Here is a 144,179-nt window from a genome sequence, read left to right as displayed (position 1 = left end):
ACATAACATACTCTTTAGATATGTATCAAATCTGATAAAACATACAAAATCATCAATCTTTGCATTAAAACTGTAAAGCTGCCCAAGGTAAAGCATTTTCATGTCTAGTTTAATACTAGCAGGAAACTTACCTGATGACTGCAGTGAACATTGCAGGAGGGAAAGGAAAACTATAAACCTGGAGAAACTCATTGCAAACGTAACTTGCTTCACATTCTTCTGCCAAAAGTTGGATTAGAAGATTGACGATACATAAAAATCCTTCTCTCTGCAGATAGTGATGGGTCCTTCTCTGTGTCAACGGGTTGATGGATAAAGCTCTGCACTCTAAATAAGGAAATGTTCTGTCATGTGGTATTTTGAAATAACTGGAGTGCACACTGTAAACACTGCTCTTTTGAAGAGCAAGTCCCTTCCAAAACTGAAGTCTACATCCTTGTAACTAGAGGTGGAGACATTTGTCATATTCTGTGACCTTGCTAACGTTAATTCAGATTATTTGTTGGGGTGATACACAGGACAGACCTGGAAAAGCAACTTGAGAATTTGGAGCAAGAAACCAGGAGTGAAATATCATCACTTGAAGCCCTCTGTTTTAACCCTTACATCTCAGAAACAGGCAGATTCGAAATCCCAGTGGTAAAATACATTGCAATAATGTCACAGCACTATATATTTAGAAAAAAGAGAGCAAACTTTGCAGAAACTGCATCTTTTGGTGCATTATGAGCTTTTCTCACTTTGAGGAAAAAGTTAGCATTATTATGTTGGTTTATTTGATCTCGGTTTAGGGGTGAGGTGTTCATAATTGCTTGTTAAACACCTGAAAAAAGTGATGTTCAGCAGTGTAGTCTAGTGGTAAGCTTCCCTGTAACAGAAAGGAAACTTTTTGCCTGGAATACATGAATATTTTACCAAGTAAAAATATGTGTTTATCTATCTGAGAAATTCCCAGTGAGGCTGTTTCAGAACAAAGCCAAAGACAAGCTAAATTGCAAAAGCTCCTTTTAACCCATGAGCAAAGTGCTCATCTGAAGACTTGTATTGGCATGGCAGCTTTTGTACAAACATTCTGCTAAGTCCTACTTCAAATGTTCACAAGTCCTGCTATTCCTTCTGTTTATTTACATCAGTGAAATTAAAAGTTGTGATAACAAAATTGAAAAGATCAAGAAGTGAAAAAGCCAGTATTGAGATAAATATAGCAGCTGAACAGTAGATGTCATAGGAGGAGCAACTATCATTGCTTTTGTTTTTAAAAGAGCTTTGGGAAAAATTATTGCAAGAACCAGACAAACATGTTGATTTGGCTGTAGAGAGTAGTGAGAGAAAAACATTTTTTGAAAAAAAGTGTCTGGATTACGGCAAAGTTAGGAATTGAATGAATTGTTTAATAATAACTATTTTATTTGCAGGTCACATTAAGAGAGGGCTTAGCCTGAGCAAGGCTTGCACGAGTAGCTCTAAGTTGTACAGCTGAATGGTGCCACAGGCCCCAATGTGGTGGGGCATAAATAAAAGCTGACTTTCCTGACTGAAACCATATTTCAGATACATCTAAAATAACAAAATTTAATTGCTCTAGCAAAGGAAATCCCAAGGCAAAACACCTGCAGGTAGCAATTCCTGCCCAGTTTTCTCATTTTCCTCACAAAGTACCAGCCTGGGTCTAGTTCAAACTGAGCTTTCTTCTCCCTCTGGTGTAAATGGCTGCTTGTGAGGATTTGTCCAGGGCTACAGTGGTGGGGAAAGATTAATGCAGACACTGGGGTAGGCTAAAAGAGGAACTGAGAACTTCAGAGCTCTCCTTTGGCATGACCAATCAGCCTTATGCCAGTTGCAAACTTTTTGGGGTCAGCATCTTGTGTGCTGCATAATGCATTGTGCAATAACCTGTTCTAAGCAGTGTCTTACATTCTTGCTTGTATTTACACAAAAAAAAAAAAAAAAAAAGGAGTTCAGTGCTTTAGGAAAGCAACTATATAAGTTTGGTGGGGTTATTTTGTATCTTTCTTTCTTTTTCCTAACTCTCTATCTTGCTCAATAGACTCTGTGCAGTCTGGGGAAGGCAGGTTGTTTCCTGGGGATATCTGCTAAGCACTCTTTCTCATAAAGCATTTAGTTTGTATTTATAACTCATGTAAAAGCTATCTTGTAGTGCGTTCTACTGTTTTTCTGACATCTAAAATTTAGTCTCTTGTAGATTTCTAGTACAGAACCATCTGCTGCATTCCTTAGTTTTCAGTTCCTTTTTCTTGCATTTAAAAATGGGAAGTTGGTGCTTATTCAAGCTGAATTCAAAGTGGTGAGGAGACAAGCCCTTCTTGTTATTGACAAAAGAGTTATTGTGCTGAATGGAGCACCCCCCTTTCCTTTTCTCCTCACTTGATTCACAGGGAATGCCGAAGACAAAAATTATACTAATAGAAAAATTATTTATTTATTTATTTATTTCAAAGCATTAACAAAAAGAAGCAAGAATGTCAGGGTAAGAATATTTTAATTCATGTAAGCGAGAATAATACAGTCAAAAATCACATCACTGAATTGAAAAATTATTACAATTATACCTGGTCTTAATGTTCTTTGCTGACATGAACTGTGTTTTCCACAGCAGAAAATGAACATGACAAGGTTTCCTATCCCAAAGTTTTCGAGAAAATAATATGAAGCAGTTTTATATGTGTAATAGGATTTAGCCATAAAGAACAGTAAAAGTACTGGTCTAATGCAATGAAGTTTGTGGGATTAAATGAGTTCAAGTTTCAAAAGAGCTAGACAGGTTCTAATTTTTGAGATTTTTTTAGTGTCCACAATATCACAGCAACGAAGTTCGAAATGGCATTCACAATTTATTGGGCATTCATTCTTATTAGTTGATTTTCATAGTCCTTTTTCAGTATGTGTAATTGTTTTTGACAAGTTTTTTTGCACAACCATCCTTGTTAAGGCACTTGAGAACATCTTGACCATTGCAAAATTGTAACATCAAACTCTAATTCTGATTTTGTAAAATATTCATGATAAAAAAAATCAGCTAGTGCTTATTGTATTTGGAGGGACGCTCGTGGCAGGGAGGAATGATGCATCTGACTCTAATCTCAGAAGGCTAATTTATTACTTTATAATACTATATTATATTAAAGAATACTATACTAAATTATACTAAAGAATACAGAAAGGATACTTACTAAATGCTAAAAAGATAACAATGAAAACTCGTGACTCTTTCCAGAGTCTCGACACAGCTTGGCCATAGTTGGCCACTGAGTTAAAACAATTCACACCAGAATCGAATCACCTTTAGGTAAACAGTCTCCAAACACATTCCACATGTGAGCACAACACAGGAGAAGCAAATGAGGTAAGAATTGTTTTCCTTTTCTCTGAGACTTCTTAGCTTCCCAGGAGAAAAATCCTGGGCAAAGGGACTTTTTCAGAGAATGTGAATGCCATAAGTGCTAAAATAGGAAAGTGATTTAATTTAAGGTTACATCAGATCTCACTTCAGATCTCACTACAGACACATCCTCTAATTTCAGTGAGTAACTTGCTGCTCCAAGTAACATACCACAGGACCCATTCTCACCAATTCTTCTGTCACCAAGACATCATATTAATAGTGCTTCATTGCCAGAATCTGTTGAGAGCTGGTTTTGTCTTTTTCTTTTGTAGAAGTAGGCTGCCATGCCAGCTCCAAAGACAGTTAAAACAACCAAGAAAATGAGCGGCCAAACAGAGACATGAACAGGTGGGTGAGTCTTCTCATTTTTTTCCTTCCCTGAAATGAATCCATGTAACTGTGAGAAACCATGGTAGTTTTTATTTCTACATACAACATGAAAAACATGAAGGAGATGCCCTCTCCTGCCTGAACTTGAAAGCTGTAAAGCTGAGCCCTGTATTGTTGCTGATCAGTAGTCAGGTCCCTGTTCCTGAAGCTGATGTTTTTTAGTGGATCTGGGGTACAGTAATGTACAATGGATGCAAGGGATGCTTTAAGAATGTAATGAAAATGCATGCCTTAGATGGATATGGGGTGCTCATTATTGGAAATTAATTCTACAATATTTTGTGATGTGATTTACAGTAATATCTTTGTAAGAAACTTTCACATACATCTACATAGTTTCTAACAGCCTATTAAAGCACTCTGTAGCTGCTCTCAAAGTTCTTCTCAAGCGTGGTCACTGCTGAGCTTGCCAGCTCAGGGTTAGCCCTGCAGCAGTCCCACAAGAACAGGGGAGTGCTCCTGTGCCTGTGAAAGACACCATGGGGTCACCCCGAGTGATTGATAACCCTCAAGGGCTTGTGCTCTTAAAGAGAGTGGTTTGGGCAAGCTCATTTTAAGTTCTTCCTCTATTTAGATTTTTCTTAATTTTCTTATGAAAACCCTTACCTTTTTGCTTTGTAGGACTCCCATTCAGTTCAACTGCAATGAATTTCAGAGAGAAATCACATTACACTTTATTAGAATCCGTATGTTCGACTGTTTGCAAAAAGAGTACAGGAACAAAACCCCCTGAAGTTCTACTATTGCATTAGTAACATATATGTCTGCTATAAAAGGCAACAACTTGAGACAAAAAATACATTGCTAAGCTTTCATCTTCCTACTTAACATTATCCACTTTTGAAACTTTATGTTGTTTTTATATTACCAACATTAAAATACTGATTCTTTTCTATGTTCATTCAAAATATCTTTTCACATTTTTCCTGAAATACTAATTTTAATGTACTAAGAACATGATGTATCCCTCTGGAGATTAGTTTTACATGGCATATTTTGGGAAGATCTGCATGTCTAGCTGCTGCAAAGTTTTTGATTCCTAAATGTCTTCCCAAGAAAACGCCTACTGAATCACATGAGTAATCTTCCTATTAACTCTGTGTAAGACAAAGAAAAATGAAAGACCTTTATAACATTGTTTTGTTGCTGTTGAAGAAGAGCAAAAAAACTCAGTTTGGCATTCAGAAATGAAGAATTTTACACATAGAATTAAAGAGTTCTAAATTATCCTAAAATATTTCTCCTCTTGGCTCTTCTACATTAGTTTGCAAGCACACTTGATACACAGAGGAGAATTTATAAAGACAAAATGTAAAGTGAAAGCAATACAGAATGCAAAATTAATAGATAAAAAACCCAGTAATCCCTATAAAGGCAGGAAATAGTACATATGGGAGCTCTGTATGATTCAATGGATGAACTTTAGAGATTCCTTATTATTTTAGTACTATGTAGGATGGGATGTAATTTGGATGTTTTTATTAAGTATTTAATAAGGATTAATTGACTTACTGCCATGGACATGTGCTGATTTAAGCACAGAAGTTAACAGTGCATGGAAGATGACTATTTCTTGGTTACAGTTCAGCATCTTTTTCTAATTAAAGACTACTTGTAAAATGAGTAAATGCTAACCCCAAATTTTCAGTTATTTTTTCACCACCTACCATGTCTTGAGATGTCTTTAGTATTGAAATAAATTTTTTTCAACTTTTCATCTGAAAAATAGAATCTTAAAACTGACTTTACAGCCAATCTTTTTTTTTTTTTAGGTTCTCAACACAGGACAGAGATGCTACCCACGATTTACTGAGAACAATGCACAATGCAAAAGCTGGAAAATTAAGCCTGATTCCACAGCTACTACAAATGAAAGTGCAAAGGTTTAATGATGGCTACCTACCACTTTTTTACGTTAGATAGATTGATTTTTAACATCCAGGTTAGAAGAATAAAATGATACTGCTTTCTTGCAGGCAATTTCCTTTGTATCTCCACTTGGGATTAATTCATGTAGTGTTTTATTTCTGAAGCATTAGTCTGATATATACAGTATTGAGTGAAAGTTTCCAGAAATGCTGATGAGACAACTTCTCTAATGACTTGAAGTTTTCATTTAGAATGGAAATATTCCTCATATCATTCATTATTGCAATACAAACAGGTGACCTTTTAGAATCCCTGAGGCATTACTGAATCAGGGCCAATATGAAGCCAGTTTGGTATGTTGGGACTAAATATATTTTTTGATAATAACAAACTGGAAGAGGAAGATTGATTATTCACACTGATTCCTCCTTGCAAGGGTATAATAACTGTTACAATAATCAATTCTTGGAACAGTCATACCCTTGCACAGGTGTTTGACAGGTGCCATATCAACACCTGTGTTAGGTGCTCAAATGTTCCTGAAAGTTTCATTCTCAACCTAGGGTGTGCAGGATGTTACTGCATGTCCATGTAGACAGTGATTTGAAGAGCTTGCAGTCTGCAAAAACAGGCAGCTACAAATGATAAGAGAAGTATGATATGCCAAACCAAAGGGCCAGGGATTACTTCCAGAGCTCTGGTGAAGGGCTGTAACAATTACTAGTGAACAGTTCTGTCCTGTCGCTAGGGACTGACACAATGAGGACTTACCTTTGGGTTTTTTGCAGATGAATCCTTTTTCAGCAGAGCAGTCACTTTTGTCCCAGTAGCCAGATGGTGCAGTTATTTCCACACACGGATGCTCCGTATCCAATTCTTTCTCCTCCCAGTTAACAAAGTCCAGGACAGCATTATCTAGCCACAACCACTGGCCTACAGAGCAATTCACAGAGTAAAAAACTAAAACATATCTATTTCATTAATATTTTTACTCCTTAGCTCAGCAATTTCCTTTTAATATCTATAGTAAGCCACTGTTCAGCAGAAACCCATGGGTTTTTTGTAAAGTACTGTAATCTTCAATTTTCTCATATTAGCAATGCACTTTTCCATTAGAAACGGAAATTTACACATACCTTCCACATTCTGGTAAAGTCCTATCCAAAAGCCTCCTACTTTATTCCCAAGTGGTTGAATTTTATGAGTCAGAAAGTGAGATTCATCCATGTTTTCTACTGAAACCAAAGTAGCTCCTGAAAGGCATTAATAAGCAAATAACCATAACCCACATCACCAACCACTGTAATGACCTCCTTTTTAGTCTGTACAAGCAATAGCTCCAGTATTAATGCTGCTCTGTGGGTGTCTCCACTGCTTCTTGCAGAAGACAATGACCTGAAGGTACTTAGAGGCTGTGGTCCCCACTGCTGCTGCTCCCAGGATGGTATCCCGCAAGCCAGGACATAACGGGGAGCTCACACACAGGGAAGCTGTAGACCTGAGAGGACAGAAGGCTGCACAAAGTGACTCATGTCAGCTTATTTTCATTGTGCCAGCCTTAGAACAGCTTAGTAGGTAAAAAAAAAAAAAAATTCTAACTTTTTTAAAAATCAATATCTATATTTTTGTGATAGTTTTGTAAAAACATCGGTACAAATCTTTTTAGTTGATAATGAAGGCCCTCACCTAAGCGAGCACACTCAAGGGAGGCCAGTGCCCAGGTTCTCCCAGCTGATGCTTCAAGGTAGTAGCAGTGATCATGGTAAGGGATCCAAGCTTGGAGTTCATCTGCTTCAGGGCAGTCTCCAGGCAGCTCAGCAGAGTCAGTAGGAGCTATCTCTAAAGAAGCCATATGGTATAAAATTCGTATTGCATTGTGAGTCATCTCTGATTCTATGACATGTGTGTAAATATTGTGGGATTTCTCTCACCCAGGTTGATTTGTCTCAACATCTACTCATGACTATTCCCACATTCCCTCAACCCAGACAACAGGGAGAGCTAAGCAGTCAAAAGTGTTAAACATCTTATTTCTCAAATCACATTTTTCAGGACAAGGAATCAAATTGCATCCTGCAATATCTAACTAACTGCCTTGACAGTACTGTGAGGAGAGCAAACCCTGAGGGATGATACAAATCTCAAATTTGCATTTTCACAACACAGAAAGCTGTTGCAGGCTAATGAATCATTAATGCCACAGTCCCATGATGTCTGGCTCCTTGGTCTCTTAATGTTGTCACTTTATAGAAAAAAAAAAAAAGCCATCAGTGGAGCATGCCTCTGCCAAATCAGGTTCTGTTTCTGATCATGGCTGCAACTCCAATTCACTTTGATGGATCTTGCACTGCATAAGCAGACCAAATGTATGCAGCCTTAAAACATAAAGGAGGGAAAAGAGCACGATTCTACAAAATCTAGATGCAAATGTGCCTCTGCATATATCTGCAGAGTTAAAGTGACATTCACATTGCCAAGGTTTTTACAGGTTTAGCTGTAGCAATTGTGAATGCAAACAAAACTCTTGGCTGTGTTTCAGCTCAGTGACACTCATGTGTGACCTTCCCCAGTTGAGGTGCATACAGTCAGGGCACAAACCCAGCACATACTTATATTACACACAGACTCGTGTGATTTATGGTCATGTCTTGTAAAGAGCAAGATATACCTTGAAGATAGAGCTTCATTTTATGGGAACTGTTTTACCATGATAGCAGTGCTGCCATCCGGATTTGCACAAGAGCCTTTCCTGTGCCTAAATTCATTCATTGTCCAATAGCAAGTGTCCACATTCTGCTGAGATGTACATGCTACCCTGAAGCAAAGTCCTCTGCAGGGGTAGCCCAGGGTAGAGCAAAGTCTCTAGGATTAGGCAGGCTCATGGCATTAGGAATGTATCTTTAAAATTGTTACATGCCTTTGCTTACCATCTGATATCATGCAAACTGAAAAGTAGCTCTCATTGCAAGGTGCTGTTTTCCAAGTACCATCAAGATCAAGGTAAACACAAGCATTGTTATCCTTTGGTTCCCCTGCTGCCCATTTTGTGTATCTGGTTTTCCAGTTATTGGTCCATTTGTAATAGCCACCAGTCTGAAAACAAATGAATACTGGTAATAGATTTTTTTTTTTTTTACATAAAAAGTTCTGTCACATAAATATAGTGTAAATATAATCATATGCCTATTTGATTTTTTTGGGGAAAAAAGGGGCCATTTTTAAACACCCCATTCACTGTTCTAAATAATGTCACTGGGCAATTTGAGTTACACAAGAACTACATATGAACAGTGATCAACACTGCATTGCTTTTGGGAGGGTTTTTCTGAAGTAACAAACTTCTACAATATGGCAATAAAATCAGATGAGGCCATCTTGGGTCATTTAGTAAATCCTACATCAAGAGAAGCAATTACAGAGAATTTGTCCTCTCTGCTCTGCTTTATTTAAATTAAAATTTGGAATTATTTGTGCATAGAGATTACTTGACATTAAACATTAAACAGTCAGCTTAAATCTTAAAATATCTCTCTAATACTCACAGTAACTTCTATTAATAGATCAATAGCTCTAAGTGCCCCCCTGTATAGCAGGGCATTTGACTTTCAGGGTGGCCAACAGTCACTTCATGACAGCTGCACTTTCTGACTCTCAGTCTGCAGCTTACTTCTGTTACTGTTTCTAGAACTTTCTGCTTCCACCTTTTGCTTCTTGCTAACATTTTCTGTGATTCTTCACTCTGTTTGGTGGATGAAAATCCTTGACTAGTTCTAACAGTACCACTAGATTTTTGTGCATTTACACAGTGAAGCCATTCAGAATACAATTGCTCCAATGTTCAAAACTGGCCATCCAGAGGGCTATTAGAGCAGAAAAGTTCCCTGGGCACCTGCCCCTCCCATCTATCCAGCACTTACCATATTGCTGTTAAGACCAATCCATACAGGTTTTCCATATTTCAGCATCTGGATCCACAAGAATGAATGGATGTAGGCATCCAAGATGCTGGCAAGTTCTGCAGATCTGTCCTGGCAATTTCTTCTGGCCTCTTCCCATTGCATTTCAGAGGAAATTATTGAATAGCTACTGTCACCATAATGAGTGAAGCCAGAGGCTGGATTTGTTGTTGGTAATTCAGGCTGTGAGGGAACTATGGAGGAAAAACTGAATGGATGAATTGACAACATATTGCTCTTCTGTAGCATGCAAGCTATAAAAAAATGGTCAAAAAGTACTAGTCAATAAGTCAAAACCTTTTTTAAGCTCATGAACAAAACAAGAACAGAAACCTAAATAAAAACAAAAAAAAACAAATAAAATTCCCCCAAACCCAAAAAAAGCACCAAACATAACTTTCAAGACATGGATCAAATTTGTTAATGCAATAAGATGAGTGAAATCCTCAATGCCCTGAAGTAGAGTATATTTGCTACAGACTTAACTGGTTCAGACTAAGACTCCTAAATTGCATATTTCAGATTCTGTGCTTTAAGTTATTTTACTAAATCTGAATATCTGAGTATACATTTATTTCTGATCGCTGGTGGATAGAACTTAGGACAAGGCATTTAAGGCATTAACTGTTGTAATCTCTAGACTCAGCCTTAGTCTTGAGACCTGATGTTATTTGATCACCACCCAGTGATCACTTCAACTTCTTGGCCTGTCTGTAAGGGCTGCAAGAATGCATGTTTGAGTCAGGCAGTGTATATTTTCACCCTTGTGATTGTAGATGTATTCAGAAGAGCAGGAACTGGGATCAAGAAAATTAAAAATGCCTCCATAAAACTATATATTTGTTGTGCGGGGAGGGGATCTTCTAACAAGCATGTTAGCTGTGCTGAGAGTGAACAGGCTGCAGGAACTGATTGAAGTGAGGGGCCAGAGAACAATTTTTATTTTAATAAAGCTGAGGCAAAATTGTTTTGTTATCAGTGCTTTGCCTCCTCTACTCCCATTATATGCTTGGGCAGCTGTGATTTGTATAATTAAAATTCTACAGGAGTAGAGTCAACATTCATTACTCATTTTGGTGTAAAAAAAATAACAGTATTCTTCTACAATAAAGACACATCCAAGAAGAGCATTTTGATTGACGTTATATGGCATTCAGTAGAAATTGTGAGAGAGGATTAAATGCTCTGCTCAGATTCATCTAAGAGAATGGGAAGATCACTACAAGAACATGATTTATACTGCACTCAGACAGGATAGCTAAAGCTCTTATACTTCACTGAGAAAAAAAGACATTTTTATTTGTTATTCTTTAGTATTATTCATTATTAGGTACAAAATCCCAATTAAGATAGTAGTTCCTCTCCAGCAATTTCTGTGAAACAATTTGTACTTTAAACATAGCACTGGCTTAACACTGATGGAGCTCTGAAAGCCTGAGATTCAGAATGAGACTCAAAGCTGAAAGGAATCACATCAGGTTATATATTCATCTTATTTAACCAAGGTATTCTTTCTTTTTAGGAGACTGCATCAACAGAACTCACGTGAATTCATCTGGCACACGTAGCCTCTTTCATTGTCACAGCTATCATCTCTCCACTTCCCATCTGACTTCCTGATGAAGACACAATCTGTCTGAAGGGGATGGGAAAAGGCACAGCCATTACAAGAGGCAGTGGGGAGGGGGTGAACTAAAGCTCCTGTACTGCTGGTGCAGGCCTATGGTAGAGAGGAGGGGTGCTTATTGAACACCTGTGTAATTAGTTCAAATTTCCTTCATGACTCCTCTGATTTCAAGATTGGCCATGGCAGTCTTTCAGCATGTCATCCAAGCTTTTCCTTTATGCTGATTTAAATAAATTTTAGTCATCAGCTAAAGTTGACTGATGGCAGATGTTAAAAATCTTGGGTGAATGACTGCCAATCATTTCCTCAGAAATTACCACCTTTGGAAAAGAGTCTGAGTTTCTGCAGAGAAAGAGTCATTTCACTGAAGATATCAATTTGTAGCATCAGAAATGAGTAAAGCAGCGTGGGAGCACATTGGCCAGAAGTGGGACATACACACAGCAAAATTATTGTTGCATCAAAAATCTTAATTTTGTCTTGTCTTTGTTTGGTGTTGCAGCTTTAGTATTTGCATTAATGCAGTGTGGGGAGGAACTGATATAAGCTTCTCCAAGCCTCTTTTACAGAGCTGGTTTTTTGCAATAGTTCAGAAGGAAGTCTTAAAATCCCTCTTCTGCAGAACCTTTGCCAAACATTTTGGTGTATTTGGAATTATTATCAGATGATTTACTAAATCCCATTGTGCTTACAAAAGGACTTGTTTCATCATCCTATTTCAGCTGCCATAACTTTTCTTTTAGGAAAATCAACTAGCTGACTAAGTATAGAAATTACTTAAATTTCCTGTACCTCTAGAGCATCGTCTGTCAATGTTTCGTACTCATAGAAGTCAAAGTAGCTTTGCTGCTTTTCTGGTGCACCATTAACCCAGTTGGTGTAGGAAACAGTGCTTCCATCTGTCCAAAGAAATGTGGACTCTCTGGTGATATCATTCATCCCAATCCAAACATTGGTTGTGGCATACTTCAAATGATAGAAAAGGAAAGCTGGAGAAAAGCAAAGTTTTCTCATTAAGGAAAGCTCATCATGACTTGCCCAAAAGAGAGAAAATATACAGAGGCCTAGAGTAGGGGACATAATAAAAGGATAACATTTTCCGCTACACAGCCCATCTGCCCTTAATTAAATATTCAGATAAGCATCCCTTCCCCACTTTGTATGCACACATATGGTTTCAGAAAGTCCTACTGCCAGTAAGAGAGACAGCAAATACAGATTCCTGTTGGTATAGAGATCCGTGCAATCACCCCCAGAACACACTGGAAGTTTCATGAAAACAAAGAAGCTGAAAGAACTAGAAATAAACTTTTATTTCTTATATGTAATAATTTTAGCTATTGCCTTGCAGTTTGAAGTTAAAATAAACTATAGAGTGACCTGGCTAATAAGCAATTTTCATCAGGTAATCCCATATTTTATATTGAAGAGTATAGTAGTTTGTTTAGTGAGAGATTGAGATTTTTTTCTTTCAATAGAGCCCATACATACCTTGCACTTGTTCATTTGGTATAGTAGCCAGGTTTCCTCCCAAACTGAAGCAATCATCTCGAGCAGCACGCCATGTGAGATTTCTTGTTATATTGGAAGCAAATACTTTGAAACACTGGAAACAAATCAAGCACTTTTTTCAAACTAGCAAAGACTGGAACTACTATATGTGAATATTATCAATTAGCTCTAAGATGTACTTCTCTGCAGAAAAAGAAATCAGGCCAAGAATGAGCTCAGGAGTAGAAAGTCTGGATGTCTACCCAGGCATACACTCATCACCTCATTGTACAAAGTGTAATCTGGGAGTCTGGTATCAAATGAACTGAATGTAACGAGGTCAAGTACATGATCACTTCTCACATTTTCATCTCCCTTCTTCCTGCAGTAATAGAGGCATCATTTGAAACCAAAAAAATGTGGCTTTGGGTGACACAACTGCAGGGAATTATCTCTACTGTGCTTTGTCCTCCTTCTGATGACTGTGATTACAGCTATTCATCCTGCCAAAGGGTGTGAAATATCCTTTGGCACATTGACCTAGCATTCTGAGGATGCAGTAACAGTACAGGGTACATAAAATAGACAAAATAGGCTTTGGTAGATGGAGCTTCAACACAGATTGATACAAACTCTTGTCTTACAGCAATGAGGACTTCCTGACTCTGTCTGAATGTAAAGCCGTACTCAAAATAATTGTAGTTTGGCATCATCTTTCTGAATTCAAAGCTTTGTGAACTCCTAAAGGCAGAAGGGATTGCTCAATTACATTCTTTCTAAACCTTTCTACCTTTTTTACAAGATTGACCATTACAAACTTGCATTTCTAAACAAAATAATGTACATGAAGAGAGAAGGAGAGGTTTTCTTAAACAGTAACAGTGTATTTTAAGCCTGCACAAACTATGCTCTCTGAAATACACTCAGTGTACATCTACTTTTGCTGTATTTCTCTGCAAAGTTAGATGTCTAAGTCACCTCAAAAAAAGCCCAGCCATCCAGTCTGCACATTTTGACTAAGTAATTACTCTCAAGATTTACTTTGTTTTCATTAAAAAAATGTGAGGTTTTTGGTATTTTCTCTTCAGTTCTACTGCTTTACACAATTTACTGAAGATGTTTGTTGACATACCTTGTTGTTAAAAAAAATCCAACTTTCTGGACATCCTCCAGGAGGTGATGGAGAAGGTAATGTTGCATTAATAGAACTGTTATGCTTTTCACATACAAATTTATTGGCAGAACCACAGTTAATGTCATTCCACAAGCCTGGAAAAAAAAAAAAGAAAAAAATTCAACATTATAGTATTTAATATTTAGTGATAATTTATCACTTTTTTAAAATAAACACAATTTTCTCTATTTTGTATTTCAGGCTACAGCTTGATCTGAAAGCAAAGTAACCTGGTACATTCAAGTAAACTCTAATAGTAACAGTACTGTAGCCCCTTGTAGTTAATTTGAGCTCCCTGACCCATCTGTTCCTTGTTCAGGAATGTCTGTACCTGTTCATAGGTTTTTGGGTTTTTTTGAGCTCTGGCATCATCACATTGCAGGCAACAGGGGAAATACACCAGTAATTTGAAAAAAAGAAAAGGATCAGAATGGATGAGATAAGAAATACCAGATCAATCTAATGGCACAATAGATGTTCAAACATACTGCATGGATTCTTTGTAAAACATAAGTTAAGAGATCAACACATATATACTAAATTCCCATTAGCCTTATTAAAGTTACAGAAATAGAGCCAAGAGAAAGTAAAGCTCCAAGATTTGAAAGAAATTTGCATTTCAGTGTACTTATAAACATATCTTTGGACATTAAATGTATTTATTTATTTCCTCATTGACTTGTACCTTTAACTCTCATTTCCTGTACCTGCTATTAATGTTTTCTTAAGTTCATGGCAGAGAAGATAGATTGTTCAAATTTTTACTGAAAGAAGTAGTGAAAAGCCCTGTAAAAAGGACAAAACCCCGAAGGAAACCTCTGTTTTAAATTACTCATTGTACTGAAATCTCCCCATTCTAAGGGCATAGACTCTTCCATGGCTGCCGGTCCCATGACTGGGAGTTACTGCATTGTGTTGGCTTGTCACTGGAAAGAAATTGCAGAAAGCAGCTACCAAAGATTGTGTGACAGTTGGCAGCAGATGTTTGACAGCATCAGTTATAATCCAAGCAGAGATAAATAAAATCTAATAGTTTTGTGTTGTTACTTACCATGCTCTGACAGCATAACCACACAATTTTCCTCATTATTTACAAAGTTGGGTTCATTAGGAGCCCAGGCCACATAGGTTACTGGAGTTCCATCCACCCAGCTTAAAGAAAAAACATACAAGTAGTTATTAATTAATACTTTCATTTGTGACGTGGTAGTCATAATGAACACCTCATTAGTGAGAAGGTCTATGAGTATTCATGGAAACTGACTACAATGTGAGGGACTACTAGAGATTTCCCTTTGTTTACTTGATTATTCCAATTTAAAGAAATTTCTGTAAAATATTTCTGGTTGCAAATTAGAAAAAGAATACACCAAGCATATTTTCTGTTAATGGCCACAATTGTTTTGATAAATTTAATAAGAGAAATCAAAACCAGTTATTCATAATACATACTACAGAAAGGATATTAAAATTTTATCTTAATAGTTATTTTTATCTTAATAATTATTGCAATAACTATTTTATTCATGGGTAATACTATGCTTTTCAATCTGAGCATTTGTGGTGTTTTCATAGGTGAAAACAAGAAATATTTCCAGAGAAATATTTTTCTCTGGATTTACTCTGCTCTTTGGAGGAGTAGAGGGGAGTGTCCTATTTTTTCATAAACTAAAGGACATTCTGTCAACTTTAAAACCATACTTTCTAAAGTACCAAAGTTGAAACTTTTTCCTCAATCTTTACTTGATTTTTACTTTATTATATTGCTATTGAAAGAAGAGGAGGTTTTCACCACATTTTAATCAGTATTTCAGTATTTGGATCAATAAGCCTGAAGTGGGAAAAAATTCAGCTGTATCATCTCTGTCTTGCTGCTGCTGATAAAATTGATCTAAATAAAGGAGATTCTCATTGGATCCATGGAATGCTCTGTGTCCCTAATTTGACTCCTAAATCAGGAGGTTAAAGTCATCCACCGACTCGGTCACTGTCAGCTTCTCTCCCCACTCCTCTTCTGCCTTTCTCAAGGTAGGTGATTTACATACATTCAACAGTAGCATTAAAATAGAAAGGTTAAAGTCAAATCTCCTCTAATGTTTTCCAGGTCAACCTCAGAAGCACATTTTTTCATCTCCCAGGCACATCCTAACTAGCAGGAAGGTAAGCAGTGTACCATGCTCTTTGGTACCTCTTAGTTTTGAGTTGATTTGTGTGTTGGTCTTTTCAGAATACTTTTTACTGTTTCTGTACTGTAAATTTTTGCTGACTTTTCTCCTGGAATAGGAGTTTGCAGAGACTACCTTTGTAGTCATTGCCTGTGTCTTCCTAACTCTGGAGAACCCTCTGATACATAGATAAAAAAAGCTTAAGAAAGCCAAACCCTATGATATAGGGCATGTTTTTAGTGTATGTGTGTATGTTCATAGGTATAATATTCAGTATAGGGAAGTATCATTCCAATTTATACGACAAATCTCTGGAAGAAACTTGAGAAAGTGTGTATGGAGGGTAGAGCTGCCAAGATTTTCTTTGGCTAAGTGCTTACTCAAGTTAAAAAAAGTTATTTTACTATTTCTTTTTGGGGGAAACTATTGGACTTTAGAATATTCTAGGAGTATTCCATTTTGCTTTGTATACAGTATGTGGAACAGCCTTCAGACCTTCAAGAGAACATATTGAGTCCCTCCAGCTTCATAAAATATTCTATTTTTTTTTTCTATGTGCTAGAATCTGCACTGGTCATCTTAACTTACCTGAACTTTTTATCAAGGCTCACTCTCAGACCAATGAAGTATCCTACTGGCTCTCTCCCATACCTCTCCTAAATCAGAAAGACACTGCTTCAATTAAGAAAGAAATCTTTGAAACAAAACAAACAGAAATTGATACACCATTGAATAGGTCCACAGAGCAGCCACTGAAGTCCACAGCAGTAAAGCACCTGCTTGCAGTTACCCACTGCAACGTGTTTATATGCCCAGGCATAGAAGTCAGGTTTTCATCTGGGACATCAGAGCCAAGACCTGCAGCACTGAAGGGCCTCAGGATGGAGTAGAAAAGCAGATTTTGAGCCAAAAATTGGTACTCCTTTTTTATTCTCCCTCAAAGACCAGCTACTGCGCCAGACAGTTTGTACCTTTCCACATCACTCTTCCTGTCAACTGCATCAGTGCAGTTGGCATGGAGCAGGAGAAGCCAAATCCCATGGGATCAAAGGGTGCCTTTGGGGGTATTTCATTCGTGAAAATGCTAATGGCTCTGCTTCTGAGACAACTCAAGATTTACAAGCTGATTGTCAAAAGTGTTTCTAATTTAGGCTGTATGTTTATAATGATTCTTACATTTTCTCGTAGTGCTCTCTTTAGGAACCTTCTCTCACTGTTACTATTAACAACAACTAGGTCTGCAGAATTCTTCCTGCAAAACTCTCGGGCTCTTTCCATGGAGACTTGTTCTTTGCTGATATAGTAGAGCTTATCTTCATATATGACCCATCCATCTGCAGTGGTTTTATATTCTGGAAGATAAATAAGGTACCCTTACATTTTACGTGTGTAAATTTTTTTTAGAATAGCAATTTCAGGAAAAAAATTATTCATAACAAGAAGATGGAACTAATGAATAGATACAAAGACCCACCATATGTGTCAATTGGTTCAGGTTTTAATGACACTCCTGCAAAAGAAAAAAATAGAAGGCATCATGCATCTCTTTAGAGTATGTTATGATGTAGCTTGTGACTGACTGCAAGAAGAGTGAGGAACAGAGCAGGATTCTTCACCCCTTTGCCATTGACTAGCAAGCAGGCTTAGCCACCCAGTTCATCTTCACATTGCTCAATATGCAAGGTCATCTACTTTAATTTTGTATCATAAGCAGTGCTTCACTTCAGCAAAGCCATAGCTTTAGCTGAATCACGTTCCTGCACAGAGCAAGGCAAGGGAAAATTGCTCTTCCAAGCCTGTAAGTCACAGCAGACTTATCTGAAACACTTTAAACTGTGGCATACAGCTCCTTTATTGATCCATAAGTAGATATTCTGTAATTCACCTGGGGGTATTTTCAACATGAAGGAGAAAGTTTCCACTAGATTTATTTTAGCTCTACCAAAAAAACTCTCTGAGTAATATTCATAAACAAAAGGAAATATGATTTTATTCTATTACACGCGCACACACACACACACACACACATATATATATATATATAAATAAATATAGGTATAGATATAGATGATATAGGTATAGATATATGAAATAACTGAGTTGTTTCTGGTTGGGATAGAAAAATGAATAGCACTGCTATGAACCATTGCTTTTCCAAAACCAGTTGAATCCTGAATAATTCTACGGGAGAACCTGAAGTACCAACAAATCTGACAAATATATCATACTTGATTTTTAGCTTCACCTGTGTTAGTATAAATACCAGTATTGTAAGGAATACAATACTTGCCCTTGCAACTCCTTAACTCTAACATTACAAAAATAACATCAGAAGTTACTTAATATAAAAAATTTTGTAATTTTGAAAATATATGGATTATTTATACACCTTGTTTTATGTAAAAAACCCTTCAATTCATTCATATAATTCATTACTGAAAAATCTCAGCCCATAATATGTTACTTAATGTTCTTGACCTCCATTTGGAAAACGTAGTTCTCCAAAATTTTGTCTCTTTCTTCAGTAACTTAACTTAGAAAGCAACTACTTATGGAAGCTTTTTAATCTTCCTGCCAATAAAGAAGAAATCTACCTTGTTTTATTTGGCAAACCCAGTTATGCTGTACTTGACAGACCGAAAGAGACCATGGTTCAGAATATCCCCCATGATGCAATGAGCCACAAAACTGGAGTCGTCCTGAGCTCCTTGGACTATGATCCCAGTTGGTGTACCTAACCTATAGAAGAAATCAACTTTGTTACTCTTTTCATCTCTTTTGGTAGCCATACTTTCCACTGGAAAATGGAAACAAATTGCCTCTGTCTCAAATATTCTGGTTTTAGCTAAAAAGAGCTGGAAATGCAAAGAAAGCTATAGGTACAAGGATTTTACAGTGGGCCAATGGTGTCAGTGGCTGTCTTGCCACGGAGGGCTTTTTTCTTTGTGCCCTGAGCCATAGACACAGTCAGAAGGGAAACAGGCAAAGGAACTGTTTCTAATGAACTTTGCCTGGCTGTGAACTTTACCCACATATCACTCATGCTAATCATGTGCAGACAGGGTACTTTTCACTCCACATCTGGGCTGGTTCAAAATTGCATTGTCCAGCATCTCTCTGGTGGCAGTGATCATGTTGTGCACCAATTCAGCATTACTTTTTCCCTTCCCTGTGGTTAATGAGGATGGGTGTGTCACTTTGGGCAGGGAAGTCATATCCTACAAATCTAGAGGAGGTACCTCTGAAGAAACTGACATCCAAATGGTAAGGGAGACACATGTGATACAACCTACCTATTATTGCCAAGAATTCTTGATAAAATCCCTTTGTTAAACTTTCGTGGAAAGTAATGTGAACAGGATAAAATAAAAGATCCTTGCTTGTGTTAAAGAAAACTAAATAGGGAGTAGTAGTAAATGGAAGTTAATAAGGAGTAGAATCCTGCAGGAATGTTTTTCACAGCTGTTGATATTTGCATGGGTTCAAGAGATGACTGGTTAAATTCCCAGAAATAAATAAATTTAAATTACTGATATGAGCTCCAGTTCTAAAAGACCCTGAGCCATCACTTACTGGGGGAAGTCAGGAGTATACTGGGAAACATGCTTGCTGTTTGATCAGCTTTTTAGATGTTTGTGTTTTTACGTTTTGACCTTAGGTGTAAATATTATCATCTTGGAAGAGAAAATAAATTTAAGTGTTATACAGAAACCTACAGAATCTGATGAGATGCAGATAATCTCCATGTATTCAAATGTTTAGCTGTGATATTAGTCATGACAATACAGATTAGCAGCTACATGAATTTTTGTAGGATTGGTGGTTTCTTTAATGAGAATAACAACAAAATGTATGTACAAATATGTACAAATCCCAAAGTATCTGAAGCAAACAAATATGATGAAAAATTAAGATACTCACTGGAGAGCCATCACTCCAGGCAAATCCTTCATCTGGATTCAAGGAAAATATACCAAGCCAAACTATTTCAAATGAACAGCGAGCATCTCTAAAAGAAAGTACAGGATGGAGCAGTGAGTAAACATCAGCACAAAAATATCTAGAAATACATAGCTGAACTTTCTAGAGCACATTGTAAAAGCAGTGAAGTTGCAAATTTCCCTATTACATTTGGTGAAGTGCATACACGTGTTCTTCATAGAAATGTGCAATATTTCTGTGGTTCAGTGTCAGTACCTTAGTTATCAGACTTATTAGTAGTATTGCTCATATATTTCCCAAATGTACTATTCATTCAGGGAAAACCTTCACAGATTCAAGTGTGGTTTCAGCACTGACCACTGAAAGGTTGATACAAACCTACTTCAACAGTAGATACATTGGTCATATTTTCTACCCTTTTAGAAATACTGCTAATTTCATGTGTTTCTAAACTATACCTAGTAATCATGATACCGGTGGAGGTTTTTAAAAGCTTTTCTTTTTAAAAACTCTTCTTTCTCTTTTTTCCATGAAAAGGTTAAAATAGTACTGAACAGATAAATTTCGAAATATCACAGGTCTTTTGGCTTTTGAGGAAACCATACATTTCAGAAATCATCTAGGATCATTCATAATAGTTCATATGAAAATTTTTTGAATCAGGTAAGATAAACACACATCAAATACCAACCGCATTGCTTGGATTAGAAATGGCATTTCCTCCTTAGTGTTAATCGTGACCAGATCCCCTCCTATTTCTCTGCAAAAATCTCGAGCTTCAAACCATGATTTCTTTCTAATTTTTGATCTGCAAAAACACTATGGAGAAATTAATTTAAAACATATTATATACATGTTACTATAATAAAAAAATATCGCCTTGCTTAAACATAAATGAAGTTTCATATGAGCCGAGTGAAAGTCCATAAGAGAAATAGCATTTCCCACTCTGTTCCTCGAATTTTTACACTAGGGTTGCCCACCTACTTAGCATAGTGGAAAAACAAAATAAAAAGGAATTCCTAGAAGGGGAAAGGGAATACAGCTGCCCAACTCCCTTTAATTTGTTTTAACTGAAGAAATGCACAAGCCAACTTCCATATGAAGGGAAAGAACAGTAGCTGTGGTTGAGAGGCAAAATGGTCTGGAATGAGTCTGAAGATTCAGGTAAAAGAACAACCTCCTGGTAATTTACATCTCTCTATATGATGTCTAACTGGTTTAACAAGTACAGATTTTACCAAAATTAAATTATGATCTGAGGATAAAGGAGCCCAAATAAATAGCAATCCAAATGAATTTGAAAGAAATGGGGGGAAAAAAACAAGAAAGAAGGATTCATTAATTCAATAAAGTGATAAAAAATATTAACACCTTACACTTAGCACATATCAACTTTGCATGATCTCAAATTACTGTTTGCACATTACACTCATTTCTTGTTCAAACTCCTTTTTTATGCCTTCTCAGATACAGCTGGCTGTACTTCAAACACAAGTTTTCTGTAGCTTTGCATGAGAAACTCTCAAGTGAATGTCCTTCATAAACACTGGTTTAATTAACCTTTCACACAATTTTTTATCTTTTTTTTTTTGTGGGGTAATGTGCTGATTTTAGCAAGGTCCAGCCTTAGGCATCGTGCTGCTGGAGGTTACACTTCACTGTTTCTGTTTGTTCCCTGAACTGCCACAAGTCTCAGGCAAACACCACATCATTGCACAAGAGACAAAAAGAGCAGCACCGAGAAACCAGCTTTGCTTCTTCTGCTGTTCAACACAGAATATTGACATTTTCCCTTTAATAATTTTAATATGGAGTGGTTTCCTCTCTTTCTTTTCTTTTCTTTTCTTTTCTTTTCTTTTCTTTTCTTTTCTTTTCTTTTCTTTTCTTTTCTCTTCTCTTCTCTTCTCTTCTCTTCTCTTCTCTTCTCTTCTCTTCTCTTCTCTTCTCTTCTCTTCTCTTCTCTTCTCTCTTTCTTTTTTCTTTTCTTTCTGGGGCCTTGATGTTTATGTTCCTCTTCTTCCATTTCCTGTTCCAGTTCCTTCAACCCCGAAGCACAAACTTCCTCATTTTCTTTCCTGTTCCCTTCTCCCCTCCCTTCCCTTCCCTTCCCTTCCCTTCCCTTCCCTTCCCTTCCCTTCCCTTCCCTCCCTTCAACCTTATCTTTCTTCAGAATTTTGGTGTGTTTTTTTTTTTTATCTGTTGCAATCTTTCCAATCTCAGATATTGCAAAATGAAGATGTCAGTTCCTTTTTTTTCCTTGTTTATTTTTTTCCCCACCCAAGCTGCTTCTTTTAACTATTCAGGCACTTACGGCACTTACTTTAAAACAGGAACTTCTGTGGTTGTTTGACACCCAGCCTTCGGGGCATGTGGGGACCAGAGCCGTAGTTGGAACAGGTGGAACTGTTGCACCCTTTGCCCACTGCTTGCAAATATATTTTTGCTTTGTCTCACAGTCAAGAACATCCCATAATCCAGCTGCAGTCTCTGTTTTCATGGCTACACATCCTGGATTATTTCCTTTATGAGAAAAACAAAACCAAAACAAACATGCTGGATATTTCCTAAAGTGTGAATTATTTAATTCTGTCAAAATCTTTGAGTAGCAGCTATTCACTTTTTGCTCTGCAATAACATTTGAAAAGAAAATTTGTATTTTAGTGGTTTTCATACAAACAGAGTAGCATTTTTTGTTTGAGGAAGTTTTGATCCTACTTTTTTTTTTTTTTTGCATTTTGAATATCACACATAATTAATTATTTGGGTAGAAAGTAGAGTGAGAGTTTTTACAGTGAAATCTTGTGTTTTCAAGTGAGAATCTCATTTCTATTTATGTTAAGCCTGTTTTACATTACCTTGGCCATGAGTGGTTTTCACATAGATGGCAGCAGCCCCGTTGGTGCATACAGAGGGCAGGCATGCAAACCTAGAGAGCTTCAGGGTGAAATTTATCCCATGATGTTTGCTGTAATTTTAGATTGTTCTCACAGAGGGAAACAGAGCTGCCTATATCACACAAGGTGCAGTCAAATGCCCAAAATGGGCTTATTTGTGCTCTTTCTTAATTTCTTATGTATTTTTAACATTTTATTTGGAGATTTTTGGTTGTTTGGTTTTTTTTGTTTTTTTTTTTTAATTTCTGTTGAGCACAGACCTGATGTCTTAATGCACTCATCTACTGTGGTGCCATGAGCTGAAATGAAATTCAGGTATAAATCTATCATCTTATGGCAATTCAATACATGTATTTGTTCCTAAGAGCATTCTTTTCCTGCATCAAATGCACCTACTGTTTTACTGATCATACTCAGTCACTTATCCTCCTGATACCATCCTGAGTTTTTTCACAGGCACATCTTTGGATCAGAAATAATTTACTCTCATCAGCAAATCTTGTCACTTCACTATTGCACATTTTCCATATGGTCTGCAAATATATTGAACAGCATGGGCTTTGGCACAGGTCATTATGGGCTTCTGTTCATGAACACATTTCCCTGTGAAAAATAGCCCTCATCAAAAAATCCACCTTCAACTTCCAGTCAGTGCCTTTTTATCAATATTTTTATTAATGTAAGAGCTTTTCTGTGTTATGTTAGATTAGCTGAAAGGCTTTTGGTAATTGAGATAGACCACACTTACTAGATTTCCCTCATTCATATGCTTTGACCTACTGCGTGGAGCTCTGAGAGATCTATAAGTGTGACCTCCCTTTCCAGAAGTGATTTTATGTATCTTTCCCACTACATCTTCTCTGTTACAGATTTAGTTAATTTATTAATGACTTATTCATCTGTATTTCCCCATATCTTTCTGTAACCATTTTAAATGTTGGCACCAAATTTGTCTTTTAGCAAAGCTTAGATGTCAAGACAGCTTTAGCAAGAAAGCTAAGGCTAAAGCTCTCTTCACACATTAAAGAGAAGCTTTTATATCATGTAATCTTAACAATCCCTGGATACTTCTGCAGCCATGCTTAGTCCTGACTTCATGCCATCAATTTCCTCCATAATCTATTTTCTTGATATTTCAACTTGAAATAGACTCTCCAAAGATACCCTCGCGAAGAAACTTTCCAGCACAAAGTCCATTTTCTTCTCAGTGAACATAGATGAAAGGAAACAGATTTTTCTTTACTGTTCCAGCCTGATTGTTGAGGAATGCATTTGCTGTGGGTAGTTTGGTTTGCCAGCTGCAGTGCCAACCCAAGCTCTGGCTGGTGAGATCCAAGGCAAAGGGCTGACTAAACTCAGCTGCTGACCCTTTGCATAGCAAAGGGCACAGGTACCCGTGGTCCAGCCTGGTGACTGCACACCCAAAGGCTCAGCAGGGGCCAAGGACCCCAGACATTACTGCATTTAGACTGTAAAACAGCCCAGGGTCTCCTTTGTTCATGGCTTCTCCTTGGAGGCACCCAACTCAAGATGTTATTTTATTATTGCACCATGATTGAATTATTTTAGGGATCAAAAAATCTGGGGAAATCTGGGTTCAAGCTGTTAAGGAAACCTTGTCTGACTGTGTGAGTGTGGGGTGCAGCTGGGGAGGGACTTTGGTCCCAGCTCAGATGGTGTGAGTGTGACTCCAGAGGGGCACTTGGATGGTCAGAGATGGAAAATTCCTTAACATGACCTCCGAGTGCTCTCTTCATGCTCTGATCATATTCTGAGAGCACAGACTCCTTGGCAAGCTTTCTTCTTATGGCATTTGCTAAGATTTTATTAGTCTTTGTCTTTCATAATTATTTATTATTTTTATTTTATATTTTATAACCTCACTGAAGGTTTTCACGAGTCTTCAGACAAATAATCACTAAGAGGAACATAGTATATCCCACAAAAAGCAGATTTCCTCATGGCATAATGAAATCCTAATTTATGTACTTCTTCACAGTATGAACCCATTAATGCTGTTTTCTTAGTATCACACATAAAAATAATAATGGCACAATGATTTTTGATACTTTGAGTTCAGAATTCTAACTTAAAATTCATATTCCAGTTGCACTGTTTCAACCTCTTCTCCCAGGCTAACTTTTTCACTAGAGGGACAAGTGTGGAATAGTCTTAGGAGCTGTTTGTAACTCCTTTTATCTCCCTGTGAAGATGGCCCAAAAGTTAATGTTTTGGGTAAATATATCAGCTGCCCTAATATAAAAAAGTGCAGTTTAAAATTTTCCCTTTGAAATTAGAATATGGGATATGAAACGTACCAGTACTTATAAAATATACCAAAAGCTTAAAACATAACATTCAGAGGATATTACCCACGCAACCTAACCCCTATTACCCGCATTGTGAGAAAGCACCCACCATCCCTCATCACAGCACCTACCAGGCATTCCTGCATCCCAGTGTGTGAAGGAGACAGCTTCACCATTGGCCCAGCTGAAAGTGCCTGGATCCTGAACATCAGAGAGGCCAAGCCAGAAATATTTCTCAGGCCTCAGCCCAACAAGGCTAGTCAGATAGGCTTGTTCATACCTGGAAAAGACATCATCAAGATGCAAGTGAAAACAAAGGTGTTTACCCAAATCCTGTCAGTGTAATGTGATGATGGATTTTTTTTTCTCTTATTCCTTGCCTCAGGCTGGGGAGAAGACCATACATAGGATTCAGATTCCATATGAATGACAAAAAAAGCAAGACTTTTTGTTATTAATCTAGAGACCTCATCTGTCTCTTAAACATTTTGCTGCTTGGTGTTGTGTTAGCTTTTCTAGGAATATTTAATAAGATACAATCTTTAGATATTTAAAAGCAAAGAAAAGTCATTATCGTACCTACTTTCAACTGTGGCTAAGTAACCTTCTTCTCCTTCACAAGTGGTGTTTGCTTCTGAAAATGTTGCTGGAACATGTCCAATAAAATAGCAGTAGGTCCCATATCTTCTCCAGCCCTGTAACATTATTTTAGGATTTTCATACAAATTTTAAATAATTGTAGTATCATGTATTAAGTGAAATATGACATTTAAAAAATAATGATGTATAATGGCCATGAATATTATCTATTAGAAACTTTTTGCAGTGAAATTACAGATTCTTCCTAAGTGGTTTCTGTAAATAGTTTTTTAAAATTTAGAGTACCTGAGAGAGGGAAAAGCTTCATAATAAATAAAACAAAAAACCCCTTCACATAAATAATACAAATACTTCAAATAATTCTAATGGATTCTCAATGTACCTATTTCATCTCAGAACTTGACGTTCCATTCTCACATACTTACTTTTTTGCAGCCTGCAAGGCTACTTTCTTTTTCTCCAGCTGTTTGTGATGTAGCTTTTCTTTTACAAATGTAGCCAGCCTTCTTCTCACAGACTTGGTCTGCCCAATAGCCATTCTGTGCCAGGAGAAAGTTTGAAATAAAAAAAAAGATAAAGACGAATAATCTAAAGGAGATAAATAATGTCTTTCTTTATAATGAAAATTATCTGTTTTCTTTCTCCTTTATTTTTAAACTGAGTATTTTTCATCATCCAATTTTCCTACATGATCTTAAAACCAAATCTGCTCAGATTCTGTGAAATAGTAGAGTGGGCAATAGCAGCACAGCCTCAGCTGGCTGTGATAAGAAGGGAGGAGGGTGCATCGAGCTGCTCCCTGACCTGTTGTGCTGGGTCCTGCACAAGCAGTTGTGCTATGGGATGGCAAATAAGCAGGCAAAGAGAAGTCAGCAAGAATCAGAGATCCCCATATACCATCATTACCACCAGAGGAAAAGGAGAGAATGCACTGAAAATGCCTTCAGATACCTGTTTTGTAGCCCTTATAATTTCATTTGTGATTTTCAGATGTACTTAAAGTGAAAATTTTACCAGCGATGCAGTAATGCTTTTGGTTTTTTTAATGGTCACATTCAATCTCATTCCCAATCTCATGCAATTCAATCCCTACATCTCTTTTTTTTCTGGTCTTAACCATTTGCTGAAATAACAGAGCATGTTATTCTTTTATTAAGTAGTTATTTTTAGTATGGAAGTACAATATGTATTGGGTAATGTCACCTGGCCCTTGATCAGGACACAGTCTTCTGGCCTGTTGTTTGTAGTGGATGGCTCTCCCAGGTGCCATTTTGTATAGGTCACTGGGGTACCATCACTCCACTCAAAGTACATTTGAACCTTACGGTCATTCAGCCCAATCCACAGCTTGTCTGTTGGCTCTGAAGATGGAAACAGAGATAAGACCTCTTCTGGCATGCCACTCTTTTCACAGCACCAGCCATTGGGCTTTGGACATAACAATTCCTTTCACAAAAGATCGCAGCATGTTCTATGATAATTTTGTAAATTAATATTTTCATATAGATATAAAAATAAACACTGTATGCTTTGGAAAATTAGGCTGTAAGGAAATTCTTGCATTGGGTGAAAAAATTTTGCTCTTCTTCCTCATGACAGTGGGTGTGAATTACCAGCCTAATGCTGATACACCACGGTGGCAGAAATCTGAATAATTACTTTCCAGTTCCATTGCACTGGTCAAACGTTAGAATACTACTTTTATGTAACTTGGAGCATGAATGTTTTAAGTTTCTTTCAACAAAATGAAAAATAAACATAGAAAGACCCTAAGCCCAGCCTCCCAGACCTACATAAATTAGCTTGGCAATAAATAAAATAATAGTTTTGACAACATCTGCAATTCAGCAGGAACTATCAATATCTTGTTTTCCATACAGATAAAGACAAGAGAGCCCCTGATAATACTCACTGTACCCAAGCTGAGACACCATAAAGCTGTGCTCCTCAAGGCTTTGGATGCTGGCCAGGTGACTCCCTTCCTTCTGACAAGAAGTCAAAGCTCCTTCCCATCCTTTGCTGTCCCTGAAGATCTTATAGCAGTGATCTACGTAGGGCACCCATCCATCTGGGCAGGTGACAGGCCCGGGGTCACCTAGGAACACATCCCAAGGCTTTACAGCTCCAATTACCAGGCAAGAGACATAACACTGAAAATATTTCCACTTCATCTGCGCAGAAGTTCTAAACTAAGAATTTCTTTTGAAGTTCTCTTCATAAGGAAATGCAGTAGACATAAATGTGATTCTCTAAACCAGGCAATTTTTAGCTTGGAGAAGGAAAGCTTTTTAATGCAAGTAATATCTAATACAAATTCTTAGTTTAGTCAAATGTCTGCAACAAATATATTAGTTCTGTAATGTATTAATCAAATGTATTCATTTTGTAACTCATTCATTTTATTAGCTTCTGTATCACCTAGTACTTATTTGTCAGATAGTAGAAATCAGACATTATCTGCAGCTAACATAGAGGGTTTATGAATTTTTAAAGGATCAAGTATATTGATAGAGTAATAGCCATCAAGACAAAGTTACAGCCAGATGAACACATAGGGTCACGCCAACAGGGAAATCTTCATACACTTCGAATATCTTTTCTCACTTCACTGTGTTGATCTTCCACCACTTCTGCAGTGAACTTTGAACTTGCTTGTGTGGATGCTGATTGACCACAAGTCATGGAGAATGACTTAGAACAATACTAAGTTATGCATCTCTCTTTCTTGGGATTATATTTACTAATGTCCTGCTTCTGACAAATAATTTTTGAGTTGTTCTCCCTTTTGATGGTCGGCAGTGTGTGTACTTAAAGGGGAGACCTGGCCCCTGAAACAAAGACAGGAGGGACTAGCTGGACGTTCTTTGCTTTTATCTGTTTCAGTCTGTGTGTTGTGGAACTGGAGATCAGACTACAAAGTTTGCAATCATTGTACAAAGTAAACCAGAGAATCAAGAAATAGTTCTATTTCTAATAAAATTCTTCTGTTCATCGTTGTCAATATGTTGAGTGTTCAGGTAACAGCTTCTACTTTAATTACCAATCTGTATCAACATACCTGAAGGAACCAAAGTAAAGTTCCTTTTCTTACAAATATAACCAAGTTTCTGATCACATTCCCAGTTTTGCCATTTAGCTTTTGTTTCAGGATTCAAAACTGCACAGAGCTTTCCAGATTCTGGAGACGGGCTTCCTTTGGGAAAAGTAAAGAGAAAAAAAATGAACTTTTCTGAATGAAAAACAGAGCTCTAAGGTCTAAAATGCACATGAGAGACCACTCCTGGATAAAGTGATGGAGGTCATGTCTTTCCCAGCTTTGATAAGAGCTAAGGTATGTTTCCAGCAGTGGAAATGTCTGTATGAAATGCAGTGTGTAAGTTAGGTAAGAGGATACAGACCTGTAAACTCATACTTTAGTTGCTAGTCAAGAAATGGAAGACTGAATATTTTAGGGACAGGCAGTGTTGCTTTCACAGCTAAAATATTTTTGCAATACGTTGAAGGTTTCTGTCTTATATTGTTATAGAAAAAGAGATTTTGCTAAAGCTAAAGTAAAAAAAGCTAAAATACTTATCTCATGGCATAACTATCTGATAATAAAGTTTACAGCAGTATTTGGGGTATGTATCTTTTCTCTTTGGAAATACAACATCAAACAAAGTCCCATCTACCTGGAGCCCAGTTTAAGTACTGGAAAGGGCTGCCTCCAATCCATTCCCATCCACTACTCAAGTCCAGTCTGTTGAGTCCAATCCACAGTGCAGAATCTGTACCTTCTGTTAATTCTAAGTTTAAAAAATAAGAGGAATAATTTTATAAACCTCTTTTGTATTAACAATGGTCATTAACTGTCTCTAGGAAGACTTGTATTCCAAAATAGCTACTTGCAAATATCTATAGATACAATGGTACCTAATAAACTGAAATATGCCAAAGTTTGAATACTGTAAGAAAGAAGTCAAACAGAAACTCTGTGTTTTATTCTGTCAACTAATGCAAAATGAACACAGATTATATCCAGAGTATATCCAAATATCCAAAACAAAATTGCTTCTGCAGAATAGGCTAAATTCTGTACATTTAAGTAGAATTATTGATAGAGTATAAATACAAAAATTAATAAAAAATTTGTTAGACGTTAAATTAATCCTTAAAACCAACAATAAATATTTCTTCCATATAATTTCTTCATCTATATGTGGATACATAAGGCTGCAATTTGATATGTGTAAATAACTGATATTTTTCAGTTTGCTGAGTGAAGGAAAAAAACAGCTGTCTAAACTGCAATTGAAACAAAGCAAGTCCTTCTTTTATCATAAAGATTAATCTTTTTTTCTTTCTTTTCTTTTTTTTAATTTCCTTTCCAAAACTGAGTCTTTAATTTACTTTTCAAGATTTTTTTTTCCTACATTTAAAAAAAATATTTATATAAAAATAAGATTTGTAAATATGAAGCCAATCTGTTACACTTGCATGATGCTGGAAGACTTTGAATTCTATGCAAATTTGGCAGCAATTTTGATATGAACTTGTAAATTCTAAAATATTTTGTTTTCTTGCCCACACATATTTAGCTCCAAAGGCAATGGCCTAATCATACTAAATAATCCTTAGCTATTATGATGGCCTGAACAGATCCTGAATGTAACCCAGGGTTTGCTTTACTGCCTTACCTTTAAGGTATATTTGTTCATGAATGTCTGTGATACTCAGTAATTCTGCGTTTTGCTGCTGACAGCTCCTCCTAGCTTGGTGCCATGTGAGAGCCGAGTCAGAATTTATTTGGTAGTGAACATTTGTTGACGGATCTGTAGTCCATGTGCTGTCTTTATCTGTGGAAAGAATAATAACAACAGAGATCATAGTAACTGGCCACAGAAAACTGAGTTGCAGGTTCTCATTCTGTGCAGCAGGTTCTCATTCTCTCCTTAAATTTCACCTGGGCTGCTCTCTCAAGCCCACTGAAAACGTTGTGAGCAGATGGGGAAGGACAAAATGAAGGCCAGAAAGCTGACTAGTAAAGCTGACTTGTACTGCCCCCTGTTCTATGAAGAGAACAGAGTCAGGAGTTACCACAAGGAAAGTGATTTCATGGAGTCCGTGGCAGAAGTTGCAGGAGAACATTTTGTAATATTTGTGCAACATCTCCTTCTCTCTCTGGATAGCAGCTCCCACTGAGAGCTGTAAGAACTAGCTATAGACCTGAATTTAGCATCAAAATACTTCATAGATAACATCCTCATTCAAAGTGCCTCTGGATGTGCCTGTCACACAGCAATGGTGCTGAGCAGCACCACGCTCCTCCTCTGATTACCTTTGCATCTTTGATTTGTTGACAATCTCTACACAAAATCAAGTACTTGTTCAATCAAGTACAACACAAAATTTTATCAGGTATTTGATCACTCCCAAAAGTCAGTATGAAGATGACTTTTGAAAAAAGAACTGAAAGCTGGGACTACCTTTCAAAAACTCTGAAAATTACTCAATGACTCTATGTCACACCTTCAGGGCTCAGTGTGTGAGATATCCATGCAGGAACCTGGAAAGCACAGTTGACTAGGGATGTGTGCCACACTGAAAGTCCACTTTAAATCAAGTGGAGTAAAGGGACATTCTAATAACAAAAGACAATGTTGAACAGGAGCCATGGGGAGAAATATAGAGGAAAGATGAGATGTGTCAGGTGGAAACTTCAACATTATGAATGCAAAACTCTCCAGGCCATAAAGGGAGATAGAGGGGTAAGTGACCACAGATATAAAAGAAAGTGATTGAAATTGCAGAGAAATGCCACGGGATGGAAAGGCTGCTTCCTGGACAACATGAACAGGGCTTAAAAGCATGGATAAAAAGACACATTCCACTTTAGCAAAAAAATATGTTCACATGAGAATCATGCAAATTGAAACATTAACTTGAACATCAATCTTCCTACAGTGCTCTTTTTTGTGCCCACAACTTTCACAACGGGAGTCCTCAGAAGAGGGTTGTACAAAAGTGACAGCACACATCCTGGCTGGGAAGCAGTAAGGAGCTCGGAATTATTGTGCTGCTCAGCAACACCCCCACAGCAAGTGGGAACTGAATGCTGATTTACTCTTGAATCACTCTCTTCACAACTTTGTGCAACATGTCATTTCTTTGCATAGTGAGCTGCAGCCTGTGGCAATGCATCGTATACTAAAATGCATTCTTGTAAGTTATGCACTGTTATTATAAAGATAATCATATTCTGCTCGTGCTGGTTTGCCAAAGGCATGCTGAGGGGACCTGGGAGGGAGAAGGTTTACCTCCAAATGGGCAAAAGCCATACCGCTGGTCCGTGTTGTAGTCGGCAGTGGTCGCGCACCAGAGCCAGCCGTCGGCGCGGCCCGCGGCCGTGCACTCCGCCCACCACTGCTGCTTGTACATGAAAGGGAAAACACACGGCGCCCCAAAAGCATTTCCTAGCAGCGTGAAGGTCTCTGAGAAGACAAAATGATAACACGAATATGAAAAGTAGCAAATTAATGTAAACTAGAGAAAAAGTAAGGTCTGGGGCAGAATTGCATCACAAAGTGCTTTCCATGGTTCCTGTCCCACAATCATAACAAAAATTGCTTCAGCACTTTTTCCAACTTCAGCTGCTAACATATTTTAGAGCGGCACTGTTCTGATGCAAAATAACACACCATAGATGGGGTCTATAATTAAATTTCTGACCAAGACACTTTTACAATCTTAATAAAGATCCAGAGGTCTACCCTAAAATACTTCTATTTCAAACAATGTTAAGATTTATATAATATGTGCAAGAGCAAGAACTAATATTTATAATCTTGATTCCCGGGGAAAAAAGGAAACATATTATACTATCTCTCTGTGTTTTTATTCCAGTGACTATTCTAAATATCTTGTACAGTGAAGCAGCTTCCCACATGCAAAGCTGAGTTCATTGCTCAAATATCCTGTGATGTGGCTTTGGGAGCATTCATTCTGGATGTGGGAAAGCCAGTCAGAACAATTAGACTTCAGTTAATCAAAAAGGTAATTGCACTGGTGACTGTAATAATTCCATGAGAATCCTCATCTCCTGAGTCATAAAAGCCACGCTTCCTCTGCTTAAATCAGTACTTTTACTCAGGTCACCGATATTGTGCTTCATTCTTGGGGATGTAAATTTCATATCCCAGTGACTGTATAAGAAATTTATTCGTCTTTATGTGCTCTGTTAATAATGTGGTGACACAGTATGGTGAGCAATAGTGACTTTAGAGAATACCTATACATAGTATAGAATGCTATATGTGGTATGAGAGTAAGTATGTATATACATATTCACTAAAAATATGTATTTATAGAATATATAGAGAGTACATGTAATACTTATATTACTTGAAATGCTAATGTACTATAATGCATAGACTAAAAAAGTGTGTGTATATGATACAGGCTTGGACATAAATATAACATTAAATTCAAGGTTAAGTACCTCAGTGTATGGATTTTCTAAATCTGGTGGTCACTGAAGGAGTCAGAGTAGTCAGAGCCAAAGATCCTAAACACTGTAATACTCACAAAGTAATTAATGCAAAGGAGGAAACAATCAAATTTTTGTACCTTCATATCCTTGGGAACATAACACATCCATGGCCCCATAGATATTCCATTTATTCTTTGCACTCAGCTCCTTCTTTAACAAAACGTTATCATGCTCTTCATTGCCAGGACTGAAAAATAAATCTTCTCCTTGGATTGCAAGGAGGCTTTCATTTCTGCATTCCCACCACTGGAGCTCACTTTTCTGATTACAGGGATACAGGGTGACCATGGCCTGATCCTTCTTCAGTGGCACCCCCAGGCATAGTTTCAGTTTCACACTCATAAGTTGATGATCTGTGATCCACCTGAATTTTTGTGATTCATTGTCTTGATTGCAAGTGGCAGTTCTAACTGACTGTGCAATAGATGCCTCAAGACAGAGCCTGTTGACTTTATTATACAGTAAAAATGTTTTAATGTCTGTAAAACAAAACAACACATAGCAAATAGTTATTGTAGGATATATGTGTAGTGGATACACTATATGATTCTACTTCTCATTCACATGAACAAGAAGTCATTGCATTCATGTCAGATAAAAACATTCTATTTTTCAAGAGGATCCAGACCAACATCAATTTTTCTGATTAAAAATAAAGTAGACAATAGAAAATGTATGTCATGATTATACATCACCATGCTGTGGATAAACGGCGGGCAGCAGAAGCTGAGCTGAGCACAGCTTGTTGGATGGTTTTACATCAGTGAATTCCCTCAGCCACACTGCCATTACCATTACCTTGTTCCATCCAACCTATGCTCAGATGCATGGCCTGGTAGATCTCTGACCTCTATGAACTTTTCCCACTCTTCCAGATCTTACAGGTCTCCCAGTGGGCACACTGCCATCTTTGCTGAGACATTTGTCTCCCCTCTCCCAAATCCACCTTTCCTTTCCTTTCCTTTCCTTTCCTTTCCTTTCCTTTCCTTTCCTTTCCTTTCCTTTCCTTTCCTTTCCTCATATAAATGTGAGTGAACTGGTTTGGGCTTCTCAGGGGTCATTCTGGGATCCTCAGCCTTGCTGACTACAAGATCTGCCATCCCCTACTATGAGCACTGACTATAAAACTAGGAATGACTTTGGGAAGCCAGTCGCAGTCTGAGAAAGTAGCAAGGACCAGGGAATTAGTAGCATCTGACACGGACACAGTGTGTAAAGGCTGGTGGAAGTTAGAAGGTACACCTGCACCAGAAATTGAGTCCCTAGCTCTTCAGGCAGTTTATCTGATCATGCCTGGAGTGTTGGCTTCAAGGGAAGGTAGAAGCAGGGGAGCTAATTTCAGTCCTTACCAGCAGCAGTTGTGAACCATGCCTATGAATTTGCTCTGCTGCCTTGTCTTGTGCTTTGTGACCCATCTGGTTGTATTTCCTGCCAAAGTTTGTGGGATTCATAACCAGTTTTTGTCCCTGATACATATCTTGAGCATTGGGTGTGATATTCAATAAAAATGTATTTAAGAGGTCAAAGACATTTCCTTAAAAATCTTGCAAAGAAATTGAAATCTATGTAATTGAGACTAGCCAGTACACTGAAAATAATTCTTCTGGCCTGCAGGGAGACCGTGGTGATTAAAAAAATACCAATACTCTGATACAATCTGTGCCAAAACTCAGGAGTTAGGTGAAAGGATTTAACCTTAAACATTCAGGTCCGCAGAATACCTACAAGAGAGAAGTGCAGCTAAAGGGAGAGCAGTAATGTTGTACACTGCAATTCCACAAGAGCTTTCCTAAACTTAATCCAATTGTGTTAAAAAAAAAATCCATCCACTTTATCAATGCCAGTGAAATCAATGAGTCTGTTTAAAACAATGAATAAAACCCCCTTTACAGTCTGTGAATATCTTAATGTCCTACCAATATTTCTGCATTTCGCCACTTCTAGAGATTTTCCCTGCCTGATTTTGCAAAGCATTACCCAGACACCAACAGCTCAAAAATCAGTATTAAAGAATTAAATAGTTATTTAAAATGGCATTTAAACATGTATTTTCTTAGGTCTGATCTTCTGGGGTAATTGAAATGATAGTGCCACTATATATATATTAACAAAACCATTAAGGATTGAGTCTCTGGTTCTTTCTCTAACCATTTCTTTTTTTCTGTGTGATTGTTCCCCTGCCTCTTGCCTGCCATTAAGAGGTTCCCCATCCCCAAACTAATAATGTACCTATTGGCAATACCACAGAGCCACAATCACCCAGAAAAGCCAGAGGAGTGGAAGCATTTCATTGACAACCTTCACAGGAAGCAAGCAGGAGGCACTTACCCGCCAGTTGCAAAGAGCTGTGAACAAGAGAAAGAAGAAGCAAGAGCCCAGAGAACATAATTGTAAATGCTGTTTCCTTTCCTTCCCTTCAGCAAAACCTGGATGGTGAGAGTTGCTGGTGGTAAAGTCCTGCTGAGGAGAGGACAGCGGCCGCTCCTCCCGGCTTTGCAGGCTGGGTGGTTGGGTAAAAACTCCCAGTGCTAAATAAGGAAACATTCTGTCACATGCCACATTTCTACAAAACAAGACCACGTGGCACAAATTTTACCCTCAAAAAAGAATGACATCTCACTGAGGGCAGACCATGCTTCCTTGGGAAAGAAAGTGGTCCCAAGTTTATATCTCACTACATTCCCACTGTCTCTGCTGAGGAGACATGTGGAGCTCGTTGGATCAAATCAGCAACTAAATACTAAAGACAGAAATTCAGCCTTAGCTTTTAAATCTTACATCTTACCTACAAAAAAATCTATCAGGAAAACACAGAAGCCTCATATTTTTATCTGTGAGATGAGACAAAAGTGAATTTTATTCACTTTTTTCTCATCTAAATTTATTCTGCAGGACATTAGAAAAAATTCTGCTCTTCTACAGGAGTTTGCCATTATCCCACATTTCTACATAAATGTAACTAGAAAACTACATGAAAAATGGCTTATTGGAAAATCAATGCTTCCTTTTCTTATGAAGTAGGTAATTCTTGTTGGAGAGCCATACCAAAAGCCAGTCACAATTTCAGGAAATGCCACATATTGCTTTTTACCCAGATCAAGATCCTACCTAGGGCCAGCACTCAGCATTTTAGCTTCCAAATTTAAAGACCGAAACTTGAGAAAAACAGCGCTCTCAATATTCTGTTCCTGACCACTGCAAGACTGTCCCTATACCTGTCTAAAGGCCTGATTTTATCACAGCAGGTTTTTTAAATGGAAATATTTTGTTTTGTTTAGAAAAACCTCTAATGGAGGAAATGGAAAAAGCAATCTGTGATATAAAATTATCATTTGAAGCATAGTAACATACTGATTGGCACCTGTAGCAAAAGTATGATATCAAGAAAATTTGTCATCCTCTTCTGTTTTTAGCCAAGGTGACTGCGTTTCCCAAATACAGGATTTGATCCTGCTTGTCTGCTCAGCAGAAAGACAATGCAAGAAAGGGGGTTTATTCCCTGAGAAAATATACAGGATTAAAATAAAAGAAAGAAATTGAACAGTGAAATAAGAAATTACAAGGAAATGCTAGATGTTAGGACAAGTTAACTGAATTTTCTGTTTCAGATTATGACAAAATGTACTAACAACAAGGATAAAGTCAACCACTTCTTTTGTAAAATACATTTTTTTTCTAAAAACTTCTATTTTTTAATCTGCTGCTAAAGATCTTGTCTAGAAAGAGCAAGTGTTCTTTGGCTTTAAGTGATATCCTTCATGATGACAATATTTCCTTACACAGTGTGACCTATTTATATACAAGATACATTGTCATTTATATTGTCAGGGATTTTAACAGCCTTGTTTTATCCTGGAGCCTGTACAACATGAGGCCAGGAGGAATTACATTTTCTTCTCAGTTGGACGTTTTGTAATAACTAAGAAATTAAAGGAAATTATCCATTTTCTTCAGCTCCTCTGCACCTCAAGCCACATCAGAGCCAGTTGCAGCCTGGTAGTAAAGGAAACACTGTTTTCCCATCAGCCTGGGTTCAGATGGCTCTTAGGGCAAAAAATCTGAACAATTTTACTGCATCCTTTATACCCCAAACACACCTGGTGTGCTTGCACCTCTCCTCCTACAGCTAGGACTGTGAATGATGGGGTGCTGTGCTGATTCCTGCAAAGGGGTACCTGCTCAAAGCTGCTGAAATCCTTGAGGACAGACTGCAAGGAAGAGCAAAGCTAGAACAGCCAACCTTACAATGTCCCTTGCACCTGACACATACCTCAGGGAGCACCAGGCAGGAGGTGGCACTGCCTTCTTGTTCCTTTGCACTTGTGGAATCTGGCAGTGTCAGGCACCTGCCCCAAGCCACTGCTCACAGGTGAAGCTCAGCACAAGATGCATCCAGCCATGGGGTGCAGGTGGGCCAGTCCCAATCTGAAAGGTCAGAAATTGGGCTAACAACAAAGAGCTACTCCCTGGCATGAGTATACACAATTCTCTGATACTTCAAATTCAATTGTTATGCTAATATCCCCAACACTAGTTTCTTTTTGAGAGTACTGATAGCATAAAAGTTGAGCTGTTAAGGATTCTCTGGAATCCCACCAAGTCCATTAAACTTCTACTATCTCTAAGGTTAAGGGGAAAAGCTCAACATCAACACTACATTATACCCACCTCTCTAATGGGTCTGAATGCATAGGAGGTGGGAGGTAACATGCCATGGTGGCTTTGCAGGTGATAATTTGCCAGTTACTGATGTTAGGTGTTCACAGACTGCTGCAGTGACATAGGAAGACCCATACAGTGCTTTGGGATCCCTTCCAAGCAAAGATCTGCTCTGATGAAAAAGCAGCTATGGGCAGGGTAAGTGTGCCCATTCAGCAGCTGCAGGGGCTGAGAGCAGCCCCCCAGCCATGTGGGCTCATTGCAGGCTCCTTGTTCTCATGGGTTATGGCATTCATTGGTCTTCCATTGCCACATTTTATTGAATATTTTGATGAGCCTGCTATTTTTTTGGTCAGGTTCTACAAGGATGTAGAGGTACTAAAAGGATGCAACAAGGATGATAGGTACTCTTTGCCATAATCCTTCACAATCTTTTTCATTCAGGATGATAAAGGTAACAGTTTAAAGTTTTTCTGACAAGGTCAGACAAATGAAATCCACACAGATCAAAATAAGAGCTAATTTAGGGAAATAAACCATGAGATTGAAAGTACTAAGTGGTTATTGTATTAATTTGCTTGATTTCTGTACCTACCTAGTGAAAGCAACCACAAAGCATGTAGTAATTAAGCAGAAATATTTTTATTTTTCACCATCCTACTCTGATTTGATTGGTAATAGACTAAACAAGTTTCCCCAAGCAGAATCCATTTTGCCCATGACAGTGATTGGTGAGTAATCTCTCCCTGTTCTCATCTCAACCTATGAGTCTTTTGTGGTGCAAGTGTCAATTATGTCAGCTTGGGGAAGAACAGCCAGGAAAGGATGTGTACTGAAATTAAATCAGTTTTGCCTTATGGGCTTATATTCAGACTTAACTTTTGAAAAATGTAATGTAGCAATGTTAAATCATTAATGTAATCTCCTGGGAAGTGTGCAAGTTGCGTAACATCTAAGAACGTTACACATGCTTAAATAATATTTAACAATAAATATAATTTTCTTTAATGTTTGGAAGGCTGTGAATTACATAATGCAATTAAAAGATCATTAAAAATTCCATTGACAAGAGGGACCACATTTAAGGGAGGGAGGAGTCCCCCATCTAGGACACTGCACCCAAGGGTGCACATCACAGCTGCAGAGGCTGCAAAGGCCTGCCTGGTGACACAAGCACCTGAACCTCAATAGTTTGGCTGAGGCACAGCAGACAAACATATCTCCATGAGTTCTGGCTTGCAGATACACTCATCAACCTTTTGTACTACCTTTAACTGCTTCTTGTTAACTGAGCTCAGCAATCATTGGAAATAATCAACATGCATTTTTGGACTATTGTTTAAATAGTGGATAGTGGAAGAAAAAATAATTAGTCCAGTCATACTTCCTGGATACCAGTATATAGTTTTAAAAATAACTGGAAAAATGCCTGTTCTTTATATTATCTCTATTAACCTTTGTTTTCTTCCTTTGCTTTATCACTGTTTCCTTTCTTATTTAAAAAAAAGTGTATAACATTTTCCCATGGGCAAACACTTCAACGAGCATCTGAGCAATGCTTTTAGTCATATAGTTTAGTGTTAGGGTGTCCTGTGACAAGCAGGGAATTGTCCTTGATGATCCTTATGAGTTCTTTCCAACTGAAGGTATTCTTTGATTCTGTGATTTTTTTTCCAAGATTTTAAATCCTTTTCTTTTTTGTAGAATTGCCTACCAAATTTAAACACCAAATTTGGCTTGAATACCTCAGAGAAATATGCTGAAACAGGAAAGTTGGCAAGAAAATATATTTAAAACATTTTCTTCCCCCACTGCCTGTGGATTGGTGAGATCCAGAACATTATTTTAAAGATGGGCAGCAAGGGTGTGTGAAAAATACCATATCTGAAAAATGTCTTGATGCCTAACACAGATTCATGGTCTGACCTATGTGTCAGTCTCTGTTGGGGAGGAGTGACTGAAGTTTCTTTGCATCCACTGGCAAAGAAGACGCTGGACTTCCTCCCCTCCTCACAAACCTTCCAAATACAATTGTATCAAGCCTATTTTCTGAAAGAGGAAGGAAATTTCATAATTAACAGCACAGAAGGAGATAGCAGAGAGGCAGCAGACATTCAGATGGACTGTTACCAAAGGAATCTCTTAACTGCAAAACTATTAAGAGATATGTAGGGCTTAGGTTTTGTGGGTTTTTTTTTGTTGTTGTTTTGGTTTGGTTTTTTTTGTTGTTGTTGTTTGTTTGTTTGTTTGTTTTTTCCTGGTAAGTTGCACACACTTGTTCAAATAAAAGAGCAAAACGAGTTCTGTAAATAGCTGTAAGGGCTGGCTTTAATCTGAAATAGTTTCCAGATTTCCTTGTTATAAAGGGCATCTAAATCTCTCACAGCTCTTCCAGGCATAGTCTAAGCATTGTGATATCACTGCAGTGCATTTTCTTCTTTTTTACTTCCTTTTGTCATTGGAATGTCACTTCCTGCTCTGTAGGAGCAGACAGTGATTTGCCTATGGCTCAGTCATCAACTGAACAACATCAGTTCAGTTTACATACTTCTCAGTACTGTCTAATGCTGAGAAATCACCTTACTTAGTCTGAATGTGCCCTGGGCACTTTATGTTGGTCACACCATTTGTGCAGAATTGCCTCTTTTGGAGAGAAAGACACCTATCCTTTCCCTAAATTAATCCAGATTTAGTAAGACAGTCAATTGAGTGGCAAAGAGCTACGAGGGCGATGGTCATGGATGGGATTTACAGTTCAGATCCCCTTTTCAGGACCAGTTTTGTTTGCCTTCTTAGTGCTGACAACGCAAACTCCTCGTGCTGCAGGGAGTCGAGGGCAGGCATGTGCTAGCCCAGCCACCCGCCACGGGCATCCAGGGAGACCAGCCACTCCCTAACCCTTCTCTCTCTCTTCCGTCACCTACTCCTTGCTGTATGGACACAAAAAAAGGTGTGGGGAATGATCTTACCTGAGATAAACCAGGCACCACATTTAGGAATTTTGAGAAAATTAGATTCATCTTCCTTTATCCATTGCTGGTACTCCATAACTCCTTGACTGTTGTGAACAGGACAGTCAGTGAACTGCAGCCAGTGAACTGCTAGCACCTTAAAACCTCCATGTGTAACGACCTTACAAAATAATTCATCAGGCCAGAGCTCTACCCAAAGCTGCCCCGATTTTGAACTCATGCAGGAACTAAAAAATAATTTAAAGATTAGTGTATTTGTTCCTAGCTCTGCCCTTGTGCCACCTGTCAGGTGCTCCTCCCTTCCATAATCAAATCATAAGTCCTCTAATTTTTGCATCTGCACAAAATTATCTTGTTTTGAAGCCTATATGACATCTAGAAAAATGTTTTTAGTTCTTCAGACACAAGATCTTGTGTCGTGGTACACTGCATTAAAAACTGCTAGGATGATCTGAATTGCCTCTAGAAAGCTGATGAACCTTGCTCAAAGGTTCAAACTCAAGTCAGAGCCAGTTTCCAACTAAAGGATATCCAAGGCTACATTCTCTGCTGCCAATGTCATGATTTTTTCTGTCGCCACTTTTCTCTAAATATTTGTTGAAGCAGGCACATCATCCATCAAAGTACTTTTTTTTGGATGCCGTTCAGATCACTGCATGTACAGAGTACTCTTAATTTAGCTGATTTTCCATATTATGAAGCCAATGTGCATTTAAAATGAGTTGGAGCTACTGCCCACATTTTCAATAATCTCACACTTTTACTTGGCAGCTTCATAGTCTATCACACTTAAATCTGCTCTGGAAAGCTTCAGTGCAGAATACATTTTTCTTCTCATTTTACATGAGGCAGTGATGCTGCACTCATGAGCTTAATACTTTCTACCAAAACATAGCATGCAATGTTTAAAGCCTGCTCTTCAATTCCACAGAATTTTGTCAGACACTTCATTAGGAGGCCTGTAAACAATGGAAGACAAGGAAATATTTGCAAGAACATTTCCTACATGAGGAGATTTGTTTAGTTTACACAAATCGTGCCCAACTCTGAGTAAAACAAAAGGATAGATTAAGGGTGAAAACCTAATATGATGTTTGGGCTGCAAGGCAACTCCATTTTTTTTAAAATTTGATTCTTTTTAACTTGTACAGACAAGCTGTAATACTTGGAGAAATTTGCAATTCTCAATAAATGCTGGGAGAAGCTAGGCAAGGTTTAAATGTATCAAAATACCAAGGAATTATAAGACAGGCAGACTAAATTTAATTCCTGAAAAAGTAATAGAAAAAGCAGTACTATTTGCTAATCATGAGATGATGACTAGATAATAAGGAAGCATTGTCCTAAAAAAAGAACAGTAATTAGTAGCTTATGTTGGGCTGGTAGGTGTACTGACAAGGATTTTAGAAAGATTTGGTGCCATTCTGTATGTTAACAGCTCAAATAATGGGAAAGTGTACTTAATAAATTATTTCAGCTTTGTTTTATGGTTTAAGCCCAGCTGGTAATTAGCCACTCTTAATTAATTTAAATAGTACTCAGGAAAAGGAAATATCGCAGAGCTGTCTATTCTGTAAATGAGTGCAGGCATGTGTCCTTCACCCCTGACAGTGAACACATCCCCAAAGGGGTTTCGAGGTCCAGTTTGGCATGACCAGCATTCCAGGGGCCATTCCCATGAAGCAGTTGAACACAGCTGGTGCCAGCCTGTTCTGGAGGAACCAAGAGGTTACTTGGGCCACTGCAGCCCAGCTGTGCTGAGGAGCCAGAGACACAGCAAAGCACTCCAACACTGTCAGGACAGAAACGTTGCCAAGGCTGCCCAGGAAAGAGCTGAAATCACAGTTTCTGTTGGAAATTTTAAAACAGGTGCTGGATCTTTCAGCAGTTGATCAGTTTTAGCTGACCCTGCTTTTGGGCAGGACCTTTTCAGTTCCCTATTTCTATTATGTATATGATTATAGGTTTGTATTCACAGGATATATCAAATTCTAAGACCTTAAAGCTTTAAATATATCATGCCTTGCATTGTGTGCTTTAGTATTTGGAAAAAGAAATGGCATTCACACTTCTCTTTCAGTGGCATTCAGAACCATAGAAATCATGCTTATCCAAACATCTTTAAACTGCTTCCTAAATTGAAAATAAGGTATTTTGAAGCTTAAAGATATGAAGTGACACATTGTTTTACAATATAATTAGTGTGACATGGAAGTAACACATTCCAGTAAAATATCACAATGTGTCTGTGTACTGAAGATTTATGTAATGTTTGTTTTTATAATAATATGAAGTAAAGTGCAAGGTAAGAACTTGATAGCTGCAGCACGACAACAGATTGGCCCAATGCTGTTTGTTAGGAATTACAATTGTTATTTTTGCAATTGCCTTGATGAACTTCACATTTCGAGTTTCTCTGAGAAAGGATGCTCCCATGTGAGGAATCATCACCAACTTTTCTGCACACACCAGGTGAAGCACCTTCTGTGCTCTGCTCTGCTTCCTCTGTCTATTCACGCAGACAGGAGTGATATGAAGGAAGAGACTGGATCCATGCATGCTTCTCCATGGTAATTTGATTTTGCAGAGGCCAGTAGGTAGTGGGCACTCATTGGGGGACCCTGCACATCATGAAGAGATGGAGGAAAACAGGCAATTGTAGGGGTTAAGGTCCTAACGGGAAGCAGAGTACTGAGAGGCAAATAGAAGTCTTGGAAGAGAATCTGATACTGGGAGACAATATAAGTGACTGCAGAATGACAAACAGGTACCCACAGCCACTCAGAAATATGAGGATGAGGAAAATAGCCGCTTTTAGCTCCTATTTCCTTACTTTCTTTTCACAATTGAATTCTTTAGATTGTTTGATTGCTATGGTTTCATTTCACACTTGCAATATAATTAATTTCTTGAAGAATTAGGATCCCAATTTCTTGAAAGCTCACATCTGGTTTGGACCTTGATTTGGAATGCAACTTTTACAACCTACTGGAAGCACTCATCTACTTGGCCATGGGATTTTAATATATGGGAGCATCAAGCCAGCTTTGCAAGTGGGTTTATGTAGTAAATGCAGCTACAGGAAGAGACTCAAGGTGAGTATCTGATATAAGAAATTGTCCAAAGAAAGGGCCAGTGAACTATAATGAGTAAAGATACACAAATTTTGAAAATAATATTGTTTTATAAGCATCTCTCTCAGTTGTTAAACAAACAAAACAAAAAACTGTATTTAATAGAAACTTGATAGAAACTGTATTTGACAGTGGTGGAAAAGATAACCCTCTGTTTGTAGTACCCCGATGACAAGCCTAGCACTCACCTATGCCCTGAGCAACCTGGCTGTGATGCCAGGCACAGCTTCACTGCCAAGCTGCTCTGAGCAAAATGTCACACAGCAAGTGGAGAATGCTGACTTGCACATCTGTAGTCTTGTCAAGGACTCCACTCAGTGGTAAATAAAAGATGCTGCATCTCTAAAGTGCAGCAGCATGTCAGGGAAGCTTCTTGGGGTCCACATGCCAGAGCCATTGACCCAAGCTGGCCTGGGATCACCTCACTCCTGTCTGCAACCAAAGCCTTGTGCCCAGGCTGACCTGCCTCAAAGGGCAAGAAAGCTGCCAGAGATCCTCGTGTGCTGTCCTTGCACCTGCTCTGCCTCTGGAGAGGCTGGGAATGTCCATGGCTGATCTCATGAGCATCTCAGAGCTACAGCAAAATCACTCACTCACTGATGAAGAGCAGACAGACAGCTTTCCCTGAACGTAGTAAAAATCATGAGAATATTTCAAAGCATAAGGTAAGGAATGCCTTTCTTTCACTACCATCTCCATCCCTATTTCAGCAATTGCAGGACTTTTTCTAAAGCATTACCAGTGATACAGGACCTTTAGGTCATGCTGTCTACAGACTAATTCACAAAATAGGATGGTTCTTTCAAATTTCTTTCATTCTTACTCTTTATCAGTAACTGTACTGAATAGTCATACCAGCTTGAATATGGTTTTTCATTTCAGGCATTTTTACATATGAAAATACATGTGGACTATTTTCACCACTGTTTAGAAGACATCCAGTCCTGCCGTTTCTGGGCATGTACACTTCCTGATAAAGTCTGAATAGTGGGGCACAGAGGGGTGGCAGGAAGCATCCAAAGACTAAAATACAGAATGAACTTGATAAAGAATATACAGTAACTGGCTTGAGGAATTAAATGCAAAATTGAAGATTCCGAAGTAAAGAAAGACTGATCAGAGAAAATTTCTTTTAATGAAAATAATAGTAGTAAATACACATACAGAGCTACCATTGCTCTTCATGGGAAGAAGTGCATCTACATTTTATTCCTCTGAACTAAATCATAATAGTATGCCACTGGGCTATTTACAGAAAAAAAGTGTATTGTTCTTCAGATATGTTTCTTTTAGAAGTCATCAGTTGAAAAACTATGAGTCAAGCTGTGTTGGCATGAGAACAAGAGTAGAATGTCATGTTATGTTGAACACACTAAATGTGAGAACAGGCAGAAACCATTTATGAAATTCACTCTGAATGACACTTTAGTTGTCTGAACTATCAAACATCATAAGAATAATTGAGGAAAAAAACAACTTAGGAGGTACAAGAAAACATTAAACTTCTGGAATTGATATTATTATAGTAGCCAATGCAGTTTTTCTCAAATTATAAAAGCACACAAGAAGTAATGGAAAATTGTTAAAGGAAGAAAATTCATAGACAGTGGTTTTCTCTTGTGATTCTTTAAGTGAAGGCAAATGGCTTTCAAGCAAAATGTTAGGATTTCCTTCCTTTTTATCTTGCTTCCTTACTTGTTTAAAAGCCCTTCCCAAATTGTGTCACTATGCTAAGTTTCTATATCATTGAATTTCACATATTCAGTGAAGTAATTATAATGTAGCCATTTCTTTGTGGCATAATCAATTCCTTTTTATTTGAATTCCAACTAAGAATAACAGTTTCACAATTACATGAACTAAATGAACCTGCTTTGGCAAATAAACAGTCAAGAAGATAAATGGCCTCTTCTTTTCCAGGCTTTTGTTATCTTTGCAACATATGGAAATTGCACATTTCTAATTTCCTACTTCCTGTTAAAACTTGGTTGCAAACAGATTTAACTCTGAATACACCCTAAATTTTATGCACTTTTAAATGTATGATTAAGCCAATATACAAAGCAAACGGTGCCTTTGACAGAAGTTTACTTTCATAAGCAGCCTGACAAGCATGACCATCTCGTGTGGTAGTTCTGAAATGAAAAGCACTGAAAAGTTCTGTTCTGTACTATTCCCACGGCCCAGAATTAAAAAAAAAAAAATATTTTCTTGAAATATGGAGTGGAGGAGAAATCTTTGGGCAGATGGGAGATGTGTAATCAAGCCTCATTTTTACTATTCCTTTTGCACTTTGACGGATTATTCACCCCCTTACTCCCATCACTAATTAGAGGTCAATATACCTTTTATTTTGCCTTTTGTTCTTGTTTCTCAACACCCTCTGAACCCCAAGGGGGGCAGATCCAGGAGGTTGAAAAATCCGCACCTTTTCTTCAAACTGAGCGTGTTGCAGCAGAGGCAACGAACACCAGGGGGTGTTTGTTCTCTAACAAGATGTTTAAAAACAAATGTCTCCACTTTTCACAGTAACTTTGCAGAGAAAGTGCTAGCTGTTAGCTTTCTCTCAGTGGCTTCTTGGGTTGCAAAACAACCCACACAGTTCCTCTGTAGCACTCTAGCAAAAACCTCTTCCTTTCCAATGCCCCAGAGGCTTCCCCACAGGTCCACTTTCTGTTCCTCTTGGGAAAACCCCGGGTTCCCTCCCATCCTCTGCACTCTAGCATGATGCTCTGAAGCATCAGCCACATCCTTTGCACACTCTCCACTCTCAAGAAAGAAACCATCTCCTCATTTTTCTAGATGGCTCTGCCCTGTGAAAGACATCAGGAGCCAGGGCAAGGGGAGAGGCATCCTGCCTTCATCCCTGACCCCCAGCTGTGGCCTTTCCAGAGAACACAAGAACACTCAAGAAAATAGGAACAAGCACACAAAGATCTTACACTCTCCAGCCTTTCCCCATCCTCACACACACTCTCTTTCCTCATCTGAACAGTGTTCCTGAGGCAACAGTTCACTGTAGGTGCATCAGCTTTTTTTCCTCAATTCTCATATGCAAAGTATATTTAACCCTCTATTCCTTCCCCACAACCAGAAGTCTTAGCCTCCTGCACTTTTCCCTGCAGCATCTGCATTTCCCAGACCTCTGCTTTGCCATACTCAGCCTTGCCTGTCTCTCCTTGGAATGGTCAACACTTCTGGCTCAATTCAAACTCCTTCATTTCTACTTCAACCTTTCCCTTCAGTCTCCTTTGTTTGGACACTTTGCATTGAATTTTTGTTTGCCATCCTCTTACCAACCTCAGTTGATGTTTTTCACTGCACAAATCCTTTTTCCTCCAATTACTGAATATTATTCCCTCCTATGTCTAGAACCTCTTTGTCATCATTTGCCTCTTCTGGTGGGCAATGAAACACCTGCAAGTCCTCCACATATATTCCTAATTATCAACTATAAAGCAAAATTATGTCAGTCAGTTATAAAAGTTGGTGAGATGGATTTCATCTAGGTGTCTAGATCTACAGTCTGGGTAAAAAGCCAGTGTAATGATTGTACTGAATGCATTCTCCAGAAATGAGAGTAAATATTTCCTCAGAGGAACCAGAACCACTAACCACATCCTTAAAACACTTACTAAATCATTCAAAAGATTATATAACAGATAGTGAATAGTTGTGCACAGCAAAAACTTGTGCCCAGAAAGCTGGATAAGTTAGATAAGGACACAGCTGAGAAGAGACAAAATGAACACTAACTCTTCCTCTGTCCGGATGCAGTGACATCGGGCCAACGTTCTGCTTATGGAGCAGTTTACACCTTTCCTATTGACCCCGGAAAATCTGGCTCTTGCCCATTGGAATCTGGCCTGAAGGTACTAGCTCATTTCACAACTACCTATCTATTCCCTTTGTATTTATAGAATTTCCTTACATTTTGCTCCAAATTACTCTTCACTTCCTTTTTCAGTCCCCTAGTTTCAGAAAATTAAATGACAAAAATAAAGACTCATAGTTCAACAGTTTCTTTTTAGACTCATGTTTAGCCAGGGTCCTGAAACGAATTGGTACTGATACTGATATTAGCAAATTTTCTCTGTAAACTGGTATTCTTTTGGAGGAGAAGGATGCACTATTCTTTGTATATGTGTTGCCATGGTTCTATCACTGTCTGACCTTAGAGAAAGTAACAATGGTGAATTTATCCACAGCTTTTCCTTCCTTAAAGCAGTTACTACTTCTTACATTATAATAAATACAGAATCAATTACTTTTTCATCCATTATATAGGCTAGGGATATAATGAAAATAGGTGAGAAAAGGCAGGACATTCTCTCTAAAATACCATCCTAATATTGAGAAAGCAACTGAGAAAGTAAGTGTCAAAATCTTTGGAGAGGCATTTTACAAATGCTATTTTGTTGCATGTAAGACCAAATCCAGAATCTACGTGGAAGCAGGACAAGTTGACAAATTGTGTTTCCCACATTTCTGTTTGCAGCAGTGTAATGCCAAAGGTTCCTAGGCCTGGTAGAAAGATTGTTTTTACCACTAAATTCTGTGTCCAAGCATTTGATGAGCATCTCTTTCCTACGTCCACACAAGTAGTCTGTAAACTAGGTATTGGACCTGTCTTGTCTGATGAGCATTCTTGGAGTTGGTCTATTAGCCAGGATTTGGTAGGAAATAGTGGTAATGGCAGCTTTCCATCAGAAATCTAGCTGCAGGAGACTAATTTGGAATAAAAAAACCCTACAAGTAACCTTGAAGTTTGAGAATAAAATCCATCAAAGTAGGATGAATGGAAAACTAAACTTTCTTGTAAATTCCTGCTTCACTGATAGGGAAGAAATGCAGATCATAAACTGTGTTTCTTAAAACAACTTGTCCTCTTTGTTTGGGTTTTTCTCTAGCAAGCTATTATGAATAGAATGAAGCTTCTCTAATAACAAGCAAGAATTCACAGAGCACATTTGACTTCTTCACTCACAGACTTCACTCACAGGCAATGATCAATATTGGTTGGACCAAAATTCTGAAACTAATCCCAGCTGTACACTCAGCTTCAAAGAACCAGACTGGCACTCCAAAGAATTCTCAGGAGGTGTCTGGAAAGTTCCTCAGAGGGTCTTACTTTTCAACACTAGGCACCAACCTCTGCTGTCTCTGATATGGTCCAAGATACACAATACCCTCTCTGCTGATGCTCATGGGCACTTGAAACTCTGTACAGACCTGGTGAACTCTGGGTTCAATTCTCACATATGCAACAGGACTGCTCAGGCTTATCAGTCCTTGGAAACTTTCACTAATTAAATTCTCATTAGGCATATTTCCTGGGTTTGGCCTATTGTTTTCTGGTAGTCACTTCTTTATCCAAAACTATGCTTCCTGTGGAACCAATTCAGACAAGCCAGACAGAAGGGTCCTTTACGGAAGTGTTAGAAGAGTGGATTAAATCTTTTTAATCTGCTCAGTGCTGCGAGGATCTCAGCTGAAAAACCTTATCTAGCGGTGCAGTGCACTGTCAGAAGGACCTCCATACCACAGCACAGGCTCTAGAAAGGAGCAGCAGAAAGGATGAGAGATCTGGAAGATGTCGCCAGTGAAATGCAGATGGCAGAGCTAGTGTTGCTATCAGCATATATTGAGAGGAGATATGAAAGAGCTATCAATATCTGTCTCAGAAACTACTAGTTCAGACCGGCACACAAGTACTCTTAAATTGCAACACTTTCATTAGACAAGTAAACCCTTCAAATATTGCAGATAAAGAAGCAGTGAGACATAATTTCACAGATTGGTATGCAGCATTTAAGAGCATGCTAGACTAGGAAAAGTGGATGCTCATTTGTGTATAAAAATTAAAGGCCCCATCCCTCCTTTCTCTTTTTCTGTTATGATTAATTGTTCTGTTTAAGAAGAGATACACACTTTTACTTAGAATCAGCCTTTTAATTCCCATTTAGTGAACAAATGCAGAATAAAAACTTATTTACATGTTTTTCATACACACACAAAATATTTTAACTTAAACACAATTAAAACATGTCAGAAGATTAAAATATCAAAAAGTATCAAATTAAATAAGGACATCCACTGCACTAAGAGCTTTGAGCCATATGGTTGTTTGCATTTGGCATAAAAGACACTTGGAAAGTAAAAATTAAAAACACCTGTATGTGAGCCTATTTAAGATTTATGAAGCCTGAGAATATGCCAGTAGACCAGTATATGATCCAATGTCATCAGCTCCATCATGATGGAAGTCTAGAATGAGACTCAAAAGTTTAAAACAGACTTGGACGGGGAGAATTTGGTTAGAAATTAGAAAAGACATTCTAAAGGTAAGTTTCATTAGGCTTTGACAAATTGGCCTAAAAAATTATGAAATCTACACTGGCATTGGAGATATCAAGAATACTTTTTATGTCAATGTTCAGGTGTGAATTAAATATAATTTCTCTTTCCTTCCCGTCCTTTTGCAGCATCCTTTGATATCCCTACTTGACTGTTTATGATAAACCACTATATTCACAATACACTCCCACCTCTCATCACAGTTGATCTTTCAATGCATATGTTACAGAATTACAGCAGAAGAAATACAATTTACACTTTGCTTTTCATCAATCATAAACAGAGGAGGAAGTTATGTTAATTCTGATATTATGGGCAACACAAAGAGTTTCTGTGGTACCTCAGTAGCAAAGAGAAGACCTGGACCCACAGCACTGGAGCAGGTTGCCTGGCTGAAGCTAGGACCTGGTCTTGCTTCAAACAGGGATCTGCACCTGGTGAGCTTGGACATCCTGTCCAGCCTGTGCAATTCTGCCAGTCTGTGCTGGACGTCAACAGGACACTTTCATGGTACCTACAGGTCTGGATATACTTTTGGGAATATGCTAAGGAGCATATTCTCACAACTGAATATGGTGAAAACAGGTCTTGTGCCTAAAGACAATGCTGGATATGTACGGCAGCTGGACCTGCCTGAGTGTTGGCTGACACAAATAGCTCCAGGACCATGTGAAAGCTCAACAACCATCCCAGGTACTAAAGTTTGTGAGCAGATGTCTGTATGTGCCTTGCAAGTTTGCTTGTCCCTGCTAGTAGAGAAAGCAAAAAGCACTCCATGCAAAATTAAATAGAATTTCCACAGGAGAAAATTTCTTTCCTTAAGAATTCTTGCATGCCAACACTTTAATTCTTTTCAAAATCAAGCCCAAGATTACCCAGCCTATTAAATTGTTGCCTGCTCATTTTCTTCAATATTGGTCACAAGACAATTTGATTCATGAGTTCCCAGGTCACCACGGTATATGGCATTGTCAAACCCAGCTGTAAACATCTGTCGATCACGTCTTCTTTTATAGAAACAATACAAGGTGAGGCCAGTGCCAGATAGCAGAAGGAAGACAAGTACAAAAATCATCCCACCCAAACCACTTGAAGATGAAGCAGCAGCTTCATTTCTTGATGCTGTAGAAGACAAAACAGAACAATTGTTACAAATGCCCAGAGACTGCTGTGGCATACAACAAATATCTCTCTAAGCAAGAAACTGAGTTAAAACAAAAGTACTGAACAGTCATAATAGCAGTTAAAATTGATGCATGTTCCAGCTAAATAATGCAAAATTTGGCTCAATCTGTTCTAAGGAACATTATGCTGTACTACATATACAACTTGTAAGGAAAAAAAAAGAAGTCATCCAATTTGAGAGAAGTGCTCTCATTTTAAACAGATTTAAAAAATAATAATCCTGACAATTAAATGGGTAATTAAATTAAAATTTCTGGGGGAAATTCCACCTGTAAATAATTAATATTTATAAACCTATTGAAATTTCTTTTTTTTTGGCTTAAAAGAAACCAACTTACCATTATTGACAGGTGAATCATGGGTTGGCTCAACTTCAGCAACTTCAAAATTAAAAAATATATATATTATTCAGTTTGAAAATAACAGTTCAATGAAATAAATACTGCATACATAAATTTTACTTTGTGTTCATAACAAATTTTAAATAATTATAGAATCATAGAATGGTTTGGGTTGGAAAGAGCTTTAAAGATCATTGAGTTCCAACCCCCTTGCCTTAGACAGGCACACCTTCCAGAGACCAAGTTTCTCACAAGCTCCTACTCAACCTGGCCTTGAACATTTCCAGGGCTGAGTACCCACAACTTCTCTGGACACCCTGTCCCAGCTGCTCACCACCTTCATATTAAAGAATTTCCTCCTAATATATAAGCTAAACACACTCATTATTTTATTTTAAAGTCCCTTGTCTTGTCACTACATGTCCTTGAAAGAAGTCTCTCTCCAGTCCTCTTTTGGACCCCCATTAGGAACTAGAAAGTTCTATAAGGTGTTCCTGGACTCTTCTCTACTCCAGACTAAACAGCCCCAGCTCTCCCAGCCTGTGCTTATATGGGAGATGCTCCAGCCCTCAGATTATCTCAGAATGTCCTTCTCTGAACCAAGCTGAGCAGGCTATTTTAAAAGTAGGTTATTTCAAATGGTTTAAAAGTAACCTAGTTGAGTTTTTCTTGTGCTGGGAGCCCCAGAGCTGAACAAAGTATGTGCACATGAAAAATATATAAAAATTTACTTTTAGAAATTATGCTGAATCCATGAAATATACTTGCTAAAAACATTTGTAAAAGAAGAAAACCTCAATACTAACTGTCGTCATCTCACCATTGCTTTGAACACTTTTTATGTAAGGTAGATTGTGTTCAAAGTTTTTACTCTTCCACAGTATAAAGCTTAACACACACTTCACACACAAAGAATTCTATATTTTATGCTTCCAAAAATGAAAAGCACAGTTGTACTTATCACTTCAGCTGTATTTTTAGGCAGACTCCTTTTCCTCCCTCCATTGCTGGAGGGAGTTAATTGCTTGCTGGACTGACTGACTGGACCCTAAAACATTCATGGATGACTCCATTGCCAACCCACCAAGATCCACAGGCAGAATTGGTCCCTACTACATCAATTACATTTGTGTGGTTGGTCTGTTTGCCAGCAGCAAATGTGACCTATTCAAACTGTCTCCCAGCTGATGTGTGCAAACACAGCTAGGTCTGTGCACATACATTGGCCCACAACAGCTGCATGTGTGCAGATTTATGTCCTTCATGTTTTATGCAGTACTGCTGCGCACACAAGCAGGACTCACTCCAACCTGTGACATTTCATCAGATTTCTCATCAGCTGTCATCTAAAACATCACAGGGCCACAAGTAACCATTACAAATGAAGCACACCATGCTGTTTGGTTGTCCTGACATGTCTCACTGTGCCCCTGCCAGCAGAGAAATGAATTGGGCCCCATTGCCCACCCTCTGATGCTTTCTTCTTGCTCATCCAGCAAATCCCAGCTGCTTCACCCGTGGTGGTACTGTCCCCACCAGCAGCACCTACTTTCTCTCTGCAAGAGCTCAGTGACTTTGCACTGCTTCCCCTCAGCTTACCCATGGGGAGAGAATCTGCCTTTCTTCTCAGCACTCTCCAGTTTAATCTCCTGTTCATCATCTACTGCTCCTTGCACTCTAACCATAATATCCATGAATCTTCTCTGAATTATCAACAGATGATATGTCCTTCCCTACCCCAGGGCCCAGTAAATGCCCAGAAATCTATGCCTTTAAACTGAGGGGAGGGAACAGTGACTCAGATTATTCTCCAACATTTACTCTTGGCTTTGATTCAGATGCACATGCATCAGCATCAATGCATGAAGTGTACCAGTGCCTAAATGCTGATGACCTGATGTGTATCAACCACTACTTTGATAATCACCCAAAGCACAGAAATTCAGAACTTACTTTTGGGGATTTTGCAAATAAAATTCTGGTCAACAGAGCAGTAATATGTCCTCCAGGTTCCGCTTGAGACATCCATGTCAACACAGTGTTCATCAAAAAGTACTGTAGGCTCTCCTTTCTCCCAGTTGACATATTCTACCGCACTTCTGTCCATCCATATCCATTCTCCTAAAATCAAACGTATTACCTAGTGAGTGAATGAAGTAGAGCATAACTTCTAGTCTACTGGTCACAATGACATATCAGATCAGATCTGGGTTTTTTTTAGTTGATTGAAGTGGTATCACAGAGCACCTATTTCTCACTCTAGGGAACTTATTCCTCATTCTTTTAACAGCCAGAACTTTTCAGGGGGAAGTGTACCAAATGCAAATGCTCACAAAGTTAACTTTATTAGTGTTCATCGCTGTCACTGATGTAAGGAAGACCTGTCCAGCTTCCCAGGGACCTTTAGCTGAAGCCTGCACCCAGGGCTGTGCCTGGAGACCTTAAGAAAAGCAGAGCACCCGTACCAGCCAGTATCAGCAGTGCCAGCGTACAGAATGCTCAGGAGATTTTCTTTGTGTGTATATTCAAGATCAGTGAATGACTATTTTATTACAGCTGGATTAATTAATTATCTTTGCAAATTAAATTAGGTCACTCTTTAATCATCTCATCTGCTGACTGACAAGCATCTCCCATCAAGTAGGAATAATAGCCGTCTTCCCTCCCTCTGTGTGTGCTTTTGTGGCAGCATATCCTGGTGTATCCAGCTGCCTCGGTGGCATTTCCTCCGTCCCTCCCCTGCAGCTGCACCTCCCTCCTGCCCCTGCACTGTGCCACTGTAGGGGACAGGTCAGGAGCAAGTCCCTGCTTTTATAGTGCTCATTTTCAGCTAGAACAGCTCAGCCTGGCACACCATTCCTGCTGGTGACAGACACAGACTTGAGCAGAAGCTGGAGCCCAGTCTAGACTCAGTCTGGAGGTTTACCCTCAAAGTCTGCCAAGAAAAACTGGATTCAGAATTATGATCATATAGAATACAGTATCAAATTTGCAGTTACAACAGTTTTAAAAAGCTCCCAAAAAACAAAAGAACCGCATTAAATATATTTGGATAAAAATGAAAAGTTCCACCAAAAATTTACAGAAAAAAGCATTGAAATTTAGATTAATAATTTTTTCCTAGGCAGCTCATATGAGATGCTATGCCCTGTGTTGTCTAGAAATAAATTTAAATTTAATTTAACACAACATATAATGATGACAACATTTTGCTTAAAATACTACAGTGGCTAAATGTTAAGTAATTTGAAGCAATAGGCAATAGGAAACATTTTTAGTCAACTACTGCAATGCTAAGCTAAAACCTTTTACAGAAAAATATACTCTAATTGCAACAATGATACAGAAAGCATAGACCTCTTGGTGGTTTATGTTTTTAATATATATGCAGAAAAGCTATTGAATGTTTATAAGGTTTTTTCACTGATTATTTATTAAATATTTAGCATATTTGTACTATTAATTAGTGTGTTAGTAGTATTCAGTATTCACTCTGTTTACTTAGTATCTATTTTCATCTCAGTATACACTGTGAAATAATTACCATCAATATTTTTGAACAATCCTATCCAAAACTTTCTGAAGTCACTTGCAAGTGGAGACAAGTAAAGTAAGAGAAAATTCATTTCAGCCGAATCTTCTATGGAAACCAGAGAGGCACCTAAAAATATCAATTAAAGATTACATACAATTTCAGTGAGATTTTTCATTATAAATTAATTATCTCAGTAAAAATTCATTACATGCTCCATGATCATCATTGCCATATAGTAAAACTGCTTGATAATAAATTTAAATTAGGTGTAGCATATAATCGATACACACATTAAGTATTATAATTTGGCTCTGGATTAAAAAGCCAAACACACAAACAACCTGTAAAATATCCTAATTAAAAAAGGGCACTTACCCATTTGAATGCACATCATGGAAGCATCAGGCCAACTTTCCTCAGAAGTGGTGTGAACATAGTAACAGTGCCCACGGAAGGGAATCCAAGATCTACCACGCTTTGGTTCGGGACACTTCCCAGGAAGCTGAGGTGGCTCACTGGGGATTAACTCTATTAAGAAGACACACAGGTTTTAGTGGAGTTTTAAAACCTAAGGGAAATATGTACTCCTGAATCACACATCAGACCTACAAATGTGACAATTATTCCAGGAAAAGGAATACCCCATAGACTTAACTCATTACAAAGTATTGAATTAAGCTTGACAAACTAGTAATAAATGATCCTGGCTGGAGTTGGTTCTCCAGTCTGCTAAAGGAGCCTTACACCAGTCTAAGTGCAATTGTCTTCAACACTGCAATTTTTATCTAAAATTTGTGAAACAGAATGAGGAATGAGTCAGCATACATAAGGGATCTCAACACCACAACTCTGTGACTTGTGTCTAGCCAGTTTCTAGAAAAGTCAGAGAAGTTGTCTGTACCTGCCCTTGTACATCATGCATCCTAATCAATGTAAAAGCAGAATTTATAGCCTATTACATCACCAGATAAAAGCCAAAACAGAGCTTAAATTAATATAAAATTTGCTGTGAATTACGGTGCAAAAATTATGAATTTTGTATATAATTTGCAACATGTTTGAAAATTGCATGAAATGTTTGAGCACTAAAGTATTTGGGCAGAAGAAACAAACTAATTGATTTGCCTCCTACACTGACAGAAGTTTCTTAACTCACAATATTTCAAAAGATACTTTAAGTGTGAAAGTATATCATTAATATATTTATAGTTAGGTTAAAATTGATTGATTCTGTAGCTCTTGATAAATACGGATGCAAAAAACCACTATGGCATGTGGCATGAAATATTGCAGCTGTTTTTATGATGTGCATGTGTTGACTGGCCTGTGAAGTTAAGTGTCTGGAAATCACACAAGACAGACTGGATCAGATTGGATCTACTCCTTAAAAATGTAAGAGTTCATCACAAGGCATACGCTGTCTATCACAACTTTTGCATATAAAAACTAAAATTCAAATAATAAAAACATTAACTCAAATTCCAACCTCCCAAATAACATTTGTCCAATTCAGAACTTACCATTGGATTGCTTACAGAGTGATATAAATGTTTCATTGCATGATGCTGTCTTCCAAAAACCATCCAAATCTAAATAGACACAGGCTTTGTTTTTATTTGGTTCTCCACTGCCCCAGTTAAGATACCTGCTCCTCCTTCTATCTGACCACACGTATTGGCCACCAGTCTAAAAGCAAATCACAATTATAATTATGTCACATACAAGAATTAGATTGGAAGAACATTAAGATCACACATGAATGCATGCAAAAAGTTAGGGAAAAAAAATAGAATCATGGTTTCTTGCACAAGATTGTGTAATGAATATGTAAGAACTGGTCCATACTCCCACTCTCCACAGCAGGTAGGGCAGTGGTCCTACAGATGTTCAGCATGCAGCCTACATTATTTAATTCACACCATTCATCTCATGCCCTAAGTGGGCAAAGGGTCTTGAGGTAATAAATGTGAATATACAGATGAAGATTTCATCAAATGAGTCCACATATGCACACAGATCAAGTAAAGATTGCAGAGAAGCTATTCCTTTAACAAAGGCTTCTCTAGGTATTTAGAAAGCAAAGAGGAAAATCCAAGGTTTCACTGGAGAGAGAAAACTGATGAGGCATTCTTTGGGGTTGGACCACAGAACTCTGCTACCCGTATTAACTGTGCTTGTGGTAAGTTTGTGAGTCTTGCATGGGCCAGCTACCAGAGATGATCTAAGCATGTATTTTATCAGTGGATTTCACCAGTGTTTGCAGAGGATAATTGACATTAGTCACACATGGCTTCTGCTCTCCCATCCTGTGCAGCCTAGATCCTTCCTCCCATCCTGTTCTTTGTGCCATTTCCTTTCCTGTCTGCTTTGAGACCCTTGGCCATGTTTCATTCCAGATTCCTGGCTAATCCCAGTTTCCCAGTGCTCTCACTGAGATGCAGCTGCAGTTCCTCTCACCTCAGCACCTGTGCCCTAGCTCAGACCTGTGTCCCACCAAGCTCTTGTTCTGCCTCCCTCCACTTGATTTCTGCCCAGCTTCAATTCCAAAAATATACAGCTACATTTTATTTGTCCATGTTCTTTTTTACATGCCTCTGTTGATGCTTGCCATTTCAGACCTCTCCACTCTTAGCTGAGTTTGCTGTCAGTTTTACACAAGGCACCAGCTTCAGCTCCAACAGCCAGCCCAAGGAGTCCCCATTGCCAGAGCCCTGCTTTTTCCTCTATTGCCCAGCACGAGATCTTGTACTGCTGGGCTGTGACTTGAAACAAAAACTTAAACTCACAAAGAAAGAACTATTTTAACCCATTTTTTTCTTTGGTGTTCTCCACAGTGTGCCTTTAGAAACAGCACTGCTCCGCTACATGTGGTAGACCATGGAGGAGGAAGTGAGAGCTTCATTGCTGCTTTTACCACTGAAGCCACTCAGGGCTGCAGCTACATCCTTGGTGGTCTTTGAAGTGTGGGCTCTGGCAGTTCTTGTTTACACTATGGGCAAACATTTAGATGTGTAAATCCCTTCAAGTGGAGGGAAATCAGGAGCCCTTGCAAGATTTTGATTCCTGTCACACATCTATGGATTTGACCAATAGTTTATCTAAGGTAATGCTGTGACTGTCACAAGCAATTGGGCTCAACTCACCATGTTGCTGTTAAGGCCAATCCATACAGGCTCTCCGTGCTTTAATATTTGTAGCCACAGGAAAGATTCAGCATAAGGATCCAGGATGCTGGCCAGTTCTGCAGACTGGTCCCTGCAGTTCTTCTCTGCTTTTTCCCAGCTCATTTTGTAGTTGATGACTTCGTAGCGGTCATCACCATAATTGTTAAAGCCAAACACCGGAACTGTGGGTTGGGAGTGCAGCAGTTTGGGGTCTGTAACAAGCAAAAGAACAACCGAAAATCTAACTTTATATTGGCTCAGACTTATAACACTGAGACACAATCTAATGTACTGGAATTGTCATGTAATGATGAGAAACTGCAATAACAAATTAAGATATGTCAAAAAATCCCTGCAATGATGAAATCCACATTTTCATGTACTGTGACAAAATTTTCTAATACTTGTCAGAATTACCTTTCAGCATAAGTATCTGTGTCATGCCCAGAAATACACCTTGTAAGCACCAGACCTACCTAAATCATATTGTACCAATGCAGAACATTAAAGGAAACAATTTCTTCAAATTTTTCATTACATATTGGCATTCGTTGTATTTCTGACAAGGAAGAGGGTATGATAAACACACCATGAGCAAGCAGAGGGATGTGACTGCTGCTGCTGAAATGGTCTGAGAAAGAATGTAAAGGAAATTATGCAGGGCAGTTTAAAAAAAATAAAGAACTTGCAGTGTTTTTAATATACCATTAAAAATTCCAGTTTTGAAGATGCAAAGACAATTCACTCAACCACCTTTAATTGCTAAAAATAGTAAACTAACTGATGATACATATTTTTGATCTATTTTTTGTTGTTGCTGTTATTTACTGTTCTAGTTTTTGAAATAGAAAAAATTAAGATATTTTCTCCAAAGAAATAAAATGTGTGGATCATCTTTTTAAAATGGTCCATAATGCATGTGATACTGTCATTAATTTCAGTTAGGTTAGGGCAGAATTACAGGAAAGTCGCTTTTAGCACCAGTTTGAAATTACCACAATAAATCAGGTCTACTAGAAAGTGGTGAAAGAAAACTCACCAGAATTTTTTTGGCAGATATAACTTTTGCTTGCTTTACACCCTTCATCTTTCCATTTCCCTGCCTGTTCAATAGGGTTCTTCATCAAAAAGACACAATCATCCTACAAGACAAGTGAGATTAAAAGAAAAAACTGTGGATAAATAGGAAGCATTCCTACTTCTTCTGGATACACTGACTCATGCATCACATACAGAGGAATAATATGAAGTTCATAAAACTCATACAACCAATGGTCAGGTACATTGTGTGGCAATAAGCCTTTGCAACTCAGCCCCAGGAAGGTCTGCCCTTGGATGATAGAGGGAGTTGCAAGGCACAGCACAGAGGCAGGAGGATGTGTCTGGGGCTGCCTGGACGTACACAGCTCTGTGCATGGCCCTGGATGTGTGTGCCTGTGTGCAAGCTCCCATGTGTGTGCTAGCTCTGCCCCACAGGTCTGCTGCTGTTTTCCAGCAAGTTGTGGGGAATTGCTCCTCAGCACTGAAGCTTACCTGGAGAGCTGAATTCCTCCTTGTGCCCCAGTTCAGGACTAGGAAGCAAAGTGGTCACCACAGTGTAGTAATGTAGAGGTAGTTTGCCAGAAACAACCTTTTGTTGGAGAAACTCCCACACCCTTCCTGCTGCTCTTTGGACCCTTTGCCTTCCTCATTTCCTCCCACAGCATGAGAAGATGTGGCTTGGCCTCCTGCAGGGGGAGGCAGTAGCTGTCCCACCTTGCCTCAGTATAACCCTATGCTGCCTCCAAACCCCCTTCTGGCACTAGCCCAGGGCTTGTCTGCAGGAGACAGAAGCTGTATGTGCAGTGATTTCTGGAGGGGAATGGTCACAGCCTTCTGCAGAAAGCATAGGCCTGTGTGAGATGGGAAAGCCCTGGAGATTCCAAAACCCAGCTCTAGCCTGATGGTAGCTGTAGCTCAAAGAACTTTTTTACATTTTAACTGAATGTGAAACAATACCCTTAATGAAAAAAGAGAAACTTGGTAGAGCTAGCACAGGGGTGTAGAAACAATTCTATTGGGCGGTACTCTACTTTGACCATTTCACAATTACTGAGTAACACTAAGTTTTATCTTACAATTACGCACGAAAAGTACAGAGATCCCAGAAGTTTCAAAGCACAGAGAAAGGTTTTTTCAATATGAAGATATGGGGAGCATAAAAATTAGAAAGGAAGACTCAGACTCCCTCTTTTGAGTATTTCATTTAATGCATTTACCTTGACAGGCTCAGTGCCAAGAAATGTCAATGCGTGTAATTATCTGAGTATTTTCATCAAATCTAAATAACACTCACTGCATCCCAAAATGATATAGTTTATGCTAAGGTTAATTTGAATATCCTGATGAGTCATGGTAAAGTGAGGGAAATTGCTCACATCTGAGTTTTGCATATTCTTCCAAACCTCTGTGTGAACTCATAGAGAACCAAATACAGAAGCTGAAAAAAAGTGTGTAGATACACCTCCCACATGGATACTCTGCTTTTAAAAAGCAATGAGACAACAAAAATCTTCATAATGGAAAAGACAGAAATACAGTAGTAGTTACATACGTTTTGTTCATCTACCAAGTTGTAATGTTCAAGTGACAAACAGAAATTGATGCTTACCATACTATAATAACTTCGGGAACCTTTTGCCCAATTTGTGTAGTCTACTGGGCTTCCATCTGTCCACAAGTATGTGTGCTCCTGATTTATGTCGTTCAGTCCAATCCAAGCATCCGTTGCAGCATTTTTTAAGAGGGACATAAGGAAAGCTGAAAGGAAAAAAGAAAAATTGTATAAGGAAGGAAACGGAATGCACTCTTCCCCAGTGCCACAGACTTTGGAGTGCCTGAAACCAGGATATGAGTTTTCTCTTTATAATAAGGTGCCAATCTCATGACAAAAATAAAATTTGTAAATATTAATGGATATTAAACATCAGTCATCTGAAGTTAAAATTGGAAAAAAGTGTACACAAATTCAAGGATGGGCAAATTCTTAATGAAACAGGAATTTATTTGTACATTTTCTATGTTGTTCATCATCTGAGGAAGCATGGGATATGTCCTAATAAATTACAGAAATTAACATGAATACACTAAGACTTGGCACATAGAAATTGAGTGCACCAAGTGTGCATTCCCTTTTCTTCTTTGGTTAATTCTTTTTTTATCCTGACTTAATAACTTAATTTCTAAACATGCCTAACACAAAATAAACCTGATTTAGTAACCAAGTACCTATGAACCAAGCTTGTATGAATTTGTGGAATACCAGATACTGCTCTCCTTAGTTCCTACCAAAACTGATTTGTCACTGAAATAATCTGCTTCCTCTGCTACAAAAAATAAATTTAAACCACTAACACTGATGGAGTGAGGTAGGAGATGGTCCATGTTCATCCCTCAGGACCTGAGGCAGCACATCTCCCAAGCAAACATGAGGTCTCTTAAAACATTTGCAACATGCTCAGCAGCAAAACCAGCAGGTGCTGAGGTCCAGCAGAACAAGGGGAACAGGGGGAAGCTGGGACTCCAGCACTGGAGCCTTCTGCTGCCTGAGAATGTGTCCTCCACTGGCATCCACAGCATCTGGCTCAGCAGCCGGTGCCCAGTGATTTGGGTTTGGATATTACTCCTTTTGTGTGCCATTTTGGCATAGAATCATAGATTGACCAGAGATGGATGTCACCTCAAGGATCAGCATTTTTCCAAAGGTGCAATTCCTCATTCAGCATAAATTTGTATTGATATGGAATAAATAATTGCATATATGGCAGAAGACCTAACATATTTTTAAATCTTTTTTTCAGAAATAACATGGTGTGCCATTATTGTCAAAATATTGGTACTTTATACCTTGCTCTTCCTTTTTGGATATAGTAACCAGATTTCCTCCAAGATCAATGCAGTTGTTTCGTGCAGCATGCCATGTCAATGTATCATTTTCGTCAAAGCCAAAGACTTTAAAACACTGAAAAAGAAAAGTGTGCCAAATCTGAATCTAGATGCTATTTTAATTTCTGAGGAAAACATCTCTGTTTGTAACAAACAAAATAAACTGGATATTTTATGTAAAAGGGGAGGTTTGCTATTTTAACAGTACTTTCTAGCTTGTCTTTAGGTTTAAATGACAGAGAAGACCTGTACTAGAAAATGAGAATAAAGCCCAATATTTTGGCATATATTTAAAATAAGGGATATGCCAGTCTATTGATCTCAGCAGAAAGGTGTAAATTGCATTAAACCTTCTGAGCATAATTCTGAGATGTGACTGTGAGAGGAATGTTTAAGAAGACCTCAGAATACAAAAAAGGATATGTTATTGAAGCAAAATATCTCCTCTTCTGTTGCCCTATTTTTCAAACAGTATCTGGTTCTCACAAGAAAATCACAGAAAGGAAATTATTCTGACATTGTAAAGAAAGCCATGAATTTATAATTTCTTGTAATATGATCTTATGAGGTTTTAGTCATTATACAGCTTTGTCAGAGTCAAGCAACCCAAATGTGCTACCTAAAGCATGCAACTGAAAAGTTCATCAGTTAATTTGTGGAATAATTGAGGAAAATAGAAGGTGGGCAGAGGTGGTATATAAACACTGAGGGAAGAGTTAAGGGAAGAGAGTTTGAAGATCCTCTTCCAGGAGGTGAGGAAGAGAGAGATTTTAGGTTGAGAGAGCACCAACAAATAGAAGACACTAAGTTTGCGATTTTTCCTCAGGACTGAGAGAGAGAAGGAAAAGAAAGACAACAACCACTGGATCTCAAACAAAGGATCTCTATCAAACTGAAATATTTTTACTCAACCAAATTTGTGATAACTAAAAACCCTACCACAATTGAAACACTGATTCAAAGGTTTTTTTCATTCTGCTCTTTCAACAATACAGTATATTGACATTTCATACTTCACCTTGTTATCAAAGAGGAGCCAGTCTTCCATACACCCACCCTGTGGCGGTGGTGAAGTGGGAGCAACAGTCGGACGAACAGTGTTGTTAAGCCTTTCACAGATGAACAACTCAACACTGCCACAGTTGATATCATTCCACGTGCCTGGAAGAAAATTAGAATTAGAAAAAAACAAAACAAAATGCAATCAAGACTGAAATAAAAAGTGTCCTTTCTTAAAGAAAATCTATTGTAGGAAGTAAAACTGGTTACAGCATTTGTATTTCTCTCGCCCAGGAGCAGTAAGTTATTGTATGTCTGTTTCTTCAAAATATTCATGTTTCCAGCAAAATTTAGGATATAAATAATTTGTCTAGAAATAGAGATATTTCAATATTTCTAAATCATTGCACTGACAAAAGGGAGTTTTAGTTCAAATGCTTAAACCTCTCAGGTCTGTAAAATCTCTGGAGTCACTCTGTCTATATAAGGCATCCAGTTCTGGGTACCTTCCTACCTGAGCTTCTCACAGTCCTAGAGTTTTCTGCTGTCTTTTCTGCCTATTGGAGTGTGATTTAAGAGGATAACATTAACATAATCATCCCCATTTTACAGATCAGGAATGAATAAGAAAATGACATTCATTTCATTAGCTGCAATTACAGGTAACCACCTACAGCAGAATTTTTCATACCTAATGTTTAATGGATGCATTGTCATTTTAATTCAGAGAAGTTAAGAACATGACTCATCAAGGTTTCCAAAACAGGACATAATATTTACTCCCCAAAAGCGTCCATATCCTTCCATTCACCTCTAAGAGAGCCTAGGAAGATCACCTCAGCTATAGATCTTGAGATCAGAAATGTTTAAAAGTAGAAGAGATTTAGTGGTCCAAAAAAAAGACTAAGTTCTTGGCTAGTATAAACACAATTGCTTCCAGTTCTCTGTATTAATGGATATTAAAGAATATTTTCTTTTAATTTAAATATTGTATAACATTGCTTAATAATAATCCAAGCCATGGCCAAACCCTCAGTTTTTAGGAACTGCAGAAATGAAAGCAGATAGCTAATATCCTGGGGAGGCGGGCATTAAATGGACAGAGGTTAGAGGAGAAAAAATACTGACTGTCTGCCAATTGTCTGATGCTGACCTCATTTATTTTTTCACTTAGCAATTTTCTTACAATGTGTTAGCTACATAGAGATCAATTTTTTAAAGTACATAAATAAGAGATTGGAATTTATTTTCCTTTGCTTTTTGAACATTATGAAGCATCAGCCTGTTCAGTATGTTAACCCATCCAGCCTTTCCCACACAACCCTCCAGGTCCAAGGCACATTCTGCAGATTGAATCTTGTTACAGCACCCACCTGTATGGGTATACATGACCACACAGTTTTCATCATTATTTGCAAAATTGGGTTCGTTTGGAGCCCAGGCAACATAGTTCACTGATGTTCCATCCATCCACCTGAAAGAAGTAATTTGAGGGAATTATAATTCTAAGTTGAATAAGTTAATATTTCTTTGCAAAGGATACATTTGAGTTTTGTATTTTAAGTTTCACGTATCATAGCTTACAAACACGTTTTTCTCTGTTAAAAGGAAACCAAGACCTTCCACTTGGAATTAGTGAAAAATATTTTCATGTCAACTGTAATGCTGACTCAGACCAGATCTGAACAAATCATCTTTATTGGTGGTCCCAACCTTACTTGGTCTCAGAACATTGATGTGTGCTGGAAATGCACCAGTCTAGGACTGGACCTAGATTTCTCTGGGGCACAGAAACAGACACTTGAGCTTATTCTAGCAATTTCCTGGGTCAAAAGCAATAATATAAGATCTTGTAGGGTAAGAAAGGGTCTTGAACCATACACTGGGAACCTCTTTGAACCATTTAAGCATAGGAAATCTTTAATGTTATTTTCCTATTTGCTATTTTTCTCCAATTATGTATCAATCGTTTCCTAGCTTGGTGATTCACAAATTTATTTTCAAAAAGTAGCCAAGAAAAAAGTGAAAAGGTCTCAGTGTGCTGGAAGTCAAGTGATGAATCAGACAACACTGACAATCTTCAGACAATAACACCTCTAGGACAATCCAATGTTTTTCCAATTTTGGAGACAGAGTAAGTACATGCATGTTTTTGAAAGTAAATTACAAATTAGGAATTCATCAGGATGCCTAGCTGCTTGCAAACCTCCTGAGTCAAATTAGAAAAAGCAGTACATAATTAACAAGGAGAAAGAATACAAAGCAAATAGTGGCACCTTCATCCAAAAGGGAAGAGAATGAGACTAGTGAGGGAACAAGGGAGGACTGGAAAAACAACGACCATCTGAGCAGTGAATGTGATGTAGAAAGCAGAATCTCCATGAGCTGAGACTACAGAGTCTCTGTGGTTTGTGGCCAACAGAGCAACCTGTGACAACAGAAGAAAGACTAAAATGAAGAGGCTGAGACTCATCTGACCAAGCTTTGAATCCCAAAATTATGTACTAGAAAAAGATGCAGCGGGAGAGAAGAATGTCGCAGGAGATGTCTGCAACACATCCAAGGTTCCAGGGGACATATAAGATAATTCCAGGGCACTTTGTTTCCAAAAACATGTGTAGAAGAGTAACAACTCCATGTCACCTGCAACTGCCATGCCCTGAACTCTGAGAGTACAACCATCTGGAAAACCAGACAAGGGCTCTCCAGGACTGATATTTCACCTCTAAAAACCCCTTTGGTGCCTCACTGCAGGTTTCCAGGGTTCTTTTTCTTTGATCATTTCAACATTAAGTAATACAAGTACTGTCTGGAATATGTTGGAGACCTCCAACCACATTTTCCTTTCATCTAACAAAGAAAAGATGATGATGGCTGACTTACTGTGATCCATCAGCCTTAGAACACAAAAGCAGAATAAAGAACCAAAAGAGGTAGAAATAGATAGTAGAAATATGATGGGAGAAGTGCGTTGCTGAAGAGAAGAATTCCATTTCAAAACTGTGTGCGGAGATAAACCTGTCTACAGGTTGTGTCACTCATGGAATTTCAACTATCTCCTAGAGCCAACCATGTCAAATGTCAATACATTACGAGTCTGACAAAATTAATTTGTTTTTACTTACCGGAAAGTCCTGTCAAGGCTCACACTTAAGCCAATGTAGAAGTTGTTCCCCCAGTCTTTGTAGAAAATCTAAAATAAACAAACAAACAAATTTACTTCACTGTAATAAAACAGATTTCAAGTAAAATAAAAAAAAAGTTCCAGAAATGCTGTAGTTTCTGTTGGTTAATTGCATAGTGTGTAATGTGCAGGGAGTTGCTGGAATTACGCGCCCAAACTGCAAAAATGCATAATTTTCCTCCAATTTTCAGTATATAACTAGGGGAAAGAAAAAAAAATAAAAAACTAACACAAAAACAAAAACAACAACCAAAAAATTGCAAATTATCCGAAAAAAAATGGAGGAAAAAACTATGTTAAGAAGGCAAGAATGACCTCTTAGGCAGGCTTGTAACAATATTATTGAGAGTTTTAGGAAAACATAGTGAGAATTTGCTGAAAGCCTGCCAGTTAATTGTGGGGGTTTGTCCTTGATCATGTGGAGGAAAGAATGTAATAAAATTTTATTTTATTTGATTCCAAAACAGTATCTCATCACCAGGGCATTCTTTTCCTATAAGACAATATCCTAACTTAAACCTTTGCTGCAAATATGAGATCTACTTTGACAAAAAGCTTTTATTGAATTCTGTGAAAAGAATGAGTTGAAAAAAACATAATTAGTAATTGCAGCTTTCAGCTAAACAGAGCAAAGTCTTTGAAAGTTGCACCCTGAGAGCATTCCTGAAAGGAAGCTGAGAATTTTTCTATGTATAGCAAGTTATTAAAATAATGATTAAAATAAAGCTTTTAAGTAGATAAGTCAATGAAAGGATGAAAAGTGGAAGTGATTTTTTTCTTTTTTATGATGGGGGCCACTTTCTAATATTTCACAAACCAGTTGAAAAAATGTGCCTCAGTTCACAGAAAATGGTGCACTTTTCAAACAAGCATGTTTCTTACATATTTCCAAAGAAAATTTTTTTCAGTTTCATTCTCAATGACAACAAGGTCACCACCATTCTTCTTGCAAAAGCCTCTGGCTCTTTCCATAGACATTGCTTCTTTGCTGAAGTAGTATTCCTTGTGTTTGTATATGATCCAGTCATCCTCACCAACAACGTATTCATAACCTGCAAATGAAAACATTAATTACCTGTAATAGAAATTAACCTCATTACATGTTCATTAATTTTATTTCATTGGAAGCACAAGACTTACTGAATGTGGAATTAGGCTCTGGTTTCGGTGAGGTTCCTGCAATATAAATCAATATTTGAGTATATTATGTTTCTCAGCTGTCTCTCAATTATATTTACACAGTAGTTAGCATTTTAATTACAAATAATAATCTTAAGGGTTACTCAGTATATTAAGCTTATTTTAGTCACAGAATTTCTCAGAGTATCTGAAAAAACAAGGGCTACATTCAGCAAGTAGCATGTTAGAGCTCATTGTAAGTTAACCTTACAGAAAATGCTCATCTTTAGGCTGTTGTGTTTCTCTTCCCCAACATACTATATATACCTTCCAAACCTGCCTGTGTATTTCATGGATTAATTAATAGTTTTCAACTGCCTTTACTGAAATTATAGGTATAAACTATTTTATTGTGATGGATGGCATAGCTGTCTCTAATACATGCAGATAGTGTGATCTGACCTGGGAAGAAGGTTCTTATTTACCTCTAAAATTTGCTAAAGAGAGAAAGTTATCTTACCTTTTTTAATCTGGCAAACAAAGTCCAGCATGTGTTCACAAAATAAATCATTCCAGTTCATGTTGAGATAGCCAGTAAACACACCACATTTTTCATTCCCATCATAATTATTTGGTTCTCCATGTGACCATTTTTCAAAATTTACCTGTAGTGAAAACACGACTTTGTTACTAGTTTCCTTTTAAAAGAAAACAATCATTCTGCTAAAGAATGTACTTTATTTGATTTCATGGTTCATCTTGTTCTTTAATGCCAGACCTTTTAAGGAGAAGTGCATGACACTTGAGTAGAATAACAATTCATCTGTGTGTTTATAAGCCATGTTAGTAAACCAGGAAACTCTTGCCCCATTTGTTACCAGGAGAGATGATGTTCTCCTGTCAAGCTCTAAAAAGGAACATGTTTTCTGATTTCTGGGTTGTTTGTCCTGCTCAGATGTTCCAACCCAAGACAATCCATTGGTGCTGCCATATGCCTTGGGCCTGGCAGATCCTGATCTACTTAAGACAATGAGGGCAGCAAAGCCAAGCTGGTGTAGGTGTACAAAAATATTTATTGCAGCAAATTACAAATGGGAATTTAGAGATTAGCACAATCAGACTTGCTTGAAACAGGAGCTAGACTACATCATCTTTTATTACTGTAAATGCTGTATTTTTGTCTATAACTATGAACTATTAGAAGATTTAAGACTAATTCCTACAAAGGAATCAGGTACTAAAGACTTAAGGTTACTTGCATTTTATATAGGAGATATAAGAGCTTTCTGCCAAGAGAGACTAAAAAAAAAAGAGTCAAAAAGCTGGAATAACAAATTATTTACTCACTGGTGAGCCATCACTCCATGTAAATCCACTATCAGAGTCCAAGGCACTTAAACCCATCCAGTAAGAATAGTGAATATAACCTCTGTCTCTGAATGATTACAAATAAAGAGAATGAGACACAGCATGAAACAGAGAAGTGGAATGCATAGCATTACATTATTGTCAACACACTTGATACTCTAGGTATAATTTGAGACAATCATATAAAGTAATCATTCAATTGTCATGTGGGGAAAACCAGCCTGGGACTACATGTGCCAGGAAACAGTGAAACACAAAATTTTATGGGAAAGATCACAAATGCCATAGGTCCAGAAAAACTGAGTTAAAAGAAAATATATGTAAAGGTCTTGGTTCCACTAAGTAGCTTAAGCATTCAAATTCAGACCTGCCAGCACTCATGGACTTGATTTAAACATTTATACAAGCATATCAATATGGTCAGATTTTTCTTAGTCTTCCAATTTTCCCCCTTACTTAATCTAGGAAACCAGCGCAAAACATTCTTTTAATCAAGAGTATTTTATCTACTGATCAGCTACAAATAAGGCAAGAAGATCTGTTTTATCTCTTTGAATTAATTTCAATTAAAACCAATTTTGATGATACTTCTCTCAATTTTGTTTATGTTCAGGCAACTTTAGTGCAGGGCACCATCTTCCCAGAGGCATGTCAAGAAAACCTTTTGCGCACCTCTTTTTGCCCATTTTTTCTCCCATTTTTACACCATCTTTGTAAAGTAGAAATTGATCATCAGAAATCCTTTATGTCTTTCAGACAAGCATTTTTAAAATTTTTCTTTTTCTATTTAAATGATGGACTTTGCAGATACTTACAGTCTAGCTATCAGGTTTTGTTCTTCTTCACTGTGGATACATGCAAGATCTCCTCCAATAGTTCTACAAAAATCTCTTGCTTCAAACCATGTTTGCATTTTTTCCCTTCCTCCCTGAAAAATCTATAGAAAGCGGGCAATTAAATACTGTATTGGATATTACAGATATTTGAAAAACACAAATATGGACTTCTATCTTGCTTCTGATCTTCTGGTCTCATTCTATTCCCGACTATGTAATTGTTCAACCTGTGGTTGTCTATCAAATTTGATTATTGCTTTTCCTGTCATCTCAGAGTTCCTGTGGCTCCAAACTTCAGTTCATACACATACAGATTTTTCCAACATTTTCCACTTGGGAAACGTTATCTCTGCTGGGCATGTTATCACAGTCTGTCTGTCAAATAGGCAGGGTAAAATCCACCTCCCATGCATGAACAAAATATATTCTTATTTAAATGGCAAACATTTGCATTCAGAATTGAAACACCTACTTTGAAGCAGAAGCTGCTCTGAGAAACAGACTGCCAACCCTCTGGGCAAAACAGGACAGGGGATGTTGTTGGAGGAGGCGGAGGGGGGGTGACTCCCTCCACCAGCTGCTTGCAGAGAAATGTGTTGGTCTCTTCACAGTTCAAAACATCCCATAATCCAGCTGAACGTCCTGTTGCCATGGCCACGCAGCCTGTCTCCTCTCCTTCATAAAACATAAAGTTGTTAAATCTTATTGATGACTACATCTTCTCAAAATATCTGCAGTTTTTTTAAGAGTAACCTGTTCCTGCTGTGTTTAGACACCAGTGGCTCACAATAGCTCATATGCCTTCCTATTAAATCATTAAAATATTTTTGTAATGTAAGTTTCTTTTATGTTATGCTAGGAGTTACTTAAAAATGCCATCAAATGACAAAAACCTAGTGACACCCACAGACACGTGCAGTCCCAAGTGGTCTTCTAGAAGGAGTTGCCACAATCTCCGATCAATCCCTTTAGCACAAATAGAAAGCAGCATTACCCTTTTTGCTGCTTTATGCCAGAGAGTTTCTAAACCACTTTTTAGCTTTCAAACCCTCATCTTGTCATTCCCCAGAGCAGGAACTCAATGGCCCAATGGCACTTACCAGGCATTCCCACATTCCAGTGAGTGAAGGTGACAGGATCTCCACTAGCCCACTTGAATGTCCCCTGTTCTTCCACATCTGAAAGACCAACCCAGAAGTATTTTTCTGGTTTGAATCCAATTATGGAGGTCAGAAAAGCTTGTTCATATCTGCAAAGAGTAAGGACCAAACTATTTTATCACATTTTATCAGAATTTGTTCATTTCTTCATACAGTTAATGGTAGCAAATCTGGTAAATATAAGGTGATTTGTCAATATGTACAAAATGAAGCAAGGGTAATTATCTTACTTCTATAGTTGTAATTATCATACAAAATAATTTTTCCCTTATATTTTGCCCAAGTAAATTATATCTAGAATTTAGGATGATTCTATTCACCTTTTAACTGTGCAATGAACACAAGCCAAACTATACTTAAGGTAATGTCTATATATTTCTCATTCTGTATTAATAAGAACTACAGTGATTTACTGAGCTTTATGATAAAGCTCAGTAAGAGCTTCTAGATCTTTAAATCTTGTAACTGTGGGGGGAAAAAAATTCTAAAATTCTTCCAGATCTGGCTGGTACAAAGAATAAAAAAAAAAAAGGCTGAAAGGCTTGAATCCAAGAGAAATAAATAGTTCCATGTTTATGTATTTATTTTTAGTTCAATAAGTTTTAAAACTGTGGGGGGAAAAAAATCTACTTTTATTCTAAAATTCTTCCAGATCTGGCTGTTGCAAAGAATAAAAAAAAAAAGGCTGAAAAGCTTGAATCCAAGAGAAATAAATAGTTTCATGTTTATTTAGTTCAATAAGTTTTAAAGCAATCTGCCAATCTGGAGCTGTTGTGCAGGTGACCCAATTTTTTAATTTCCAGAGGCGACAACAGTGTAAATGTGTAGTAACAATAGCCTGAATAATTGTATTGATGACCTAAAAGCCCCTGATGTATTATGCAATACTTCATCAGCTCTACCTTAAATTTTCCTGGAAAGAGTGGTATCACACTAGATAGACATTATGAATAACTGCTAAGTAAGAAGAAATTTCTGTTTAACACTTCCATCATTGTTATATACATGAGGACAAGAGTTATGTTTCCATACCTGTCTCTTACAGTAGCCAGGTAACCTTTGTTTTCTTCACAAACTTTTTTTGCATCTGAAAATGTTGTTGGCAACTGCACCAAGGAGTAACAGTAAAAGCCATGCTTTATCCAGCCCTGTCAGTGTAGAAGCAGAGATGTGCAGAGAGGCTGTCAGATTGCATGGCTTTGTGCACTTCCAAATGCCACACTAGTACCACACCCCAAGTCTAAGCTGATCCCAAAGGCCAAGAAAGGAACCAAGAGGTTAACCAAACATCGCTTTTGTGACCATAACTCCATGTCTTATCCCTTGATACAGGACACACCAGGGGTCTTTGCAAACAGTGAGCTGTGGTTATGCCTTGGGGCTGGTAGCCACAACCACCTTGCAGTTCCCTGTGTAAAGCTTCCTCTGCCTCCTCAGTGCATAAGCAGCTGTTACAAGAGTTTACAATCTGCAAAACAGCCAGCTCCAATATTCCTGATTCCTGTGGCAGACTGATAGAACTGAGGAGGCATGCAACCCTTGACATGTGTATTACACCCTGAAAAGATTGCTCTGCAGAGAGTGGCTTTTATGGGTGCAGTGATCAGTTCCACAGTAGGAGAGAGCTGAGTGAAATACACTTGTAAGGGAATAAAAAAATAAGTCAATCTCCATTTCAGTTAAATAAAGCAAAAGTTTTCCTATTGGTCTAAGAAGTATCAATACATATGAAATAGTTTTCTAGGCTGCACCAAGAATAGTCAAAATAATTTACCTCCGTTATAGTTATTATCATGGGAGTGAAAGTAATATGCAATCACCTTTTACTGCTTTTGTTTTACACTTACTTTCTGGCAGCCTGGGTAAGTAATTTCAGCCTCCCCTGCTTCTTCAGCCAAGGGTTTCCTTTTACAGACATAGCCAAATTTCATTTCACAAGCACTGTCAGCCCAGGATCCATCCTAAGTATTGTAAAAAGAAATCATAAAGAGAATTGAAAGCTAGAGACAGTTCAGGTCCAACGAGAATATCCATCCTCAGAAAGAACCCTTCAGTCTTCCTATGGCTGAGACTGTTTCAGCTCTCTTTCTTGCCTTGTTTTTTCCTCCAAAACTCACAAATGCATAGAGTAAGGGATACATTTCCTCAGAGGTGTGAGAAGGTATCTATTAAAGATTCAGGGACTGATGAGAGCAGGAAAGAAACATTAGGTTCTTCTCTATTCTCACCAGCATAACATCTATTATGGTCATATAACCAGATGACTATGGCAAGGAGTTTCTTGATAAACCAAACATAAAATATGAAAAAATGACTTCTGTAAGTCTTTTTCCACAGAATTACACTTTTTTTTTTTTAATAATGAGTAGAAAACAAAATAAAATCTTGGTTCGTGCCTCCAAAGTAACTCTAAAACTCATATATTTTAGTAGTTTTAGGGAAAAAAAAATGAGAATGTCTGTGCTCCAATAATCTATTTGTCTATGATCAGTCATGTTCCATGTGGGTGATAAGTGATTTCAACCAATTTCAGATGGGAATTGTCTCAGAGAAGACAAAGTCTCCATGCAGTGCAGTGCTTCTGGTGCATCACACAGCTTCCTAGATCTGGTCTTGAGTATCTCTCGACAGTAAAATATCCTAAATTAAAGCAAGTTCATAAGTTTGTGGTTTTGGGTTTTTTTTTTCATCATGAATGTTTTCATTTAGGAGGCAAAAAGACAGAAGAAAGCATGAAAGAGGGGGAAAGGATTTTTACCTGTCCCTTCATAAGGATGCAATCTGCCTTATTCCAAGTGTGGGTTGGCTGTCCATGGTTCCATTTGGTATAAGTCACAGGTGTGCCATCACTCCATTCAAAGTACATTTGAATCCTGAAGTCATTTAGACCAATCCAGAGTTCATCATCTGGCTCTGGGAACACAAAGTTAATTGTAGGTATGGATATATCATAGAATGGAGTAATTACATCTCACACCCACTTTTGACTGAAGAACTTAAAAAAAAAAAAATAAGACCATGATTATAATGATTAAATGAATAATAGCAAGAGCATAATCCCAGATTAAAAAAAAAAAAGAAAGTGATCTTCAGGAATACTCACTGTACCCGAGCTGTGACACTGTAAAACTGTACTCTTCAATATTATGAATGCTCGCCAGCTCTCCATCCTCTTTTCTGCAGGAAGACTGTGCTTCTTTCCATATTTTTGGAGTTCTATAAATTCTGTAGCAATGACCTGCATAGGCCACCCATTCCCTGGGGCATTTAAAATGCTTTGAATCACCTAAAAAATTGATATTATTAATGAGAAGTTCTTTTTCAGTGTTTTATTTACATCAAAAAGAAAGCTACCTGTGCCGATATGAATTTGAAATGTTGGAACACATACTGAAAGAGGAGAGAAACCAACGTCTGAGGGTACAAAGATTAAAAACATATTTTTTCCTTCCTATTTGTGCTTGGAGCTCCCAAAAAATTGTTTTACAGGATTAAGTAAATACTGAGTAATTTGGCATGCAAATGTGCAGGGCACAAGTCCACATCAAATCCCTCTCAGTGAGGCTCTGGGAACAGCCAGGTCCTACAGAAAAGGGACTCTTTTCCTACTCATGGACTCTATCTTGGTGAATTTTGTAGCTTTTTTTTTCTGAAAACAGCAGGTGCTCAGGAGCGAGTTGGAGCTCCTACACAGCCCAAGTCATATCCATGTCCAAACACAACCATGTTATACCAGAAATGTTATACCAGGCATTCCAGCTGCACAGAAATGCCACACACTTTGTTCAACACTGCTTTCTTGGTATGAATTCAGTATGGCCAGCCCATCTTCCATTGCTTGTAAAGTTGCCATGCTCTGCACCTACAGAGCAAACTGAAGAGGGGAGGATGTGTGCCCAGAATTGGTGTCTGGTCAATTGCTTTGTCTGATTCTCCCTGGTCATGGTTTGGACCTGGGCAAATTACATTCCCCTGAGCAACATCCAAACATAGTTTGAAGGTTAGCAGGGTCAGAAACCTGTTCAAGTGAGCTGCCTGGATACAGCCAGAAAGTACAGGACATGCATGCTCCCCTGAGCTGTATGATCTCAGATACTCATATAGATTAGGAGAGTGAGGTGCTGTGAAGTTAGTTATGTGCTGGGAATTCCCAGTTAAGCAACTGCACGCCTTTTTCTTTACATAGCTAATCTGTAATAGACCTAATCTGCCTCAAGTAAAAAGAGAGCTCAACAGGGGAAAGGTTCCAGATGCGTAGTCTGATTTTTTCCTTTCAGAATAGAACAAAAAGGGTCACAGAGAGCAGGGGAGCATGAACTCTGGCTCAGATCTTTTAGCAGGGCATAGGTTTAGAGTGTATATCAGATCAGAGGATATTTATCAGTATTTCATGGTCTGGATAACATGGCTAAACACCTAATCCTGCCTTCTTCTTTACCCTGGGCTCTTTTCCAAATGATGAACAGCATTTAGACATCATCTTTAAAATGAGCCAGAAAATTAAAGTCTTCTCAGTATTTGACCCAGGTCAACAAGTGTAAGCAATGTGTTTTGACAATATGTTGCCTTTTCATGTATGACATCCTCACAACATTTCACTGATTGTAAAAGCAGCCTTAGCTTTTGACCAGCATACCTGAGGCGATGGTGAAAGAATCCAGGGAGGTGTTTCTCTTTTGGCAGATATATCCCAGTTTCCGATCACACAGCTGGTTTTCCCATTTGCCATTCCTACCTTGGAAGGTCCCACATATTTTTCCAGATTCCACAGAGGGATTTCCTTTAAAAAAAAAAGCAACAGAATCCCTCTGTTAACAGTGAAACTTTTCACCTCTTCACAGGAGGGGGTGTGCATGACCTTTGCAGCTGCAAAGCCACAGGGGTATTATTCTTTAGAGTGATAAATCCCAAGAGGTGTGACAAGGGAGCATCACTGTGGTGGGAACAGGAGAGAAGGAGAGAGAAGAGGAGGAAATTTTGACCCAGATATTGATCATAATTTAAGAAAAGTGCACTTACCTGGAGCCCAGTTGAGGTATCTGAAAGGGCTTCCCCCAGCCCACTTCCAGCCACTGTCAAGTGCATCATAGAGACCGATCCAGAGCTTTGCATTGATGCCCAGGTCACTAGTGAGCCCTAAATGGCCAAAAGTCAGGTTTTAAATGCCACTGATTTAAGTTATTCAATAAAACTTGAAATAATATTTTAAAGCACAAGTGATAAAATTTTTTAGTATAAGTTAGATTATTTTCATTATTTTAATATAGGGTTCTGTGAGAAGAACAACTCTTGTACAAATGTCACTGGGACATATTTTAAGAGATAGATATTAGTATCCATGTTAAATCCTTGGATCTGACTTACATTTTAAACAGTACTTTTTTCTTTTTCTTTTTTTTTTAATTTTAGGGTATTTTTACTTTACCTAATAAATACATTTCTTCACGAAGGTCTGTGATGCTCAGTAATTCTGCATCCTGCTGCTGGCAGCTTTTTCTTGCTTGGTGCCATGTCAAAAGTGACTCTGAGTTTATCTGATAGCGTGTTTCTGTCACAGGATTTGTTCTCCAAAACTTTTTGTGGGTGGTGTCTATAAAAGATGATTCCAGCAATTTGACAAGATAATCATGTTTACTAACCCAGAAAATAAAATCTTTGCTGCAGACTAAAACTATATAACTGTGTGATTTGATAATTTTTACATACCTTTTTCCTCACATAAATATACTTTTGTTCATTCAGCATTAAAAATGTTTCAGTCTGATAGCGTGTTTCTGTCACAGGATTTGTTTTCCAAAACTTTTTGTGGGTGGTGTCTATAAAAGATGATTCCAGAAATTTGACAAGACAATTATGTTTACTAATCCAGAAAATAAAATCTTTGCTGCAGACTAAAACCATATAACTGTGTGATTTGATAGTTTACATATCTTTTTCCTCACACAAATATACTTTTGTTCATTCAGTATTAAAAATGTTTCAATCACATAAGGAATTGTTTATCCTTACAAACCTAATTTTTCTACATTGACCCTGTTCCTTTTTATTTATTTAACTCATCTACTTCTCTCACATTTCAGTCCACATTAACCCACTCATTGATAAATTCTACCCCTACAAGTATTTCTCTCTTCACCATATAGAAGTTTTGGTTTCCACACCCATTTCTTACCTTCAGACCCTCTTATGCTCTTCCAGACCACCCAATTAAACAGAAATTACCATTTCCACACAATCACACGTGAATAGGGGATGAAGGGCAGGGAATTTGTGTATGGAAACACTGAAGGCAGGTGAAGGTCATTGCCTTCAGTGTGTTCTGCACCCTTCCCTTCACAAAAGCCCTCCTGCTCTCTCCTTCATCCATTAACACACCACAGTCTCCTGATAAATCTCACCTTCCTCATCCACTGCACTTCCTTTTGTCTTAAAACCCAGTCCTAGGGTTTTCCTCTTTGTTTACCCATCAGTCCCAGTCACCACCCTCAGAATACTCCCTGTGAATACCAGTCTTGGGGACACTGTAGGACTGTGGGAATGCAGAGCAGATGGCTCATGTCCTTGTTGATGCCTCATGTCCCTGTTGCACAGCTCACCAGTGAACTAGGTGAGCCAGAATTCAGCTCAATGTCCAATGCTACTTCCACATCCCAAGAACATTTTGACCATGACAGTGGATGACACTTTTTCTTAACAGCTTTCCTGAGATTTTTATAAATAAATTACCTTTTATTGGGCAGTTTCCAAACAAATGGTCTTTATCAAAATCTGGAGAAGTTGCACACCAGAGGGAGTCTGCATCATCCTTTCCAGGGATGCATTCAGCATACCATTTCCCCTGGTACTTAAAAGGGAACACACAGGGTGCACCAAAGGCATTTCCTCCCAGGGTATAGATATCTATGGAGAAAAGCAGACATCAATACTCAACAATCAGCTGGCATCAGATGCTCACCAAAGTGACACTCACAGCCAGTTTTCCATGGGCAAAGCTGAGTCATTCAGGGCTCAATCCACCAGTGCTTTGTTGCTCCAAACCTCTAAAGGGCTGTTGTGCCAATCAGGTATGGCTGTGGCACAACATTCAGAACTTAGACAGTCAAACACTTAATTTGGCCTCAAACTAATTTCTGTTTAACTTTGTCATGCCATTGCTTTCTGGACTCTTGTGTCGGAGGTCCCTGTGACTCAGTTTTTCCCATGACATACATACTTCTGTCCTTAGATAATATATATATTTTCTCTTTTTTTTTCCCCCTGCATTGATAAAAAAACTTGGAAAGGAGGTATCACAACATTTTTATTAGTCTTCATGAGAGGAAGCTGTATCTTAAATTTGCAAGGACTCTGCTAGGAAGTGACACTTCCATCACTCTTCACTCTAATTTGTCCGTACAAAATTATGACAAACTTGATTCCTGTGCAACAGCTGCAGTGTACAACAAAAAAATTATTCTATTGTTATTTAAATTCCCAACATACCAGTGTCACAACAGAAAGGAGATTGATCACTTTATCCTGAATGCCCTCTCTACATAGCCCAAGAGCCATAAAATTGTAGGAAAAAGAGGTCTTACTCTCTAGGGGTCTTTTTCCAGGATGATAAAGCATTGCATCCTAAACCATTTTGTACCATTTTTCCTTTTGTTTTTTTTTCTACTTTTTGTTTTTACTAGGCCTGGAAAACACTAGGTAAATAATGTTAATGGTGGATTCCTTCACTTAGAAATTCACTTATAGATTATTAGTGGTCAATCCAAGTAAAGCCAATAAAAAAAATAAATATAACACAATCATCTCTTCTACAAATTGATCAGACATATTTTAAAACAGTCATAGATTTCCTTTTGCTGTTGTTGTACAAACAGAATTCCCATTCTTCCTTATGTTTGCATCATGGACCTTTGTAATTTTATTCTATCATTTCAAAGAATTGCCCTTTATAAATTATGCAGAAATGTATACAACTATATTTGCTGAAAAGTAGACAGAGATATTCACCTTTAGTTTCTACATCTTATTTATAATTAGTTCCTCTGCTGATGTCACCCTAAGAAAATGGTTGCTGCCTGTCAAGTAGGCAGTGGCATGCTTTGTAGGAAGGGGCAGTCAAGTCACCAAGAAATAGAGATGGAATTTCAGTACTCACCCTCATAGCGCTGAGAGCACACACTGTCTGCACTTCCATGGATTTTCCACCTGCTCCCTTTGCTAGATACTTTGGACAGCCTCATTTTCTTCCCCTTCCCCTTGCCATAGCTGAGAAACAAATCCTTGCCATAGGTTGCAAGTGTCTCATTTTTGCATTCCCACCACTGGAGTTCATTTGTCCTGTTGCAGGATTCCAAGGTGACGGCAGCCTCGTCGTCCTTGGCGAGCACTCCCAGGCACAGCTTGAGTGCCACGCTCAGCAGCTGCGTGGGAGAGACCCACCTGAACTTCTGAAACTCATCATGCTCATCACACGTGGTGGTTATGACTGAGCTGGAGTTCTGAGCTTGGGCACACAGCTTGTTATCTTCATTATAGATTGAAAATATTCCCCTACCTATAAAATAAAATTGTAATGCAAACACTTGAGGAGGGGTTTCTTAGGAGATAAAGGCAATTAATTGCTATATGACAGTCTGCTACCAAAAAAAAAAATAAACCACCAAAACCAAAAGAAAAAAAAAAACAAAAAACCAAAAAAACCCCAAACCAACCAACAAAACAAAACCAAACCAAAAACCCCAAAATAATATATATAGTTCACAGAGAGATAAATCAAACAAAGTTAATCGTTGGTATGAAGGATATTTATAAAAATATTCTTAAAATGAAAAAACACAAGAGCTGAAAATACAGCTCTTTCAAGAGAAATTGCTCTTCTTCATAGCCCTCCTGAAACCACAGTGGTCTCAAAAAGCATGTCAAAAATGACCTTCATTATATTTCATCATTTCTTCAAGGTTCCACAAAATCATATTTAAATGGACTTTAATTCTGCATGGAAGGGTACTTTTTTGCTTTAGAGCTATTACAAATTATTTACATACTCAAAATTAAATAATTTTTATATTTGGCCAAGAAAAACACTGGTTTTCAGCTCACCAAGAAAGTGTATTTTTCATTTTTGGTTAATTATCTTGGAAATTTTTAGCAGCTGGGCAAAAATTCATTTCTTCACAGAGTTTTACTTGTAGGTTTCTCAGGAGGGAAGCCACAACTTGCAGCATCATCAGTTCTAAGAACAGTTAAACTACACCAATGTCCTAAGTGCTATTAATAACAACATTTGTAAATAGAAATGTGAGACACTGAAAGTCAGAGTTTTGTTTCTTAAAGTCCACTTCAACAAAAAGCCTCCTCAAAAATCTCACTGTTTTTGCATCTCAGCTTGCATCCCTTTTCTCCCTTCTAGGTGACAGGCAACATCACCCAACTCACTCGGCTGTGCCATTGATCTTTACCCAAGGTTTCTTGCCAAGGCCAGAAGCTTGTATTAAACTGGGTCTTCACAACCCTCCCACCCCAAAGCTGACAGGGAGTGCTTGAGCAGCCTTGGTATCGTTGCTCTGAAAGGCTACAGACCAGAACAAGCCAGATAATATTTTCCCTGACAGAGCTCTCTGGCTGCAGTGGTTCTTGGGCAGGTTGGCAGAGGATGGGATAGAGCTGGCTTGGTCTCACCCAAAAGCATGCCCAGAAGAAATTGCCTGTGGTGGATTACATCATTGATGCATTGGATGGTCCCTGCTGCCATTCAAGCAATAGTACTGGACTTCCAGAGTTCTCTAGCTGGGAACTTGCCATGGAAAAGACACAGTGTCTCTTTTTTTTTTTTCCTCTCAGCAGTTGAAGGGTGTGAAATCTAAGGGATGGTAGATGTTAAGGTCCTTCTTAAAGCTCTCAGCTTGGAAACGAGTTTTCAATATGCACTGATCAGTATGCTATGGTCTAAAAGAGCTGCCAAAAAACTCAAAGCACACATCAGCCAGTAGTTCTGCGCATTCTGAGAATTCGCTGCTTTGTACTAAGCTCTTCTGGCCTCCAATGGGGTAAAGTTTTTGTCAGCTTTTGTCTGCATTCAGCTTTCTCAAGAATCAGCACTGACAAGGTTATGGCCACCTCTGCTGGCATATTCCTTTCACTTATATACCGCATTGAAACCTGGGTTAAGGAAAGAGAATGCCTATGCAGGTATCACCAAACTTCAAGCTGAACATAACATTTTCAAATCATATGCTGTGACTAGATCTAAATTCACTGCCCACTAAGGGAGATAACTAGAACAGATGCTAAAGAACTTAAAAACCTCCACACTAAGCAGAGGGCAAAGACTTACCAGACATTTGAAGAGATGTACTAATGGAGAGAAGAAAAATCAGCTGCAAGTAGAGAGACATGGCAAATATTTCACTCCTTTCTTCCCTTCGTATTGGTCCTAAAGACCAAGTCAGTGCCTTGCAAGAAAACCCCACTGCACTGAAATGGATTAACAAACCCTTTTTAAGACCAAATGGATACAGGGAAGTTCTGAGCTTCAAATAAGGAACTGTGTCATGTCACATGAGTAATTTTGAAATAATACATTAATGAGTAAACTTTGCTTCCTAAGCTAGTTTTTCTACTATATAAAAGTTTGCCATGGAAATATAAGATGTAACAGGTAAGATTTTAGTGTGGATTTTTAAGACATACCTTATAACTCAGAATCATTATTTTTGCCAAAAGGTGAGATTACTGTCTCATTTGCAGAAATAAATAAGAGAAGTAAAAAGGAAGAGCAAGATTTGTCTGTATCAATATATGATGAAAAAAGCCAGAGTGCACTGCAGTTTTGTGAAAAATCTGCTGGGACACCATGCATAGTTACATCAAGTAACTATGACCCTGGAGTGAGAGAGAAACAGAATTTTCCATGCCTGAAATTCCACAGAAAAGAAAAAAACAGGCTGTAGAAAGTCAGATCTGCATTCTGCAGGAGACACCTATTATTTATTTTGCTCCATTCTTGCAGGAATAATTACCCAGCTGACAGTAACCACTGAAAAAATTGGGAAAGAAAACACACAATCCTAGGAAGAAAAAAACCAAAAAAACCTGTAACTGGAAAATACTGCATTTTCAATTGCTGCTAGTGAGGAAAACTAAACTGATGAGGAATACTGCCTCATTTTTCATCCCACTAGTCTGTGAAAGTTTGCACCCCATAAAGTGTACACCCTACAGGCATTCTGACAAAATTCTGATGTTTATTTGATAAAGCTTTCTCCATGATAGTTTAAAAAGCTCAAAAATCTTAGAGCACAGGGACAAGAAAAGGGACTCTGGTGGAAGCTTTACATCAGTTTTTGTGTATGGACTTCGAAAATTTTCATTTCCCATACCTCCAGGAGAGGCTGGTGTGGCATACCTTCCCCAGTATTGCATCTGCAGCAAAATTGCTGCTGTTGCAGGTAGTGAAAAGCCTGGACACCCACATGAAGTTGTGGGATTTTGCTTCTATTACTCTGACTCAGATATAGATGAACAACTGGGTCTGAAAATGTATGCAGGGAATTGGAGTAGAAAAAAACCACAGCAGTGAGTGAGAACAGTGGAACCCCAAGGCCAGCAGACACAGCTAGAACAACACCATGCAAAGAAGGGAGCCTGAAAAGGATACTGAGACCTGAGCAAAGTGGAAGAAATGAGGGTTGCTCCACAAAGCAGCAGAATCCAATTACTCACTAAGCTATGATCCATATGTAAGGATGGCTGCAGTCAAGCATTCTGGTACTTGCCAACACTAGAATGTTTGAGCATGCAGCCTCAGTTTTCCAACTTTCCTTCCTTCCTTGTTCAGGAGCAAGACATATATGTCCTGTGGTTCTGCTGTATAAAACATCTCCGAATATACAAATCTACCAGAGTGTCACAAGGACAATTACAACAGAGAAAAGGAAACTGGTTCTGTTCTGAATACAGACCAGTGGTGGGTGAGGGACTGGTACTGATAATCTGTTGAGAGAGGCTGAACAAGAGTAAAACCTACCGAAGTCAGCTTTACCTCAGTGTTTGTGTGTTTGAGCAGATTGCATCACAGCCCACAAAGCGGGAAAGAAAACCAGAGGACTGGGAAGATGTGCCCCAGGATCTGCCATTTGGCAAAGCACAGCCTGACATTTTAAAAGTGGCGAGGAACAAAAGCTGCTGGGGTTTGTGTTGAGTCAGCATTGTTCCTCTGGCAATCTCTGCTCCCAGGCAGGAAGTTACACTCACAGTGTGCAGATTCACCACCTTTCTTCTAAAGTCCAAACTTTTTCAGAGAAAAGGGGAAATGAGAATTAAACACAAGTGTATCAAGAAACACAGCAATGTGAAGAGACAAAACCTTACACACTATTGACTATTGCCATCAAGTCATTCCTCAGGTGCTCACAGAAATGGATGGATGAGGCCATCTTGATTCAACTGGATGCTTCCCTATATTAATTTTTGAAAACCCACTTAAAATATGAAAGTAATTTTGTGATCATTTAGCCTGTTATAGCTTGATATAAGATTTCAATCCAGAATCCCCGCACAGAGGACAATCACAGTTTCCAAGCTATAAACATTTATTTTTTTAAAAAAACCACTCTAAACTTCAGTAGGAACATTCTAGCCCAAAAGAAAAAAAGAGAATAACCTTTCTATTTTTCTATTTTCATGCTACATAGTGAATGATTTTTTTCCTTTCATTTTTCTAAACCACCTGATCAAATGTAAGAAATCTTGGCGGCATCAGAGGATTATAGATATAAACTATTAAGGATATATTAAAAATTACTTTAAATTACTTTTCTATTAATATTCCCTTGTTCATATTATTCATCATCTTGTTTTTCAAGCCATTATGTTCCTTGTTTTACAGCAAGTATATTTCAGAAGAGCAAGAACCCGATCCCTCCGTGAATATATATATGTATGCAAAATACAGCCTGAGACCTCCCCTAAGTAGTGTCATTTACTTGGGAGACAAAGTAAGAGATCACAAGAGCAACAGTTTGATTCTAAGGCGCCTGACCAGCCCCAATATGAACAGCAGTCAGTAGTAGAAAATGGTTGAAAGATTTGGCGAAGGATCAGAATATGTAAAATATAAAATTAGTGTGCCCATATGAAGATGACTCATTTCCAGTAAGACACATTTCTTTTTTCCAGTCAAATAGAGAAGTATATTTTACTTATCTCTGTTCCTGGGTAAAAGCTTTCCATTTGATCTTATATTAATTAGATATTGTTTAAAGTGTTCAAGTTTGTTACTCTACCTTTTATTCAAAAATTTCTGTTATAGTTTGAATATAAAGTATCAGTGCTCATCTGCTTATAACATGGAACTGTAATGATTTCCTGTGCTGTAAATGCTACTGTTTCTGTATCAATCTTTTTGATGGGAAATTTGATTCAATTCCATTGTCTTGAAATAGGAAATACTGTAAGCCATGCAGCTTAAATTTCCCCCTCTTCTGAAAATCTTTCAAGTCTTTTTAATTTACACTCCTTCTAAAATGAGCAGGTTAAGCAGCTCCGTCTTCAGAGTAGGGATTCTTATTTGAAACCTTCTCTATTTCTTCTATACTTGTTTGGACAGGAGAGCAGAACTGACACAGAAGCACTTGCACCTACTGCCAGCTATTAATGAGCATGGAATTTTTAATTCTCCTCAACTCAGAGAAGATGCTGGATTTCAGGAAAAATAAATGGAATAATGATCTCAGAACAATCCAGGCTCCAGTATCTGGATTCCCTCCTTGATGCTTTTTAGTGATGTACTTTATAAGTATGGCAAAGAACCAGAAATTAAATATCCCCTCTATTTTTTTCTTCTTTGCCACCTTTGCATATGTGCATAGGAATAAAGGTGATCTGGAAGAATGACTCAGTTTACAGATACCACTTTACGATTGTGCAGGGCCCAGAAGAGGACTGAGCTCCTTTTAGGTGAGACTGCACCTGTTTGTTGCTTGCTCAACAGCCAGCACACTGAGGCTGGGATTCCAGTCAGGCTCTCTTGGCCTTTCATTGTCTGCTTCACATAAATTTCTATCTGGCATCATAACTCCCTATAACTGCAACAACATGACCCTAAATATCATAAACCACTCAGGAGCCATATGGGATGGCATAAAAAACCATTAGAGATACCAATCCTTGAAAAAAACATGCTTAAACAACTGTGCATTAAAAATGGAAACACCAGCAGGAACAGAGCAAGGAAATAGATGGGAGAAAGTGAGCAGTGCCAGAGAAAAAAGTTCCCAGACAAATTTTCCCATGTTACCTGCATACATCTGTAATTTCAGATTTTTACTAAATCGCTTGATTCACATTTTTGTTTTGTCTTTAAGCAGATTTAATCCTGGGACAGATCCAGGGAAATATGGTTAACATAATACTTGATCACAACTTTTGCTGGAATGTCTCCCCTGCGGTATCATCTCCTTTTTCACTTTATCATGTTACAGTGTCTTATACAGATGAGACTATAAAATGCTAAGTTATTTTAAAAATCAAAGATAGTTATTTTATTTCACAGAGCAAAATCTGACACCACAAAATCAATTCTACAAAACTTTGTAAGCAAGTGAGGAATTATGCACAATTTACATTTTACAGGATCTAAAAAATTAGGAATATAAACTCCTTGGGGAATAGAAGATGTCCATAAATAGTAGCTGATTTAACCATTTTAGAAAGCAAATAAAATTAGTAGTAACTATTACATTGGTAAAGCTAATTTGTTCTTTACTTGCACCACACATCCCACAAACCTATGCTACTCATTGAGAAGCTGTAGAGAGCAGTACCAACACGTGATCACCATAACAGCAATGCAGAAACCTTCTGCTCCTAGAAACCTTCAGAACATGCACAGGCAATCTCCCTCCCTCTCCTCAGTAACCGCTGCCTGATAAGAAGGAAGTTTTACCATGACCTTCATCACCTCTCACCACCAAACCCGCTCGTGGCCAGCCAAAACTGGCAGCTAATATCAACCACACTTTTCCACTCCAGAGGTCTGCCTCCAGATTTCACCTGATTAAATCCTAGAATACATAAACTGCAAGTACTACGTTAGTGGTTTTCTGTGTTGTATGAAGTTGTGGGAACTGAAATATTATAAAGGTCTTTTTCCCCACATGGCTCAAAGGGGAAATGTGCCCAAATACAGACTTATTCTCTAGTGACTATGCCTGTACTTAAGTCCACGGGGATACTTGAAAGATAAATTAGCAGGTAAAATTAGAAGATGTTTACTGAATGCCTTTGAGTATCTGTTCAATAGCATGGTTTGAAAAAAATCTGATGCAGAAATATCAAATCTTATATGTGTTCTTTAAGGGACTCTTAGGTTTTACTTTATTTTATAAAGTTCTACTGTTCCATTTAATAATAGTCAACATTATCACTTTTCTTAAGACCCACATTCACCAATGTGATCAGCAAATCCTGAGACCTGAAGTCTTTTACTTTATATAATGGCTACAAAATAAAATAACTGCAGTGTATGACATTACACACACACAGAAACAGGCTAGTACAGTAATTGCACATGAGAAAATACCTTTGGCTTCATTCTAATTGCATAATTTTAATAAAACAAGGCACATTTTATTACATTACATTTTATATTACATATTACATTACATTTCCTTTTGTTACATTACAGTGTTGCATGTTCATTCTGCTCTATGTTGGTCACAAGATCCTTTGTGTCACTAATTCCAGGAACTGCATCACCATTAAAATACAAATTATTCTCAAAGCTGTCATTTGTTGGCAAACAATTCTTTCTTCTTTTGTAGAAGAGATATCCTGCAAGGCCACTTCCAACTAGGATGATGATACCAACAATAACTATAACTCCTGTTTTGCTGTGGTTTAGGGTAGAAGCCTTCTCATCTTTTGTCATTGCTGAAAACAAATAGGAAGACATCAAGAGAATGCTACAGAAGTCTTTATCTGACTACTGGAAGCAACTTCTTTAGAATGCATGATCTTTTAAGAAAAAGGGGATCATTTGTTTAAATGTAACGAGAAGGAGAAGTAGCAACATAAAATAACTTGATTTTAAATCACTAATATTTCATGCCATATCAAAAATTATTATTTTTTTAAATCTGCATTTGTAGATGCACCCAAATAAACTATATTGTGTACTACTAGGAAACAGTGTCATCCTAGGAAACAGGTGCAGTACTTGGGTGTAACAGAAAATTTAAGAGATATAATACAAAATAGAATATTTTTGGTTTATGATCTTATGAGGGACTATTTTTTCTCTACTTGAAAGACAATATTCTTACCCATTGTAGAGATTTCAGCTGGTGCCATTTCAGACGCTAGCGGCATTTCAGTTGCTGGAACTTGAAAACATTAAAAAATAATTATATCTTTGTATTATTTATGTCTACATTATTTATTTTTATATTTTGGAAGATACTGAAAATCATGATTAGACAAATATATGGTAATACAAACCACTAAATACTGAAAACACCTGGGTTTAGTTCATACAAAATTATATACACCTAAGGCATAGCACAATAGTCTAGTGTATTCTGGTCTCATATGTAGCAATTTACATAAACTAGCAAAAAAGGAATATCAGAAAGCTCCATGAAGACTGATCCAGACATCAGAGTGAAACCAGAAGAAAATCTGTATAGTATCTTGAGCATAGACATGGTCAAATATAATCCTCAATATAAGTAAAAATTCTTCCAGTACTTGTTATATAAACATAGAAAGTGTAATAAATTTTGTTTTCCAATAGACATTGATGGCTTACCTGCATAGACACTTGAAATCACTCATGAACTTCATAGTGCCCTAGCAGGTATCACATCTGAACTAAAGGGTTTGTAGCTCATTTAAATTTTAACATCAGTGCCATTAAATCTGGTTTGGTGGGTAAATGGGCCATCATTTAAGATGAAGGTCTTTGTTTTGCCATGTGGATATAAAATCAGTTTATTATTAAATCTTGAATCAGTACATCATGTTTCATTGTGAAAAAGGTAAGCTCAGGAATTTAAATTATTTATACCCCTCCCCACTTGCATCTTTTCCATAGTGCTGCCCGGTGACAGAAGAGAGGGTGTGGACACCGCTGTGTAGCACAAGGATGCTCCCTCTGAATATTAGGAAATGCTTTTTCATTGTGAGCATGACTACACTGGCACAGGCTGCCCAGGGAGGTTGTGAATTTCCATCCTTGGATTGCCACTAGCCCTTATAAAGTCCCTCTCCAGCTGTCTCCTGAGCCCTCTTTAGGTGCTCTAAGGCCTCTCTAGAGTCCTGTCTTTGCGAGAATGAGCATCTCCTCACTTGTGAAATAAAGTTAGATACATTGTGGAATAGACCTGCTACAGAACTCTCAAATTACTGTGGCAAAAATTAACTCAACAAATGAAACAGAAAACATCTATTCTACGGGAAGACTTCCATCATGCTTTTGTGTTTCCATCTCTTCAGAAAACAGCAAACATGATACATTGTGGAATAGACCTGCTACAGAACTCTCAAATTACTGTGGCAAAAAATTAACAAATGAAACAGAAAACAACATCTATTCTACGGGAAGACTTCCATAATGTTTTTGTGTTTCAGTCTCTTCAGAAAACAGCAAACACAGCCAGCAATAGCCAGTGCAACTCTGTAAAACCACGCTTCTAATACTCCATTTGTTGGTCTGTAGCTATAACAATTTGTTTAAATTCTGCACATGGAGCATTGTCACAGTTCTGAAAAACTATGCCAAGAAAAGCTGCATTTCTATGGCAATGTAGGACTAGATTTTGCCCTGATTTGGGGTGAGTGTCTATATAATCCTTGCACTGAAACTAGAATTAGGTTGAATATTTGGCACTGCAGATTAGTAGACTAGACTGGCTAAAGCTAATCCTAGAAAAAATAACTAGCTTTCATCTGCTTCAGCTCTTTGGTCAGCATCAAAACAGGTGAATGCCAGTAGCAGCACAAATAATTGAACTGAATGGTCAAAAAGGAGCAGTGATGATTTATTTTAACACTTGGTGCCCACATCTATGAATTTTCTCAATGACAATACAAAAAGATTGATAAATGGACTCTGAAAGGGTGGATATGCTGAGATGTTGCAGTACTTCCTGTAAAAGACACAGTCATCATTACAAGCATTTGAGTAAGTAAGAATAATTTTGCACGAGAACAAATTTACAGAAAGAATAGCAGAATTTCTCTCGTTTCCAGTATTGTAGAGGAAGTTAATATGTTGCAGCTACACATTTCAGCCTTCTTAGGAAGCATAAGTAAGATATTTTGCATATATTGCAATATATGCTGAAAGAAATTTTTATGATGACTTTTAGGAATACATATACACTAGATGTTCCGACTGTCAAATGTGCAATTTCAGTTATTTCAGGACACCTTCAGTTCAGCACATTCAAACTATGCTATTTGCTTTTGTTTTCCATTCATTCACCTTTTTACAACAGGAGGCCACAGAGACAAAAGATCCCAAGCTGTTAAATAATTCATGCTTTATAAATACTCAATTCATAGAAACACTACCTCACACACAGAAAACACATGCACATGAGACTGGCAGAAGGAAATAAACAATGGCTACTCCACAAGCAGATCAGAGGGGATACCCCGAGGAATATGTTTGCATATAGATGAGACAGATTTGTGTATACAAGGCATGGTCCTCACATTGTGATTTCTCAAAAACTTTTGATAGAAAACACACAAACTTGTCAAGTGTATATTCTAGGTACGGCCATGATATCAACACAGTCTTTTAAATGCAGTTCTTAAGGGATTTTACTACTGTCCAGAACTACATTCTGAAAAGAGAAATATTCCATCATTTTATCTTTTTTTTGGCATGGAAATGTGCATCCTTTTTCATTTATAAAACTTCAGAACATCCAGCTGAAATGCATTGTGTGTAACAGCCTTCTACTAATATTAACCTACAGAGAGCATAATCCATACATAAAATAAATTCACAAATAAAGCACTTACTTTTTGGCTTTTTACAAATATATCCTTTGTAGGAAGAGCAGTAGAAATTATTCCAATACCCAGAATCTGCATACATTTCAACGCAGTGCTCATTTTGCTGAGGAGAAGGTTCTCCTACATTCCAGTTGACAAAATTCACTGCACTGCCGTCTAGCCACAACCATAGTCCTAATTGAAAAAAACATTGAATATGGGGAAAAAATAGTCTTAATTTCCAGACTTTCACATGCTCCATATTTATTGCCTTCCTGAGAAACTTACTTGTCACCTGTAGAAAAACAAAAGAAACTTTTGGAGACAGACCACTAAACAATTTACTTCTGACAAAACAAGTTGCTCATAAGTTTTATGTAAATGATATAATATCAGTTCTTGGAAAATGGCAGACAAATCTGGCTTAAGGTGTGGCAAAGGCAAGACAGTTCCAAGAAGAATCTCCCACAAGGGACAGCAACGTGCAGTGTCAACTATTTATTCAATTTATAGAAATAAGGGATGTTAAAATATAACTTCACCAGAATGCTCTTTATTTCAGTAATTTGTAGGAAGGTTTTGTGTTACTCTTTTCAAATCCCACACTGAAGTCTTTCTAGGTCCAATTTTATTTCATTTGTTTTAGAGATTTTACTCATTTCCACAAGCTTTACACAGACAATTTTCCTTTTTATAGATCTCCTTCCAAAATCTTGTGATCACTGTTGCTCTGCTATGCTTGGGACTTTCTACTTCTTCCTTCCGGTTCCTTTTTTTTCCTTTCTTTTAATAGTGCTATTTATTTAGAATAAATGTACTCCTTGTGACTGTAAGTTGTACTCAAGGAAATTCTTAGACTCAGCATGAAAACTGTATTTTGATTTTTATAAGATTCTACATATTTTGCATTTCTTTGGGGTTTTTATTTATAATTGCTGACACCCTTTGTGTGAGGACATGGCAAATGAATACAATCTGGGTACACACATAAAGGTATGAAATTTAGCTATGCAGTTATGCTGAACATGGCAAATGAATACAATCTGGGTACACACATAAAGGTATGAAATTTAGCTAGAGCTATGCAGTTATGCTGACATTGCTATAATCACTATCTAGAATGATAATGAAGAGTGGAAGAACTCTTGTGTTTATGATCACTGTGAGAAGTGTGCTGTTCCACACTGCTCTAGAACCACTTTAAGAAACATTTTTTGAGTCAGCTGACCACATGAGTAAACCTCAGCTTTCCTCTATGTGTAATGCCTATAAATGACTACCCTTGAATTCTTTCCTTTTCCAAAAAATTTCATTATTTGTGGTCAAGATTCAAGCAATGTAATTGAAAAGTTGTTTTTTCCCTAAGAAGTTTGTAATTCGAAACAAATTGGTGGTAGTTGTAAAAATAATCTTCCAAAACTCAAGAAAACCCCACCTCAAGTCACCTGAACTATTTTGCAGCCCTGCCACTGACAGTTATACTGGTAATTTTTATCTGAACAGTACAAGATGTACTTTGAAGTCTATGATAAGGACAGAAATATCTATCTAATTTAATATTAATTTCATTAATGTGAAAGCAATAATTATCAAATATTTGATTTAATTAAAGCAGCCTCTTGCCAATTCTGTCTTGCTTTAACTTCTTTATTACAGAATTGTTATGTGAAATTTTCAACACTCATGTCAAAAAGCTTGCAGTAATTATTCACTAAAAAAATACATTGAAAGTAGAGAAAGTACCATCCACATTTCTGTACATTCCTGTCCAAAATGTTGATGTTTTTCCTTCAAGTGGTTCAAGGCTGTAGGTCAGAAAGTTGGCTTCAGCTGTGTCTTCAACTGAGACCAAAGAGGCACCTGGAAGACACAGGAAAAGAAAAATCTCTTAGAGATGTTTCACAGTGGAAAACATTTGCATTGTCCTGTCAACAAACTGCTTCAACAAAATGCTTCAACACGAATATCAGAAAAGAAAGGGGGAAATCTTCTCACCCATTACCAGGTGTCTACATTTGCCATGGGTTTCACTGGTAGGTTCTTATTGACCACATGACAATATATACTTCCAGTGAAGATAAAGCTATAATAAATTCTGCTGGAGAGCGAATGAAATCTCTGCATAATCTGATGGGAGACCAGACACCTATGTCACATTACCACCAATGCCATAAACAGCTACAGACATATGAGGTCCAGCATAATCAATCTTCATCCCTTTCCCAAAGAAGGAAGTTGAGAGAACGGAACTGCACAACAGCCCTAGATTACTCATATATTATCCAGACTAAACACCTTTCACTCCAGTGGTATAAAACTGCAATAATCAAGGGAGAAATCAGATCAAGAATACAAAAGATACAAGTTCCATTAAGCTTTCGTGACTGCTGAGGATGAAGCTCGTTATCTCCTATCAGGGTCAAAGTACAAGATTTCCATTTTCATGATCTTCACTCCAGGCCACACAGCTCCTCTCATGCATGGTCCTGCATGCATGAGACAGTGTGGGCCATAGGTTTCCCATTACCACTCAAATTAGGGCAATAATTAGATGCAACTGTCTTGTCCAACACTTGGACCATCCTTGAAATCACAAAAACACATAACACATGTTCAGCTTTCCACAGTTAGGAAAACAAGTAGGTTTTGTTACTTGATACTTTTGACACTTGTTTTAGGAAAAATAGGATACTCACCTAGTCGAAGGCATTCTAAAGATGCCTGGGCCCAGTTTCTTGAAGATGAAGATTCAATGTAGTAGCAGTGACCTCGGAAAGGGATCCAAGATCTGTGTCCTTCCGACTCAGGACACTTCCCTGGTAGCTGAGGGGGCTCAGTGGGAGCTTGAACTGATTAAAAATAGTTTAAAAAAACCCATGTGACTACTTCCTTACATTCAGTGCCTTTTGATTTTTGTAGTTTTTGACATTGCAATTTTATTCAATAGGAGAATAGATAGCAGAGTAGTGTGAGCAAAATTCGTCTAACACAATTGATGTAAGGTGATAGCTATTCACAGTCACACTAGTTCTTTCTTACTATGTGTTTGCCCTAACTTTAAAGTATCTCAATTCAACCTAAGTAAATTCTAATGATTTCATCTATTTAGCTCTGGAAATAAACCCCAGCATCTCTGATGAGTTGTTTATTAAATTGCAATGGTCAGATTTCAAGTTCTTACCATCAGATTTTTTGCAAACAGAGAAGTAGCTTTCATTGCAGAATCCTGTCTTCCAGACTCCAGTAATGTCAAGATAGACACAGCCTAGTTTTTGCTTTGGCTCCCCTTCAGCCCATTTTGTGTACTTCATTCTCCAGTTATCAATCCATTCATAACGCCCATTGGTCTAAGGAAAAAAAACATCAGCTGGAATGATTAAACTCTAGAAATCTACTCTGTCTACACAGTACTTTGTGCTAAAAGGATTGGGCTTTTCTTAGGAACCAGTAACAGATACAGATGGATTAAACTTTGAAATTTTTGTTGTAACAGATATTTATTGAGAAATGCATCAGTGCAACAAGTACTTTTCAGCAAAAAAAATGCAAAGTGACATTGAGTTAATGTTAAACTTAATAATACCTTTAATTTGGGATTAATAACAATTTTATTTAAAATAAATTGAAATTTATTGGGATTGAAATTCTGATAACTAATTTTTGTACTAGCTCTTTCCCCATAAGTTTCAAGACATGTAGAATATTTTAGCTTGAAATACATTTAAATCCATAATCATTTCCCACCAAAGCTGGTTAACTCAGTGAATTATCCTGCTGATTAATGTTAGAGTCATCTTTTGATTTTTGGGAAGTGGTGTGCTATGTTCATATATTTGGGGATTTTTTCATTTGCTCAGCCAAACAGAGTATGTGGGACAAGTGTTTGTGCCAAGAAGAAAAATATATTGTACTGAAATATGCAGAAAGTACTAAAATACCAAACAGCTGAGAAGGGGGAGACAAATAAAATTAAACCAGGTAAACTAATTATTTTGCTAACTATCCTCAAAAATGTTAAAATATTCATAGTAATAGCACCTTCTTATATGTCTCAAAATCAGGTATCATTATTAAAGTAGATGTTTTCTTCTGTAAATTCTAAAATATTAGGATTTTATATCACATATATATCACACTTATACCTGAAATATATAAAGACATACTCCATATGCTAGACTAAAATGTCTTATTTGGAAGTGCACAGAGTGGAATATCATAGAAAAAGCATGAAAAGCATGTGAAATATATACAGTTTAATCAGATTAATAGAAGAGGAGGGATTCCCCTGACAGCATTTTAAGTACTTAGGTCTGAGAGGTAAGTAAATCAGCTAAAGTAAAGAGAGATGATAAGACTTTTCAGTTCCTGACTTGTCCATGAGAAAAGGAGCATCATGTTCAATTAGTTTAATGTTCTTACCACATTACTGTTAAGACCAATCCACACAGGCACCCCATACTTTAATATCTTCAGCCACAGGAACGAATGACTGTAGGTGTCTAAGACACTGGAAAGGTCAAACTGATTTTGTTTGCAGTTTTTCCGTGCATCCTCCCATGTCATTTTGGTGTGGATGAACAAGTAACTACTATTCCCATAACGGATGATGTTGGATGGGGATGAAGTTGTAGAAGGCAGAAATTCAGCCTCTGTAAAATAAACAATGAAAAAAGACCTACATACTTGTTCAAAACAGGAGCATGATTTCACTTTGGTTGCAAGTAGAACTAAACAAAAGTCTTCCTTATTTCATATTCCCTGGTTTATAATCAGCATGGGTAAGATGCACTATGCTTTAAGCCAGCAACAGTAGTAAAATTCAATTACAAAGCTGTAGAAAGGCAAAAGAGATGCTTAAAGCAACTTTTGATAAAGAGTACAGGAGCATTCTGTAAAATCATCAAGAATAGTATTACTGAAATTATTTAGGATTAGGTCATATTTTTTTTTCATAAAATCTTTTTTCATCAAATGAAATGGTTTGCAGAAACTGTTTGGTTTCCCAAAGATTTTTTCCCAAGAAATAAAATGGCCACAACAGACCAGTCCTTTAGAATTACTGATGATAGATTTAAATATTTTTAATCTGTTTTTTGGAGGCAATTTTTGTCAAGTTCAGTGCAGATGGGTTACAGTCTCATTACAGACAGTTTATGCTACATGTACAAGCTAATATTTTCCATTAAATGTTTTGAAAGCCAATGTACTCAGAAAATTAAAAAACTATGGAACAAATGTCATATCAAGGGTCATACTAGACACAAAGATGCAGATACAAATTCCAGTTCAGGAAAACAGCAACACAGCATTTGCTGGGAAGGGTCAGATGAGAGCAGTGACTAACTGGACTTCTGACACATTTGACTGTTTGACTCTTTTCTTCCTGCCTGAAAAACAATTTGTGTATTTATCTTTATTGGAAGAAAAATCATGTTTGAACCCACATATTTAAGCAATTTCCGGGCGGGGCGGGGGGTGGGGAAGAAGAAAAATGTTTGATTTTAACTAAAAAGATAAGTACCTGCATTAATTTGGCATATATATCCTCTGTTGTTATCACAGCTCTGATCAGCCCACTTTCCTGCTTCTTTAACAGATTTGTTTTTCATGGCAACACAATCAGCCTCGAGGCAAAGAGATACAACATCAGTTAAGAATAGCTCCAATAAGCAAATATGAAACTTTTGACTTTTGACTCTTTGATTTGCATCTTCAGACACAAGTAATGCTGTAATTTTAGTCTCATATCTTTATAACATTTGAGAGCACAAGTTTTAAGTTACACAAGTGATGTGGAAGTTCTGTTCTTCTCACACTTCACAAGTTTCTTTGTTACTTTCTGTTGCATCACTTGAGGAGGACCAGAGAAATTCTAGTATTCGCAATCCCCAGGCATACAGCATGGAGAGGAGTCACAGAAAATTTAAAGAGAAATTAGATCAATCATTGTAGAAAAGACTGGATAACTTTGCCCCAGAAATAAAACAGAACCTTTAAAGTGCAATGCAACAATTTATTGTTTCAGGCTGTAATAGTATACACAGCAAAGTTAGAACAGCTCCTGCCCAAAGGCAGCCACTTGCTCTGTCAGTACCAGCCTTAGTGTGACATTTCAACTTCTCTGACATGGACTCAATAACCAGAAATTAGATTAGCACATATTAAATAAACAGGGATTTGTGCAAAAGCCTGTAGGGTTACAAGTGGCTTTGTGCAATGAAACATCCATATTTATTTTACTGTTTACATTTTTGGGGTTTTTTTCTGTTCATGAGAAGATGTTCAGATAATTACTTCATTTTTGGGTGAAAACAACTTGGATTTAAATCTTTCAAATTGATCAGTTGTGTACTAATTTTTACTGACTATGACAATATTTTTTGCTATGATCAATTAAACTTAAAAATATATAAAATTTAAGTAAAAGGGACTTTATAAGTTGTTACATAAGACTTCATAAAATCCTATTACTTGACATAAAAAGAGACAAACATTTTTTGAGAAGTAGGATTTTTTAAATATTTTGCTTTATAAATCCAAATTCTACCTAATTTTCTTCCTTATTTAGAGATTAGAAGCTCACTGATGCTACTTTCAAAGATACAGAACAGGACATTATGCATAAAAATAAAATTTCTACATTAAAAACATCATTCAAGAGAAGTAGAGCTAACACTATAAAGTGCTGTAGTTCCAGAGTACACACACATGATAAGAGAGAAAGGAACTCTGCCACCTATCAGATCAGTTTGTTTAACAGAGAAATAGAGAAAGCAATTTTCTGGTGATTCAGGGTTATTTCCATTTAAAAATTGCATAGCTGTCTTTTTATAGACTCATGTCCTTTCTGCAGCTGTGACTGGCAGAATTTGCTTATTTGCTTTACAAGTAAGACACCTGCTTCAGGGGAATGTTTGTAAATGCCCCCCTGCAAACTGCATGCCAGCTGGGAAACCTGCCGAGCTCTGGCACAGCTGCCACCAGAGGACCAGGAGGATGTTCTCATTGTTGTGCTTTTGGGAAAATGCCACGGGGCAGGAGAAGCACTGCTCCTTTTACACAGCCCTTGAGAGAACACAGGCTGCGCACAAAAGCTGTGTAGCTCTCACGAACTGAAAACTGAAACAAGGCTTTGTATGAGCACTCCACGGATCCTGACATGGGCAGATACAGCAACTGCACAAGGGCTGAAAAGCATTCACTCCACCTGCATTTATATCCCATATGTGTACAAGTATCAAAGTAGTAACTCAAACAGTGACATACCTAAAATCACCACCAATGCATGAATTCGGTCTTAGGCAAGGTGAGTATTGATATTTTTCCAAGTGACAGGACAAGAGGAAATGGCCCAAAGTTGACACAGCAAGATTGGATATTAGGAAAAATGTCATCATCAAAACAGCTTTCAGGTGTTGCAGCAGGTTTGCCCAGGGAAAAGTGTTTAAGTCACTGTCCCTGGAGGTATTTATAAGATATGTAGATGCAGCACTTAGGTTCATGGTTTAGTGGTGGCCTTGGCAGTGCTGTGTTAACAGTTCAACTGAACAATCTTAGAAGCCTTTTCCAACATAAATGATCATATGATTCTATAAAATCAAATTTCAGTGAACAATTTGTGATTGCTATTTACCTGGCCGCTATACGCGTATAAACCTAAATGTCCCGACGGGAAGCCTTTGGCCCAGTTTGTAAAGTAAACCCCTGTTCCATCTGTCCAGAGGAACCTCATTTCATGATTTATATCATTTAATCCAATCCATGTCTCAGTGGCAAAATCTTTTAAATGGAAGGTGAGGAAAGCTAGAAAAAAAATGCAAAGAAAAAGAGAAATAATTTTAATACAGGACAGTTGAAACTTTTGGCCTCACTGAGATTGGTGATATTAAATACTTTTTCTGAAATACAGAACACTCCATTGCTGATAACACAAGCAGATGAGATGAAAAGGAGATGAATGTTGAGTTTGCTTTGGGCAAAACACTTTATCTGTGCATCTAAGCTGGTACTGGAATAAACCCCAAGACCATAACAGAAATTGTTTTTATAATGTCCCAAGACATTAATCCTAGTTCAAGACATTAACAGCTGTGGGAATCACAGACATTTTAGGTTATCCCACAGCAGTGGTTGCCCCCCAGTGACACAACAGCACCACCGAGCTCCTGCCATTTGTGTATCTGCATAAGCAGTGCTGCTCCAGAACCATGAGAGTGTTTCCTCCCTCCCTGGACAGCTGGGCAACAGCCTGCACTGCCTTGGCAGGGAGAAAAATACACAAGAAACATGCATCAATTGACACTTAACAAGACTATTGAACACAAGCAAATCAATTATCACTGCTTTGCACAGTCCAGGTGGGTGCTGATGTGTCTTAGCTAAAGGTGGCTAGCTCACAAATAGAGCAGGCTAGGTCAGCTGATATTCATACATTATGAATTATATTAGACCTACTAATCCATGCTACATCAAATGTGGTGATAAAATGCATATACCATGGCTTTTGCCAACTGCTGCAGTCATGGTTATGAACGTTTTTTCCTCTGAAAAGAATAATTTCTGCCTGCTCTGTTAATTATTCACCTTCCGTCAGCATTTTTAAATGTATGTAGCTTACTCCTCCAGAAATGAAACCTGTAGATTTTTTTGCCAAACATTGGCATTGTTGTCCTGCCAAAAACTGTAACAGGAACTTGAGCCTTTATGCCTGCACTTCCTGCAATGATAATAGTTTTGTGCTAATAGCTCCATTCCTCATTTCTCTTTTACCTAGATTTCAAGTCCTGTGCATGAATTAACCATTGCAGAAATAATGTAGAATAAGAATATAACTGTTTGAAAAAATGAAAGCTTGATTCTGCATCTCTTCACAAGTGGAAAACATAATTAGTACTAAGTTCTTATCAGCAGTTTAAATTAAAACTATTTAATTGCTCAGACTTCAATGCACTGTTTTACAATGGTTGAGTTTTCAATGTGCTCTCTTGAGTTCACAGACAGTAAATTTTTGCAGCATTTGTTTTTCATCACATTCACATGTAGGATAAAACAATATGCCTTAAAGAGAGGGTCTATCTGTCAAAGTCAATCTAACATCTATCAAGGTCTTCCCCTGTTTTCAGTTTGGTCGTGTGCCTTGTTTATCCAAGCATGGGGTAGCTTTCCCCCTCTCATCTCCCTGAGGCATGGATGCAGCTCTTGGGTTCATTGCAATAAGCTCCTCCAGTGAAAAGAGTGGCACTCCTGTGTGGAGAGCTCTGGCCATGAGTGTGAGCACTCAAGCCTGTTTCAAGTTGCCCACAGGCAGGTTCTCATTATAAGGTGTTATACTTGATTTAAAAGGAAAGCCATGCAGCAAGTTAATGCCACCTAGTGAAACCACATTGTTTGGAATGGAAATTGCAGGGTCCAGCTGGCATCATGTGCAAGAAATAAAAAACACTGCTTTGGCTGCCAGGACAATATACGCATATATATATATATCTGAGCCAACACTAAAATTTGGTAAATTCAAGTGAAGACCTCATTGTAGATTTCTGAAAATTATATGTTTTAGAACAAAAATCAAATATGAAATCATTATCCAAATCTGTTTGTATTCAGACAAAAACCAAAAACCCCAGCCAGCCTTTAAGGATTAAATTCATCTCCTCTAGTTGCTACAAAACTGTGCACAGTACCTTGCACTTGTTCATTAGGGATCGAGGCCAGGTTTCCTCCTAAATTCATGCAAGCTGTTCGTGCAGCATGCCAGGTAACACGTTCCTCTTCTGTAGATCCAAATATTTTGTAACACTAAAATATGAACAAATTCACTATATATTATCTTCACTCCAATATCCCTCAATTAATAATCATTGTTTTAAATAAAGCAGGATGGGGAAAAGGCAGTAAAATAATGCATTTATCTGAAAAAATACATTCAAATTTCAATGAGCTTCTGTGTTGGTCCAAATTCTGTATAAAATTAGAAGTCTCACTATAGTGTTTTACTCAACTACTAGATTTGATCTGAAATCTCTAGAAAATTAGCAAATCCTGACTTTTCTGTAAACAGCTAACAGTGCTAAGTTACGCATGACTGATCTTGGTCTACCTGATTAATAATTTTATTGTACAACACATACCATGTTAGTAAAGTTAAGGAAGAAAAAATGTAGTCAGCAAAAAGGATTATGGTTTGCTTTAAAAACACCAAGATCAAGGCATCAATACTGACTAAATATGTATCAAAACATCTGAGAAGCTGACTAGAGAATTGTCTTTCATTAACTGTGACTGAACTTGCTTCATTAGAAGCATCAGAAAAGCATGTTTCCTGCAAAACAATGGATGGGCAAACAAAGAAAAGCATGCATGTATCATAGCTCTCTGCATAAAAATAACATTCTATTTTAATAAGAAACAATATGATTTAAAAATTCCCTTGTTTTCTATTTAATGCTTTGCCAAATATCCAGCAAAGACCACAATTGTTATGGTACCTTGTTACGAAAAGAAAGCCAAGTTGGACGACATCCTCTTGGACTTGAAAATGTTGTTGGAGGAACAGTTGAATTAATGGAACTGTTGTGCCTTTCACATATGTAGGGATTTGGATAGCCACAGTTTATATCATTCCAAAATCCTGGGTGTAAGATAAATGGGGAACTGTATGACACCACATCTCAAGTTTGTTAATGGAAATCCGTTTCAGTCATTCTCACATACAGTGTTTTTAGTTGAAAGATAAGATCAAAGCTGTCTCTCAGATTATTATCATTCAATATCAGTGTCTAGGAAAAATATGTCACTTTATACATATTATAATTATGGAACGTTAACAGCTTTGTAGAGCCAGGTACTAGAAATTTCATAGTGACACGTTAGGTCAATTTTAATAAAAAATATAAACAAGCAATTACAACCATAGACCTCTGGCCAGAGACCTCTATCAGATCTTCCCCACGTTAGGCTTCAGATAAGCACAAGAGTACGAAACTATTAAGTCCTGTAAGTAATATTATGGTCTACTTAAATTACTTTTTGTAAAAGAGAAAAAAGAAAAAACAGGAGGAAGGGGTGCTTCTCAGAAGAAAAAAAATGTTGTGATGCAAACACACAAATAATGAAATTCATGAAAGCATATACAAAACTCACCTAAATTCTTATACATAACAACACAGTTTTCATCATTATTTGCAAAGTTAGGTTCATGTGGTGCCCATGCCAAATAATTCACTGGAGTGCCATCCATCCAGCTTAAGAAAAACAATTCAAAAAAATGCTTCTTTAACATAAAATAGAACTTCTTTTATGTTAAAAAGTAACTTTTTAATATGCTTAATATAGCTTCTCATAGTAAAATGTACAAGGTTTTTTGACCAAATTGCCTCTTTACTAGTTACACTAAACTTACTCTCTGCTCAAAGACATACAAGGTGAAATACCAACATTGAAATACCAAGCTGAACATCCATGTAGATTAGGCAATGAAGAACAAAATTGTAACCAGAAAAATTATTACAACACATCTTTCTAGTGGTCTGCAAGTGACAGAGGTGCCCAGGCCCATCCTTCAGACACATGCACAAGGTACTTAAAAGTATATTCATCTTGGGGTCCCTAAGAAACCGGCAAGGCAGAAACACTTCATTTTCAGAGTCTCACCTAATATTCTAATTACCCTCTGGATGTCCCTCACTGTTACTGTGGACTATAAGGAGAACTGAGAACTACTAGGCACCTATCCTGGCACTTCAAACACAGACTGAACTGAATCCAGGCCTAAATTAGCATAACCTGTCAAAAACAATGTGGTGCTGCATACTGACATTCAGAAAGGCTTGCAGAAAACCTGCTTGACTTCACAGTGCAACAGCTATCATTGTTCTAGAAAAAGAAAATAAGTTTCATTTGTTCCTTTATTAGAGTCTGTTCTCAACAGTTAAGGATGGGGTAAAAGAACATTTTTACCTACAAAAAGTCTTATATATTTACAGTTAGAACATCTACTTATATTTTCAGTATAAATCACATAATAAAGGAAACTAGAATTCCTGACTAAAAATTCGAAATACATTAGCTGCATTGTAATTTTTTGTCTAGCTTTGAGCAAATTCTTTTTAGGAAACATGCAGCATTTCTTCTGGATAATCTAGAGCTAAATTAAGATGTAATTAAACCACTTGGGAATACAATCATTTTTGAATTATGACTCAAAATTGGGTATGACCTACCTTGTACGTTGGTCAATACTCAGTTGTAAACCAATGAAATATGCATCCTCTTTGCCATTTTTCAACATCTAGAATGCAAAAATTGTAATTGTACAAATGCCCTCTATTGTCATATAAACCTATTATGTTACTGATGAGTAATATACCTCTAACTGACAGAGGATATGAACCAGATATATTCTCTAGCTACAACATTTAAGGTAAAGCAGCTCACAGCTGACAGCTCACAGTCAAACTTCACCATTGGCCAAAAAGTGTGATCACTGTATCAACACCTCCCACATTTTACTCAAAAGCCACTGAAATAGCAGCTATTGCACAGTCTCTGCAGTGGACTTTAGCTGACTAATTTCTTGCAAAGACAAGCCCCTTACTACATTTTGAATATGTATTGATACATGTCCTTGTGTCCTCTCACTGAGACTCTTCAGCCAGCTCAGGAAATGTTCTGTGTAGTTAAAATATAACTTTTAAGCACATTCCTGATTAAAAATAAGTTGACCTCAGCCAGCATAAAAAGCAAACAATTCCAGTTATATAGGAAATAGGATTTCAAAGGTTTTTTTCATGGCACAATCCATGTCCCAGTTTCTTCTCTCTCCATACTTATATTCTCATAAGAAGGAGGCAAAGAAGCAAACTTGAGGACCAAAAAGGGACTGCTAGGTAGACAATAGCCCAGATAAACAGTTAAGATCTAAATCAAATGTTCTGTGTTGCATGTAAGTCAATCGTTGCTTTGATCCACTACTTAAGATATCCTACACAATCATAACTCATCAGTGCAATATTTTTTGCTAAAATAAAGCCACAGATCCCTTAAAAGTTAGCATTAGATTATTCTTTATACTAATCTGGCTTAGTGTAACAGCAACTTCACTATTAAAATTTATAGGGGAGAACACCATGGTGAAAAGGATCTGTGCCCATGCTCACTTGTTTTGGATGGTTTATTCCATAGTATTAATGATTTTTCTTACATATCGCCAGAGGAACTTTCTTTCACTTTCGCTCTCAATGACAGAAAGGTCTCCAAAGTTCTTTTTGCAGAACTCACGACCTTTTTCCATAGGAACAGTCTCCGTGCTGAAATAGTACTGTTTGTCTTCGTGTATAATCCATCCATCCTCAGTAGTCCTGTATTCTGTAAGATAATTGCCAAGCTAACTATTCTGCTCCTGAGATACAAGAGTCCTCCTTAATCAAATTTTAATGCTTTTGAACACAAACACACACAAAAACAATAGCAGTAATACCTACCGGGTGTAGGAGATTCTGTTGGTTCAGGCTTCACACTTGCCCCTGTGAGAAAAAAAAATTTATTATGATAGTATACTTTCTGTCTGAAGAGAAGATATTTTCTGTGACAGACAGGCATGTTTTAGTACTGACACTGACTTTCACAGTTAGCAATGGATTCAACACCAAAATGTAGAAGGAACTAAATAACCTAAATCTCCTATTTTTGGTATAATATTCAATTTTAAATATGTAGTCTTGTTCCCTGGGGCTATTCTTACATGCAAAGTATTATAAATACCTGTAACTTTACCTGAATCAAGTAATTTTTTTGGTCATTGAAAGCAGTAAACCTTATGTCCCAAAGCACTACCTCTGTTAAGACAATTGTCCTGGGTCTCCATCTCTCCCTCTTCCCCTGGCCACAAATACTTGTATTCTGACTTAAACCAGAGGCTACAGCAATGCAGGCTGGGTTATCATCTGATGGGGTTCCCTAACTACTACAAGATGAGGTTCTTTCCATCTTCCTCTTGTTGAGAGTAACTTCTACCCTGATCTTACAAATTTCCCTAGATAAAATCTCACTGAAAAAGATCTCAAGAAATTAAGTCATCCTTAATGAAAAGAAAAACTTTAGGCTAAAGAATTCCTGTTTGTTTTTGCTATGGCATCATGGAGATGGGGTCTTAGATGCCATCATTAGTATCTCAGGAAAGGAATTTATTATACAGAAAAACTCTGTCAGTTTAGGCTTACCAATTAGTTTTGTACTAAAATGTAATCTTACTAGTAATGACATTTATTAAGAAAATCTATGCCTAAGAAGTTATCTTACCAGTAAAAGGCAGAGCTGATATTTATTGTCAATAATCTAATGCAAGATCTTTATTTTGCTCCTCTCCATCCCACTATAAGAATGCAGTAAAACACTTAAATGTGCTGCACTTTCTAAAAAGCTCAAATTTAGATAGATGCACTGCCAGTGAAACTCAAGTGTTCTCTAAATTATAAATATTTTCTTGATATCTTTAGTAAATAAAAAGCATCCGAACACATATTTCATGAGAATTAAGCAAGTAATCAACATGTGAATATAGAAATAAAGTATCTTGAATCCAAGGTCCATCCTTAAACTACACATTATTATTAAAAAAACCAGCACCTGAAGCACATGAAGGATGGAACTATTCTTATAAAGACATTTTCAAATTTTTTATTTCTTAAAATGAAGGTAAAAGTCAACCAAGAATATCTTCTTATTACACTAATACACAGGAGTGAGCAATACCTTTTCTTATTTGGCAAATCCATCCATACATATAATCACAGTGCCTGTCATTCCAAAGCATGCTGGAATCACCACTGATCTCTGTACAAAGTTCAACTCCTTGATAATTATTTGGTTCTCCAAAGCCCCAGTTTTCATACCTCACCTGTGACAGAAGAAGTTTTGTGAAGATTCTGTTATATGGAAATAAATTAAGGGAGAGGGGGAGGAGACAGCATCAAAGCACAGACATACAAATTGTTCCTATTGTCAGGTTAAAAACTTAGAAGGAAATGAGAATCCTCCCATGCAAATGCTGACATTTCAAACTTTTTTCAGATTGCAGTTTAGGTAACAGTTGTTTTTGTACACACTTGGAAGAATAGAAACATTTTTGATGGGACCTAAATTCTTTAAAATATATTTAATTACAATGCTGGGGCATGCTACATCTTGATATTAAACTAATTAAATATACAATATGAGTAGAATAGGATTTCATTTAGATGCAATAAAAATGTTGACATTTGCCTCAGAGGTATTACTGCTATTTTAATTTTCCTATATAAAATCCAGTTTCAGGTTTCTGTACCGTAAATCCCCATCAATATATCTTGACCAACCTTGTATCAAGCAGACCTACATCTCCAAAATCACTTTCATTTCTACAGTTTTATACCTTAGTTTAAAGTTCAGTAAGTCCAACTGGCATTAAAAAGTGTCTTCATCTCCATGGAATGTAAGCCATTGCAGATAATGTGCAAAGAAAAGAACAACTAAAGAAGGACTATTTTACAGAAAAAGTCCTCACATTCATAAGAATATCCTTTTTGTCTGTATGTATTTAGTTTCCTTATTGATTCAATGTGTATCTTCTTATCAAAAATCTGTACATTTTAGCCAAAAATATCAAGCCATGAAATTGCTATTCATTAGCTTGCCTAAAGAATGCACAATACAGAGGATTATGATTAAGCATAAAAATACACAGAAACACACACGCTACACATAAATAAGAAGCACAGGGAATGCAAAATAACAGTTGTGGAAAATTAAATTACTCACTGGAGATCCATCACTCCAAGCAAAGCCATCATCAGGATTCAAGTAGTATAAACCCATCCAGAAAGTCTGGTGGTAATAGCCATTGTTTCTAAAAAAAAAAATGTACCAATACTAATAATGGCATTACAATATTTTTAACAATCTCTCCTTTACTACAGTTAAGAGTTCTCTAATGATAACTTAATGCTGTTAAAAACAATAAAAACCAAGGTGGAAATAAATTAAAATGCAGCTGCTTCTAGCTGTTATCATTATGCATTAACTCAGATTGAAATACAGATCAAGAAAACTACCAGATACAACTCCTGTACATAAAGTGGCTTAATACCTTCATATAATGGTTCACTGGATACTCTTGCTCCATTTCTCAACTCCTCATTTTCTCTGTAAAGGCACTTACAGCTTTCAAACAGAGAGTTGTTTTCTGCATTTGAATCACATTTTAAAAACATCAACTAATCGTTGTTTGTAAGCAGACAGACGTTACTGATTAATCTGAATATATTCAGTTAATTTGTGGCAATTATGCATCTGAGAATTCTTCCTTACTGTAAATACACAACTGGGATTCTAGTATGGTCATAGCATTTTGCAGGGCCATGATGTTTCAGTCTTGCTTCTTGGTTAGCCAGGGATGTACAAGATCCTCAAGCCTGGTTTATTCTGGTTGTATTGCAAGTGTTAACTTTTCACCTTATTTAGAAATCTCACACCTGTTTTTTGCAGTCCAGGGACTTACTAAACTTATTTACCTTCCTTATGTAAGAAAAAAAATAATCTGAAGTTTCCTCTTTTTTATTAGTTCATAAAAGTGACAAAAAATCAACATATTATCCAGATTTATTAAACTGTTACCATTTTTGTACACTTACGTGAAAACGACTGGCATGTGCAGTAATTTTATAATATCAACAACTCCACAGTACATAGCTTTACTTGAGATGATAAATGTTGCCTTAACTAGATATCTTGCCAACACCATTTCAGCACTAGCTTTTGAGGTGGTTGCGCCAGTCATTCTTGCCAACACCATTTCAGCACTAGCTTTCAGCACAACCACTTCATCAGCTCTACGCTTTTGCTGTGTGTTTGACACAGACACGTAAAGCAGACTGGCTTATGCAGAAGCAAATGCAAAAACAGCCAAGAGGAAATACTTCCAGAAGCTCTGGAGGTGACTGAAGTGACACTCACGCGATGGAGCGCCATATCGCGTACTGCTCCTCCTTGCCGTTAATGGAGGCCAGGTCTCCTCCTATGGACCGGCAGAACTCCTGCGACTCCAGCCACGTCTTCTTGTGCTCTGCTCTGGAAAAAGGCTGAAGAGACCATCTCGGCATCAGACAAAACGGACCATATAGAGCACAAGATCAAGAAATATTATCTACCCCAAAGCAATTGATTTACAGTTCTATTCTGTGGGGATTACAGAAACTCTGAGTACAGGGCTTAGCAGTGTTCTCTGTGAAACACAGGCTTGGAATTATCTCTTTAAGTCAAGTCAGCACACTGCACTGCTGATGGGAGTGTCTACTGCAAGACAACAACCAGACCACAAACCAGAACTGGAATTTCAGAACAAAAGGTCAAACCTGAAGATTAGTCTTTAACAGAATAAACAAAACCATGAGCATTTCATTAGAAAGGAAGACTTTTACAGATTATCTGGAAAAAAGATTATGAAACAATAGGACACACATATGCCAATTTTTATTGGGATTACAGAATATTCTGAGTTGTAAGAGACCCACAGGGATTGTCAAGTCCAATTCTTAAGTGAATGGTGCATAATGGGATCAAACCTGCAACCTTGGCATTATAAGCACTATGCTCTGGAAAATTGAGCTAATCACATGTATGTGAAGCAAATAGAAACTACCTTAATGCAGAAATAACCAACCTACTTACTTTGAAACAGAAGCTAATACGATTGCTTGACTCCCAGCCTTCTGGACACTGGGGAATAGGAGTTGTTGTGGGAACAGGTGGAAGTGTCACTCCTTCTGCCCACACTTTGCATATGAACTTTGCTTTTTCTTCACATTTTATTACATCCCATAATCCACCTGCTTTTCCAGTCCTCATGGCAACACAGCCTGGCTTTCTTCCTGATTGTAAACAGGAATGCACAAAAATGCCATTTAGGGTGTTTTAAGAAGTTAGAAAATTTCATATTGTGTCCTGGCAGAAATGAAGTCATTGTACAGAGTCAAAAATGTTTCTTATGTTAGAGCAGGTCCCTGGGAGGACCACAAAAATGATCAGAAGGCTGGAACACCTCTCCTACAAAGAGACGCTTAGGGAGTGGGCTTGTTCAGCCTGGAGAACAGAAGACACCAGGGAAACATTACCTTGACTACTCAATATCTAGAGGGTGTTTATAAGGTGAAGACTTTTTACCAGAGCTCATAGCGACAGAACAAGAGACAATAATTTTAAAATGAAAGAAGGTAGATTCAGATTGGGCATAAGAAATTAATTTTTTTTATTATTATGAATGTAGTGAGTAATTGGAACAGGTTGCCTGGAGGTTGTAGTTGCCAATTCATGAAAGATATCAAGGTCAGGCTGGACTTAAATTTGAGCAAACTGGTCTAGTGAAAGCTGTCCATGGCAGCAGGTGGGGACTAGATGGTCTTGAAATGTTCCTTCAACACAAACCATTCTGTGATTCTATGATTCTAATTCATGAAGAAAAAAAAAAAAAAGGAGGAAAATATCTGTAGTTCATCCTCTCTGAAATACTGAATTATGCCTTACACCAAATCATCTGCAGTGGCTGACTCTAGCTAGATCATAACCTTAGATCTAGAAAGAATCTCTAGAAAGAAATTCTCCCCTAAAACTGAATGTAGTTAGAGCTAGTTTCTCAATGTTTTTCTAGTTTGACCTAAAATTTTCAAGAACTAAATAGGTATATATAAGCCTACACAGCCTTACCACTTCACCTGATACATTCAAATCAGCAATTAGGTACTGGAATTAAACAGAATCAGAGGACCTCCTGAAAGGCATATGCAACATACCAGAAATTTGAACACCAATAACCATCCACTTTCTGATGTGATCATGTCAGATTAAATGACCTCCCATTGTTATATTTTGGTCCTTTTGTCATGCCTTACAATCCCATTTTCTCTAGGATTCAGAGATGCTTCATGCATGCCGATATCCCTCACACTCAGAATGTGCAGTGAACAAGTGTGCTATGAGATGCAGCTGGACTTCCAAGGAGGGTCACTAAGCCTGCAGAGGTTGCTCCTCCACAGCAGTACAGGCACAGACTCCCCCAGAACAGTTGTAAATCAGAGATTTGGTCTCAATGAGAACTTTCTTCCCAAACTCATACTCAAAACTCATTTCCTGCACTTGGCAGGAACTTACCAGCCTCACTGGGTTCTTGGGGAGAGCAGCCTGATGTATTTGGAAGCCATTGGCCATTATGTCATCAAGAGATCGCTAAGGAAAAATCTTCAAGCAGTGAGCAGCTTATTTTGGGCCTTGGACCCATTAAACAGCACAGAGTCATACCTACCAGGCATTTCAGAATTCCAGTGTGTAAATAAGACAGATTCACTATTAGACCACTTGAATGTTCCTTTTTCTTCTACATCTGAAAGTCCAATCCAAAAGTATCTTTCTGTTTTCAGTCCAACCAGGCTGGTCAGATAGGCTTGTTCATATCTGTTAAAAAGAAATCAGTCAATAAATTAATAAATTTAATAAGTTAAATTTATTTTTTAAAGTTGCAAAATGCTTGTTATTTTCTCAGAATTACAGCTGCGCCTTCTTGAAAGCCCAGCTTGAATGAATCTTCTTTAGAAAAGAATATAACAAAACCATTAAATAATAGATACTTTGTAAGCTTTGATATCAGAGTATTTTGCTTTTTCTCAAATGTCCAGTGAATAAGATGGCCTAATTTTTGACTGAGAGGAAATTGATGGTAAAGAAGAAACCTGACATCCCTTATGTTTTATACCACTTATTTTGTGAGTTTCTAGTACTCTTGTATTTCATTACTTCTTGCTTCAGACAAATCCATAACTGAAAAAGGAATCTCAGCATTACTGAAGTTAAAAAAAAACTAGAGACTAAAGCAGTATGGTACTAAATTATAAAACTAAAGAACACTGTAAATTAGATCCAATGATTGGGCAAGTCAAGTTATATTTAGCAAACAAACCTATGTAGAGATAAAGCCTGTCATAGTTCACTATGGTGTTTGAACAAACATCTCCTAAGAAATCAGAGCAAATAAAAAAAGTCTCCTCTTAACAAGGTGTAGTCAGAAGGCCACATTAATATTAAAACATTTTTATGGCAGCTGCAGTGCTATGTTTATAGAGCCACCATTTGTGACAGCTGGAGCTCTCACAGTAGAACATACCAATTTTGATTTTATAGAAACAAATAAGAGATTGTGTAAAGCATCAAGTCATCTGCAAGAAAAATATTTTGTTTCTTAAATTATTTATTTTTCCTATATTTCTCATAGAGTAATGTGCACCACTTCTCCAGAAATTTTGCACACACTGAACCCAGACTGTGCCAGATTTTCAGGTACCAAGTGCTTTACATAATTTGATTTCTCAATTAATTTTTTTTCAGTACCTCAATTCAAAGACCAGATAGTTGGAAAGTATATCATCTTGCTCATTTGTACTACCTTCTGAAAGAAATTCAGAACCATATCTCTTCATTTAACAATCAAAATTGGATTCCATATTCCTTACTCAAGTTAGCCACAAAAATTAAGAAGTAGAAGATATAGTTCTGCTTTTATTTGACAAAATCATCTATATCAATACTGATTTCACAGCCATGACCTACTTTCAGTATTAAACAGATTCCTGGATTTGAATTTACATGTAAAAACTGTGAGAAGTTCTGTATCAACAGATAGGTGTCCTCTGAAGCTGGATTTTTGGCCAGTCAGAGTCTTTATTCTGATAAGTGGGTGATGCTAGAAGTCGAATCCTCATGTGACCCCCTGAGACAAGTAGATGTTTACATACCTGTCTTCAACTGTTGTTAAAAAAGCCTGATGCCTTCCACAGGTTTGATTTGCTTGAGAAAATGTTACAAATGTATTTCCAATGAAGTAACAATAAAAACCATGTCTTTTCCAGCCCTATAAAAATAAATGTGAAGGGATCACAGAGTGAAAGGGAAAAGGAAACAACAAAACAGAAAACTGATTGGTACCACCATTACCTAACCACTAGTCAAAGGAACAATGTAACTGAAAAATTCAGAGTGGAAGCAGGTAGGATCAAAGCTTTTTAGAATTTTGTTCCATAAAATAATTTTTCATATCTAATTAATTTTCAATCAATGTATTCCACTCACAAAGGGATGAGAGATTTTTCTGTGCACTTTTTTGCACTCAGAACAGGATTATAGCCAGGACATAGGCATCATGAAATCACAAGGACAGTCTTGAAAAGCAAACTTCAGCTTGAATTTTCAGAAAGGGAATGACATCTCAAACAAGTTTGTTTATTCTTAGTTAACATCAAAACTCACTCCCAAAGTTTTGTCATTCAAATACTGTTTACTCAAGAACATGCTTTTAGGGAACTTTGCTGTAATCACCCACAGTTCACAAAAAATTTCTTCTGATGGTTTTTAATTTCTCACTTTTAAGACACTTTTTTTTCTACAGGCATGCACTTAGTTCTGTAGGCAATGGTAACATCTGTAAGTATGAGGAACCCTTTATTTCCTCCAACACTTGTAAGGATTCCAGGTACTCTTTACAAATACTGGGAATAATCATCATATACTTTTTCTGAAGTTGTGTAAAGCAGACTTGGAAGAAATGGCAATTTCTTCAAGGACAACAAATACTCAATAAGATTTCCTAGGGCATAATAAATTTCAGTAGTTTCTAGTAATTACTAGGTGTTATGTCATTAGAAAGCAAGCAAGTAAAAAATAGATCTGTTGACAATTCAGAAGAAGCACCATAGATTAATTTTCTTTGGCGGTGGTATTCAAAGTAGAGAGCACTGCCACGGACAACAGCAAAGCCCTGAGAACAGTATTTAGACAGGGACACTCTTCCTGCTATGAACAATTTTGTAGAAAACTGGAGCCAGAGCTGAAGTGAAGCTGATGGTACAGGCAAATTCCTTAGGGAAGCTTGAATGCCATCAAGGATAAATGGTCTGCTTCAGGGATAACAGGTTTGAGATTTGCTTTAAGTTCTGGAAAAAGAAAGTGAGTATTAAGTGCCAAATGACAGTCATAGATTAGATTTAGTCATATTTAGTCATTCTGCAATAGAAATGAGAAGGCAAACTCTTCTGATTATGATGAAACAGAACTTATTTTTCATGTTTTTTCTGCCACCTAAGTGACAGTTTCTCTTTTTTATCATTCTTAGCAGCCTATTCAGATGAGACAGCTTTTTCTTCACTTACTCTCTGGCAGCCCATGTCAATAGTTTCCTCTTCTGTAGGAGCATCTGACATAGGTTTTCTTTTACAGATGTAGCCAATTTTCTTTTCACAAGAATGGTCTGCCCAAAATCCATCCTAAACATACAAACAGAATCTCAGTCAACTGGGCTTTAACCTCCAAATAAAGCTGGTTTATATTTCCAAGTATTTAATAATTTTTTGCTAGCTTTCAATGGAGAAAATCCTTCATCTAAGTTCAATACTTAATTCCAACATCATTCTTATCTCACTTCTTCTGGAGCTGATTTACCATTGACTTACACTTTCTTTGATTATTTACTCTTCTTAAAAGCAATCATTTGTTAGTGACTGCAATATACCCTCTTTACAAACACTGCTGATTTAATAATCATGTTGAAGGAAAGGGAGATATCAGCTATCCTCAGAGAAACACAGTCTAACAGCAAAAAAACAATACCAGAGGACTGCATTCCTTAGTTAATACTTACACAAAACTTTGAAGATGTGAAAAGTTCTTTGTCAAAGTTAGAATTAATATCCTTATTCCTTATACTGCAGGTTCTCAGAAGAAACAATGACATTCAGTGGAAGTTGTACTGAAAGTAAGGAACATCACACCATGTTCCCAAAATATTTTACGTACATTTTGACTGAACAGATGAACTAAGGTATTAGGAGACAAAGAGAAACTTGTGCACCATTCACCTGTGCCTTGAAGACTACACCTTTACAACTGTAATTTCACAGCAGTTGATGGCAATTAGTTTTTTTTTCCATTTGTTTTATTATTTGAAACCACCCTCCCTGCCAAAAATGTAAAATAGTCATAATCTTAATACACAGACACTTGTGCCACAATATTCCAAGTTCTCAGGACACTCAACAAACCCTGCTTCCAGGAAAAACTCTCCAAAGCTCAACACTTCTGCTTACAACAACAAAGCCATGGATGTTCACCTGGTGCTTGTGTCTGTCCTGTGCTTACTGCAAGGAAAGTCCATTGGTGGTTGTCACATCTTTCCCTACCATGTCTTTCTCATAAGGTTGGCAGACCCTTCAAATAATCACCCAAATCTCTGACCATCTCAGACTGGGAGAAACCAGCTTTGCAAAACCTTCAGACTTATTCAACACAGGAAAATCTACTCTGAAGCTGTGGGTCTCCGTAGGCACAGAGTTTGTGGTAATTGGAGTGGGGCTGAGGTGAAACCTCTTCTCCAATGGGCACAGCTGTGAAAAGCAGGTCAACAGCATTGACAGCAATGGGCCATGGAGTGCCCAGGGGCACTGACCAACACCAAAGGGAACAGAGGGCCCACAGGTGCAGTGCATAAACATGAGGGGTATAAAAGGTTGGGCTAAAGAACAAGAGGGGTAGATGTTTGAAGCCTTCTGATATGACAGGATATTATTCTCTACAGGCAGACACCTAGTGCCTTCTGATGAGGTATGGTGTTAGTCTGCGTGGGTTGAAGCATTGTGATGTATGTGATGCTCTGTGTGTCGTGGCCATCTTGACTCTGACCGATGTGACAGGTCTCTAGTTGCAGGAAGAACATTTGCTGCCTTTCTGTAAGACACGTCTTCAGTGGGAAGTTCATGCAGTAATTTCTAGATACTTCTTACCATGTCTTATGAGCTGCCTTTTGCAAATATATCTCTGTTCTCTTACTTTCTCCTTAGTTAAACCCAAATGCTTCCTTGAAAAAGGTGGTGGTACAGACAAGGCCAGGCTTTGTTCCATAAACTAAGTGATAGATTCAGATGGCTTCCACCAAGGACTGATTAACCCAAAAATATCAACAATGAAAACATAAAGTACTTAAGCAGGTAAATGTCAACAAATTGAGAAGGTCAGCTTATAGTTGTGCATTGTTAACTTTGCAAAGTAAGAAAATTCCTTTGGTATGTGTACCTGCTTTTTTCCATCCTGATAAAATAGGCAAACTCTAAAGGAGGTGGTAAGTTTGATACTTTTACCTCTTACAAAAAGATCTGTCTGTGTACATCAACACAAACTGACTTTTATACTCAGTATTATCTTTGTTCCTGTAATACTCCTAGGCCCCTGATCATTGCCAGATTCCAGAAGACAGCCCTTTCAAAGCAGCCTTTAAGTTGTAGGTATAAAGTCACTCAGGAAGGGCTTTCACTAATGCCACTGCTACTTTACTACATTCCTCACAGCTCTTCATGTGCAGTGCAGATACACACACAGCAATTAAACCACCCAGATCCAAGATTTATAACTTTGTCTAGAAAAATTAAATTAAGATTTCTATTTTCTTCTAAAGAGAGTACTTCTCTCTGGCATCAATAAAAATTGCTAGTGCAATTTTTTGCCGTGAATCCCATACTCAGTCAAAACAAAAGCCAAACATATCCAAAATGTCCTTTTAGTTTCCTGAAGAAACACATTTACATGTTTGTCTGCTTCCTGGTGTAATTATAAGATTCTTTTATTGAAATCCAGAAGTATGAATCTTAGGGGCAGTTGCCACTACTTGTCTGCTTCTCAGGGAAGTCACTGAAATTTTCTGGAAACTTCAAACAGAGATCCTTCCTCAAAAAATTAATTCCTGGCTCCAAAATAGGCTGCTTCAAGCAGTAATATCTCCATTTTCAAAATTATTTTTTATTTGCTCTTGCATAGAAAAAACTAAAAATATAAAGGGAATCGTAAGACAATTTAGTCAATAGCTATGTGACCTTTACCTTTCCCTTCATAACAACACAGTCCTCTTGCCTGTTGTTTGCATGAGTGGGTTCTCCACGAAGCCACTTAGTGTAGGTGACAGGTGTTCCATCACTCCATTCAAAATACATCTGAACCTTGAGGTCATTCAACCCAATCCACAGCTCATCAGATGGCTCTAAAACATACAAATAACAATTCTGTCACATCATGTGAAATTTCTTCTTTGCAGAAAAGAAAAAAATTATTCTCAGGAAGTTGACAAGGCAGCCAGGAAATTAGGGTTCTCAGCCTCATAGAGGTCAGACTGATTCTCATATACCCACTCCAGTCATCAGGAAAGGCCACTCATCAAAGTGGCAAAAAAATAAGGGTGTTCAATTTCATAGAAACAGCCAAAATACTCCCTTTTCTGAGTTATACTGCAACACAACTATGTTCATGTTCTTTTCTGATTCAAAATTCTTTTAATGAGATATGAATAAACACCTAAATAAAACATTACCTCCCCTTTTCCTCCTAGTTTTAGTGTAGTGAAGAAAGAAATGTCCTATTTTCTAATGCTAAGACAGTGATGTCTTTTAGAACTGAAAACCAGAGTACTTGCAAGTTTTTCCATTATATGTGTTCCTATATTTTATTTCAGAATAAAGTGAAATTAATGTTCATGTTGGATTCACTTTACACGTAAAAGAGTTAGCTGTAGGCTTTTGTCTCGAAGGAAACTGCAGGACTGGTCAAGGAATTTACTTCACACTGTTTCTGAGAGGTTTCCCATTCTGGCCAACTGATACTGCAAATATCACCCTCACAGCTGGTCACTTGAATGACAGAGAGAGTCAAGTCTCTGTCCTTTCTCCTTCCCTCCCTGAACTCTCTTGCTTTTATTACACCTAAATGTGATCAGCCCTCATAGCTCATCCATCATTTCTTACCATCTCTGCACCCCTAAGCCCTCAAATTCTCAGGCTCCATTTTCAACCACACACCTTTACCCTTTCTTGCAGACTGCATTTTATGCTCAGAAGTCTCCCAAAATTACATTTCAGTACCCTTGTTTAAATTGTCTTCTGGTAACACATTGAAAGCTGATCCAATTCTACTGCCCATCATGTTCTCATTCCCTCCCTGCCCACTGTCATCCATGCTCTTTATTTTTTATTCAGTTACCTCTTAAAATCTTCCTGTCCATGTTTACTGAGCATTTAGCACAGAGAGCCATTGTCGATGCTCAGATCTCCTACAGTGGTGGGCTCACACCATGGTAATATGAACAATAAACAACATTCTTCAACAAAATAACTACATCAAAACCATCTAAATAAGCAATGTAAAAAAAAGGCAGGAGTCTCTTCCTACATACCATTTTTTCTCTCACTAAAAACTGCTGCTTTTTTGCAATCATCTCTACAGCTGTATGACTAAACACCAAAAGAAGTTTTTTTCCAGCAATTTGTAAAGCTGCTTCCCATTCTCAGTCATGCACTGGGCCACATTTGTGCCATGTCACATGCTGGACTTCCGTGTAAACATCCAGAATGCACTTCTTTATTCTTCATGTTCCTCTCTAAAGTTCTCCTTTGTGGGTGATGCCAACAAAAGCTCAGCTACCATGACAATATTCATCTCATTGTACCCCTTCTTCCTTTGTTTTATCATGGGACTGTGAATTGTTTGGCACAAAGATAGACTTTTGTTCTTTCTGTACAGCAGTGGTCTGAGGCAGACAAGATTTTTCTAGTCACTGCAACACATGGCATTCTCCTCTCAGTGGTGAACAAGGGTCATCTGACAGTCATAAATTGTCGTAAAAGGCTTCTTTAGTTATTGTAATTTTATTCCTCTGAAAAAAATGCTTTCAAAATAGTCTATTGCAGCTAGTGTGTCATTTGTGAGAAGCCTGGTTTCCTTCAGGATTATTTGCCTTTAAAAAACACTCAATTTTACAAAAACAGAAGAGCAGTTAGTTCGGGAAAGGTCTTTTGAGGAGATACCAAACTATGAAATAACCTACTTTGCGTATGTAAGGTGAAAATACAAGTAGTTTCCTTTAGAACCTAACTTCTATCAAATGTCCTAATGTCTCATCAAGAGGTCCCATCTTTCCTTAGGATATCTTTTGAAAGAGTAAAAGTTTCATGGAAGAACTAGTCACTCTTTCAAGAATGTGAAGATAAGCACAAGTTGCTGTGGAGGTAGCTAGGATACAAAAGTAAAGTGCACCAGCTGTTTTATGATTTCCACTCCAGAACTGCTGCTATGCTGCAGCTCAAAGCACATGGCTACACTCTAAGTGAAGGATAAATTAACTCATCTTTACCTGGCACTGAAAGCACACATAGGATCAGTCAGTGCCAAGAAGCACATGTAGGTATGAACCAGCTTCTTCCATCAAAAAGCATTTAAGCATTCCTTCAAGCAAGAGCAGGCTCACGTAAAGCAATAGCAACCACGAAATTGCCTCACAGTCAGCATGGCTGCATTTTCCTAATGAACACATCTTGCACCTGCAGACTAACTTGCCTTGCAACAGCTCAAATATGTGCTCACAAACCAAGCACATAAATATTGTACTTGATATGGGGCACATCTGAATCCATATACTGGGACAGATGGATTCTTTTTTTCAGGAGAAACACAACCAGCATGACTTGAGACACAAGGGCATAGCAGTGTTAATAATATGACACAGATCTTCCCAAACTGTCTTGGACCAGCAGACCTCACTTCCCCCCATTTATTTTTGAATGTCAATCATAAAATCCTTTTATGTTATTAAAAAGTTTTAAATTGCTTTAACGTGTACAAAAGAAGAAAGGAAGGAGAAGTAGACCCTAAGAAATAAGAGTTTGGAGATAATACAATTTGCGTCACTGACCACAGCTTTTTAATGGCAGTAAAGCCTGTTTGGATTTTGTGCTTGTATTCTGTGTTCTTGTTTTCTCTGATTTTTTACTTTCAAACTAAAGTCCTTTTGTGCTGCGATCTGGACAATTATAAGATATTATTATATCCTCTTCTGTGTTTTATCTTCCTCTAATTTTTTTTAAATTCAAAATGTAGCTCCTTCGCACCCTGTGATCAGGACAATTAGTGTTTTTAAACAGTCTCCTCATTTTATTAGCAGGCAAGACATGTTCAAAACACCTTTACTTAGTATATATAGATACATGTTATTGTGAAAAAATACTCACGGTACCCAAGTTGAGAAATAACAAAGCTGTATTCTTCAACATTATGGATGCTTGCCAGATCTCCATCTTCTTTCCTGCAAGATGTTAAGGCATCTTTCCATATTTTGGGGTCCCTATGAATTATGTAACAGTGACCAGCATATGACATCCATTGGTCAGGACACCTAATAGGGACATTAGTCTCTGAAAAGAAAAATTGCCATGTAGAGTTTCAGAATTCTGTTCTTAACTAAAGACTAGACATCACATCAGAAAATATTTAACAAATAAATTTAATCATAGATTTTCTTCACAAAGAACAGCAGAGATTAAAAATATGCACAGTGATAAAAATCTGCATGAATGATTAAAAGCTGAAGCTTCCACACTGTTTTTAAAGAACACTACAATTGCAAACAAGTGCTTGCAACTTGAGAAAAGACAATTAAAACACAGTTTTGTCTTTTATAGGCATGCATATATATATATACTAAAATGTAAGGTCTGCAGAATGGTGCTTTATAGTTTTTCTACACTGATTTTAGCACCTCTCTTTAGCCTCCATGTTATATATTAAGAACTTGACTTTACAAGATATATTTATGAGAGTAATTATTTTCAAAAAAACCTAGGCACTTTATGGATTAGCCCACCTGCTAGACTACTGAAAGGAATACCTGATTATACATAATCCTAAAAGAACCCAAATAAGACTATTTAGGAATCATTTTCAGAAACTTAACTGGGAAAATTATGTTGTCAAAGTAAACAATTTATGCTTAAAACTTGCTTTCAGAAGCTCAGTAGAAGAGCACCAGGGTATTGCCAACAAACACATTACTGCTCAGCAAACAATTCAACCTTGGGAGGAGTGCCACCCTAATGTATAACAAACAGGGTATTGCTGCTGTAGAAACAAATTATAATTCCTGCAGCTCTTTATTTATAATCAGCAGATGGTTTAGCAAACACCAATATATAGAGCAGAATGATGACAGCAGGTATACAGAAATTCTGCTGGCAAAAAAACTATCTATCAGAAGGAGCAACGTGTTTGTTTAACAGTGTGATGTATCCCATTGAAGTGTTTAAATAGGCACCCAAACTCATGACCAGTCAGGTCCTTGTTGCAGGCACATACTCAGTTTCCACTGGATGATACTGATGATTAATAGATACTTAGTGTCATGACACACATTCCTATTATAAACAGTACCTACTCTTTCAGATCTGCAACTAAAAAGTGCCAGCTCATTCTTACAAATTTTGAGTAAAACTAAACTTTTTTCCCCAGGACAAGGGGCTCGATGCTTGGTCAGAGACTTCTCAAGTCTGCCAAAGGAGAGGAAAAGGTGAAATAGAGGGTGGGGGAACCCCAGGAAAACAAAGTGAACGTAGGTGGTGATGCTGGGAGAAACAAGCAAGTGCAGAGGTGACAAACGCTGCTGTAGAAGTTAGTTGATGCTTCAGACAGCCGCCTAATCTCCCTTACACCTGGTCTCAGCTCTGAGCATATGCATTTTACAGTGCTTTGCCACAAATCAGAGAATACACAACATACCGTTCTGCAAACTACAAACACTGCATAGAACAGAGATCAGCAGTTCAGACAACAGCCACAAAGAGTCACAAAAGTATTTATGTCTCAGTGAGTCCATGAGCATCTCTTTTTCAATTGCATGCAGACTGTGACAATATTACTCACTGAACAGTAAAGCAACTATGGCAGGACAGCAAAGCTTTTTCTTGTAGACCCAGTAACAAGAGGGAACTTATTGCAGGCCACAAAAAAAAAAAAAAAAAAAAAGGCTGTTGATTGTCTGGTTTCTTTGTGTAAGTCTTATTGAATTACATTGCTGGGGATTTCTTAGTACAAGAAACTCTTCAGTTCTTCATTTCAGCTACTCAGCAAAATTAACTCTGTTCTTCCCCATTCTACTTTTAAAAAGACTAGTAGACAACTCAAAGTGATCCAGTGTACGTTTTCATCCTAATGGAAACAAGTACTACTCCCTGGACATCATCATTTCACTTAAACAAAAGAAGCAATGCAAATTATCACAAATAAAAGGTAAAATATATTACATTAACATTGAAACAATATTATTCCAAATGTCAAGCTGATAAATTTATTGGCCTGTAACTGTAGAATAGTTATTCCTCAAATATAGAGCAAGTACTCTTATGAAGCTGACTTGCTCTTGTAAGCTTAACTTTCTGAAGTCTGAAAACTCTCACAGTGCTTGACTTGTGTGTCTAAAAGAGTGAAAGAACTAGCTGAAGTCAGTCTCATGATTCTGACATTCAAATTTCTCTCTTAGCCCCATCCTATGTGCTCTGATAAGACAGAGATGCACAGCATCTCAGCAATAGCACTAAGAGCATTTACTCCTTCTAACTTACTATTTAAAGAAGCATTTGTGAACAGTACTTTAAGATCACCACACTTTTTTGGCTTGCGATAAAATCTGCGTTGGCAGTCACTTGGTGGAGGTAGATAGCCTTTCAGCATTTTGAATTTGAGATTAACACATTTCTATTAGCACACTTTGCTGGGTTACAGAACAAACGCTCTGTAGCCCGAAGATACATTCATGTACAACATGATGTGGCCCCCTGCTGGAAAAAGATAGCAAATAAACAAAAACAAAATCCTGCAGGTGTTTACTTTGTGAAAATCCATCTGTAATGAAAAAAAATATTCTGTAAAGATTTTTTCCCTACTTTGTTCTGAACACAAGTATGATTACATTCTGCTGTAAAACGTTCCTCTGTCCCCTATACTGCCCTGTTAGACACAATTATAACTTCTAGGGTTAAAATTTCAAAGGCTTTTCTTTGTGTTTAATGTCAAGTGAATAATGTATGAAGTGCATGTATGAATTTGGAATTAATTTATTTCTTAACTCAGGAAAACATATTCTGCCATAAGTTCCTTTACACGTTTAGAAGCTGAGGGCACCCAACACCTTGCATGATTCCATGCTTACTCCTTTTATTACTTCCCCCCATGGGACATTTTGGAAAATACTTTACTAAGTGAACTCCTGCCAGTCTCTGGTTTAGCTGTCACAGTGTTTACTCAGCAACTTCTCTTTAATTGAAAACTTTTTTTCTCTTCCTTCAATTTGCTGGTAAACTTGGAGGGTAGAGGTGGGGGTTAGGAACAAAACCCTAATGCAAAAGAGAGTAATGACCATTAGACACACACCCCCCTCCAAAAAAAACCCCTGAATTTAAATATAAATAATATAGCAGCCTGTCTTAATCTGATATTATATTTATAGACATCAGTGTTTCAGAACTGGTGTATGAAACCTGAAAAGCTGATCAGTAGCCAGCAAAACAATCTAAAACAACCTATATAAATGAAACTAATTTGGGTATCACCTGTGTACATTTACTAACAAATCTTTACATATTTAAATTAAGAAATAATTTTAGCACACATTGAAGTCTTCACAGCTAAGGAAATGAACATACTTGATTTCAATATCAAATCATCAATTATATTAATTAATATGTATTTCAATATCTAATTAATGAGACACCAGCTAATTCTTGGGTTTTTTTCTCTTTGCAATAAAGCAAAAAAAAAAAAAAAATTAGGCAGAATTTTCTGTCCCAATTGTCTTTAACAGGACGGATTCTACATTGGCAAAAGCAGAAAAATATTAAAAAACATCCACTGTTTTTTAAGCCAAATATCAAACACTGATTTTCCAAAACATCTGCTTTGCAAGTAGTGATGCATGTTAATACATGAACTGGAAATCTAGTTCCAGTTTAGCCTTCTGCTTCTGAAGCCTATATAAAATAATATCAGTGGATTTAAGAGATACAGGTATGACCTGGAAAAAGAAAGGAACTAGGAGTGATGAAACAAAGGAGGAAGTTACAAGATGTTTATAGTACACAGAGATAATAAGGAAAGTGGTCCAAATAAATTTATTTCTCTTCTGTCTTTTTTAAGTATGTGAGGCAAGTTCCAGAGTTATGTTTCTTTCTTCTAAAAAAGTGTATATATATATATATATAATTTAAATAATGTCATAAATAATTGTATAAGCTTTTATATGTATACAAATAAATATTTTCATATTTCTATGTAAATTTTTCTATACTTATAAGACACATAGATACATTAAAAATATCTAATTCAAAAGAATTTTAAAACATTCTTCTGCTCCTCTACTGACTTGCTGCAATTCATAAGTAGTAAAAATTACAGGAAGAAGTGGGTTGGTTTCATTGTGCACATGGGGCTTCAGACAATTACATCATTTAAAAACATTAAATTCATTTTTTATTATTTTATAATCAGAATCTGACAGTTCTGCTTGGTTTTGGAAAAGAGTTCTAAATTGCAAAACTGTGGAGTTCTCAAGACAATTGAAGATTATTACACAGGAGATAGGGAGGCCAGAGCAAAAAAGAAAGTACACACCATTTACTTTTAGAGGGAATCTTGGTCAAACCACAGTCTACAGAGTCCTTTGCTTAGTTTTACTACATGCAAGAACACCTATTCCAGTTACAGTTAAAAAACATTGGTCATTAACAATTTGTTGAGGGTTTATTACCAAACCTACCTCTAGGAATAATGAAAGAGTCTAAAGTAGCATTTCCTCGTTTACAAATATAGCCAAGTTTCTTATCACATTCCCAGTTCTCCCACTTAGCACCTTTGCCAGGATTCAATGCACCACAGATTTTTCCAGGTTCTGGAGAAGGATGGCCTTAAAAAGAAAAAATAAAACAAAACAAAAAACTACCACCACAAATCTCAACAACATAGTATAAGCAGAACATGGTCATCCTCCCAGCTCTCACATTCCCTTCTGGTCCATGCTTCGACCATAAAATGCATTAACACACAGACAGCTGTAGTACTCAATGGTTCTTTAGCCTGGAGGGAGAAGTTCATTCCTTTAAGAGAAAATTTTTCCACAGCAACCACAAGTTGCAAATTCATAATTTAACATCCTCTTTACACGTTCAAAGTCCTGGTAGGAGGTATTACAGTGTACGTGTTTATTTTCTTTGGGATTTTTTCCTTTTCTAAATGGAGAATGTGTAAGCTCCAGAGGACAGTTTTTAGATTAAAAAATTGTTCTGTAAGCTAGTCAAATTCTGTACTTGGTATAAGGAAAATAATAAGTGATTATTTTGCTGGTGTGAACTTCCTGTTAATTTGTCTAAACAACATGACAATATCAAGATATTTGTATATTTTTTGTTAGAGTTGGTTATCTTCTTCCCATAGGAGAAATAGATATGCTTCAAAAATACAATTTTGAATTGTTTTATTGCACAAAGAAATTTAGCTATTGGCAGCTAGATAACCAAAATGTCTAAGCAAAATCCATTTTGTTTAAACAGTTCCTTTTTATTTGTTTATTTATTTAGGGCTAGTGAGAGGAAGAAGTTTTCACAAATTCCCTTAAAATATGTTAATGGAAAAGAGCCAGTTCTTAAGCAACCAGTGTAATGGGGATGAGACAGAGAATGGCTGAACCAATGTAAAGTCATGAAGGAGACAGCACAAATATAAAATATGTTATATGGACATAAGTGTAGAGTATTAACTTTTAATGAAATTAAGGACTGTAAGGACTTAAAGATAAATGAAGTCCATTTTTGTTACATCAAAACCCAACTTAGCTATTTAATTTTTTACAGTACAACTGAGTTGTCTGCAGTTTTAATAACCATGAACAGCTCCTTTTGCTGCTCTGGCTCCATCCCACAGCTGTGTTTCCCCCACTCCTCCTTGCGTGCAGATTCTCATCACTGCACTCAGACCACAGACCTGTAAATACCTCCACAGCAACTTGCAGTTCATCTGATTTCCTGTACTCACTCCACTGGAGAGTTATTTATAAACTAGTTCAATTCACTCTTCAGAGCTTGCCTGCTCACAAGGTTTGTCCACCCAAAATGTGTTTTTGGCCTTATCTACACAAGGAAGGTCCTGGGTGATACACTGGAGCATGCACTTATAGTTACTGGTGAGGAAATGCTCAGTGAAGATAAAGAGCACACTGCAGAACTTCAGACACCTACTTTAAATTAGTCTTCAAAAGCTCCCTGAATAGCCAGTGCAAAGGCACAAGGCAAGGGTCCTGTAAAAAGCCATGATTACATAGGCACCCTGAATGGTCAACCAGAGATGCAGCCCTTCACCACATGCACAGATGGCTCAGAAACTTTTTAATGATGGTACCCAAGTTCAACACTGCTGCCACAGCTGTGGAGCAGCTGGGCTTCCATCAAAGAAGTCTGGCCTCAAATTTTCAGTTTGATTTGTGCTACTGTTGAAGGTAGATTAATCCTAAATGAAAATGAAAAGCTATTCTTGAAGCAAATAAAGAAAAATTAACAAAAACAAATGGGAAAGGAATTTGAAGAAAAAGAGCAAACAAACAAAAAACTCCCCACCACTGATCACTCTAATCTAACAAATGAAGACTTCTACAACACTTGATTTTTTCTGTATTCAGAAATAAAATAAATTAGGAAGATATGCAAATGAAGTGTGAACAGATGACTTAAAACTTGCCTATGGATTTTGAACCATTTCTCTTATGAATAATAAATTAAGCCTGGGCCATATCCCCTAACATAAGGGCCATTACTCATAGCATTTATAATCACAATCAGAATCATTCAGCACCAAAACAAGATCAATAATTGCAGGAGAATAAAGTGCTAGAAAATATATTTGTTACACAATGACCAAATGTTTGCCTTTTGAACTGAGTAGCAATGCACTTAACCTTACCTGGAACCCAGTTTAAGTACCGAAAGGGAGCACCACCAACCCATTGCCATCCACTGTTGAAATTCAAACTGTTGAGACCAAACCAGAGAGCTGAGCTCAGCGTGCGAGTCAGACCTGGGTGACAGAGACACAGAGAGACATTGCAAGTCCACAGCAAGAGAAAACACTCCTCAAAACTTGAGAACTGAAATCTTGTTAAGCTTTCTCCTTTTTCCTAGTACAAGTTTAAACAATTTTTAACATTCTAGTTAAGGTGGTTATGCTAAACCTCATGAACCAGTCATCTTACATTAGTCAGTTTAGTTTTAGACTTTTGACATATTTAGGTTTGGAGAATTTTATTACAACAGAAAACAAAATTACTCTGCTGCCATTGATAATAAGCACAAAACTTGGGGGTTTTTTTCAGAACTATAAAATATTAAATGGATAAAGTTGCAGAAAAGGTCACAAAACTAAAAATCAGTTTTCTAAAATGAAAGATAGTTTCCCAGGGTGTATTTTCTCTTCCATAAAATTAATGAGTGTGAATTTCACAGCGTAAAAAACCTGCTCTCATTTATCAAAATACATTAAAATGCAATCATTGCAAACATCTTTTTAACAGCATATCTTATTGTATCTTATTATTATATATCATATATGATATATTATATATCATATTCTTCAGACTGATACAAAATACATTAAAATGCAATCATTGCAAACATCTTTTTAACAGCATATCTTATGCATTTTTCAGACTGATTTGATTTCAGTTCTTTAGCCAATATTAAATCAGGCTTCAAAAAGACAGTTCAAATGTATTCCTCTAGCTCTGAAAAATACTTGGAAATATCATGTTGCTGTATGGCCCTGCTGGACATCATTCATAGTCAGTACTAATCAGTCTATATCTGCCCTTAGTACAAGGCTTGGAAGAGCAGCTGGATGCCTGCTGGTTTTTTTAAATTTAAGTGTATTTCTGCATAGTTCACAGAAAATCATTGTGCAATATGTATCATTTGTTTCTGCTTCTATTGATGGCATCATGCCAGGATGCTGCAATTTGTAGTTGTCTTTGATACCACGATGATGGGTAGCACTTGAAGCATGGCAAACTTAAAAGGAGAGGTAGTTGACTGGAAAGAATTGGAATCTCAGACCTGGTTTTGCACCAACACATTAACATGCTCTATTACTTCTCCTGGACAAACAATTTGTGGTTAGGAGAACAGAGAAGTGAGCATGACAGGAAATCCTACTACTGCCAGGGTATTTGTATAATGAAAAACTGATCTTCACCTACATTTAGCAGCCATGTCTATCAGTTTGCAATTAAAACACATCAACTAATAACTACCTTCTGTGCCAGCACCAGTTTGCTGCCTCGTCACCTACATTTAGCAGCCATGTCTATCAGTTTGAATTAAAACACATCAACTAATAACTAACTACCTTCTGTGCCAGCGCCAGTTTGCTCCCTCAAGCACTAATTTCAACTGTAATTTTCTCACAGTCATTTAAAAATCAACCCATGTTTTGACCAAATCTTTAAATTGAAAACCGAAGTTTAGACAGAAGAAATTATTAATAGCACTAAAAATACATTTCTCCTTCCTCTAAAGTGAAGAAATATGGATTTGATTGGTGGACTACTAGATGGGCACGGAATTGGCTGGATGTCTGCATCTAAAGAGCTACAGTCAATGGCTTAGAATCCAGTGGAAACCAGTAACAAGTGGTGCTCCTCTAGGGTCTGTATTGGGACCAATATTATCAATATCTATGTCAGTACCATAGGCAGTGGGATGGGGTGCACCCTCAGCAAGTTTGCAGGTGACACCCAGCTGAGAGGTGGTTTGGCTCACTGGAAGGAAGCAGTGGCAACCAGAGGGCCTCTGACAGGCTTGAGGAGTGGGTCCATGCCAACCGCATGAAGTTCAACACAGCCAAGCACCAGGTCCTATCCCTGGGTCATGGAAATTCACAATATCAACATGGACTAGGGGATGAATGGACTGAGAGCAGCACTGCAGAGAAGGACTTCAGGTGCTCATGGATGGAAAGCTGGACATGACCTGGCCATGACCACAGCCCAGAAAGCCAAACATGTCCTGGGCTGCTTCCAAAGCAGCGTGGCCAGCAGGGCAAGGGAAAGGATTCTGACCCTCAACCCTTCTCTGGGGAGCCACACTCGGAGTGCTGCATTCAGCTGTGGGGTCCCCAGTACAAGAAAGGCCTGGAGCAAGTCCAGAGGAGGCAAGAAAATTCATCAGAGGGCTGGAGCATCCCTCCTGTGAAGAATGGCTGAGAGAGTTGGGGTTGTTTAGCCTGGAGAGGAGAAGGCTCTGGCGAGATCTTATCATGGCTTTTCAATAAATTAAAAGGGCTTCTAATAAATTTGGAGGAAGACTTTTTACCAGAGCTTGTAGTGACATGACAAGGGATAATAGTTTAAAAATGAAATAGAGTAGATTTAGATTTGATATAATGAAGGCATTTTTTACAATGTTGATGGAACAGGTTGCCCTGAGAAATTGTTAATCCTCATCATTGAAAGTGTTCAAGCTAAGGTTAGATGGACTTTGAGCAACCTAGTCAAATCCATGATGTCCCATACCATGGCAGAGAGGTTGGCCTAGATGATCTTTAAATGTTCACCTTTCTACCCAAACTATTCTCTAATCCTCTTATTCTACAAATTTAGAGAGTACAACATATAAGTTATGGTATAGAATATTTTATATTTCAACTGATGTAACATATTCAAAATATTTTCTAATCTATTTAAGAGATGAATCAGTTAATTATTTTATGTTTTTACACAGGCTGAGAATGTATAAGGAGGACTTTCTCAATGCAGAATGTATTATATTCAAGTAAAATTTAATAATTTTCTCATAGGAGAAGTGTGGAAACTCTTTCCAAAAACATTGAAGGAGATTGAAACTAAAAGAGAATATTTATGAGTTCTTTTGCTTATTAGTTCTTTTTCTTTCCATATTTTAGGATATATTGAGGATGCAATGGCTTTAGTGAAATAGGCAAAACTGCCGACTAATATACATTACAAGAAGAGTGCAAAAAAGGTGCAATCCTGGTATCTGCATCTTCAGTTTACAAACTGCTTTGCATTTCTCTGCATTCCAACATTCATTCTTTATTGCCTACATTACTTAATTGTTGTATTTTTTATGTCACTATTAGTTTATGGCAATATTTAATCGTGGTAAAATAAATATTATCTGTCCTATATTTCTAGATGAATCGTTCAATATAACTATTTCAATTTACTAATTACCAGAATTGAACAAATATAATCTTCAAGACGGAACATGCCATATTAGTGTCACTGTTGCAATAATACATTTTATTAAGGAAAAGATGGATAATATTAACCTACCTGTCAGGTATGTTTGTTCGTGTAACTCTGTGATGCTCAATAGCTCTGCCTTCTGCTGCTGACAACTTTTTCTTGCCTGATGCCATTTCAGAGCTGTCTCAGAGTTTATCTGGTACTGGACATTTGTTAAGGGGTCTGTGTTCCACAAATCACTGCTAGTAACTATAGGGAGAAATGAAAATGCTGTAACTCATCATGAAGACAGAGCCAGATAAAATATACCAAAAAAATTGCATAGCAAAAGACACAAATGCCTGAACACTGCTATAGACAAGTGGTTTAAAAGGAATGCTGAGGTTCTCTAATGTAATAGTAGATCCAAGATAGCAGACAGGGTATGAAACAAGGTCACTTTTTTCTCTGGTACAAAATAATCTGCTGTTTAAGGTAAAAAATAAATTGCTAAAAACCTGCTAAAAGGGTTGATTTGTGAATGTGGAGAAAAAGACTAAAAACTTTCAGGCTGATGCTAGCTAAGGTGTATATCAAGCTGACCTTTTTACTGAGACAAACCCCAGGGTTTTTTTACTTATTTGGGTCACTATGTAAAGTGGCTATGGATTTTCTTACTGTGATTGTGGCAATCAGACCCAAGTGCTGAATGCAAAACTGACATCATCAGCATCAATCTCACATTTCCCTGCAATTCCTGATTTCTTAAGCATGTCTGACATGGCAGGACTTTCTCCTCTGCCACAGAGCCTGACTGAACTCCTTGAATACCTGAATTGGCATTTTCAAGCAATGCCAGTGAAAGCATCATCCAAAAGGACCCAAGAGTAGAAGCTGCCTCAGAAGGTAACACACTCTTTGCTGCAGTCTCTCCTGGCTCATCTCAATTGTTTTTCCACAAACAAGCAACAGAAAGCAGTGTGATCTTGTTCTGCTAAAAATGGAACGTACATGAGGTCCCAGCACTGAGCTAAATATCACATAAAGGGATTAAAGTTGCATGACTAAAGCAGAACACAGCAGAGATCACTGCATGTCTGCCAACAAGGAGAAAAAAAACCTGAATTCCTGAAGCCTTTATCAGCTTCTCAAACTGCAATCTTAAAAAATTGAGAGAAAGAGGTCTTATCTAAATTCAGAGTGCTCAGAATACTTCATTCTGCAAATCGAGAATAACAGTACAATAAACAAAACTCAAAACAAAGCCTGATACATGTTAAATACCAGGAGGTTGCCTACCAGTTCCACTTTTTACTGTATTAAATCTGATTATCTATAGGTAATATAAAGTGCTTCTTTTCACATTCTCTTTATTTTAAAAAGAAATTAAGTATAACCTACTGTAGTAATGATATTTCAGTAAAAGTGGTAACTTTCATGTGATTGTTATTATCCACAAATCAACTTCTGTCCAAAATATTTTATAACTATCAGAATTAAATCCTTGCTACACTATGTTCTAGAAGACCATAAATCCCTGTGCACAAGTCTGGGATAAAATTAATATTGCAAAATAGTAAAATCTATAATTCGATAAAGAAAACTGCCTCTGACCTGAGAGTAAGAGGTTTATAAATCTTGTGTAATTATTACAGAGAAGAGGTAAACAAGTTTCGGGCATTCATCCAACCTTCCACCTCAGTTCCCCTGTCTCATAATTTATAGCTGACTTCCATATGGTGCTCTCCTGTAGAATTTTGGCCTTTCATAAAAATCAAACTTATTTCTAAGTCTTGGAAAATTTACTTTTAAGTTGCATGAGTTTTAAGAGTTCAAATGCCTTCACAGAGCAGGATTTTGGAAAATCTGAATGCTATTGTTTAAAGCTTAGTTCCCCAGAGAAACAAAAAGATGAAACACTTCCCTGGAATAATATATTTTAGCACCTAAGGTAAATTAATGTTAAATCACACCTGTCCTCAGTATATAAGTAGAAAATTAATAAAAATCTGAACTCTATCCCTACACAGATTAATTCAGCATGCATTTATTTTCTGCAGGTTTTTTTTCTGTCTTAGTCACTTGCATTTTTATGCATTACTTAATGCATAAAAAACCCTTCAGAATGGTTTCTGAATCCTTTATCCATCAAGAGAGGACTCAATGGAGTTTTTCCCACTGGAATAGAGCTATAGGTACATGTTGAGTCACTCTCCTGATGGTCTTACACTGTACAATTTGTTTTCTTCCCCAGCACCTTCTTTGAAGTGCAGCATACAGTTCATGGTGTAACCTATAAAGAAGCAGCATTTCCTAATCTACTAAAAATTGTTTGCTGTAGCAACGCTGTTCAGTTCCTTTCCTTAGGGTTTAAGCTTCTGCTGTTATTGTCTCAGCATCTCTCTCTAAATCACCAAATAAAGGGTCATAACCACAATTGTGTCACCTCCACTGATAAAATTTCTCCACCTCTATTGATTACAATAACTGTTGCAGGTCAGCCTCATGTCCTCTTCATTTTGGAGAAGACCTGGTTTTGGTCACATCATGAGAAGTGACAGACATTTCACTGAAGGTCCTGGCCCCAGTATGAGCAGCTGGAAGAGTTTGCATCACATATTTTCATGCTTGCACCCTTGGTCCATTTAAGAAGACAGTTTAGGAAACAACACTTTATTCTTAGTAAATAAAGTTCAACACACACATTCTTAAACATTCTATTTTTAAAGGTGTTGTTGAAGTTTATTAACTTATCACACTCTCACATCTCATTCATTTAACTTTCATAGGGATGACTAAAACTTCTGCTTCCATGGCCTGTCTCTCACTAAAATATATGACCCAAACTTGAATATTTTATAGCTAGTACTGAAGAATCAGGAAGGAAACATGCAGGCAGTCAGCATAAAGCAGCTTTTTCCAAAAACAATCACTGCCATCTGAATGGATTTCCTTGAATTATGCCAAAGAATTAAACAAAATTTTTATGATGCCTCCTATTTGTTGTACTCAAATAATACAAAGCAGAGAGTATTCTTAAGTCAGCTTTGCATGTGCTTTATTAGTGGTACTGATATTCCCAGCATTTTTTTATTGTCCTGAAAATGATACTGGCATAGAAGAAAAAAAAAGTACAGCTTTTATTTTCTGAAATACTGAATGCAACATTCATGGAAATCAGGCAAGGACACCAGTATTTTGTCATCAAACCAGTTAAGATCAACTCAAACAGTTTTCTTCACATTAAAGGAAAGGCATTTTTTTTCTCCTTAGCTCTGCTTGCAGTCAGCTGGAGCTTCACAGCAAAACACGATAATAAAGAAGAAAGGAGGAAAAGTGCTACCCTTCTCTGCATGACAGAAAAAGCAGCTTGCAGACAAAATGCTTAGTACATATTTTACAGAGGTCCAGAGAAAATTCATTCAAATTTAAAAGACAGAACTAAAATATAGTACACAGATTTGGGAAACACTGGGATGTACTAAAGAGTTCATGAAAGTTCCTTTATGTCTAAAAGGGAACTCATTCTCCAAAGTAATTTTAATTTTCAATTAATCTGTATTCTAGCTTTCATTTCCACTTCATAGATTTCTACTTTTTGACCTTTTATATACACTTATGCGAATGTAAGCATCTAATTTACTTTCTATTTAAGTAAATGGTGTACATAGAGATTCCAGAAAACAATTAAAATACTTTCACCCAAAAATAATTGGGCCATGTTTTTTATGCTGGGTCCTATAATTGGATATTTATGTTGCTCTTAAAAGGAAAGCAGACTAAACAGAGACATTTCAAACTATAAAGCACATGTTATGGACATATTTCCAGGCAGCTGAGTAACAGAACAGTGGAACTGTGAATGTAAAAACTTACATTTCATTGGACAAAATCCATACTTCCTGTCAACATCATAGTCCGAAGTGGTTCCACACCAGAACCAGCCATCTGATCTGCCAGCATTTGTGCAGTCAGCATACCATTTACCACCAAACTTAAAAGGAAATACACAAGGGGCTCCATTGTCATTTCCTTTCACTGTGTAGGTATCTAAGGAGACACAACAATTCAAAAATGCATAAAAATTAATAAACATGAGATATATAGGAGTTTGTTTTTATGATCCTATTACAAAATATTATAGCAAGGAAAGCTTGCTAGCTTAGTATACGACTGTACTAGAATTGGAATATCAATCATTTTACTCTAGGTCTCAGCTGATACCCACGTTCACAGTGAGACAAATTTTTGTTGCTAAGGGAGACAACAGACCACAACTGACTGAGCTAATACAAGTATGTTCCCATGCTAAATTTCCCATGCATAACAATCAAAAGTATAAAACACACACACTTATGCCATTTTTTAAAGCACAAAAGACTGTTGAGTGTTCTCAGATCAGTCAACTGCTGATCATTTGGGACATGGAAGAGCTTGTCCATGTAAACTTCAAAGATATATGCCACAGAGTGACTCCAGTATATTAAGGCAAAATAAATTTTGTATTCACATGTAAAGATACATTTTGTTTTATCAGAAACCTGACTTAATAGAACTGATGAAAGTAACTAAAGCAGCTTTCTGTGTGCACACATTTAATATACATTCATTGATGGAAGGGCATACAGGGGAACTGGACTTGGCAAGGATTTTTGGAGAGGTGGCATACCAGAATCACTGCCTCACAGAGCTGCTAGAAAACAGAGGGACAGGACATTATTACAACTCCCCCCTGCCTTCTTTCACATAATTTGCTTTGCTAGGGTTCTTCTAGTCTGGTTTCTGGCCAAGGACTAATACTGTAATCAGCCATAGTGTAAACCACAGAAACTGCACCCATACCTCCCTCTGTGACCATTTTTGTTTATCAAAGAATACTAAATGGAAAGTCAAATATCTTTCCAGATACTTATCATGAATATATATAGAGATGTATCATACATATCTTTTTCAAATTTAACTATTTAAAATATCTTATTCAAATTTAACTATTTAAAATATCTTATTTCTTTGTCTAACATTTTTGCACCAATTCTGAGACTCCCTTCAAATGCCTAGGAAATACTCTGCAATACACTGGAAATGAAGACATCAAGAGTTAACTAATATCTTACTGCCAACAGTCTACCAACAGACTAAACACTTGCACTACATCTTTCTGTACACATGTAATAAACAGTAAAAGCTATCATCAACTGCTGTGTAATAGTTATACACAAGTTTTGAATAACCATAAAATTTTTTATTCTCTCCAAATGAATCACTACCATGCATGGTTAATCATCTATCAGCACTGACAAATTTGACAAAAATCAAACTGAAGTACTCAAAAAACAAAAAGCATATCCACTCAAGTATGGTTGATTTCACCTGAATTCACACTCACTGATCATTAATAAGATTAAAGGAATTATTCTACACATATAAAATATTTTAATTATCGACACATGAAAATTAGTTTGAAATACAGAGATTAATTTATAGAACTTTACCTTCATAGCCTCGAGAACACAGATCGTCTGTGGTTCCGTAGACTTTCCACCTACTCCATAAACCAGATCCCTTGTACAGCATAATATTCCTTTCCTGTTTGTTTCCATAGTTGAAAAACAAATCTTCCCCTTGGATTGCAAAGAGAGTCTCATTTCTGCATTCCCATCGCTGAAGTTCACTAGCCTTGTCACAAGGATACAGAGTGATGGGAACCCAGTCTTTCTTCGAAGGCACTCCCAAGCACAATTTGAATGCTATGCTCATAAGCTGGTGATCTGAGACCCACCTGAATTTTTGTGACTCATTTTCTTGAACACAAGGAGCAGTAGTCACTGAATTAGAACTTTGAGCCAGTACACAGCGCTTGTGATCTTCATTATATATTAAGAAGATGCTAGTATCTGTAAGAAAAAAAAAAACGGAGTGATTTGGTTTGAAGTAACCTTACCTGCTATCTAAATGAAATATAAATCTGGACACTCCTCTTGGTGTGAAAATCTCTTCATCTGTTCAGCAAAAGAAGGTGTGGACTACATCTGTTAAACTGGCTGCATGATGCAACCTGCTCAAATGTGAGGACATTTCAACTATTTTGTGTCAGTGAAAGCATCTACACACAAAAGTACAAGGCAGCAGAGGTGTACACCTAGTGTCTCCTGTAGGTTTAAAGCATGGCTAAACTGAAGAGAGAAAACACACTCACGGTGTTAATACAAGCTGCACCCATGGGAATTACTGAAATGAGGGAGCATGGACACTGTAGAGAGCAGATCCCGACACTGAACTCTCCAGCAGCACTGGCTCCCAGGCAGGGGGATGACAACAGCCACTAAGTTCTTCAGGCTCCATTTCCTCACAGTGGGGAGCTCTGTTCTCAAAGCCCTGCTAAAATCTTTAAGGTATTAACTGAGGAGAAGAATATGCTTTTAAGCTTTATACTTAAGCTTCTTGTAGAACATATTTATTTTTCAATTCAGTCATCAGTGACTTCTTTCTTCCGTCTCTCCATTATGAATGATATACCAACAGCAGTGGGATGTGCCATCACTAGTTATGCCTCTTCATGACTTATGGAAATATGCAAAGCTCTTCATAGCTTCCCAGGTTATTTGTCCCACTTAGCAAACAGTGCTTCACAGCATGCATTTTCATATTCGAAGTTGGTTTCAAAATTGTAGCCAATTGAAAAGTTTTTGCATCTTTTGCACTTGGATGTATTATGAGTGTAACATTTCTTGCTGAAAAATGAAAATTTCTCTTCTCTGAACCACCTGAGACACCTTTTGGCACAGTAACTTTATCATGCTCTTTCACATAAGATTACAGGATGCACAAAATTTTAAAACTGTGTTTTAACTGGGCTATGAGATAGGAGGGAGAAATATTAATTTATGTGACTCTAGGGATGGAAGCTGATTGAAATACTATTTATTTTAGTGCGTGATTACCAAACTAAACAAATTCTATAATGGAGAAATAGTTAAGGGGAAAACAGGTTAAACCACAGAAAGTCTTCCCTTCTCTGCTGAGGCTCTAATGTGGAAATGATCATATTTTTCTGCAGAAGAACAATCTAGGAACAAATAACCTCTCTCTCAGAGAAAGAGCTGACCTAGATGTATCTCATCTATAGTTCAGCTTCCTTCTCTTGTCCTTTGGCTTCCAACTCACTAGGAAGTAATGTAAAACTGATGAGCACTGGAGGCAGAAATTGTTGTCTTTTGCCAATCTGTTTTACTCACAGACAATACAAGGAAATGTATAATTATCACTGCTGGTGACAACTTCTTTTTATTCTGCTTTTCTACTAGCATTTAGCACAATGTTATTGTAAACTGATATATGCAGTGCTTGCAACTCTCCTTTTCCTGAAATAATGTTTAAAGTTTCTGGATAAAAGAGATGTCAAACAATTTCACATGTGTAGAAAACACTACTTGATTTTTCAAACTGTTAAAATTGTATCTGTGGCCTAAAATAACAGTCCTTATTTTCTGGTTCTTGTGGTGTTAAAGAGATGCTATTTCACATGGAAAAAAAAAAAGTATCACTAAGTCAAAAACTTGGATTACTGCATCCAAGCATGAGAGGGTGCAGAGTTTTGGCTTCAAAAATGAAGTTAAAAAGCTGAACAAAGTGGTCTGGCCAGTGGGGATGGGGAAGGGGACAAAACAGGCTCTCTACTGTTCTGATGATGCCTTTGCAAACCATTAGAAGTGTGTAACCCCAACACACCTGCTTACACAAGGGCATATTCCCAATGCAGGGAATAGTACATATGCAAGCAGGGAAAAGGCCAACTCAGCCAAGGAGGCATTGAAAATAAGCTGACACCAAAACAGGAGAACAGAACAGGAGGGAGCAGGATGCTGGAACAACTATGGCTGAGGCTGTAATTGCAGGATTTCCTTTCCCTCAGTGTTGCTCCTCTCTCATCCATGGCCATCAAGCAGACTCCTAACTTAGTGTTGTATTGCTCAAGTTTACAGCTTTATTTCTGTTTATTCTGCCATCTTGCTCACCGAAGGCTATCCCCACATAGCAGTATCTGTGTGAGTAATTAGATAGTCTAGAAGAAACAAGCCAGGTATTTGTGCAGCACTTCCTCTGCCCTGCCAAGTCCTCCCTGTAAACACTTGACACCACTCTTGCCAACATGATGAGCTGTATCTGTAAAATGGGCTGAGCAGAATCACACACAGCACCATTAGCTGTGTTCCACTGTTCTGCAGCAACATTTGTTATAGAACTCTGTAACAGGTGCCGCTCTTCACCACAGATGAACCGTGGGTGGAACACTTTAAGGTCCACCACAGTGTGCTCATGTGTACCACAATGTTGGTACTTTGAATTAAACCTATTTCTAACAATAATTCATATTTTAAAATTTACTCCTAGAAGGAAGGTTTTTAAAATGCATAAGAACATGCCAGGCTTGGGAAACAACTTCACCACTACCAGGACACAAGCAGCCATTCAAGGAGATCTAGCATCTTTTCCCTCAAATGTCCCCAGTAGATCCCAAAAGAGTTTTTCTCACAGGCTTTCATTTTTCTTTACTCACCACATTGTGACTATTTGCCTATCTATCTCTGGCCCCAAGTTGTATTTAAGAATTGTGCCAAGTACTGTAAAATCTCACTGGACAATATAATTTCCATAACGGAGATTTCCAGGATGCCAAACTAACTTCACACTCTACAGCTTTTCCAAACCATCACAGATTATGTGAGTGTAAATAAGGAAGTAATTAGAGCAACCAGTGAAGTGCTACCAGTGTTAAACACTAATGGAGAGCACCAGAAAAGCAGACCCAAAGCCAGAAGCAAAAGAAGAGGGAGCAAGGAGGCAGATGCAGGCAGGTGACTGTCTTCCCTACACAGGCTCTTGTCTACCAGACTGATAGCCTAAAAGATTGCTGCTAGTTACACAAAAAGGAAGAAAGGTTACAAGGCAGTGCTACAAAGATTTGCATTGCTAGATCTCAATCTAGAGAGCAGAGATGCTCAAAGGTTTTCAGAAAGGGAAGGTGCAAAACTTTCACTGAAAAGTAGCTGCGAGCTGGAAATCAGGGCAAATCTCAGAGTAAGTGTGTACAAACTCCAGGTATCACCAGGCAACACAACTTCCCCCTGTTCTCACCCCTCTGTCCATCCCAGCACCTCAGCTACCCTAACATTCCCCATGAAAGCCATCTGTCAAAAGCAGGGCCCATCCAGGAGGGCTGGAGGACGGGCAGAGCCCCAGTACCGGGCAGTTCCGCAGACCTCTGTGGTCTCTGAGGGAAAGCTGCTGATGGTGTTAAATGAGTCAGGGACTGACCGGAGCGCTGGGGGAAACTGAGGCAGCGCCGGTGACAGCGCTGCTCGGCGTCCACAGCGCCACGGGCACCCAAAAGGCCGCCCTGCCAGGCAGCTTTTCCCGCCGGGCACCTCTGGATGCGGGCGAGGAAGGGGTCCCGAGGGCAGGCCGCCTGCATCAGCCGCCCGCCCGCCGCGGAGAGGCTTTAAATGGATGGTGGTGGGCTTCCCCTGCGCCTCCTGCCCCCCGAGCCCCGGAGCAGGCTCGGCTCCGTGCCCGCCGTGACCCCGCGTTGCTGGGCTCGGCTAGCCCGCTCAGCCCCGCGGGCACTTACCCAGCAGCGGAAAGGCCCGCGGCAGAGCTCCGAGGAGCAGCAGGAGCAGGGCGGGAGCCATCCCCGCCGCCAGGTCCGCCGCGCTCGGGAAGGGCTGGTGGATCAGGGGAAAACTCTGGGCTCCAAATGATAAGGAAATATCCTGTCACATGGGGCGTTTTGAAATAACAGGAATTCGCTGTTCAAACTTTGCTTTCCTAAGCTGATTTTTTTCGCCGTAGCGGAGGAAAGAGCGTTCTTCCAGGCATGTGCAGGTGATAAAGCGGTGACAGCTGAGAGGAGCGCTGCTTTTTTTTGTTGTTGCCGTTGTGTGTGGCGTTTGTTGGTTTTTTCCTTTTATCCCCTTTGCGACTCTGACAGCGCTGCATCTGGGTCAGTGGCTTGTCTTCCAAGAAAATTAGCCAACCCCGCTCGGAGGGAGGAGGATATCCCTCTCCTTTTCTGCTGGGGTAAGGAAAGGAGAAGGATAATGGGTAAGAAACTCAAGTCTCAAAGAAAACCCCTACTCGAGCACCCGGGCTGCTCCTCAGAGCGAGGACTGCAGCAGGAGCAGAGACCCACTTTTGGGAGCCCGGCTCTGGGCTGAGCCCCGGCCCCATCGCTGCTCCCAGGGGGAAGGCAGGTCGGGCTCGGGGCTGCCGAGGAGGGGACGAGTGGGTTTAAGGACACTAAGAGGCATTATCTGCAGTCCAATAAATGAACTTCAGCCGATTTGTTTGTTTGTTTGTTTATCCTTCCCACAGTGATGGCACTATCTGTTGTTAACAGGACTCAAATCTTGCTCGTGAATCAGTGCGGGAAAGACAAAACCTTGCCTGCTGGTTTCCTGCGTTTCACAAGCTAAGCACCTGCCTGGAACTAAATGATCTTTCTGAAAAGGTGCCTTTAGAGCACAGTCAGCTTTGGTGATTTTACAGCTTCTTGCTGTGCTGAGTACAGAGCAGCATGCTATTTCTTTGAGATCACTATCAATGTACAGTCTGAAAAGTCCAAATGGATTGAAAACATCAGTCTTACTGTTGCTTTACATAGAAATGCTTTTATAACATGTGGGACTTACTGGGTATTTTGATGGGGCATACATGGGGCTCAGGGAGCACCTTACTGCCCTTTACAGCTCCCTGAAAGAAGGGCTTAGTGAGGTGGGGGTTGGTCTCTTCTCCCAGGCGACAAGTGGCAGGACAAGAGGAAATGGCCTGAAGTTGCACATGGGGAGGTTTAGACCGGATATTAGGAAAAATTCTTTGCTAAAAGAATGATCAATCATTAAGGCTGCCCAGGGATTGGTGGAATAACCGTCCCTGGAAGTGTTTAAAATGTGGAGATGTGGTGCTTAGAGGCATGATTTATTGGTGAGCTTGGAAGAGCTGGATTAATGGTTGGACTCAATGATCCTAGAGTTCTTTTCTAACCCCAAAAAGTCTATGATTCTGTGAACCTGTAAGGCATCAAAACCTACCATGTGTATAAAGCCTGTTGTGCAGCAGGCTGTACCCCTGTGTTGTCATGTACTTGGAAATCGCTGTTAAGTATCAAGAAATCATGAAAATCTTCCTTGGTGGAAGTTCTGGGTGGGAAAGTACAGCACATTTAGGGAAACACCAATATGAGATTAGCATGGAATGAGGCAGAACAGAGTTAGAAGGTACTTTGACACTATTATAACAGAAGAAAAAAAAATGGAGATTAAAAACAAGCTCATTTTAAGTCAATGAAACTCCTGTTAGCATTGGAAAGGATTCCAGCCAGGCACTTCTGGTGTGCTGGGTCCACTTGGGGGCTACATGAGGGGAGTAAAGAGGAAGTGCCTCATAATTTCTCTCAGCATCTGTAGAACCACAAAAAGGTCAGGAACAGCCTGGCCCAGGGATAGGATGTGGGAAGTATTTCAGCCATAATCAGCAATGTTCTGTATTGTTGTGTTGATGAATTGTCTTTGGGAAACTTAATCTCTTGCTGTAGTGTATGGGAGATATTTATTTTTCCCTAATTATTTGCAAAACCTGAAAGCCCAGGAAAACATCTAGTGTTAAAAGGAACAAGTTAGAACACTCAGAAAAGTGCTGCTGCCCTAACAGAACACTGCTATTTCTAAGACAATCACTGAAAGTTTGGGTATTTGTGGTATTCTTTTGGCTCAAGATAAACAGAGAAGGGAGATGCTGCATGAAGTTCAGTCCCAATGTAAAAAAATAAAACTGCCACCAAAGTCTTTACATGGTTATGTAAGACTGATTATATGATGATTATGTGCAACAAAGGCTGCATGTAACTTAAATGAGTTATAAACTTAAATGAGCATGTAACTTAAATGTGTTGCACAAATAGGAAGAAAAAGGGAATTAAGTAGATGAGTAGTGATACATTTCTGGCTGTCAGTGGCTGAATGAGGAATGAGCTATTCCTTGAAGTGACAGAAGAAACTGTTTTAGGCTGTTCTTGCAGTTTCTCAAAACTGAACTGGACAAGATACTGAGTAACCTGATCCAAGTCAGCCCTTCTTTAGAGAGGAGGTCATGCTAGATGACCTTCCAAGGTCTCTTCCAACCAAAATGAGACTTCAGAAGAGCTACCTCCAAGTGAAGTATTGCAGCCTCCCCTCCTGATCTGAAAACTGCCTTTTTCTCACTGTCCCTTACTCTCACTGGATATATATACTGGAGATATTACCAGTTCAAATCCATTTTGACACAGACATGTGTGATACACAATTATATGTCTATGTGTATACACATAGCCCCTATCTAGATCAGCACTGGTCCTGATGAGCTTATCCACATATTCTCTGTGTCTCATCTGCAGCACACTCATCAGTAATTATATCTGGATCTGGCTCCCTCTTTCATTGTGAATCATGTATTCTGATCTAATATAGTCAAAGGGAAAGATTTTCTCTCTTCTGAGACAAAAGTATTCAGCAAAGCCTCAAGCTGTAGTAATTTGAAGGCAAAAAGTTACCAAAAGCTCAATCTGCTAAACAACTAATGACAGGGTACATGTCCTAGATAGACATATGTTTTCATCTTTCCTGTGGGTAGGAAGCCAGCTGACATTTACACAGAACAGAAAGGCTTGAATTCCTCTGAGACAGGTCAGACCTAAAACAGCACAGACCAGCAAAGTCCCTCCATACACACCAGCACAGACCCTCTCTCCTTGTGGCATATCCATATGCAGTTCTTGCAACTGGTCATTCCTCCTGGCAAAATACATTGAAATCCTGAAGCCCCTTGACTTTTATAGCAGAATGGAAAATGGAAAGTTCAGTCCTAAATGAAATCATATCCAGACTCAAAACATAATATGTGTGGAATAATTGTAGGTGTGGAAGGAAATCAAGTGGATTACTATCCATGCTTTTACATTTGTATCCAAGATGTTTTTTGGTGTTTCCTGTGGAAACCTGTATCTCTCAGATAGTATTCAATAGTTATCTACACATTACTAATATTTGCATGGGTGCTGCAGTGGGTTACCTGCAATGGATGCCTAAAACCATTTTTGTATTTCATTAGTCGTCTTAGAGTATTCAAACAACATTCTCACACTACTGAATGATTTGGGAGAGAGAGCTTTCTAGAAGATTGTACTGTTGTAAGATAATTAAAATTAGATACTATACTGGTTTTGACTGGGATGGAGTTCATTTTCTTTGTAGCAGCTCACTTAGTGTTATGTTTTGGGTTTATGACCAAAACAGTGCTGATAAAACAGGGATGTTTTAATTATTACCGAACAGTTTTGCACATCCTGAAGGCATTTTCTGCTTCTCATGCTACTCCATCAGTGAATAGGCCAGGGTGGAGAGAAGCTGGGAGAGGACACAGCCAGGACAGTTGATCCCAGTGGGCCATAGAGATATTCCACAAAAAAAAATCTTTGATGTCATGCTCAGCCATAAAACCTGGGACAATGAGAAGGAAATAGGAACATTCATAGTTATGGTGTCTGTCTTCCCAAGGCTCTGATTTCCTTGGGAAGTAGCTGGACACCTGTCTGCCACTGGAATATAGTGGAAAAATCTTTCTCTTTTTTCTTTTGGGGTTTTTTTGTTTTGGAGTTTTTTTGGGTTTTGTTGTTGGTGTTATTTGGTTTTTTTTGGGGAGGGGGTGTTTGTTTTGTTCATGTAGCCTTTTGCTTTCATTATTAAAATATCTTTATCTCAACCTATGAGTTTCCTCACTTTCACCCTTCTGTTCTCTCCCCCATCCTGCTGCAGGAGAGTGAGCAAGCAGCTGTGTGGGGTTGAGCTGCCAGCTGGGGTAAAAATATGACAGACACAGATTAAAACATTATTTATTAAGATGGTTTCAATAACTTTACTGTTCTATACATTCTAATTAGTATTTAGGAGTAAGAGATTTTTTTTTCATTTAAACCAGAATATTTCAGGATCTAAAGGAGTTAAAAGCTAAGAGGAAAATCACAGAAAATGGACAGAAATCTTGAATTTTCTCAAAGAATTTTCAATGACAGTCAAACCAAATGTATCTATCAAGCTGAGGTAAAATTGTTTAGCCCATACAGTGTTGTGTATAAACTAACAGAGCCAGGACTCAAACCTGTGAACACTGGGTGTGGATCAACAGCCACCACAGTTGATTCCTTCCAAGTGTAGCTAAAGCTGAATCAGACACATTTCCTCCATGCAGAAGCCAGTAGAAAGAAGAGTTATGAACACTTTGAGAACTTTTCCATCTAATTTCTTGCTTTGCAAGGCTTAAGCTCATCTTGTTGACTTCCGCAAGCACACAACACAGCTAATAGGAACAATGCACAAAACAACATATCAGTAAGATCCAGTTCAGCACTGGTTTTACAATACCATGATCTTAACAACAAATTGTGACTGCTAGTGAGAAAAGGAAAAAAAGAAAAATAATGCAGTAAAACACTGCTATGAAATTAAATTCATTGCTCTGTAATCACTTTAAATTCCACCCAAAGAAAAACCAAAAGAAAAGAAAGAAAATACACAAATATATTCAACTCCTACATGTCCTAAAACTGCTGTACAGTCATTCTAACCTCCCTTTGCTGTCAGTGGATGAGGCAAAGGAGGAGCAACAAATAGAGGACCAATTTAGGTGCCATACTCTTACGCTTGCACTTACCTAACTTGAGCCTGAGCCTGCATTCCTGAACAGGATAGATACATCATTGTGCTAAGTAGTACAAAAGAATAAATATTAAATTAGAATGACTTCTCAATTTTTTTTCATCAAGACAACACCTCAAGCCTTTATTGTGAAACCCTATGTGTCTTCCTTTTTAAAAAATACCTTTTTAAAATTACATTAAATCCATACTACAAATCCCCTGCAACCAGAAGGCAGAAAGGGATTTCTAGAAGCATTTGTTGATCTTCACAGCCTATTCCACTTTCTTGCTCATTCTGTAGTAATAAGTCACTCCTAACTATCACTGTGGGAATTTTTCTTTCATTACAGTGTTCTACATGTTAAAGAGCTGTACACACCAGAGCAGTGGGACCCATGGCTCTGTTATCTACACCAGAGACAAATACTGGACTGCCATGTCTGTTTTGTCTAGGTACAATAAGCCTTCTGGTAAGACTACTTCTCTAAACAAAATGAGTACACATCTTTAATCCTGGTCCTAACTTTGTGAGTGCACCAGTGGTCTATAAGGTTTCTCCAAGCATAATAATCACAGAGAACCATCAAGTTTGGAAGAGACCTTAAAGATCATCAAGACCAACCATTAAAGTAACACCACTACAATCTCCCCTAAACCAAATCTCCAAATCCAGATATCTCTTGAATTCTTCCAGAGGCAGTGGAAGAGTCCATCACATCCTTGGCCAATTATACCAATGCCTAACCACTCTTTTAGTGGGGAAAAAAATCTAATATCTAAAATTTGTAACTCAGTGGGAGTGGAGCAGGACACATTTGAAATTAAAATAATGCCATAACCTACTTATAGCAGTTACTGCCTTGAGTTGTATTTTCATTTCCAGATATTTATCGTGGTTAAAAGGAGATGTAGGAGAGGTGTGGCAGTAAATATATGAAACAGGTTTTTTTAAAGTGTGAAAAGGAATAGTTATTTTTATAAATGAATGGCAAAAGATTATACATGATAGGAAAAA

The 144,179-nt window shown here is 37.7% G+C and overlaps 4 protein-coding genes and 1 long non-coding RNA gene across 8 annotated transcripts in view; 1 reads left to right on the top strand and 4 right to left on the bottom strand.

Annotated features, from left to right (window-relative positions):
* The window catches only part of LOC120501370 (macrophage mannose receptor 1-like), a 33,607-nt gene extending 33,415 nt beyond the window's left edge, over positions 1 to 192 (bottom strand). The window contains exon 1 of the mRNA XM_039707546.1: positions 132 to 192. Within this exon, the coding sequence (XP_039563480.1) occupies positions 132 to 192 (61 nt within the window). The remainder of the gene's footprint in view (positions 1 to 131) is intronic.
* Positions 193 to 3,431: 3,239 nt separating this feature from the next.
* On the top strand, positions 3,432 to 5,672 carry LOC120501380. The gene is made up of 3 exons (XR_005627269.1): positions 3,432 to 3,541; positions 3,676 to 3,751; positions 5,566 to 5,672. It is a non-coding gene; the product is annotated as an uncharacterized LOC120501380 (long non-coding RNA).
* On the bottom strand, positions 3,538 to 35,811 carry LOC120501352 (macrophage mannose receptor 1-like). Of its 3 annotated transcripts, none has more exons than XM_039707520.1 (30): positions 35,680 to 35,811; positions 33,429 to 33,830; positions 32,120 to 32,293; positions 30,500 to 30,658; positions 29,495 to 29,608; positions 28,882 to 29,016; positions 27,736 to 27,918; positions 27,027 to 27,184; positions 26,249 to 26,362; positions 25,803 to 25,918; positions 25,355 to 25,503; positions 22,341 to 22,540; positions 20,709 to 20,836; positions 19,997 to 20,084; positions 18,670 to 18,814; positions 17,550 to 17,585; positions 17,252 to 17,427; positions 16,664 to 16,731; positions 14,962 to 15,062; positions 13,869 to 14,005; positions 12,737 to 12,851; positions 12,038 to 12,234; positions 11,164 to 11,254; positions 9,580 to 9,872; positions 8,590 to 8,755; positions 7,349 to 7,501; positions 6,799 to 6,915; positions 6,434 to 6,595; positions 4,400 to 4,432; positions 3,538 to 3,781 (listed from the first exon to the last, which is right to left on the bottom strand). In XM_039707520.1, exons 1-30 carry the CDS (start codon positions 35,735 to 35,737, stop codon positions 3,612 to 3,614), a joined length of 4,338 nt encoding a protein of 1,445 aa, XP_039563454.1. In that variant the 5' UTR covers positions 35,738 to 35,811; the 3' UTR covers positions 3,538 to 3,611. The 3 variants fall into 3 exon arrangements, with proteins under 3 accessions (XP_039563454.1, XP_039563470.1, XP_039563462.1); XM_039707536.1 differs by having other exon boundaries at positions 9,580 to 9,812; XM_039707528.1 differs by having other exon boundaries at positions 27,736 to 27,891.
* Positions 35,812 to 50,047: 14,236 nt separating this feature from the next.
* Positions 50,048 to 81,768, bottom strand: LOC120501657 (macrophage mannose receptor 1-like). Its single transcript, XM_039708224.1, has 30 exons — positions 81,616 to 81,768; positions 79,438 to 79,836; positions 78,015 to 78,188; positions 76,714 to 76,878; positions 76,308 to 76,424; positions 75,925 to 76,068; positions 74,392 to 74,574; positions 74,047 to 74,201; positions 73,136 to 73,249; positions 72,321 to 72,436; positions 71,229 to 71,377; positions 70,601 to 70,803; positions 70,108 to 70,229; positions 69,272 to 69,359; positions 68,445 to 68,589; positions 67,946 to 67,981; positions 67,688 to 67,857; positions 66,747 to 66,814; positions 64,995 to 65,095; positions 63,641 to 63,783; positions 62,584 to 62,698; positions 61,349 to 61,497; positions 59,738 to 59,840; positions 58,678 to 58,910; positions 57,055 to 57,220; positions 55,910 to 56,062; positions 55,544 to 55,660; positions 53,953 to 54,120; positions 51,997 to 52,038; positions 50,048 to 51,595 (listed from the first exon to the last, which is right to left on the bottom strand). Exons 1-30 carry the CDS (start codon positions 81,674 to 81,676, stop codon positions 51,357 to 51,359), a joined length of 4,338 nt encoding a protein of 1,445 aa, XP_039564158.1. The 5' UTR covers positions 81,677 to 81,768; the 3' UTR covers positions 50,048 to 51,356.
* A 3,910-nt stretch (positions 81,769 to 85,678) lies between these two features.
* On the bottom strand, positions 85,679 to 138,210 carry MRC1 (mannose receptor C-type 1). 2 transcript variants are annotated; one of them, XM_039708204.1, is made up of 30 exons: positions 138,065 to 138,210; positions 133,929 to 134,330; positions 132,313 to 132,486; positions 128,545 to 128,706; positions 125,160 to 125,273; positions 122,968 to 123,114; positions 118,397 to 118,579; positions 115,223 to 115,380; positions 112,508 to 112,621; positions 111,098 to 111,213; positions 109,615 to 109,763; positions 107,988 to 108,187; positions 107,274 to 107,398; positions 106,080 to 106,167; positions 105,036 to 105,180; positions 103,766 to 103,807; positions 103,486 to 103,649; positions 102,506 to 102,573; positions 101,427 to 101,527; positions 100,772 to 100,914; positions 99,968 to 100,082; positions 97,921 to 98,090; positions 95,809 to 95,911; positions 94,707 to 94,936; positions 93,469 to 93,634; positions 92,984 to 93,136; positions 92,031 to 92,147; positions 90,315 to 90,482; positions 87,605 to 87,664; positions 85,679 to 87,212 (listed from the first exon to the last, which is right to left on the bottom strand). In XM_039708204.1, exons 1-30 carry the CDS (start codon positions 138,123 to 138,125, stop codon positions 86,962 to 86,964), a joined length of 4,389 nt encoding a protein of 1,462 aa, XP_039564138.1. In that variant the 5' UTR covers positions 138,126 to 138,210; the 3' UTR covers positions 85,679 to 86,961. The 2 variants fall into 2 exon arrangements, with proteins under 2 accessions (XP_039564138.1, XP_039564146.1); XM_039708212.1 differs by having other exon boundaries at positions 85,681 to 87,212; positions 134,216 to 134,330; positions 138,065 to 138,178.
* Positions 138,211 to 144,179: the final 5,969 nt, after the last annotated feature.

Source organism: Passer montanus, unplaced genomic scaffold (assembly GCF_014805655.1).
Source record: "Passer montanus isolate IOZ18808 unplaced genomic scaffold, ASM1480565v1 scaffold10, whole genome shotgun sequence".
In the NCBI taxonomy this organism is placed as follows: Eukaryota; Metazoa; Chordata; class Aves; order Passeriformes; family Passeridae; genus Passer; species Passer montanus.
This window is presented reverse-complemented; position numbering and strand designations above follow the sequence as displayed.

Bases quoted from the DNA above. Each gene is read 5' to 3' on its own strand.
- LOC120501352 (XM_039707520.1), bottom strand. From the start codon at position 35,737: ATGTTCTCTGGGCTCTTGCTTCTTCTTTCTCTTGTTCACAGCTCTTTG. The intron at 7,502-8,589 runs GTAAGCAAAGGC...TGGCTTCTTTAG, and splicing joins AGTTTGCATGATATCAGATG to AGATAGCTCCTACTGACTCT. The intron at 3,782-4,399 runs GTAAGGGTTTTC...GATTCATTTCAG, and splicing joins GAGTCCTACAAAGCAAAAAG to GGAAGGAAAAAAATGAGAAG.
- LOC120501657 (XM_039708224.1), bottom strand. From the start codon at position 81,676: ATGTCTCTCTACTTGCAGCTGATTTTTCTTCTCTCCATTAGTACATCT. The intron at 74,575-75,924 runs GTATGCTGGTCA...TCAATTTTTTAG, and splicing joins TTCTTTCACCATCGCCTCAG to GTGATTCAAAGCATTTTAAA. The intron at 61,498-62,583 runs GTATAAAGTACC...TTTTCCTTTCAG, and splicing joins ATCCAAAAAGGAAGAGCAAG to CTTTCCTTATGTCCCTCTTA.
- MRC1 (XM_039708204.1), bottom strand. From the start codon at position 138,125: ATGGCTCCCGCCCTGCTCCTGCTGCTCCTCGGAGCTCTGCCGCGGGCC. The intron at 103,650-103,765 runs GTAGGTATTACT...ATTATCTTACAG, and splicing joins AACAGAATCTCCTACACCCG to AATACAGGACTACTGAGGAT. The intron at 101,528-102,505 runs GTAGGTCATACC...GTTTTTCTTAAG, and splicing joins AGTATTGACCAACGTACAAG to CTGGATGGATGGCACTCCAG.